This window comes from Carcharhinus amblyrhynchos, chromosome 1 (assembly GCF_965287045.1).
Source record: "Carcharhinus amblyrhynchos chromosome 1, sCarAmb.v2.hapA, whole genome shotgun sequence".
Lineage (NCBI taxonomy): Eukaryota > Metazoa > Chordata > Chondrichthyes > Carcharhiniformes > Carcharhinidae > Carcharhinus > Carcharhinus amblyrhynchos.
Window position 1 is genome coordinate 78,797,370 of NC_137324.1, and position 144,179 is coordinate 78,941,548.

The 144,179-nt window shown below is 42.3% G+C and overlaps 1 protein-coding gene across 1 annotated transcript; it reads right to left on the reverse strand.

Moving 5' to 3' along the window:
* Positions 1-4,942: 4,942 nt before the first annotated feature.
* Positions 4,943-97,736, reverse strand: kita (KIT proto-oncogene, receptor tyrosine kinase a). The gene is made up of 21 exons (XM_080187483.1): positions 97,396-97,736; positions 74,086-74,325; positions 70,152-70,442; positions 60,552-60,688; positions 53,158-53,320; positions 51,529-51,715; positions 49,827-49,942; positions 46,753-46,867; positions 44,734-44,921; positions 41,968-42,074; positions 41,750-41,876; positions 39,041-39,145; positions 38,843-38,953; positions 33,693-33,834; positions 24,890-24,978; positions 22,008-22,135; positions 21,630-21,752; positions 20,650-20,761; positions 20,454-20,553; positions 12,490-12,595; positions 4,943-5,940 (listed from the first exon to the last, which is right to left on the reverse strand). The coding sequence occupies exons 1-21, from the start codon at positions 97,445-97,447 to the stop codon at positions 5,782-5,784; spliced, it is 2,898 nt and encodes a 965-aa protein (XP_080043609.1). The 5' UTR covers positions 97,448-97,736; the 3' UTR covers positions 4,943-5,781.
* Between the last annotated feature and the right edge of the window lie 46,443 nt (positions 97,737-144,179).

Genomic DNA, 144,179 nt, shown 5'->3' on the forward strand with positions numbered 1-144,179 from the left:
GTCTGTCCTGATATCAGCATCGACACCTCAGTGGAGTGAAGCTGGAAACAGTCATACCATCAAAGTTGTGGCACACGAGCCTAACAAAAACTGCAAGTTTAATGAATACAGCATACTTCCTTCACAACAACAGCATCCTTTATTTAAATGTTTCCGTGAAAACAATATTCCAAATTATACCATGTCTAACCATACAGTAGCTGTGTAAGTTTTAAAAATGCAATATACAATATATACATCAAGGTCAAACTATCCATCAGGAAGAAATATTTATTTGTCATTGAATCAGTCACACTTGTATTTTCATTGACAGCGACTAACACTGACCAGGCACCAGCCCCAGGGTCGATCAGTGGGCAGTTTATTATCGGTAGTAAATGGAAGCAGTGTTTGCCCAGTTGGTACACGGATTGCCTGTCAAGGAGGAGCAGAGAAATAGTTTTTGTTGCAAAGATTATTCATTATTCCTTTGGTCAGAATCTATCACTGGGCCCTGGAGCAGAGGGCTATCCTAAAAGAGTTTTGACTGGCACAACTACTAATTGATTCAACGCTTGTGTGCAGGCACTGAAACTGGCATGGACATTCTGATCAATTGACTGCAAACTTTCCCCTAACACCATTGTGGCGCTTGCACCAAATAAACCTGTTGGACTTTAACCTAGTGTTATGAGACTTCTTACCATTGTATACTTGCAGACTGGACACAACACTTAACTGTAACCTGGCTGTCAGCAACTCAGTGCCTCTGTGCCAATCGATAAAAAGGAAAGCAAAAAAAAATCAGAATGTGGGCAATCACAGAGCCATGGGTCCTGGTGGGCATCTACATGTTTAGATTTTGATTTTGAGGACTGCTTAAGGAAATATTAATCTTGGACAAATGCATTTTCAGCTAGATCTGTCAAAGGGAAATGTGCTACACTGCTCCTCATAAAAATACTTATGCAGACATCCTAACACTTCAGCTGCCATGCACTACTATTAGTAATACAGTCATCAGGTTACTGAAGGGGAGGTACAGATAGTGAGCTTGGCTTGGAGGCATCAGTGGAAAGGAAAATTGGACAACATGTTAAACAGGTGACTGTTTCACTATTGCCTTCGTGGCACAAGCACCCAAGATATATTTCCATAATATGTAGCATGCATCAGTTATCTCAGACAACAGGGGGATTCCCTGGCCTCCCCAGCAGCGTGTTCTTGTGGCGGGAGGTGGGGCACCATTTGCCAGTGGCAGGGTCTTCTGGTCCTGCCACTGTCAATGGGATTTCTCATTGACCGCCCCCCATGCTGCCTGGAATCCCGCGTTGGTGGGACGAGAAGATCCCACTGACTTGAACAGCCAGAGAATTACGGCCAACTTTTCCCATGCCTTTCAACGCTTTTTTCCTCAAAGAATCCAGCTAAAATCTTTGGGTTATGTGATGCCACTACACAAATCTGTCAATGAGTAATCAGTCATCTTCTATCTGTTACTTTGTAAAGAAATTAAATGTCTTTGATGAAAAAGGGGACAATATTTTTTAAGCAAACATGTTCATTCAAACAAAAGTGCACTGTGCAGAAATAGAATCTGAACCTGTCAGCACACTCATACTTGAATTCTATCCAGCAATAGATTTCCTGACACAATTTCTAAGCTAGGAATTTGGATATTTTCCAACAGACTGCAATCTAAATCAATTGTTGCTACAAACAAATATTGAACAAGAAGAAGATCCTTTAGTAAAGTACAATAGTCTTTGAAGGAGCAACAGCATAGTATCATTATCGATGCCTGGTCCAATAATATAGTACTTCAAGCTATCATTAACTTGCAGTAACATTGTGAAATGACCATTGTGTGCTAGAATTTCCAAAATGGATATTATTGCCCGATCTAGAAAAAAAGCGGCCAAAAGAATCTCGAATCTTGCAACAACACCAAGTTAATAAGGTTGTCACTGTAAAGGGAAATCAAAAGGAGACTCGGGATTTTTCTGCCTTTTCTGTTGATGAGGCCGTTTGGACTTGACATAGGCGGACTCCACGGCAGTGGGGTAGGTGAGCTGTGCAAAATGTCGTTGACTTTGGCAGAACCGGAATACTCTGCCGCCAGAAAACATGCCACCAGAGACGGGGGTGGAAAATATCAGCCAATGTATAAAAGTAATTTTAGGCTATGCAGGCCTTCAATCATGCTTTAGCATGCAATAAGGTTCTAACTGATCAGATTGTGGCCTCAGTTCTACATTCCACTGACTCCCGATAACTTTTACTCCCTTGTTAGTCCAGAATCTATCTACCTCTGCCTGAAAAATATTCCATGACCCTGTCTCCACCTCTCTCTAGGGAAGAGAGTTCCAAAGGATCATGATGCTCTGAGAGAAATAAACATTCTTACCGCCATCCTGAGATAAAACCTCCTTAATTTAAACTATATCCCCTAATTCTAGCCTCTCCCACAAGGGGAAATAATCTTTCAGCATCCACTGAATGCTGAATTAACGTGTTTGCTTAAAAAATATTGTCCCCTTATTTTGTCAAAGATATTTAATTCAAGTCCCCTCAGGATCTCATATACTTCAGTAAGGTTGTCTCGCATTCTTCTAAACTCCAATTTTTTTTGGTTCCGTAGAGACTTAATAAAGAAGAATTTTCTGAACTCGCCATTCAGCTCTGACACATCCAAATTGTTCGGTCAATATTTAGTACACTAATTTTTATAAATGGTCCAATGATCCACATTTTTCACATGCTTTTGCCATGAGGACTTGCAACTGTAAAGTCAATGTTAACCACTTTTAATTGACAAGTCCAAAGAACAGTAAATATAAACATATCTCATGTATTAGCATACACATGATAAACATATCTCATGTATTGGCATATACATGATAATTTAGATTAAGCCTTTAACTTAGAATTGAAGAATTAAAGGGTACATCTGTGGAATTGAAGGGAGTATGTTAGCATGGATTGAAAACTGACTGTCACATAGAAAACAGAGAACAAGTGGGGCCTTTTCAGAGTAACAAGTGGAATAGGCAAGCATCAGTCCTTGGCTAGCAATTTTTCACTAACTACATTAACGATCTGGTAGAAGGAACAGAATGTAACCTTTCCAAACTTGTCAGTGATGTAAAGATAGTTGGAAAGGCATGTTGTGATGAGGATATTGTGATTCTCTGATGGGATGTAGATAGATTGGGTGAGTGGGTGAAAACATGACAAATGGAGTTCAATGTGGGAAAGTGTGAGATCATACACTTTGGTAGAAGGAATCAAAAGGCAGATTATTATCTAAATGGAGAGAGATGGCAGGTGAGTGAAGTACAGAGGGATCAAGATCTTCTGGTGCATGGATCGCAAAAAGCTAGCAGGCAGGTCCAAAGAGTAGTTAAGAAGGCAAACAGCATTTTGACCTTCAATCCAAAAGGATTGGAGTTTAAAAATAGGGAGGTTTTGTTGCAATTGCACAGGATGTTCGTGAAGCCTTACCTGAAATACCACGTACAGGTTGGTCCCCTTACTTTTAAAAGGATATAGTAACATTGGAGGCAGGCCAATGGAAGTTCACCAGGATAATTCCTGGGATGAGAGGGTTGTCCTATCAAGGGAGTCTAAATAGTCTGGATCTGTATTCCTTGGGGTTTTGAAGAGTGAGGGGTGACCTTATTCAACTACATAAGATCCTGAGGGGACTTGACAGATGGTGACGTGTTTTCACTAGTGAGAGAGTCTCAAACAAGGGAGCATAAAGGGAAGATAAAGGGCCAGTTAAACTGAGGGGGGTATAAATTTCTTTTCACAGAGGGTGGTGAATCTCTGAAATTCTCTGACCCAAAAGATGGTGGAGGCTGGATCATTTAAAGTGGAGTTGGATAAATAATTGATAGATCAAGGAATAGAGGGCAATGGGAAAATGGTACAGGAAAGGTGTTGAGGCTGGTATAGATCAACCATTATCATACTGAATGGCTGGGCAGGCTTGAAGGACCTGGTGGCCTACTCTTGCTTGTATTTTTTGAGTTTTTGTATTGAAATTATGTACAAGATAAGGAGTTTTTGTCTTTTGGGAGCTCATAGTGATACATTGGACATTGAGGTGAATGAAGCTTGCAGAACTTACTGTTCATTAATTTTAAAAGGAAGAATCAAAACTGATCAAATCTCTTCTACCACTTTGGCTAATTTATCTCATTTTTAAGGTTATTTATGATTTGCTATTTGCTTTCCAAGTTAGGTAATGATTGTCACATACATCAGATATCAGTACAATGACCGGTAATGTGATTACAATTTCATGGTGCAAACTATTGAGTAAACAAAATACACTGTTTACTCATTTAGCCATGCCTTAAACCAAATCCAACAATACAATGACATTACTGTATTTAACTGGTTTCCACTGCATGCATATATTGTGATTACTTTTCTCTGATGCCACTATAACTATACCAGTTTAGTTATGGTTACAGTTTTTGTACAGTGAAAGCTTAGTTAAAAAGTTAATTAAGTATTTATAACTAATTCCAAATGAAGATTTGATTGACTGGATTCCAGGCTTACTTCCTTAAACAATAACAAATTAATCAAAGACCATCAGCATTGACACAGTAGCTAAAGGAAAATCAACAAAAAGGTGCTATAAAGTTTAATTTCTGCTGTCATGAATAAACCCTTCATGATTATCAGCAAACATATCTGCAATGTAGTTGCTATGTAAGTGGTGTGAGATAATCTTTATGTCAATAAAGTCCTCTTGACAGGATTTACACCATCTTTCACTCTCATTCCTTGTGGAGCTAGACAACTTACGACAGAGCTTTCAACACCGATATTTAGTTGAATTCTTGGAAGAGGAATTCCTAATTTATTAGGCAATGAAGGAATGGACAATAAATGCTGACCAAGACTGCGACACCATGAACAAATAAAGAAAAACCCTTGTTTGCTATTTCTTCAAATTGATGTATTCATGTGAGATTTCCAATTAGGCATTAGAATCACTTACTGTGATGCTGGAGACAAACAAATAAGTAAAATAATATATATGTACACTTATCAATTAACTGACAAAAGGTTAAACTCACAGCATTTCGATTTACATATATTGCTTCCTTGTAATAACAATGCCAATGAACATTGTCTGTGAAGGTTACGTGGATAAAAGTCATGTCCGAAATTTAGCACATTCTTTTTTCACTCGGGCAATGCTTTAAACTGAGGAATTTATTGGTTTTGGGACCAGCTCAGCAACAGAGCATGTCAGAATACACAACAAAATGTACATAATGCAGAAAATCAAAGCTTAGGTAGTTGGATGAGACAATTGGCTCCATTTCATCTCTAGTGCTGATCTACCCATCTTACAGAGCTAGCTGGTTGCTGAACAGGTCCCATGAATTCAGGCTGACCATTTATTATTCGCTGGGGAAATTGGCTAGTTCAATAGAATCTTGCTTCAATGCAAATATTCGTTGCAGCAAAATAAATGATAAACACAATTGCATATAGTTCAAAAATAAGATTTCCAATGGCATTTTCTACAAAACTAGGATGTATTCCCTATCTGGAAAACACCCTCAAATAGTCATGCAACAGTAATAAACAATCATGCTGGTGTATGTTATCCCAGAGGCTGTAACTTAGCCACGCAGGACCACAATACAGTAGTTTCCAAGAAAATTCATGATTCCAACAGACATAAAACTGTTAATAAAATACACATTCAACATTTGTCTGTATATTAGTTTCAGCAGGCCATAAGTATTTTGAATTTTCCTTTGCTCAAAGTCAATTTTGCATCTGTTTGTTTTCATCTTCAAAGAACACGTCGTCGTTCATTAGTAACGGTTGGTCAGAAGCGTTGCTGCTGCCGGCTGAATTGAGACGTGAGGAGTGGCTGGAGAACTTAAGCCTGGTAGTAAAATTAGATTCCAAATTTGAATACTTCTGTAAAAACAAGGAGGGAAACGGATCATTGATTTATTACATGCATTTGAAGAGCTGATGCATGTCTGTTTCTTTATGAGTGTATCTTACTGTCAGTACACTAAGTTTTTGTGTCAGTTCCAATCTGAGAGGATGAATGGGTAAAAGAGGCCCCAGTTGTTAAAGATTTCACTGACCTACAGTGACATACAGCTTTCAGATTTACATGGGAACACAAAGGGAGAGAGAGCCACGGAATTGAATATAAAGTTACCTGTCTTTCTGTATTCATAATACTTAATCAATTTAAAACTGCGCGATCCAATGGCCAGTTATTAACCTATGCTACCCCTGGAGGTAAGAAATATCATCACAGGTTAACAAACTGTTTTCTCACCAGAAGTAGGACTGGATACAGAGAAAGGTTTATGCTGCTGCACCCCAAGAACGTATCCTCCAAACCAAGAGTATTCCTTGTCACAATAGTGTGGTATTTGCTTTTCCACACAACCAAGTTTATAGCCTGTTTGAGTGATATCGCTCATTTAAGCCAATCTCAAATTACTGGCACATTTCCAGTGTAGGTCTGTGTCAATTAGGAAATGTGTTGACTTGACAATCTTACAGGCAGAGTAAAATTAGACTTACATCACCAAATCAGCGCCATAGTAATAATCTGACTCCAGTGAAATACAGCGTTCTAACTCACAGCACCCATTTATGCCCCATTAAAAATTCCAAAAATCTGTGAGTTGTCACGTAGCATAGATGACTTCTAAAAGAACAGGATCAGAAATGGAACAGCAAATAGAGTGGGATTTTCCACGCCCACCCACCAATGGGATCTTCGTTCTTCTGATCCCACCAAACTCAGTGTACTTCTGGCTGACTCATCACATCCACCACAGCAAAACCCCCAGGGTCAGAAAATCCCAGCCATAGATCATGTGGAAGTGTCTGTTGCAAGCCTAGATAAAATTATAACTTTAATAAGAGATCCTTGTAAATTTCAATCTTGGCAGTGGACAATGTCATATCATTCTACTGTGCCTAATGTGCAGGATTTTGTTGAAAGATCAGCCTTAAAGAAGAAGGCCTTCTCCCTGCTAGACCTGGTGGATGTGCATATTTAATTGGCTCTGAAGGTGTCTCTGGTTCATTTCAGGGAACCACGAGATATATTTCAAGGGTGTTGAAGATGGCTGCATATTTACATTTAAGGCAAATAATGAATGGATTGTTTACGAGGGCTGAGAGTTATCCAAGCCTCCCCTCTGATTATAGCTAGAATGACTAGGGGCTGGATTTTACCATTGCTTCGCACCTGAAAACAGGTGTGAAAACATGATAAAGTTGGACATGAGGCCATTAACGCGATTCACACAGATGCTGTACCAAGGCCCAGAAATGGCCGCAATCCAATTTGCACCTGAAACGGGCATGATCTATGGCTGGGATTTTCTGACCCTGGCCCAATGGGTTTTGCTGTGGTGGATGTGGTGAGTCAGCCAGAAGTACACTGAGTTTGGTGGGATCAGAAGAACGAAGATCCCATTGGTGGGTGGGCGTGGAAAATCCCACTCTATTTGCTGTTCCATTTCTGATCCTGTTCTTTTAGAAGTCATCTTTACTAGGTGACAACTCACAGATTTTTGGAATTTTTAATGGGGCATAAATGGGTGCTGTGAGTTAGAACACTGTATTTCACTGGAATCAGGTTATTACTATGGCGCTGATTTGGTGATGTAAGTCTAATTTTACTCTGCCTGTAAGATTGCCAAGTCAACACATTTTCTAATTGGCACAAACCTACATTGGAAATGTGCCAGTAATTTGGCACTGGCTTAAATGAGCAATATTGCATGCAGTTAAATTGAATTAATGAACTGCCCACCCAACTTTATCAGCATTTCTCACTTTACCACCATGTTCACTAATCCGGAATCGGGCCAAAATTGACATGCAAAATAAAAGTCTGTTTTGGGTGCTTCAGCTGCTGCAAAGGTAAGTTCAGAGCTTCCAATGGCTCTCTGACTGAGATCGGTGGTGGGGGGAAGTGGGGAGGTGGGCCTGATCATTCTCTGTTGAGGAGGTAGTGGGGGAGGAGGAGGCGGGTCAGATGTACCTCTGGATGGGGGGGTGGAGAGTGGGGAAAGAGAAGGGAGGCCAAATCATTCTCTGGGCAGAAGTGGGGAGAGGGAGTGAGGCCAGATTGTTCTCTGGTTTGGGAGGAGGGAAGGGAGAGGCGGGTAAGGTGTACCTGGTGGTGGGGGGGTAGAGGCCAGATAGATCTCTAGTGGGGGAATAGGGGGAGCAGGGAGGGTCTGCTGCCATTCTGCGGGTGATTGGTGAGGGAGGGGGCAAAGGGGGCAGTGGTTCGTGATTGGTCTGGGTAGCGGGGGGCTGGGTGAATACTGAGGACAGTGATGTCTGTGGGGGCCATAACGAAGGAGGTGAAGGAAAGTGTTAAATTAAAAGCGGAGGCGTTTAGAGTAGCTAAGAGTAGTGGGTGAGAAGAGGATTGGGAGAGGTTTAAATGTCAACAAAGATTGACAAAGAAGTTGATAAAGAAGGGTAGGAGAAACTATGAAGCTGGGCTAGCGCTTAATATAAAAAAGGATAGCAAGAGTTTTTATAAATATATAAAAAGGAAGAGGCTGGCTAGGGTGAACGTTGGTCCCTTAGAGGATGAGAAGGGGGACTTAGTGGTAGGGGATGGGGATATGGCGGACGTCTTGAATAACTTTTTTGTTTCGGTCTTCACGGAGGAGGACGTGAATAATTTGCCGGATGTTAGAGATGGAAAGGTGGTAGGACTGGAGGGTCTCGATGACATTACTGTTACTAGAGAGGTGGTGCTCGACAGACTGGAGGGGGCTGATTGTGGACAAGTCCCCAGGACCAGATGGAATGCATCCGAGGGTCCTGAAAGAAATGGCGGAGGTGATAGTGGATGCCTTGGTGGTTATTTTCCAGATGTCGCTGGATTCCGGGGAAGTGCCGGAAGATTGGAAAACGGCTAATGTTACGCCGTTGTTTAAGAAGGGTGCCAGGCAAAAGGCAGGGAATTATAGGCCTGTTAGTTTAACGTCTGTTGTAGGTAAAATGTTAGAATCCATCATCAAGGAGGAAATAGCGAGGCATCTTGAGGGGAACTGCTTGATAGAGCAGACGCAACACGGTTTCCTTAAAGGGAAGTCGTGTCTGACAAATTTACTGGAGTTCTATGAGGATGTGTCTAGGGCAGTGGATAGAGGAGAGCCGGTGGATGTGGTCTTTCTGGATTTTCAGAAGGCGTTTGACAAGGTACCTCACAAGAGGTTATTACAGAAGGTCAGGGGACATGGCAGTGGGGGTAGGGTGTTAGCATGGATAGAGGACCGGTTGTCAAATAGGAGGCAGAGAGTGGGGGTCAATGGGTGCTATTTGGATTGGCGGATGGTGACCAGTGGAGTGCCCCAGGGGTCGGTGCTGGGGCCTCAGCTATTTACCATTTATATAGATGATCTGGAGGAGGGAACCGAGTGTAGGGTGTCGAAATTTGCTGATGACACCAAAATTGGTGGAAAGGCCAATTGTGCGGAGGGTGGGGAGAGTCTACAGAAGGATCTAGATAGGCTGGGCGAATGGGCCAGGAAATAGCAAATGGAATTTAATGTTGGTAAGTGCGAGGTGGTCCACTTTGGTAGGAATAATGGTAGGAAGGATTATTACTTATGTGGAGAAAAACTGCAGCAGGCGACGGTGCAGAGGGACCTCGGGGTCCTTGTGCATGAGTCACAAAAACCCAGCTTGCAGGTGCAGCAGGTGGTCAGGAAGGCGAATGGGATGCTGGCCTTCATAGCGAGGGGGATTGAATATAAAAGTAGGGAGGTCTTTCTGCGGCTGTATAGGGCATTGGTGAGGCCGCAGCTGGAGTACTGTGTGCAGTTTTGGGCGCCGTACTTACGCAAGGATATTTTAGCCTTGGAGGGAGTGCAGAGGAGGTTTACTAGGCTGATGCCGGAGTTGAGGGGGTTGAGCTATGAGGAGAGGCTGAATAAACTAGGCTTGTACTCGTTAGAGTTTAGAAGAATGAGGGGAGATCTCATTGAGACGTATAAGATGATGAATGGGATGGATAGGATAGAGGTGGAGAGACTCTTCCCGCTCAGAAAGGATAGTAGGACTCGGGGGCATAGCCTCAAGATAAAGGGGGGGCGGTTTAGAACAGAGTTGAGGAGGAATTTCTTCACTCAAAGGGTGGTGAATCTCTGGAATTCTCTGCCCGTTGAGGTGGTGGAGGCTGCCTCGCTGAATATTTTTAAGACGCGGGTTGATGGGTTTTTGATAAGAGAGGGGATTAAGGGTTATGGGGAGAGGGCGGGAATGTGGAACTGAGCCACGACAGATCAGCCATGATCTTATTGAATGGTGGGGCAGGCTCGAAGGGCTAGATGGCCTACTCCTGCTCCTATTTCTTATGTTCTTATGTTCATTCCCACTTTTCGCTCGCAGGCCGCTTTCTCCGTTTTCTGTGGCCCGGGAGCGATCTGACACGGGTGTATTTTATAAAATTTTTCTCTAACTGCGCATGTGCAGTTTAAAGCTCCGATCATTTTGGGTGCACTAAGCCCTGCCCACAGCTCGATTCAGACCTGCAATTCTTTTTCAGGCTGAATGCATATAGGGGGGGCACCTGAAACAGATTTCCAAGTCAGATCTGAATTGTGCCCACATTCAGCACTTAGAATGAAAATGGTAAGATCGAGCTGTAGGTACACGGATTCACCTCTTTGGATGTCTTGATCTATTAATTACGCACATGACAACCTGACACCATCGCAGTAACCAGAAGTTTTATCACATGCACAGCCAGTGAAGTTCATGGAAGCCTGTCCCAAATTGCCCCAGCGCTATCATCAGGCATTCATACTGCAGCAGTCCAACATGTGCAAGAGCTTTTCATTCCAGGAAACAGATTTACGGTGTGGCTCCGAGAAGATGAAGGATATCCACTTCAACTTATCTCATGTTATCTGTAAGGTAGCCCACCAGTAAAGTCTAGTATTAATGCCCACCTGAGTGGAGCTTGGAAAGATTGTGGCCGCAGCATTGTTCCAGCCACCAGTATCTGCTCGTGCTCACTTGTGCAGTGTGAATCACCAAATGAAAATTCAAACTGTTTAAGGGGATCTATCAAAAGTGAGTGCCTGTACTGGTGCAGGCTGCATGTCCTGTGACAGTGCACACTCCGAGGGCTGGTTCCCATGCATGTCCTGTGCCACCTGTCGTATATGTGAAGGCTTGAATAGAGGGGGATCTGTTTTGAGAAAGTCACAATTTAGACAATCACCACAGTCTGACTTTTTGTATTTCACTCATTGTTGAAATAAAGCGTGTTTCACCTCTTAACTGGCCACTGCTGGTAATATGTTGCCCTCGGTCCCGATGCTGACCAAAACAGGGCTCCCTCTCACTTTCAACCACAACAGCAGGACTTTTTCAATTCACTTTTTTTCACTGGCTAGGTCAGCATTTTTTGCCCATCCCAAGTTGCTCTTGGGAAGATGATGGTGGGCTGCCTTCTTTAACCACTGCAGTCCTTATGGTGTAGGTACAACTACAATGTTGTTAAGGAGGGAGTTCCAGAATTTTGATACAGCAACAGTGAAGGAACAGTGATATATTTTCAAGCCAGGATGGTGAGTTGTTTGGAGGGGAAGTTACAAGTGGTGGCGTTCCTGGCTATTTGCTGTCCTTATCCTTCTAGATGGCAGCAGTTATGGGTTTGGAAGGTATTGTCTAAGGACCCTTGGTTAGTTGCTGCAGTGCATCTTGTAGATGGTACACACGGCTCCCACCCGTGTATCAGTGATGGAGGGAGTGAATGTTAGTGTGAGAGGTACCAATCGAGTTGGCTACTTCATGCCTTCTCAAGAGAATTCAACCCCAAAGTCAAAATGAGCTGCTTCAATTCAGTTTTGAGATTGCAGATGTTGACCTGCTATATTGACTTCTGGATTTGACCTGCATAATTCCAGCCCCCGCCCCCGACCAAACCCACCCCCATGAATTCCCCTGCCCCCTCCCCAAACCACCAACCCCCTTCCCCCAAACTCCCCATCTTCACACACTGAAACCACCTTCAGGTTAACATCAAACACTCTGTCTCAGTTCAGCAGGTAATAAATTACTTAACAGTAATTTCAGAATTTACTACAAGGCCAGTATTTATAAACCAGCAGTTTCAGAATATTTAAAGTCTATGATATTGGAAAGTCAGTTATTGCCACCATTTATGATAATTAGAGGTCGTTTCTCACATTGTGGTGACCTGGAGCTATAAGTTCATTGTCAAATTTCCATGCAGCCTTGTTTTCCTTTTTGCCTGGCATTGTTAGTTTTGTTTATGCAATTAGAAATTGTCAACCTAATTTACTGCTGATGGCAGAGTTCCACAAACAGGCTGCGGCTAGATATAACTTATCTACCAGCTACCACATTCAGGAAGTAACCAACCACTCTGGGAGATATCTGCCCACACATATTGTAGTCACCACTGCTGGGCCCACACACTCTGCTGCTTACATGTTTTGAGGTGTCTGACAACTGCTCTTCAATCATCTCCACTACTTGCTCAAATGTAGGTCTTCTTAAAGCATCAGAATCCCAGCAAGCTTTCATAACTTCATACCTGTGGAAAGAAAATATTACTCAGTAAACAGTAACATTAAATAGGAAACAAGTTAATGGAAGACAGTAGTTTGGTGTAATTCAACATTTTGCGCAGGACATAATGGAAGTTTTTATGTTAATTTTTAATTTCATAGAAACCATAGAATTCGTACAGTGCAGAAGGAAGCCATTTGGCCCATTGAGTCTGCACCAAGAACAATCCCATCCAGGCCCTATTCCCGTAACCCCACACATTTACCCCGCTAATCACTCTAACCTACATATCCAGGGACACTAAGGGGCAATTTTACATGGCCAACGCACCTAACCAACACATCTTTGGGTTGTAGGAGGAAACCGGAGCACCCAGAGGTAAGCCACATGGACAAGGAAAATATGCAAACTCTGCACGGTGACCCAAGCAGGGAATTGAACCTGGGTCCCTGACACTGTGAGGCAGCAGTGCTAACCACTGTGCCATCGTGCCACCCCAAATTTGTTTGCATGTTAATTCTTGATTCTCGAGAGAAAAAAGATTCCATTGAAACAATGATGAAAAGATGCCTAGGAAAGGTCAGGGGGGAAAAGCTACGGGGTTTTTGTTTGAATTTATGATAGAAGTATTTGGCGTTTTGAATGTTTCTTTTCTCTCTCCTGTTGTTCTGAATTTGTCAGATTACCGACCGTTTTTTAAAAGAGCTCATTGAATTAAATCAACTATTTCAAGTTTAGAGACCGGAAAGAGACCCACTTGCCCAACAGAAATGTCCACCTGAGCATCTCCCATCCCTCTTTATCAGCATATCGTTCCTGTTCCCTGCTCCCTCACAATGCTTATCTGGCTTCTCCTGTGTCAGAATCCTGGAACTCTCTCCCTAACAGCACTGTGGATGTACCTACACCACAGGCATTGCAGCGATTCAAGAAGACAACTCAAAACCACCTTCTCAAAGGCAACTCGGGATGGGTAATAAATGCTGGCTTAGCCAGTGAAACCAACATCCAGTAAATACATTTAAAACATCTGCTTCTCTGTTATTTACTTCAGCTATTTGTTGTGGCAGTGTGTTCCACAGATTGGTATAGAAAAGTTTCTGCTGAATTCCCTATTGATTTTCTAGTGACTATGTGATGATTAAGGCCGCAAATTTTGCTAAGAAGTAGCAACATTCACCACAATTAGCCTGTTGACCTTTATGTTAAAGACTTCTACTTAGGTCAAACCTTACCCTTCGTTTCTCTGGAGAAAGGACTCATGCAGAGTGTGGTAAAGAAGAGGCTGGTAAACTAGAAATTTAATTTTAACCAATTATTAAGTCAGAATACATCAATTAATAATCATAAAACTAATTAATTAATAATGTTCATACAATATAATCAGTGTTAGTTAATTCATCAGTTCTGGAGATGAGATTAAAATTAAACAACAAGGGCCAAATTTTATATCCAAAGTTTGTGTATGCACCTGACACAAGTGTGTGAAATCAGGCGAGAAGAATAACCAATGTTATCACACACTTGCAAGATAGTTTGATCAGCAGGAACACGCAAAAGTCAGAAGTCTACCCGCTGACAATAAAAAGGCAATTTAAATGAATTAAACCTCAACTAACTGGAATTTTATGTTACCCGTCCATCTCTACAGTCAGTGGGTGGGCCAATTGGCCAAGCGGCCTTTACATTTAAGCTGCATCCTCAATCCAGAGTGGGGTAAAATATCAGGGCTCAAACATAGTTAACAATGTGACTGGGGATTAAGGTCTGTGTGTGATTGTGCTGCCCAGATATCCATGGTATAGTTTTAACATGGATATCCATTTATCTTGGGTCAGCAGCTTGCTGAGATAGCTCAGCAGTGGCTGCCCCTGACGGAGCAGATTGGAAGCACAGGCCCGCACCCTCTCTTTTCCCACTGCACGCCCTCTTCCCGTCCTCCCCAATAGCGCTCAGCCTTTCACAGCGCACATTTCACATTGACTGGCCATTAATTGATGGGTGAAATATTCAGGTCAAGCGATAGTAACAACGAAGGATTCCAATGTAAATAAATAAGTTTAAGACAGCTATGTCAAAATAGTTAAGTTAAACTGCTTGTAAAATAAAATGATCTCAACGCAGAGGAATCAACTGATTGATGAGTACTTATTTCAGTCTCAGATGTATTTCTGTTAAGTTGGTTAATAGTCAAATAAATAGAGGCTTGTCAGGGCATCTCATCGGAGTTCAGTCATGGGGAGTCAGAAAGGATTACTGCGATAGTTAATCAGAAGTTAGAAGAATTCTTCTGACTTTTTCTGGGAAGCTATTGCTGTAACGCAATCAGAAACATCCCAGTGCAGGACAATTGCAGTGCAATATTTACCTAGGAACTTCTGGTGGGGTAATACTCCAACACATCTTTGGAATACCCTTCCAGATACACTGCTCTAGACCTCGGAAGTTACAGCCCAATATCTCTGTTCTGGTATCAATATTGTGAACCTTTTTTGCCCTCTGATGGCTCTACACTCTTTTTGTAATAAAGCAACAACTAATTGTAATGAAAAGTGCCTTTGACATGGCAAAACATCCTAAGTGCACCAGTCGCTGAAGGTAAGCATGCAGGTGCAGCAGGTGGAGAAGACAAATGGCATGTGGGCCTTCATTGCAAGAGGCTTCAAGTAAAGGAGCGGGGATGTTGTTAAAACAATGCAGGGCCTTGGTGAGGTCACACCTAGAGTATTGTGTGCAGTTTTGGTCTCCTTTTCTGAAGAAGGATATTCTTGCTCCCAAGGGATTGCAGCGAAGGTATACCAGACTGATTCTGGAAATGGGGGGATTGATGTATGAGCAGACATTGACTAGGTTAGGATTGTTTTTGCTGGAGTTCAGACGAATGGTTGTGGGGTGGAGGATCGCATAGAGACTTATAAAATTCCAACAGGACTAGACAGGCAGATGCAGGGAGTATATTCCCAATGGTGGGGGAGTCCAGAACCAGTGGTCACAGTCTGAGAATTCAGGGTAGACCATTTAGGACAGAGGTGTGGAAACATTTTTTCACCCAAAGAGTGGTGAGCCTGTGGAATTCACTACCATAGGAAGTAGTTGATGCCAAAACATTGAATGTATTCAAAAGGTGGCTGGATATAGCACTTGGGGTGAATGGGATCAAAGATTATGGGGAAAAATTAGGACTAGGCTATTCTTGAGTTGGGTAATCAGCCATGATTGTAATGAATGGCGTAGCAGGCTTGAAGGGCAAAATAGCCTCCCCCTGTTAGTATCTTCTATGTACCTATGTTTCAAAGGCACATTGCAGGAAAATTATCAAAATTTCACTCCAAGTGTGGTCAAATGAATGTTCAATTCAGGTTTAATATATTTTTCTCATTTTCAATTCTATCCCTCCGGTAATACACCCAAATCTTTAGCTTCTCTTTTATGGACTACTTTTAGTGATTTGCATACTGGTGTCTCTTTGCTGCTCCATACTCTTACCACTCAAGCAGCATGTGAACTCCTTACTCTTCTTTAACAAATACACAACCACTTACTTAGATTGAAATTCATTTTTCGATGAAATATCGATAGTGTAATTTATTAATGATTGTGTATTTTGCCTGATTTGTTGCATTGTATTAATTATATCCCCTTATTTGGTGTTAGTCAAATTTAGAAATTGTACTCCCACTTCCTGAGTCTAAACTATTTAGTGTAAATTGAGCACAGTGGTCTCAACTTCGATCTCTGTGGAAAACCACTTCCTACTTTGGCCAGTCTGCACAGTTATCATTAACCTTTGCTCCCTTTCTTTTCTCTATTATAGCCTGCTCCTTGTCCTTTCTGCTAGCTGTCCTCCTCATGCTCTGGCCAGTCATGAGTCTAATATGTCCTGCCTTGTTGAACCTGAATATATTATATCCACTACATTATCATTGTCTAATCATTGATACATTTACAAAGGATTCTGTAAGGCTGGTTAAGCATGATCTTCATTTTTGAGATTGGCACTGACCACTCATTATTGTATTTTTGGTTGCTCGATTTCTTTAACTATGTCTTTTGAATAAAAATGTCATAATCCTTTCTAAGATTGCCTCAAGTTAACTGGTTTATGGTACCCTGGGCTTCTTCTGGGAACAACATGGGTCATCCTCCAGTCCCATATAGCCATTTCATTTTCTAATGAATTGTTTAATGTAATTATGCCTCTACTCTCTCTGCCCTTTTATAGACATGTGTAATACATCTCAACATTGAATTTATCTCCTCTGTGTTTGATTGGCTTATCAACTGTCATTGTTTGATTGGTTTATCAATTGTCATTCTTTTTCATTTAATTGTATTTATATCCTTTTTGAGCTTGTCTTCTAATATCACGCCTCCCTTGTTAGTCTCCATGGTGAATACAGAGGAAAATTGACACATTAATATTTCTACCATTTGTTGTCATTACCTTTGAATTTATCATGCTCACCCCTTGGTAGCCTGATCCTGTCCTGATGTCACTTTAGTTATTTAGGAACCTATTGTATACTTTCCATTACTGATAAGAGAGATGTGTTGTTGAAATTTCTGTCTTGCATTCATCAGGACAGATATAAAAGAATACCAAATCTCAGAGAGACAAACAATTTAGACTGCAACATTCTTTTTTCAGTAATACTCAGGTTCTGTACTGCCAAGCAAATATTTGTTTTTATCTTTCATGATAATTTAGTTCTGCTTTGCTTTCCTAATTTTAATAAAACTTCTTCCTATTACTTTCATCATTGTCTCACTAATACATCTCTTAATTGTTATTTGAAATCGTATAATATCGTAACCACTATTGCCTATCTGTTCCTTTGCATCTACTTCTCTTCTCATCTAATACCACTCTGAGTCAGCCACTTAGTGATAAGGAAAAAGAAGTTGAAATGTTACATTTTCTCTTCTACTTCTAACCCCATATACCCAATTTTGTCTCATATCACTTAATACTTATTTGATGACAAATAGCTATCAAATGTGATGTTGTAACTTGAACACAGGCTTGGCTCAAAGCAGGGCAGGACTGAATGTCAAATATCCCCGGATACAAGGACTGTGATTCTCCCATCCTGACCCTTTTTTTGGCGGGTTGGGCCAAGAGAATTGCGTGTGCACCAATTTGTGGGATTCGTGCATGAGTTCTTGACGCCTGCACACCTCCCAACGATGGATATCTAGTGCAATCAGGACTACACTGGAAACTGGCAGGAACAGCAGGTAAGTTCATTTAATCTTATTTGAATGTAAGTTAAATGTCATTATCGGGCCTAGGACTGAAGTCTCTGGGCCTCATAGCATCTCCCACCCTGCCAGTACAATTTCACTCTGGTGGGGTTTAGAGTAGCTCCCCATTTTCAGGGAACTGGCAGGAGACACCATTGGCGTGAAAGGGGGGCAATTGGGGCCTCCAGGACATCTGGTGGTGGGGAGGGTTGGTGCCCCCTGGGCATGAGCACCCTGGCAGTGCCCCCTTGGCACGGCCCAAGGGGCAAAATACTAATGGCCGGGGGCAACTTGATCAGGCCGTGGGGGCTGGGCAGTACTACAAGGGTCCCGGGCTGATCAGCAATTGAGCTGGCCAGAAAAAATGCAGGCTGACAATTCAGAGCCACTGCGCATGTGCAGAGTTCTGGAACTGTCAGCCTCTGGCATGAATAGGCCCCATCCCCGAGCTTTTAATGATATTCATGATTGTGCATTGCACACAGCATGGGAGACTCGAGTCTGAACTCCCACTGAAGAAACAATCGTGATTAGCACTAGTTTTTCTGTAAATTCAGCACTTAGAACTGTTGTGGGAGAATCGCCCCCAAGATGTTCAGGAAAGATAAACAAGGGGGAATGGTGACAGTATTGATTAAGGAGACCATTTCAATGTTGGAGAAAAAGGATGTCCTAGGGAGATCAAGGACAGAATCAATTTGACTAGAATTCAGAAATAAATAAGTGCAATTATGTTGCTTGGTGTGGTCTGTCAGCCATCAACTAGTAGGAAAGATATTGAAGGATATAATAGCAAAAAAATTACAGAAGATGCAAAATTCCGAGAGTATTTACAATGGGAGACCCAGACCCCATAACCCCACATATTTACCTTGATAATTTCCCAAATGTACAATCTTCTATTTAGCGTGGCCAATCAACCTAACTTGCAAATCTTTGGGCAGTGGGAGGAAACTGAAGCACCCGGAGGAAACCCATGCAAACACAGGGAGAGCATGCAGACTCCAACAGACAGTGACCCGAGACCAAAATTGAACCCTGGTCCCTGGCACTGTGAGGCAGCAGTGCTAACCACCGTTCCACTGTGCCACCCAGACAATAGTAATGTAGTTGGCAGAGAGAGACCAGGGTTTCTAGAGTGCGCTCAGGGAAATTTTCTTCGGCAGTATGTTACCAATCCAATCAGGAAAGAGATGCTGCTAGACCTGGGACAAAGTTTTCCCAAAATTGTGCAGAGTACTGGATTGTGCATGAAAAGCTGTGTGAAACTCATTGGCTTCACAGCTGCCTTTTCAAGCCTGATTAAACCAGCACTCTGTGTAATTTCAAAGAGCTAGCAAGGATTACACAGCTGGCTGGGCAAGCAGGGCTTAAACTTGCCGGTAAAGCTGGAAATGACCCCCTCTCCTCCCCCCGCCCACCACCCCACCTCCAGCCGCCCCCCCCCCCCCCCCACACACACACACACACACACACACACACACACAAACACATGGGTATACAACGGCGCAGAACAAGGCCATTTGGCCCATTGTGTCTGCACCAGCTTTCCAAATAAGCATTGTGGCTTAGCGCCAATCTCCTAACTTTTTCCTGTATCCCTGCACATTATATCTATTCAAAGTAATCATCTAAAGTCATCTTGAATGCCTGAATTGAACCAGCCTCCACCACATTTCCGGGCAGTGCATTCCAGGCCCTAACCACCCACTGCGTGAAAATGTTTTATCTCAAACAATTTACTTTGTTGTTTCATATCCACAGGGCATTCTAAAGTGTTGATTAATGATATTGAAGTATAGTAATTGTTGTTCAGTAGGTAAATGTAGAAGCAAATTTAGGCAGTTGATCTGCTTTTGGTTGCATTGGTACCCCCTTGGTGATGAATGTAAGTGACATGAATGGGCGAATCTTAGCTACTGTCCTTTGAATACATCCAAATAGACAGAGCCTTATTTTAAAACACATCTGACCTCAATAACAGAGCATTCATCACTCCTATATTGATTACGTGTTCAGTCTTGGTGCAGGCTTTGAAACCATAAGCTTTTAAATTAGAGGAACTACTACTTAACCAAAATAATGTTTAAATGTTCCTATTAACATGAAACTTGTTAAGTAGCTTCATTGTGATAAGAATATTATCATGTCCCATTGATTTAGATGGTTGAACAAGCTAACCATTGTTTGTATATTTAATCTTCAGCTTGCGTACATTTGTAATGATCACAAGGGAACACAAGCAAAAGGAGAATTATGTACAGCGTTTGTAGTCAGCTGTCATCTCATTTACACGGACAGGAAAATCACACGCACAACTCGTAAGCAAACTTTACTTTTATTGTAACTGACAGCTGGCTGGAGGTTGAGATTGCAACATCTGAGCAAAGTGATGTAGAACAACATGACTTCCCACCCCCTGAACAAAAGTGCCAATCTCCAGCATCAAACAATGAAGTATCACACATGTGCATACTCTGGCTCATTGACAATGAATTACTAAACTGGATAATGATTACTGTTGACGTCTGGCAACATGTCAAGCTGTTGTCTGAGCAAGCCCTTATGCACAAAGGGAAGGATATCCACAAAAAAAAGCAGCTTGTGTTGTAACTTGTTAGAGAAAATCAATTACTTACAACTCAGCAGATGCAAGCTCAGGACTCAGCATCCTGTAGCCTTCCTTGATCATCTTGTAGAACTTGTTGTCCACCGGAATGCCAGGGTAAGGGCTGCTCCCTATAGCAGAATGACATTAAACATTTTACGACAGATTTGTATACACTTACTGCAGTTGGTACTAAATTGAAAAGACAGAAGGAATTGCAATCTTACCTAGTGAGAAAATTTCCCACAATAAAATGCCGTAAGACCAGACGTCACTCTCAAATGTGTACACGCAGTCAAAAATGCTCTCTGGAGCCATCCATTTCACAGGGAGACGAGCCTGATTTGAAAAAAGATCATTTAATGCAAAGTCAGAGAATACAATCATCATATTTTCAATATCATCAGCACAAAGTAGAATTAAAAACTCTGTCAAATTATTCATTTTTTTTCATTCATTTGTGGGACATGGGCATCGCTGGCTGGCCAGCATTTATTGCTTATCTGTAGTTGCTCTTGATACTGAGTGGCTTGCTAGGCCATTTCAGAGGGCAGTTGAGAGTCAGTCACATTGCTGTGGCTCTGGAGTCACATATAGGCCAGACCAGGTAAGGATGGCAGATTTCCTTGTCTAAAGGGCATTAGTGAACCAGATAAGTTTTTCGACAATCAACTATTGTTTCATTGTCGTCTCTAGACTCTTAATTCCAGATATTTTTATTGAATTCAGATTCCACAATCTGCCATGGCAGGATTCAAATCTGGGTCCCCAGAACTTTAGCTGAGTTTTTGGGTTAATAGTCTAGCAATAATACTACTCTGCCATCGCCTCCCCACAATCAATATTGATGCACTCAAATGTTTAAGTTATTCTGGACAAGTTGAGATGTTGATTGTAACCAGACTATTTTAAAGGAGATGTCAGATATTGCAAGGTGTGAAGAGGGTGGGAGGACAAGTTAATCAAGATCATTGCTGCCAGCAAATAATTTAACCGATGATTATGTGGAAGCATAGTTGGACCAAATGAGTCTGAGTCCCTGATAGTCCAGTGTAAACATCTGTCTGTGCTCTAAGTGGTCAGGAGTTGATATGTGGTTGAGTCCCCACAGTTATGTTTCAGATGGCCTGATGGCCTATTGCTGTATGTGTCAGAGTTCCTAGTAGTGCTATCTCAAACCAGTGGTCAGCTCTCCAGAATGACTTACATTGCCTTTCACCACATAATTGGAATCATTCCTGATATCTCTAGCCAGCCCAAAGTCGCATATTTTTGCAATCTGTCCATTGGTTAGAAGAATATTCCTTGCAGCCAAGTCTCTGTGAATGCACTGGAATAGATGAATACCTAATTTAACATTCTGTAACACAAACAATAATATTTACATTTAATGGAATTACGGGTGGAATTTTGCTGCCCCATCACGGCGGGGGTCATCAGGCACCAGAAAATGCGATGAGTCGTACGAAAGGCCATTGACTTTGGCAAGACTGAAGAATCCCACTGGCAGGAAGGGCAGTAAAATTCCACCTAGTGAATCAGAAATGGACTTTAACCAATAGTTTAGCAAATGATGTAAGCTTACATTCTTTGAGGCGAGGAAGTTCATTCCCTTTGCAACCTGATAGGAAAAGATGAGAAGATCTTCGATCTCCAGAGCCAGGTTATCCTCTTCAGTGACTTCATTATTGTTTTCCTTATCACTGTACAATTCTAGAAAACCAAATCTTTGATGTTAAATCAAAACAATAATTACAAATTCTGTATAATCTAAAATAAAGATTGCATTAATCATAGAATTGGTATAGAAGGAGGCCATTCGGTCCATTGAGTCAGCACTGACCACAATCGCACTCAAGCCCTATCCCCATAAATTTACCCTACTAATACCCCTGACACGAAGGGGCAATTGACATGGTCAATCCACCTAACCTGCACATCTTTGGACTATGGAAGGAAACCTGAGCACCTGGCAGAAATCCACGCAGACATGGGCAGAATGTGCAAATTCCACACAGACTGTGACCTAAGGCAGGAATCAAACCCGGGTCCCAGGCGCTATGAGGCAGCAGTACTAACCACTGTGCCACCGTGCTGCCCAAATGTACAGGGTCATTTTTGCATTGGATCTTGGGATTTGGCAACCTCAGGTAAACAACCTTTATGGAATTTATATAACATTCTCATAAGCTCAGGGCAGGCCAAAATACATTACTGTCAGTGGGATAGTTTGAAGTGTGGTTACTGCTGTAAAACAGGCAATATGCAGCTAGTTTGTGAACTTCTGTGAACTTTGAGCAGAGAAAATGCAGGTACAGCAAAATCAAAATCCACTCATTTGCAAATCAGATACATGCAAATACCAGCTGTTTGCATACTTCTCTAATTTCCTATTTTCTTTATATAACTCTTATATTTAAAGATACAGTTTGTGTGTCATATTGATGTAGTTATATAGTATGTAAATATGCACATTTATAAACTGGGATTATAACATTGAATTATTTATTCTCTCACAACTTCCAATATCAGTTTCATCAACGAAGGTTTTGCAGCTCCGCCATGGCATGCGTGCCTGTAAACTTCTGACCATACATGCATGAAAGGATGATCACAACTTTCAAATCAAATTTTGCCTTCATATACATATAAGCTACATGGTAAAATGAAGATCAATATTGCAGCAATCACATGCAACAGAAAAAACAAAACCATTAAAGCTGACATTTTCAAAGCGACTTGCTTTTTTATGCTGCTGCTGCAACACAGCTGCCACCAAGATTGTTTGAATTCTTTCCAGGAACGTGGGTGTTGCCCATCCCTAATTACCTTTGAACTGTGTGGTTTGCCACACCATTTGAGAGAGCAGTTAAGAGTCAACCACATTTTTGTGGGTCTGGAGTCACAGATCAGGTAAGGAGCACCAATATCCTCCCTAGAGGACATTAGTGAACCAGATGGGTTTGCCCAACAATCGATGGTCGTTTCATGGTCGCCATTACTGGGAATAGCTTTCAATTCCAGATTTGTTAATTGGATTCAAAATTCAGCAACTACGAGGGTAGGATTTGAACCTATATCCCCAAAGCATTAGCCTGGAGTATTACCACTACACCACCACCAGTTTATATGTCAGCTGTGGTGGGGTTGTTCACACACTTGCCTCTGTCATGAGGTTTTGCTTCACGTCTCAATCCAGGGCTACAAGCCAAAAAGAAGGTTGACTTTCCAGTGCAGTACTGAGTGAGGCTGCACTTTTGGAGGGGTATTTCAAACAAGATGTTAAACCAAGACTACATCTCCTGCTTGTGTGGATGCTAGGGAAAAACCATTGTGTTATTTTGATCAAGAGCAGGAGAATTATTCCCAGTGTCCTGGCCAATATTTATCCCTTTGTCAATAAACACAGTAGTTGGTTATTTACTGATTGTGGCATTTGCTGAGCCTGAGTTAGCTGCCATATTTTGTAGATTACATAAAAGTACTTATTGGCTGTAAAGTGCTTTGAGAGATCTGATAATCGTGGAATGCTCTATAAATATTTCTTTTTTTTCCCTTTTAACTGAAATCCTTCAAAGTTTGAATCAGGTCTTGAGTCACAAGATGAGATTTTCTGCTTTGATGAAAATGCAGCATGAAGTCAGCACCCATCCATTCTCCCCTCCCCTCTCCTCTCTTGGCCTTGGCTATAATTCTGGTCATTGTCCAACTAGACTCTTGCCTGCGATAGACTGCCCATCCGGACAGATGGCAGCTGTAGGCCTCAGGTATGGGGAACCTGCAGCAGCTGTGTAAGATAATTTCCTCTGGTGGGTTTCTTAAAGAAAGAAGCTGCTTTTTAAAAAACATAAATCAAAAGTTTCATGGACTGAGAGATTGCACACTTCTTTACAAGAATTTTCAACATTTCAATGATCTCCAAAATGATGGATATCAGCAACATGTTTATGTTTATTGTTGCTAAGGCATTAATCACAGAAAATGTACTGCATGATGCCACTCCACCATTATCGCCCATACGCCCACCCATATATGATGGACAATTCTGAAAATGAAGACAAGCAGCAGCGAACTGGTGATATGCAGATCAGGCCATCTTCCAGCCCCTTATCACCATTGAAATAAAAACAGACAATGTTGAACAAACTCAGCAGGTCTGGTAGCTTCTTTGGAGAGAAAAACACAGTTAACATTTCGAGTCCCAATGGCCCTTCTACAGAACTGTGCACCACTGATCAGATTCACATCCCTATTCATTTAGATCACAGGAAATATGAAATAAGACCAGTAAATATTCCCACATCCTCAGCTCCTGTGTTCAGGGATCTTGCGCCATTTTCTTTTTGTAACATTAAACTTCATGCCTGGTTGCTAACTTGTTTGCTCTGCACATTCGCAACTCCACTTAATCACATTGCAAAAATATTGTAATGACGAGTAGTTCACTCACACACACAGATAACTTACCCTTGCTCAGAGATTTCCTTTTGTCTGTATTTTTCTGTGGAGATACCATACTACTTGGTTTCATTTCCATGTATGATCCAGAACTGTTTCTATAACAAGCAAAGAATAAATTGAAATAAACCAATAAACTTGCAACAAACACTGAAGCAAATCAATGGTATTTTTGTTTTCATGTGCTGGAGAGGATCGCTTGGCTTTTAGGATCTTACGCGATGGTTTGCCAATTCAAACCACTGCAGTTTTTAAATTGCGAACAAAATCTGTAAAACCAAGAAAAAAGTATATGCATACCAATCTGCAATCCGTGAACAGTATCTGTAAATCAGGATAGAATGAATATGGACTTAATCAAAAATTCTAGAGGTCCACAATTTATGATTTAATGAAGGAAAAATAGTTGAAAGAAGGGGTGGGGAAATTGAAATGTCAAATGGACAAATAAAATTCATTTCCTTATGATAAAAAAAGGAATTGTTTGAGAAACAAGTGCAATAATTTTTTTGAGTTAATAATATGTCCCTGAGGTTGCATTGGATGATAGAAGGGACTATCTATGAGGTAAAATGCTAAATGTGACTTAGACCTGGACTGTGAACAGACAATAAAGAAATTATATCATAGGATTATTGGTAAGTTGCACGGTCACACAGTGGTTAGCACTGCTGCCTCACAATGCCAGGGATTCAGGTTTAATTCTGGTCTCAGGTGACTGTCTGTATGAAGTTTGCACATTTTCCCCATGTCTGAGTGGGTTTCCTCCAAATACTTCCATTTCATAGAATCCCATTCAGCCCATCAAGCCTGCACCAACAACAATCCCACCCAGGTTCTGCCCTATCCTCTTAACCCACTTAACATATTTACCCTCCTAATCCCCTGATATTAAGAGGCAATTTATCGTGGCCAATCAACCTAACTCACATATCCTTCTGTGAGAGGGAACTGGAGGAAACTGGAGCACATGGTAGAAACCCACATAGACACGTGGAGAATGTGCAAATTCCAAACAGACAGTCACCCAAGGCCGGAGTTGAACCTGGGTCACTGGCACTGTGAAGCAGCAGTTCTAACCACTGCAACACCATGCTGCCCCACACTCCAAATATGTGCGAGTTGTGTTGATTGAGCATGCTAAATTGTCACTTAGTGTCAGGGGGATCGGCAGGATAAATGCCTGGGGTTACGGGAATTGGGGCTGGGTGGAACTGTTGTCAGTGCAGACGCGATGGGCCGAATAATCTCCTTCTGCACTGTACGGATTCTATGATTTTACTTGTGTATAGAAATTAATGTCATGCCATCTGGAAATCTGTAAAATTTTCTAAGTTTCAAACCAAAGTTAAATGTGTTATTTTAAATTACAGAGAGGTGCAGCAATCATCATTTTCAGGTTAACTAGGGAAAACGTTTAAAAATGTGAACATTTTCAATTTCCAATCATGAATGTCATGGACACAGTTCAAAGATAAGGGATCTCCCGTTTTAGACAGGGGGTCATGTTTCTTTGCAACTTTCTTCCCTGGAGAATAGTGGAGGCAGGGTCATTGAATATTTTTAAGGTAGAGCTAGATAGATTCTTCACTCACAAGGGAGTAAACAATAACAGGCTAGCCAGAAATGAGGCCACAATAAGATCAGCCATGATCTTATGGAATGTCAGAGCCATATCGATGGACCAAAGAGTCTATTCCTGCTCCTAATTCATTGTATTCCAGTTCTGCAAACAGTGAAGTGCTGGAGTGAATGCTCTCACTCAAAGCATTGCCCTATTGTTCATGGGTCCAATTTAAGAACACTTTTTGGTATAACTTAGTGCACAACAAATCTAGTTGCATTCATGGAGTATATAGAAAGCTCTCCCAATCATTCAGTCAGAACTGCTGAGTGCTACAGAAGTGAAACTTGAATCTGATAGGAAAGTGTTTCCATGGTGAGATACCATATCATAATCCTTCCTTCAGACAAACAGCAATGCACAGACAGGAAAGATCTTGGATAGGGACCGAAGGATATGGATAAACAGAAATTGTATGGATTGAAATTCATAGGGCTTAAAATTTCTCAGGAGCCAAAAATGAGCATTTCTAGTTGCAGCAGGCCAGAACACCATGGCAACACCATAACCTGGAATCTCCCCTCCAAACCACTCACCATCCAGACTTGGAAATATATCATTGTTCCTCCATTGTCATTTGGTCAAATGCTGGAACTCATTCCCTAACAGCGCTGTGGGTGTATCTACACTACTTGGACTGCAACATCTCACCACCACCTTCTCAAGAGTAATTATGGATGAATAAGAAATGCTGGCTTAGCCAGTGACACCCACATCCCATGAATGTATAAATCAAAGAACAGAAAGGCCCAAAAATCAAAGTAACTTTACCACCAGGGTTCATCAGAATAAATCAAGTGATCTACATTTTACAAATTTCTGCGCCAACCAAAGCGCAAAGGTAAGTCAAGTGGCAAGGGAAGTAATTGGGAGAGTGGGAGGATAAAGCTCACTTGGTCAGCAGCCAACGCTATTCTTTGTGAATAGAAACAATAGTAATATTGTTTCTTCTGTCTTCATAATGATGCCAAACATTTCCAAGTTTTTGGAGTTTTTATAAACAGTATAAAAAAATCCCACTGTTTAAGGATCTCAATATTTAGAGTTATCAGTTGGAGCTAGGGGCGGTGGCCACTGCTGAGACGATGGCAGTGGCATAGTGGTATTGTCACAGACTAATATTTCAAAAACCCAGGGTAATGCTCTGGGATCCCGGTTCGTAGCTCACCATGGCAGATGGTGAAATTTGAATTTAAAGGGTGATGTGGAGTCACAGTGATTAACACTACTGCCTCACAGTGCCAGGGACCCAGATTCAATTCAAGCCTTGGGTGATTGTTTATGTGGAATTTGCATGTTTTCCCTCCCCATGTCTGTGTGGGTTTCCTCCAGATGCGCCAGTTTGCTCCCACAATCCAAAGATGTTCAGGTTAAGTGGGTTATCTATAGTAAGTGCACAGGATTATGGGGATAAGGTGGAGTGGAGTGCCTGGGTGTGATAAGAACATAAGAACATAAGAAATAGGAGCAGGAGTAGGCCATCTAGCCCCTCGAGCCTGCCCCACCATTCAATAAGATCATGGCTGATCTGTCGTGGCTCAGTTCCACATTCCCGCCCTCTCCCCATAACCCTTAATCCCCTCTCTTATCAAAAACCCATCAACCCGCTTCTTAAAAATATTTAGCAAGGCAGCCTCCACCACTTCAACAGGCAGAGAATTCCAGAGATTCACCACCCTTTGAGTGAAGAAATTCCTCCTCAACTCCGTTCTAAACTGCCCCCCCTTTATCTTGAGGCTGTGCCCCCTAGTCCTACTGTCTTTTCTGAGCGGGAAGAGCCTCTCCACCTCTATCCTATCCATCCCATTCAACATCTTATACGTCTCAATGAGATCTCCCCTCATTCTTCTAAACTCTAACGAGTACAAGCCTAGTTTATTCAGCCTCTCCTCATAGTTCAACCCCCTCAACTCCGGAATCAGCCTAGTAAACCTCCTCTGCACTCCCTCCAAGGCCAAAATATCCTTGTATAAGTACGGCGACCAAAACTGCACACAGTACTCCAGCTGCGGCCTCACCAGTGCCCTATACAGCTGCAGCAAGACCGCCCTACTTTTATATTCAATCCCCTTCGCTATGAAGGCCAGCATCCCATTCGCCTTCCTGACCACCTGCTGCATCTGCAGGCTGGGTTTTTGCGACTCATGCACAAGGACCCTGAGGTCCCTCTGCACCGTCGCCTGCTGCAGTTTTTCGCCACGTAAGTAATAATCCTTCCTACCATTATTCCTACCAAAGTGGACCGCCTCGCACTTGCCAACATTAAATTCCATTTGCCAGTTCCTGGCCCATTCGCCCAGCCTATCTAGATCCTTCTGCAGACTCTCCACACCCTCCGCACAATTTGCCGTTCCACCAATCTTGGTGTCATCAGCAAATTTCGACACCCTACACTCGGTTCCCTCCTCCAGATCATCTATATAAATGGTGAATAACTGAGGCCCCAGCACCGACCCCTGGGGCACTCCACTAGTCACCAACTGCCAATCCGAATAGCACCCATTGACCCCCACTCTCTGCCTCCTATTTGACAGCCAATCCTCTATCCTCCTTCTGGTGATGCTCCTTCTGGTGTGTCAGTGCAGGCTCAATAGGTTGCTTTCTGCACTGGATGAATTTTAAGGTATTCTATGGTAAAAGCAGTCCCATCAGTTTAAGTGCCATAGACTATTTGACCAGGTAGGTGTGGAGTTGCAATGGCAATAGACTTGAGGATTGAACGCAGTTTGAGAGCAGTTTAAATTTTAGCAAAGGCGGACCATGGAATTGGTTAAAGGGAAAATAGAGTATGAAAGTAAGCTAGTGGGAAATATAAAAACTGACTGTAAACATTTCTATCAGTGTGTGAAAAGAAACAGACTGACAAAAATGAATGTAGACACTTTACAGTCAGAAATGGGAGAAATTCATAACAGGGAGCAAAGAAATGACTGAGGAACTAAACATTTTGTTTCTGTCTTCACAAAGGAAGGTGTTGTGGCCAAATGGGCCATCTGAATTGGCGATTTGTAAAGCACTCTGTGACAAAAGGGCAAGAACTAAAAGGACAGGCTGCAGTTTAAAGACAGAGATAAACAGGCTGTAACCCAGATGAGTGAATAAACAGGATATGGGTCATCTCCAGGATGAAAGGGACTTTATGGTCACATGGGGTTATGTACCAGTCATGAGGGCACCGTGACCCCTTATTTAGGAGGAAGGTATGTGACCTATGTGCCTCCAGCACCTACAGACATGGCTTCTGGGGACACATCCAGAGATCGGTGTGGCAGCATTGGACTTTTATTGATCGGGGAATCAAGTCCTGATCGATTGATTGGCAATGGCCAAAAGCGGGCATGAAGCCCAATGGGTGCTGCACAACCAGGAATCTCTCTCTCTCTCTGACCCCACAAACGAGCCACAACAATGGTGACCATCACCAGCATGAGGAGAGTCACCACACCTGAGAAGGAAGGAAGGAAGACCAGAGCCAAAGTTCCGGACCAGACCAAAGGACCAGACTACTCAGATGACTACTTGGACCAGTGCACTGATAAAGGCCAATATCTGCTTGGGTACTTGCCATTCACTCAAAGTTAAGTCAAGGTCTCGTATTGGACTTGAACTTTAGTATTTTCTTGCAAGATAACTTATTGTTGGTTGGGTGGGTGATTATTGATTGTGTGGGTTTAAATAAATATTGGTTGTACTAATAAGACGTCTACTCATTGTTATTTGTCCACCATATAAGGGTAAAACAGACTGTGCAGCAGGCAACAAGGTGAATAATATACCAGAAGTTCAGAGAAATACAAGTCTTAGTGAGGAGCTGAAGGGAATAGTATTTGTAGATAAATGGTTTTGAGAACATTGATGGGATTGCAGGTGGATAAATTTTCAGGTGCTGATAATCTTCATCCCAGATTACTTAAGAAAGTGGTCCTGGAAATAGTAGATCATTGGTGGTCATTTTTCAAAATTCTTTGGACTCTGGACTGATTCCTACAAATTGGAGAGCTGCTAATAGGGAGATAGAGAGAAAGCAGGGGACTATAGACCAGTGAGCCTAACATCAGAGGTAGGGAAGTTGCTAGATCCATCATCAAGGATTTCACAGGGCAGTATTTGGAAAGCAGTAGCAGAATCAGAAGAAATCAGCATGATTTTATGAATGGGAAAGCATACTTGACAAATCTACTGGAATTCATTGAGGATATAGAGTTGACTAGGGACAACCAGTGGATATGGTTTATTTAGACTTTCAGAATGTTTTTGACAAGGTCGCATATAGCAGATTACAATGTAAAGCACATAGGATTGCAATGGTATCTAGAAAGCTGATTAGCAGACAGGAAGCAAAGTGTTGGAATAAAATGGTCTTTTTCTGAATGGCAGACAATGACTAGCACAGGGATCTGTGCTAGGACCCCAACTGTTCACGTTATATATTAATGATTTGGTGAGGGAAATTTGCAGGCAATACAAAGTTGGGTGGGAGGGTGAACTATGAGGAGGATGCAGAAATGCTTCAGTGTGATTTGGACAGGCTGTGTGTGTGGGCATATCTATGACAGATGCAGTATAATGTGGATAAATGTGAGGTTATCCACTTCAGTAGCAAAAATAGCAAAGCAGGTTATTATTTGAATAGACGTAAATTGAGAGAGATGGATATTCAACAGTACCTTGATGTTCTCATGCATCAGTTGCCAAAAGTAAGCGCGCAGGTACAGCATGCAGTAAAGAAGGCAAATGGTATGTTGGTCTTCATAGTGAGAAGATTTGTGTAGAGAAATAGGGATATTTTACTGCAATTGTATATGATGATAGGCCAAATCTAGAGTACTGTGTGCAGCATAAGAAGGATACTTTGCCACAGGCAGTGACTGAGACCAGTGTATAATTTTAAAGGAAGTTAGATAAATATCTGCATCAGCAAGCTGCCTTTGTGTCATCAACCTTTCCCAATATTGGGAAAAGTTCCACATGGGATATAAAAAAAATCATTGTCCTGTTGTGATGTTAGTGTCCCTTTAATATACTTTTTTTAAAAAATCATGATCACAGTCTTAGGTGATGTCATTGTGGGAGGCAAGAAAAGGAGTGAAAAACTGTGGGCAGGTCAGGTGACAAGAAGTCATGTTTCAGCTGCAGTGGGTTAGAAGCATAGCTGAAAGTAGTCTCCCTCTCTGTTTTTATTTTGAAAGTTTTACCAGTTAACTGAAAGGACATCATGGTTGCCATGGTGCAGAAAAGGGACTCTCTGAGGTTTTTGTCTTGTCTTCAAACTGTTCTGAGTCTCAAGGGCATGGGGCTGCAAAATTCAAATAATGGCCTTGATCCCAGTACCATGTGAGCATTGGTCTGTGCTATGTTAAACCTGTGAAAAGGGTCTTTTGTCTATGGAGGTTGGTTTTGATTGGAACAGCTTATATGTATTCATTAAGGGTTAAACATTTATAATGGTTGTTCTGCTTCTTGTTTGTAATTGATAAAAATTCTTGCTAATTTTCTTGCTATCCATATTAACTGTATTCTTAAATAAGCTTTGTTTGATAAAAGCTCCCTACTGGGTCTTTTGAGTCATACCTGAAGTGAAACATCTCATGCTTATCCAAACCAAATTCAAGACACAAAACTCGTGGTGCAGGTGGGCTTCATAAACACTTTGGAGTTGCTAACCTGAACCATAACACTGTACAGACTGACTCAGAGCTCATCCTGCTTATGACCAGATCTCAAAAATAACCGACTAAACCCCACCTAAACAGACTGCTGTTGTTTACATTTGCCATTAATGGCACTCTCAGTTATGAAGGGGCCCATTTCAGGATGGTCTGTTGCCTTAGGGAGCAATCTTGTAGTATAATGGAGCCACTATTCCTGGAAGTTTATATAGCATCCTGTTCACATTGTCAAGAGTTGTGCTGAGGTCCTACTGTGAAACAACAGTTTGACCCCAGGATACCATTAAAATTAAATGTAATATATTAACAGGGTCCAATACAATTTTGATAAGCAGCTGAGCAAATAGACAGTGACACTGCTCTTCATCTATCTTGACAAATAGCTTCTTTAAAAGCAATATGCGGCCTGAGCTCTCAACTCAGCAGAAATACTTGTGTTTCCTGTCAATATGTATCAAATGGTTGGTATATCAACTAGACTTGACTCAGCACCCAATTTGAAAATTTGCTTGCAACGAATATGCAGTGATGGGTGACTGATTCAGTGGAGAGCTAGTTAGCATGACAGTTTGAAGCCGAATTATACATATTGTTAATGCTATGAATTCTGTTTAGTAGCAAACACAAAAGATTTTTATTAATCTCTGTATGGTTTTATTTTTATTTCATGTTGTCTTGAACAAAGTTATTATGGTTTTTAGAATAGCTAAACAATAAATCTGGCAGAACTGATAGAAATATCATTGAATCTCTAACAATATAGAAAGAGGCCATTCGGCCCATCAAATCTGCATCAACAACAATCCCACCAAGGCCCCATCCCAGTAACCCCATGTATTTACCCTGTTAAACCCCCTGACACTAAGAGGCAATTCAGCATGGCCAATCAACCTAACTCACCATCACCTAAATGTTGACAACCTGGTAAAATTGCCCTTAATAGGGCACTTTAATGTTTAAATTTGCTTCCTGCCTCCTTGTGTGGGAAATGTTTCTGAAGCCGATGTTGCTGTCAGTAAAATTTCTTAATGGCAGGACTATGTTGGGGGGCCATGACACCCCTCAGTTTTGCCACCCTCCTTACCTCATATGTACCAATAAAAGTCTCATATGTGGAGACTGAGTATCAGGGTTAATGTTTAAAATCAAAATTAGGCTGGATCATTTTGAAGATCTCCTTGGATGGCCATTGAAATTAAGCATTAGATACTTACATTGTTGTTGCCATTTGTATGAGATTCACCTAATTACCAACCATTAATCTCAACATTAAAACACTTGAAATAAAAAGCTGGGGAATCAAAATGAAACACAATTGATGTGAAAACTTATAGAGACTGGGAGTTTTTTGAAGTTTTGGAATTTCTGGGCAACAACCACAAAAAATAACAGATATTATCATTAAGAATTGAATTTAGGATCCTATAGAAGATAAGTATTGTGAGTATGGCACATAACAATTAAACATGCACTTGCAAGAACTTGTCAGAGAAGCTTATAGTGTTAGTTTTACGTTTACCTCAGATTGGGAATATTCTTATATAGTGTCTTCTCCAGATTCTGTTCTCCATTTTCTGGCCAAACAAATGAATCACGTTTCCTCCTCAGAAAGTTCAAAAGGTCACCAAAACAGCAGTATTCAGTGATTACCAGAACTGGACCTGGAACATTAATGATAAATTTATTTATCATCTACAAAATAATTTTTCAGGGTTATCTGAAGCCCCCAGAAATTGTCTAACCCCATATTATTGGGCTGCATTTTACGTTCCCCCATCAGGTATGTCTTTGGTGAGGAGGGACATAAAATAGGGCGAGTGTCCACCCCACCAGCTTCCCACTGACCCCATAATGTGGGAAGGGGCACTGAAAACAGCAACTCACCTTTCATATTTAAATTGACCATCAAAGGTCAATTGGACTTGTTTGCAAGCTAATAGACCCTGGTAATATACTACCTCATGCATAAAATATTGGGAGTGGACAATGGGGTGGGTGTGGGCAGCCTCATTTCCTAACTAGATTCATCAAAGGGCAGTAAGGAAGTGGGGTGGGGTCAATCTTTAGGGGTTGCTTTTTACAGGTCAGAGGGGGCTGCACATCTAAGTTGAAATGCCCCCTGCTTCCTATGTGCCAAAAGCCTTAAACAACCCCCTCCCCATCCCACCCTACCCCCGCCTGCCCCCCTCTTACTGGCCTCTTTCCTGACCTGACCAAACCTTCCACTTGAGATTCCAGATTCACCAGCTTTGGAAGTCCTTGGGCCCCCTTACTTCTCTTCTAGCAGTCTCAACAACAGCCATTGGTGCTGCCAGGACTGATGGAGCTACTAGCCAATTGGCCGGCAGCTCCAAAGAATAGGACTCACTTCCCAGTAGGGGGCAGAAGTCCCACTTGGCCATTGTGAAGCCTGCTGACAGTTCATTATTGCTGGAGGGCGAGAAAGTGTGGAGCGGTCTGTTCCACACCCACTCTGCTTCCAGAAAGTGGGGTGGAGGTGTGACAGTCATCTACCCCTACCTCTCCCTGACATTTTATTCAGGCCATTGTTGCATTCTTATATCTCAAGATTATGAACATCTCACTTCCTGCTGAGACGCAGGTATTGAAAATGTACCACCAGAACAGTTAACAGGTGATTAATAATATACAAAGATGTGACAAGCCCCTTTTGCAGACATGTCCAAATATGGCCATCGTGAAGTAATAGCAGCAAATGGGAAAGCTGGCCAGCATTATTTGTGGAAAATTAGTAAGTTTACTAATTTTACTAATTAGTAAGTTTACTAATTTGAGATCAACCAAGGAAGATCAGTGGCCCAAGATAACTTTGGAAGTTTCAGAACAGGTGGCATCTCCAAGATCAGGGAATCGAAGGTCAAAAATGATGATTGGCCATTTCAATCACTCTCAAGTAAGGCTGATGACCAATTTGTACTCTATTTAAATGGAATATTAGTTTCCTAGCTTAGAAATTCATTTCGTAATTTTCTCACACAGAAGTCAAGCAATTGACAACAAATGCATGAAACCCCCACAAAAGACAGGTGACCTACAGAAACCCAGCCAAGTCAAAAAAAAGAGATTTTGTTGGGACACACAAGTTTTATTGGTCTTCAGTTTAATTGGGAATGTTTCTTTCGGGAGCAGAGACATGACTAAACATAAACCAGGAAGAGAGGCATGCAAGGCTTATGGATCTCTATGTGTTGGGATCATATATCAAAATACCTTTAAGCTCACTCAGTACATCATAAATTTTGTAAGTCTCATGGAATGCAGACAAACAATGCAGTCCAATTAAATCAAATCAAAGGATTGTGAAGATGATACAGCATTTAAGTTTTAAAGTTAAAGTTTATGTATTGAGTGAATTCCTGTAGAAATTCCACCTTTGAAAAGTTATTTTCCTATTTGAAATCTAAGCATTTTTTCTTGGGTACATTCTATAAGGGCCAAACTGTGATAGTAAGAAAGATGCAAGTATTAGAATCTGTAGAATCATAGAAATCTGCACCTCCCCCCACCCCCAGTGCAAAAGGAGGCCATTCGGCCCATCAAGTCTGCACCAACTCTGACAGAGTATCTTACATAGGCCCTCCCCCTCGCCCTATCCCTGTAACCCCACACAGATTTGAGAGACCATCTAGACAATCAAATGAGGCTACGTTACAAAGGTTCCTTCTTCTCAGAAATATTAAATTTCAATGTCACATTTGAAAAATTTGTTACACTCACTGCTACTTGCTCTTGCCTTGGCAGACACACTTGCTTTGATTGTCATTTACTATCCAGTTACAGATTGACCATGGCAAAATGAAGAATGCAAAAGTGTAAACACAAAAAAAGCAAAAGTAGAATGAGCATACCTAAAGCTCCAGATTGATTTAGTATTTATTCTCTTCTAAAGGTCTCCATTGCAAGATTTTGAATTTGACACTGAATAAACCACCAAATGCTAACCAAATATCCGAGGATCACAGTCAAACCAAAATTTGGGCATTGCAGTTTGTTCATTAAAGATTCGTTTAAGTTAAAAAGGAGAAGCCGTGGTTATAGTAAGAGTACTTTTGAGACAGCAGTGGGTGTTGTTATCCGGGGACTGCAATATCTATTCATACCCATTATGTTCTATTTTATTGCTAGACCAACAACTAAAGAGTAGTGTTCAGTTTACTTGCACGTTCTCACAATGATATCATTGGGGAAGATGCGTTGCCAAGTAGGTAACAGTTTATGCTGCTGCCTGACTGCCCCTAGGGAATCAACATACTCTGAGCGTTGCTGCAAACAAGTTTTCCTGCCCAATGCCTTTTGCAATAATGGTGCACATTTGTTTCTGTATAGATTTTCTTAATGAATCCTCAAGTTAAAATGATTTTAGATGCTGCAAATAAGCCAGAAGTATACTTCAGCAGTTCAGACAGTGGATTAATTTACATTGAACAGCTGTGCATTATGATTTACTTTATACTATGATATATGTGTATATTGTATTTTGGTGTTTGGGGGTGCATACTGCCCCTTTAAGAGTGTGGGTCAGGTGACCCATGGAGAGTTAGCTCCTCCCAGTGTGGGATGCTTGTTGTTCAGTCTTAGATTTGACTGTGGAACAATGCACACGTTTAATTAAGAGTTCTCCCAGTATTCAAGATACCAAACCTACTTTGTGAGTCTTCATGCATCCTTAGTCCATGGGAGCATATATAACAATACTGATTGCATAAACCCACAATGCCTGGATTGACTCTGGAGCAAAGTGGAATGAAACAACTGGAGATCTCTACTGTATTCCCTGGAGACCTCAGAAACAATTTTACTTTAAATATTTAGGTATTTTGGGCTGAATCATAACTCCCAAAATATAGGTTAGAGTCACTCCTCAAAGAAGGACTAATAGAGGTTGGACTGAAGGATAATGGCAGGGCCTGGCTAGAAGGCCCCAGAGAAGGAAGTGAGATTGGGGGGGCCGGGTTGGAGAAGATGGGGTGGAGTGCAGCAGGTGGACCACACACTGCAGTTTACTAGCCACCCTCCCCCTCCTGGGGGTCAGGTAGTCTGCCTGATTCTTACAGCTTGCACGAGAAGGAGGAATAATAGATAATGCTGTAATTCCTCTGGGCCAAGGGCTTGATTTCCATTTTCAGTGGAGGAGGTGGGAGTGGTGGAAAGTGAGCATTGATAGTCAATGGCCCATTATCAATTCATTCATTTCAATGGAAAGGAAAGTCAGAATGGGTGTACTAACAGATCATCCCCTCTACTCATCTCACACTGGGGCTTGAAAGGTCAAAGCTATCCTTGGACATTCAACTCTTTGTCTTCATGGCATGTTTAGGTTCATAAATGCAAAGCTTCAGAGTGACTTACAAAGAACTAATGTACAAAACTTGCAGTCCCTGAATACAGTGGACAAATAGTTCCACATGGTAGCTGTGAAGGTATGAGACTTTGCTCCATAATAATCCCTGAAAACTATGGGAAGTGTACTTATGAATTACATAAAATAGCATCAAGTGAAGCTTTTGAACAGAAGCATATACTCATAACATGAGCTCTTAAAGTTAAAGTCCATTCTCTCATTGATTTACATCGATTCTTAATTGCTGACATGAATATGTTTTGGTGCGATGATATAGGAATTATTCACTAATAAAATACAACATTATGAATAATTATCTCCAGCTCTCCCCAAACAATGAAACTTTCAAGACTCAAGCAGATAAGCTTTTGATATGTGAGAGTATCAGAGGGATATTGAACTATAAGCTGTACTTAAGAGCACCTTTCATAACCTCAAGACATAGCAAAGTCTTTTACAGCCAACAAGTACTTTTGAAGAGTAGTTATTGTTGTAACATAGACAACATGGCAGCCAATCTGAGCACAGCAACTCCGACAAGCAGCAAGGCTGTGATAATAATCAGATTATCTGGTTTGGCAATTTTGATTGAGGGGTAAGTGAAAGGTAAAGTTGCCATAACCCCAGATGGCCATTGGCTGCTCCCCCCTTGTTACATCAAGTCACAATGATGGGGAGAAATGAATAAATATATATTCTCATTCTGCAAAAGGAGGCAGCAATTATTGTTCGAATGGAGCAGGACACCTTTCAGCAGAAAAGTGAAAGTACAGTTATTACACTGCAAATGACAGCCCTGCTACCATTCAATACAGTGCAATTGAGATGGATGATTTAACCTGAGGGGCAAGGTTGAGAAGGCAGAGCCTTCATGAATAACCTCAGCCGGTACAGGAATTGAACCTGCGCTGTTGGCGCTGCTCTGCATTACGAACCAGCTGTCCAGCCAACTGAACTTCTACCGTACCTGAGAGAAAAATACACCGGGAATAGGAACTTCTCTGCTATTCTTTGTATAATTCCATGTGGCCTATTACTTTCATCTGAAGGAGCGAGGAAAGTGAAGGGTATACAAGGGTCTCAGTTAAACATATCTCAAAAACGGCACCTCTAACTGTGTAGTACTTTCTCAGTCCAATTCTTGAATGTATGAGGTGCTCTGCTGTGGGACTTGGATCTACAGCCACTGAACTCAGAAATGACAGTGCTACCCAGTGAATAACAGTTGGAAATTTCAGTACCCAAAAGATAACTTTGTATTCAGATAGAAATTGTAAATATGGTTCATTTGGGTTATATGAACTGACCTCCTATGGTGCACGCTCCAAGCAGATTGACAATGTTGATGTGCTGCCCAAGGTGACTCAAGACTTTCAGTTCTGACATCAGGGCTTCCTTCTCTGTAGAGTGGGCACTTGCTGCAAAGACAGACATGTTATTGTCACCCTGGAAATTATAGCTCATGAATCTACATTTCACACAAAATGTATATCATGTATACTTACGCTTAAGCATCTTTACTGCCACAGTCATAATGGAGTCAGCCTTCGTCAACCCATAAACAGAAGCCTCCACAACCTTCCCAAAGGCTCCAGCACCAAGAGTTTTGCCTGGGAATGTGAAGCATATTCACCACATGTGAATTATCAGAATAATCAAGTTATAAAAGCTTAAAATTGTATTGTTTTATTCACAAGACAGTGATTTTATCTTTATGGATGAGATAAATTGAATTTATTGTGGTATAAACCGAGATTATGCAACTTTTTACACAAATGTGAATAATTGAAAAGATATAGAAATTTATAAAAATTACCTACTGGATCTTTACGTACCAGATCTGACAATCATTCCACAAAATGACTGATAATCCTACTATCACCCTAAGCGTTATAGAGTCATAATGGTTTACAGCATGGAAATAGGCCCTTCAGCCCAACTTATTCATGCTGCCCATTTTTTACGACTAAGCTAGTCCCAGTTGCTAGCATTTGGCCCATTTCCCTCTATACCCATCTTACCAATATAACTATCTAACGCTTTTTAAAAGACAAAATTCCACCCAGCTCTGCTACTGCCTCTGGCAGTTCACTCCAGACTCTTACCACCTTCTGATTGAAAGAATTACCCCTCTGGACCCTTTTGTATCTCTCCCCTCTCACCTTAAACTTATGCCCTCTAGTTTTAGACTCCTCTACCTTTGGGAAAAGACATCTACCTTGTCTACGCCCATCATTATTTTATATACCTCTGTAAGATCACCCTTAAGTCTTCTGTGCTCCAGGAAAAAAAGTCCCAGTCTATCCAGCTCTCCTTATAACTCAAACCATCAAGTCCCGGTAGCATCCTAGTAAATCCTTTCTGCATTCTAATTTAGTAATATCCATTCTGTAATAGAGTGACCAGAACTGTACACAGTATTCCAAATGTGGCCTTAACAATGTCTTGTACAACTTCAACAAGATGCCCCAATGTTCTGACCAATGAAACCAAGCATGCCAATGCCTTCTTCACTACCCCATTCAACTGTGACTCCACTTTCAAGAAGCTATGAATCTGTACCCTTAGATTTTGTTGCTTTATAACTCTCTTCAACTCTTTACCATTAACTGAGTAGGTCCTACCCTGATCTCCAAATGCATCACCTTCCATTAATCTACCATTCATCAGCCCACTGGCCCAACTGATCAAGATCCCATTGCAATCCTACATAACCTTCTTCACTGTCCACTATGCTGCCAGTCTTAGTGTCATCTGCAAATTTATTAATTATGCCCCATAAATTCTCATCCAAAGCATTAATATAAATAACAATAACAGAGGACCCAGCACCGATCCCTGACGCACAACGCTGGTCACAGGCCTCCAGTTTGAAAAACAACCCTCCTCAACCACTCTCTATTTTTCTGTTGTCAAGCCAATTTTGTATTCAATTGGCTACCTCACCTGGATCCTGTGAGATTTAAACTTCTGAGGTATCTCAATAACCTCATCCTGAATCCTAAATCTATATTCTGTGATATCTGTGTCCTTTCCTTGATAACTCCATTATGAAGTTTATTCTGATAATACTCTGTCCTATTAGTCCTCTCCAACCTTATTTGTCCTAATAACCTGATCTCTGTCATATCTACTCAGCCGATGCAAACTTCCATACTCACTCTTCCAATATATCTTCCTTTTGCCTCAACTGAGGGTCATCCCATGGAGAACAGTTGACAGGATCCTCCCATGTCCAATCCATATCCTGCACTCTACTGTCACGCCTTCCCTTCCCTCTCAAAACCACAACTGAATTCCTCTTGTTCTCATCTTCCACCTCATCAGCCTCCTTATTCAATGGAACATCCTCCACCATTTCTGCCATTTCCAGTGTGATGCCACTGCCAAACGTATCTTACAGTATTCTGAACGGACCCTTGAGTCTGCAACTCCCTGATCTACTCCTTAGTCATGTCCAGCACCCTTTCCTGTGGCACCTTTCCATGTAAGCACAGAAAATGCAACATCTTTCCTTTTAGCTCTTCTCTTCTGGACAAGGACCAAACATTCCTCGCAAGTGAAACAGTGAATTACTTGTACCTCTTTCATATTAGTTTTCTGTATTCACTGCTTGTGTTGCTCATTTTAATTCTCCACCTTGCTTCCATTCTGACACTTTAATCCATGGTCTGTTACAGTGTGCCAATGAAACTCAATGCAAGCTTGAGAAACAACACCTCATCTTTTGTCTGGATTCAATGTTAAATTAAACTTCAGATCATGACCTCTGCCTCTGCTTTGTTCAGTGTTTTTCTGATTGTTGAGTCTTATTTCTTTTCTTGCTCAACTACTCATTCAATTCATAATCATAATCATTTCTACATATTGTCCCAATAGTACAAAACACAATCTCCTTTTACTCTACCTTTATGATCTCTGCTGAGAATCATGTGCATTATCCTGATAACATATTCCCCAAACTCAAACCTGCTTTCCCTATTCAATCCAGAAGATCCATTTACATGTGTTGTCCTGGTTAAATGATCTGAACATTCCAGATACTTGTATTTCTAAGACAAGGATGATATTTCAACTGAATAGCAAAACATTAAGTTTAACCTGTTTTTGTTTAAGAGTTATTGTTTTAGTGAGTTTATTCTTAATTTAGCACAGGCTAATTGAACTCTTAGTATAAGAATAATTCATGTAGACCAAGAAAAGTACCAACTAACCAAAACGCAGCTTATCCCTGGGGAATTCCCATTTATCATCATACGGTAACTGTGTTGGATCGATGTATGTGTAGTTATTCCCATGTATTCCCTCAACTACCTTCCATTGAATTTGGTACCTGGGTTTCTAAAAACAATTGCAACCATATTAATGTTTATTTTTATAATGTATACAGCAACTCAGTGAGTGAATTATTAAAAACCTTATTGCACTTTACCTGTTGATACTTGTAAAACAGAATTACTAAGATAACACACAGTATGCCTGCTGCTGCTGCGAACAGGGTCAACAGTGGAGTAAAGAGATGATGGGTCTTTGGTATTCCTGTAGAAAGTGAAGAAGAAAAATTATTTTACCATAATGAAAACAAGTTTATTTATTAGTGTCACAAGTAGGCTTACCTTAACACTGCAATCAAGATACTGTGAAAATCCCCTAGTCACCACACTCCAGCACCTGTACAGGTACACTGAGGGAGAATTTAGCATGGCCAATGCACTTTCAGACTGTGGGAGGAAAGCAGGACATCTGGAGGAAATCAACACAGACACGAGGAAAACATACAGACTTCACACAGACAGTGACCCAAGCATGGAATTGAACCTGGGCCCCTGGTACTGTGAGGCAGCAGTGCTAACCACTGTGCCACCATGAGGATATATTCTGGGAAAATAACCCTCATTAGTTAATTGCGCAAAATCCACAACCAAATCTATTTGATTGCTGTCATATCAAGGCTGTGTATTGAAACAAAGGTCAGCAAGGTGCAATGGTGAAAATCTATCTCAACCATCAGTGAACTACTGAGCCAAAGTCCAGGTTTAAGCAACTTCAATTATTTACTTTTAGATAGTCTTGAAAAACTGCAACAGAAACTATTGATATGAAATCAAAATTGTGTAACACTATTAAGGAGCCAATATTGGCGGTAGTGCCATTCATATAGATGGGCTTATGAGTTACATTTGATTTATAAAAGTTTCACTGGCTTAGTGTTAATGGACAAGATCGTCTCAGCACTATGGAGATGGAGCTGATAATGACTGGGGGAAACTAAATTGTGGGGGCTCCCCGACTCATTCGCATTTCTCAGAAGATTTCCCAGGTACGGCCTAGGAATTGGGTCAGCCAGCTGCTCCAAGGAAGCAGGCAGTCAATAGTCCAAGAAGGTATAATTTGGAGACCACATTGCACTCGCACCAGCATTTTACCAATGTCAGAGCAATCCCACACCACATGCAGAGGCTGTCAGCTAATTCAATGTGGCAGATGTGGCAGCCTCAATGTGGCAGACACAAGGACCATCAAAACACTTTTCCAACACCCGGTGAGAAACACAAACCCTGACAATGATTGTGCTCTGCATTGTTTATAGTACTCAGCAGGTTGACTTACACACTGGTATACATTGGACAGGCAAAGTGATCACCCACCCAAAGGTGTCAGCAGCCAATCTCATTTAAATAGAAGGCACACCAATCATCATGTTCACATGCACCGTTAGGAAGGGTGAGAAATCCAATTGGTCAACTGCTGATGTGGGCCTGCACCAACATCTCATATGGTGTAGATGGAAAAATCCAGGAGGTCCATTGAGCAACAGAGTTAAGTGGCAGGGGAGGTACTGCATTAAATTGTTCAGACATTTGCCGCAATATGCACTGCGCTAAAATAACATCTCATCCTTCACCATGTTGCTATTATTATAAACTGCAATTTCAATCCACAAACCACTAAGATGTGTCAGAAAGCATCTTTAACTCATTCTCGATATTTTAACAGAAAAGCATTGTTTACTTGGATTTGCTATATACTTTCATTCAGAATATTACTAGTCATGGCAAGAATCAATTCCAGCTTCCCAGATTGACTGGATTCACTACAGTTTGACTATCACAGCAACAGGTCCGCAGCAGATGCCATCTCCCTGGCCCTACACTCAATTCTGGAACACCTACATAACAAAGATACGTTATGATTCCTTTTTATTGACTAAGCTCAGTCTTCAACTCCATTATTCCAATAAAACCCACTCCAAACTCCATGACCTAGGGTTTGGCTCCTCCCTCTGCAAGTGAATGCTAAACTTCCTAACCCACAGAGCACAGTCAGTAACAGCAACATTCCTCCCATGATCATCCTCAACACCACTGCCCGACAAGGCTGTGTCCTCAGCCCCCAACTATAATCCTTAAACACCTATGACTGTGTGGCCACATTCCTGTCCAACTCAATTTGCAAGTTTGCTGATGATACCACTGTATTGGGTCGGATCTCAAACAATGATGAGCCAAAGGAGATAGTCATCAACTTCAGGAAGCAGGGTGGAGGACATGCCCATGTCTACATCAGCAGGGACAATGTGGAAATGGTCATGTTTCTAGGTGTCCAGATCACCAACAACCTGTCATGGTTCACCCATGCCAGCACTATGGTTAAGAAAGCCCACCAATGTCTCTACTTTCTCAGGAGACTAAGGAAATTTGGCATGTCTGCAATGACTCTCAACAAGTTTTACAGATGCAACATTGAAAGCTTTCTTTCTGGTTGTATCACAGCTTGGTGGGGCTCCTGCTCTGTCCAAGACTGCAAAAAACTACAAAGGGTCATGAAGCCCAGTCCATCAAGCAAACCAGCCTCCCATCCATTGACTCTGTCTACACTTCCCGCTGCCTCAGAAAAGCAGCCAGCATAATCAAGGACTCCACATGCCCTGGTCATACTCTCTTCCACCTTCTTCTGTCAGGTAAAAGATACAAAAGTCTGAGGACATGTATCAACTGCTTCTTCCCTGCTGTCATCAGAATTTTGAATGGACCTAACACATATTAAATTGATCTTTCTCTACACCCTAGCAATGACTGCAACATTCCATTCTATGCTCTCTCCTTTCCTTCTCTATGTGGTATGCTTTGTCTGTATAACATGCAAGAAACAATGCTTTTTCACTGTATATGTGTGACAACAATAAATCAAATACCACCTTTTATCTGATAGGTTGCACGATTCTCGCCAACACTGTTGGATGACAGACACTCCACCGTAATATTGCTATCCAATTCATTGGTATTGAAAATGCTTTCAACTTCAATCTTTCCAAAACGGGGCTGATGTATTATTCTGTTTGTCCCGTGTAATTCTTTTGCTGTTGCTGTAGTTGTGTCTGAGCACCTGCAATAAGAATATCAGAAATAGGAACAGGAGTAACCAATTGGCCCTTTAAGCCTGCTGCACCATTCAACAAGACCATGGCTGATCTTAATTCCACCTTCTGACTCTGTCCCCATTTCCCTCAGGATCTCTAAATCCAATTGCCTTGAATATATTCAATGGTACTGCATCCACAGCTCTTTGGGGTAGAGTATTCCAAAGATTTCTGATACTATTGTTAATGACAATCTGCCAAAATGACGAACTGTTTAATTTTAGCTTAGGTAACATTTTCTTCAATTAAATGACGATAAGCAGGTAGAATTGACATCAAATTCTCACAATCTCCCTCTCCTAACCCATTAATTTAGGTGAAAGGTTAGCAGGCACCCTGAAGAAATAGTTAAATTGGGCTTCTTGTGGCTTTTCTGCGTGGGTTCCCATGAAGAACTGCGACAGGGATGCCAGATGAGGCCATTTAAAAACCATCTGCATTCAGAAACAAGGCCACAGCCTAACACAATACAAATTTTGTGAAAATTGTTCAATTGTCTTTGAGGTTGCCAGCTGGAAGAGGAAACCAGGGCAATTCAAACAAATTCCTATTGCATCACACATTTAATTAATGATTGGCAGCAACTTTCCAAATTAGGTGACAGTAATTGAAATGCACAATTATTTGGTGGATGTTTCTGACTGTGGATTATTAAATCATTGAGTCAGTCAGAACAGTTCAGTTCCACTGGTGGTAACACGTTTAAGATTGTATATGTATAGTATATTTGCATTAAATATTGCTTTTGGTTAGAAATTGGGGATATTTACTGTTTTGTCTTTCAGAAGCAAATGTAGTATATCTACTATAAATATATTAATATCTTATTACCGTTACTTCGCTTCTTGCTGTTCGATAAATTGGCTTGATAGTTAAAGTTTAAAACTCTAATGTTATGACACTTTCCTCTTTCAAAGATGTGAGTAAGATGTTATAAACGGAGCACAGGATAAATGCAGTGGTATAAAAGCATTCTCTATTTGTTACTGCGGTCACCTAACTATCTGAGCAAACAAAGACATTGGCCGGAATTCTCTGACCATTCACGCCTTGCTGTCAGCGAGAATGGAGAATTTGGCACTCAGCCAAATCTCCCATCACTCCAGCAAGACTGAAGAATCCCAGCTGTGGGCCAGATTGGAGAATGTGATCTGCTGTCAAAGCTGTAAGGAACTAAAGGCTCAATGGTGAGAGAAACCTGAAGCATCTCGACTAACAAAGGCAGAAGATACCTAACAAGAAGCTTCACATAAACATCCAATAATTCAGACTGTAATATGTCTTTCCCAGATCCGTATCCAAAACTACAATAATCCTCTTATTGAACAAATAACTAAGCAGATTTCCCCTTCAGTGATCTGTGTAATTATGATCCCATTTTATTTCAGTTTGTTACCACCAGGAAAATGGACAAAACAGTTTTCAACCGTTTTGAAAATACTTAAATGTTGGCAGAGAACATGGTGATCACTGTTCATCGTTACAGCTTTGGTATCTGTATGAATATTTTAAAGAAAAATATTGCACATTTGGATCTTCTACTTTTGATTCTTTGCACTAATATTATAACTTACTTGTTTAATTCTGTTTTCTCTGCTAATGTATTTCATACAAGTAAGTCAATTACAGATATGTAACAAGCCTCCCATGCCATTCTACAGTAACATGACCAAAAACATTGGACATTACAACTACAAAATAATTGTAAATCTTATTGTTCTGAACAGAAATGCAAGGACATCCATAATATCCACTTCCATCATTTAAATAAGGCAAATGATTGCTCAGATTCCTCACCGTTTCTGTGGTCCAGGGCAGTAAAGCCACTTGATTTTTGGCTTTGGAAATCCTCTTGCTACGCAGCGAACTTTACCTGGCTTGGATTCTTCAACAGTAATTATCTCTGGGCTGCCTGCAATATAGCAGAATAACCAACATTACTGGTGCACTTGACAGCTGATTGAACATATCTGAGAGTCAATGTTGCATATTGTATTAATGAATATGTCAAGTTTTATTGAAAAATTGCATGTGAGGATTAAATCAAATGTTCCAAATTGTTACTCATATTGTTACATGAGACAAGTATGTTGTACATAAGCTATTTACGTCATTTAGCAATCTAGAACATTACAAAACAAGGGCCATGCAGTAAATTATATATTATATATTTATATGATATAATATCTAAAATAATATAAATTATCTATTATCATATTCATCATATATACTATCATGGAAGATGATATGGTGAAAGAAAATGTACAGAAATTATTAAATATTACAAGGAATTAATGGAATAGGGGATCATAAAAGCAGACTGGGAACACCAGTAACTGAGGAGATGCAGAGAACAATCTCAGACATAAAAATGCAGCATTTTTTATCAGATGGAAGGAAGAACGAACATGCAAATTGGATCATTTACCACTAGTACCAGGAGATGGGACTTGAGGACAGCAAAATGGTAGGATTTTTAATTCATATTTTGTGACTTTTCATTGAACACAGGAAGGGAAAAAAAGATACTGGATTTGGGGGAAGAATATTTTGTGTCAGCATGGAAAGTACTGTAGAAAAGTTTAAAAAATTAAAAGAACTGTGAGTCTAGGCTTTGAAATTTTCCTTTGAAGAAGTTAATGGAATTAACTGAAGGAATTTCTGATTTGCTTCTTAGTATGATTCAAAGTACAAGCAGAATCAGGAAAATTTCCAAAGGGTTGGTAAGTAGCCAACGGGATTCCTACCTTTACAAAAGAGACAAGAGATGAACGCTCACATTTCAGACTTTTGAGCTTTAACCTTGAATGTTCAAAATGTTGAGGGATAGCATGGAAGATCATCACATGGGTAATTTGTATGACAAATTTATAGGATTTCTTTCAAAATATTAAATGTTTTGGATTATCTTGTTTTGGGACTGTATCTTTAATTTATAGTAATATGGGGGAATGAAGGGCAGGTTAATTTTAAAAAGTATGAAGTTATTTAAATCCCAGACTATTAAAAATATTCTTAAAAAGTCTGCCTGTGTCAGTGAGAGTTGAATACAAACCCAGTGTAATAGGTACAATAGCCAATTGTTGAAATTTCCCCATGGGCGATCGTTATGTCACCATTGATGCTTGGTTGTTTTCCATTACCTATAATTATCTCAGCAGGGGCCCTAACCTCACAGTCTGATTGACAGTTCAAAGAGGTTAATAGAAGCTTAGTTGCTTTGGATATAGGGCTATGAATACAAACCTTGTTTTCATTTATAAGGGATTAAGTGTAAGAGTTTTAAGTGAACTTTTATGAATGGGAATTTTTTCTTAATTATGTAAGTTGTGTAATAGTTTGATGTTTATTTTATTCAATTTCAACACGGCTCCTGAGGTCTGCTCATAGTGTATAGTGACTGACTAGGCACCAAGGGTGTAAGGACAAAGAGTGGGGGGTTGGGGCATGGTTTATCTAAGGACATGGACATGGGGGCATTGAGGTGGCATAGTGGCAAGGAATATTGGAGAGGGTACAATGAGTGTGAGGACTAAAGGGCCTAGAATTTAAAGAAAGAACTGGAAAAAGGTCTCAGAGTTCAAGGCAAGCCTTTTAAACAGCCTGCATCTGAACCTGACAGCCCCTGTGCCATCTCTGATCTTTGTCTGGTGGAATAGACAGTTGAAAACTTTATTCAATCTCAGCATGAGTCCTGAGATCTGTCCATAGTTGATATTGGGTGAGTTGGCATGGTAGCTGTAAGGGCAAAATGTTATGGGTGGGAGGCATTGGTTGGCACAATTTGGTGCATGATTGGCATAGGGGCTATAAAGAGCTATGAGAATGGGTGGAGGGGTATAGATTTGCAAGGATATGAGGAGTCATGGCAGTGGGTAGAAAGGCAGAAGTTGTCATGGAGGGTATAGGATCTTTAGAGATGGGGCCACATGGTGGTTTGGGTTGGCAAGGGGAGTGTGACAACATATAAGGGCTTTTTTTTTGCCTCATCACTTATAAGAACATAAGAACATAAGAAATAGGAGCAGGAGTAGGCCATCTAGCCCTTCGAGCCTGCCCCGCCATTCAATAAGATCATGGCTGATCTGTCGCTGCTCAGTTCCACTTTCCCGCTTTCTCCCCATAACCCTTAATCCCCTCTCTTATCAAAAACCCATCAACCCGCGTCTTAAAAATATTTAGCGAGGCAGCCTCCACCACTTCAACGGGCAGAGAATTCCAGAGATTCACCACCCTTTGAGTGAAGAAGTTCCTCCTCAACTCCATTCTAAACCGCCCCCCTTTTATCTTGAGGCTGTGCCCCCTAGTCCTACTGTCTTTTTTGAGCGGGAAGAGTCTCTCCACCTCTATCCTATCCATCCCATTCATCATCTTATACGTCTCAATGAGATCTCCCCTCATTCTTCTAAACTCTAACGAGTACAAGCCCAGTTTATTCAGCCTCTCCTCATAGCTCAACCCCCTCAACTCCGGTATCAGCCTAGTAAACCTCCTCTGCACTCCTTCCAAGGCCAAAATATCTTTGCGCAGGTGCGGCGCCCAAAACTTATTTTCATAGTCTCAGAAAAATGGCAATGCAGCAAAGCTGGCCTTTTACTCAGCCCTCACCCACACACCCAGCAGCCTCCAACATTTCTCTGGGGTTCCACACCTCATCTTCCATTTCCACTAGCCCACTCTTCCTCCAATACCACCTCTCACCTCCCAACACCCAACCAATAACATTCCCAGGAAATTTTCCCAGGTCTGGTTTGTGCAGCTGGAAATTGTCCCAACTCTGCGCCCGGAGTGAAATTTCAGACTGAAAGGAAGCAATGATCACTTCCAAACATTTGTCATGTGACATTTTACAAGCAATATTTTCAACTTACTATTTATGTGCACATCAAATGAGACTGATGAGTTTGAATCAGAATTCGAAGCAAAAAATGAATAGATTCCACCTTCTGTTCCCTTTACTCGAACGAGATGAAGTTCACTAATGTATCTATGAATAACATGTATGGTAATAATAGAAGAGTGACTGTCAGATCAAAACACAAGAATAGCAACATCTTTATATTGGGAGTGAGCTTGGCACATACATTTCTTTCAATAATATCAATATGAAATAATTATTAAGTCAGATATTGTGATAGAAGTAACAATGAAGTTACTGCCAAAGAGCTTTGCTGGCTCTGATAGTTATATTTTACAATTATGTGGTCACATTCCTTCAGATTTAAAGTATTGTTGATTTTGTTAAAAATAGAACCAATTTTTAAAAACCTTTTCTTTCTGCCTCTTTTATCTCTCTTTTATTCCAATCTATTTACTCTCTTTATTTGAGATTATGTTACTGGATAATGATTCTTCAGTTTGTCCAATTCAGGAGATAAACTGTTGCTTGTCCTATTCACAGCGGCTCACGTGCTCTGTAAAGCATGCTGCACTCTTTGGCTATTTAGCTGAGGACCTTGGCCTGTAAAAGTCTGTAGAAAGCAAATGGACTGGTGCAAATGGAACAAATGGCTGGTACCATTTGTTTGCTGCTGTTCAAAAAATTCATCCCAATAAATTTGAATGATTAGATTAGCAACACATGGTGAAAAGAGAAGGGTGATCATTCAGTCATTGGGCAGAGCCTGTTTCCATAGAAGCAAGTTATGAGATAGGACTGAGAGCAAACTGGTTAAAAAAAAGGTGGGAGGGCGATGGAAGGGAATCAATCTGTCACATTGTTGGGCCAATTGAAAGAGAGATGCCAATGCCTCTGGGATCCTCTTAATAGTCCCCAACGATGCCGGAGCCCAAAAACTTAATTTGAGTTGGACTCCCCATGGCAGACCATGGGACCATGATGTGGAGATGCCAGTGTTGGACTGAGGTAAGCACAGTAAAAAGTCTCACAACAGCAGTTAGAGTCCAACAGGTTTAGTCCAACATCGGCATCTCGCTTGTGCAGACCATGGAACCACAGACACTTCATCTCCATCAGCCCAGTACCTCTGGGATGTGATGGCCTTGGCTTCAACCATAAGTTATTCTGTCAAGGGTGATCTTCCTCTGCAATGATGGCCTGACAGTTGGATCATGAAGGATTTTTAAACATCTGTAATCATGCAAAGGGCAGCTCCATTGTGAGGCACCCTCCTGTCTCAGCAGCATGCATCTTTTCCTTTAGGGTTACTGACTGGGCATCACAGTTTGGAATCCTATTTCACTGGGCTTCTCACCACTGTTAATTGCACAGGGCCTTCAGAGGAGGTTTTTGCTAGGCATCTCCTGGAAGTTTGTTCGTAATGTCCCACCCTGGCCATTCCAAGGTTCCTGATCCAGAACTGAGGCTGATGTTAGGATCATAAACCAACCGAGAAAATGTTGCCAAGTCAGTGATATTCACATCCGAAGAACAAGAAAAACAGAATCTATCCTTGTGTAGTTCCACTAGTCACACCTGCTAACTATCATCTAAACAGCACAAAGATAAAGCAGCTGGCACACCAATGTCAATTATTGCCATTCATGTAAATAAACTCAAGAGTATTGTACATTTGTTTTACTTGTGCACAATCACATTTGGATGTTGAGTACCTGTTTCCAACTTTTGCAGGTTTAATAAAATGATCCGATGTGTTAAGTAATGTCTCATTCATGTGAATCCAGTACTGTTGTTTAGGAGCTGGGTAGGCATCAAACTCTACCTTTAGCACAAGGTTTTTTCCATTGTCCACATGAAGCACACTGCTCTCTGGAGGTATCAACTTTATGTATCCTTCAGCTGATTGAAACCACACAAAGGAAAGACAAGAGAAAAGATCATGTCATACATTTAATAATATTTATAAAAGCAACTTTTCAAAATCTTTCTTCACTAATTATAATAGATAAAAAATTCTGTTTAAAATGATAATATTTAAGAAAAAACGCACCTTTACAAGTGTAATGTGGAAAAGTGTGAAGTTATTCACTTTGGTCAGAGAAACAAAATGGCAGAGTATTAATTAAATGGTGATATATTGGAAAATGTTGATGTACAAAGGAATCTGGGTGTCCTAGTGTACCAGTCACTGAAAGCAAGCATGCAGGTACAGCAAGCAGTTATGAAGGCAAATAGTATGCTTGTTTTCTTTGCAAGAGGACTTGAATACAGGAGCAAGTGCAGAGAAGGTTCACCAGACTGATTCCTGTAATGGTAGGGTTGTCTAATCAGGAGAGATTGGATTGACTGGGCCTGTATTCACTGGAATTTAGAAGAGTGAGAGAGGATCTTGAAACATATAGGGCAGGATTTTACAACATCGCTCAAGTGAGACTCATAAAATCCCATCCAAGGCCAATGGAGAATTCCATTCTGTGAGTCTCACCCATCCTGGAAGGTGGTAAAATTCCAGCCATAAAGTCTGACAGGGCTGGACAGACTGGACAAAGTGATGATGTTTTCTCTGGCTGACAGCTCTAAAACAAGGGGTCTCTGGTTACGGAGTCGGCCATTGAGGATTGCAACGAGGAGGGTGATGGAACTTTTTACTGCGGAAGGCTGTGGAGGTCAAGTCACTGAATACAGTTAATGAGAAAATAGATAGATTTCTAGACTTTACAGGTGTCAAGAGATATGTGAAAGTATAGTGTTGAGATAGAGGAACAGCCATAGTGGAGCAGGCTCGAAGGGCCGAATGGCCTACTCCTGCTTCTATTTTCTATGTTTCTAAGTGTCAAAGAGAACTTTAACACTGATGTGCAACATTTGCTCATCTGGCTTCTCCTTAAATAATTCAATAACTAGATAAGACATGAGGGGGAAAGGAAAATAAGAAAATGATAACAGTTAAACAACAAGTGATGGAAGGAGGCTCATGTGGAGCAGAAATTAAGGCATGGACAAATTGAGCCAAGTGACATGTTTCTGTACTATAGATTTGATCTAACCAGTCACAGTAATATCTAAGCTATATTCACCCAGAAGATAACAATTAACCGTTACAAATGGAGCCGTATTCTGCGGAGTTCATTTGCCACTTTGAACTTCATTTAGCTAAAATTGGACAGATTAACTTTTCAAATTAACTTCGAATAATTTTATATCTAAGTTACGGTACATAATTTGTGTTGATGCTGAAGAGAAACTACTTTACATAGACATTTTTAAACATATCCTCCAAACTTGGAATCCACTATTTCAGTAACATGTGTCTCCTGCTGAATTGTAATGAAGTACTTTACCTACAACCTGGAGGAACACTGTAGCATTTGACACACCAAAGTCATTCCTGGCGAAACATGTGAAGTGTCCTGTGTCATTGACTGTCACTGAATCAATACACAATGTTTGTATAGTTTGATAGTACTTGGGAAAGTTGTTGGATGACTTTGTCACTTCCACTGCCTGGGGGGTAAAATATGAGAGATGATAGTTTTATTTCATGCAGTCTGTTATTTCCTGAATAACAGAGAACAGTGTTCATCCAGAAGGAACTCTTCAAATGCAGACAATAAAAATATAACAAAACTTATTCCAACTTATAAATCAAAGAAAAGGTTTAATAAAGAAGCTTCATTACTCCAAACTTGGGGCCTCATCCTGGGTCATTCCAATTCCCAGCAGATTCTTATTTATACTGAGTCAGCTGGTCAGTTGACCATCACATCATTCTGTAATTGGTTTCAAGGTTTACTAGCCCTTACAGCTTATTACCATTAGTCACATTCTATCCAATACAATGTTATCACCAGTTACATTCTAACAAAAGTACACTTCACATCCTCTTGACAAAGCTTGTCCGCCATAACATAATTCTTTACTATTATTCTGTTTTGTGGAATTTCTTGGCTTAACCTATGGATAATTTTCATAAGTCTCTGTAGTTATACACTGTAATAAATCAACTGGAATCCCAGATAAGGTTGGTAGCCTAAGTCATTGACGTTCTTCAACAACAAGGTTCTAGACTTCAGTCGTAACATATATCCCATTATTCATGCTTCTGCATGGCCAAACGCCTAATTACTTGAAACTTTTGGCATAATACCTTCACAGCAGTCTAAATAAACTCTTGGAAACTGATATAATTGAGTGATCAGTCCAAGAACCTTACAACGCATCTTCTCCATTTGATTTGTAGATTCAAAGTGATAATCAAAATACAGCAAAGAAAGATACAAACCAAAAGAGTTAAACAGAAGATTGTAGCGTGGAAGTTAATATGGTTGAAAGATCGTTGGCCTGAAATGTTAACCCTGGTGTCAGTTCTGGCAAAGCGTCAAAGGACTTGAACTGTTAACTCTGTTCCTTTTTGGCAGACCTGCTGAGCTTTTCCAGCTCTGTTCTTAAGAACATAAGAACATAAGAAATAGGAGCAGGAGTAGGCCATCTAGCCTTTCGAGCCTGCCCCGCCATTCAATAAGATCATGGCTGATCTGTCGTGGCTCAGTTCCACTTTCCCGCCCTCTCCCCATAACCCTTAATCCCCTCTCTTATCAAAAACCCATCAACCCGCGTCTTAAAAATATTTAGCGAGGCAGCCTCCACCACTTCAACGGGCAGAGAATTCCAGAGATTCACCACCCTTTGAGTGAAGAAGTTCCTCCTCAACTCCGTTCTAAACCGCCCCCACTTTATCTTGAGGCTGTGCCCCCTAGTCCTACTGTCTTTTTTGAGCGGGAAGAGTCTCTCCACCTCTATCTTATCCATCCCATTCATCATCTTATACATCTCAATGAGATCTCCCCTCATTCTTCTAAACTCTGACGAGTACAAGCCTAGTTTATTCAGCCTCTCCTCATAGCTCAACCCCCTCAACTCCGGTATCAGCCTAGTAAACCTCCTCTGCACTCCCTCCAAGGCCAAAATATCTTTGCGCAGGTGCGGCGCCCAAAACTGCACACAGTACTCCAGCTGCGGCCTCACCAATGCCCTATACAGCTGCAGCAAGACCTCCCTACTTTTATATTCAATCCCCCTCGCTATGAAGGCCAGCATCCCATTCGCCTTCCTGACCACCTGCTGCACCTGCAAGCTGGGTTTTTGCGACTCATGCACAAGGACCCCTAGGTCCCTCTGCACCGTCGCCTGCTGCAGTTTTTCGCCACGTAAGTAATAATCCTTCCTACCATTATTCCTACCAAAGTGGACCACCTCACACTTGCCAACATTAAATTCCATTTGCCAGTTCCTGGCCCATTCGCCCAGCCTATCTAGATCCTTCTGCAGACTCTCCACACCCTCCGCACAATTTGCCGTTCCCCCAATCTTGGTGTCATCAGCAAATTTCGACACCCTACACTCGGTTCCCTCCTCCAGATCATCTATATAAATGGTAAAAAGCTGAGGCCCCAGCACCGACCCCTGGGGCACTCCACTAGTCACCATCCGCCAATCCGAATAGCACCCGTTGACCCCCACTCTCTGCCTCCTATTTGACAACCAATCCTCTATCCACGCTAACACCCTACCCCCAACTCCATGTCCCTCGACCTTCTGCAATAACCTCTTGTGAGGTACTTTGTCAAACGCCTTCTGAAAATCTAGAAAGACCACATCCACCAGCTCTCCTCTATCCACCGCCCTAGACACATCCTCATAGAACTCCAGTAAATTTGTCAGACACAACTTCCCTTTAATGAAACCGTGCTGCGTCTGCTCTATCAAGCAATTCCCTTCAAGATGCCTCGCAATTTCCTCCTTAATGACAGATTCTAACATTTTACCTACCACAGACGTTAAACTAACTGGCCTATAATTCCCCGCCTTTTGCCTGGCACCCTTCTTAAACAACGGCGTAACATTAGCCGTTTTCCAATCATCCGGCACTTCCCTGGAATCCAGCGACGTCTAGAAAATAACCACCAAGGCATCCACTATCACCTCCGCCATTTCTTTCAGAACCCTCGGATGCATTCCATCCGGTCCTGGGGACTTGTCCACAATCAGCCCCTCCAGTCTGTCGAGCACCGCCTCTCTAGTAACAGTAATGTCATTAAGACCCTCCAGTCCTGCCACCTTTCCATCTTGCCCCAGAACTCTTGAGAATTTCCAGCAATTTCTGTTTTTGTAGTTAACATGGTCAGATTTTTCATTGGCATTATTAACCTACTTGGTTTAATTTCTCGACTAAGATCAAAACAAATATATTAACTCATTATTATTCATAATCTAATAATGTATACATACTGATTTTAATATAAAGCATGCATCAAGAGAAGGGTGGATTGTGAAATCTTACTGTCAGACCACAGGTTCTGAAGTTCAAAGTATAATTTGCCTACAAAAATAGTGTTTAGTCAATAGTGATTTTAGCCTTGCTGTAACCATAAAATCTTAAATTGTAAAATCATGTCAAAGTCATCCTTTCAGCATTTCACTTGAGGTTCTGTGATGATAGGTTTATATTTTATATTTTTTGTGTATTACACACGTATTCTGTGTAGGTATTGAAAGCTGTATGCATGTTGGGTTCAGCAAAGGAGAGTTTTTTTTGGGGTCAAGTTGTCTGTGGCGTCTAAGGAATGAAAGTGAAGGTGTTTCGGGTGATTCTCCCAGCCCGCAGCATTGCCTTTGTAGCACAGCGGGCCAGGGAATTCAAGCAAAGAACATTTTGTGGATTCCCTGCCAGTCACCTCGGCCTCCGCGTGTCTTCAGCAGCCAGATTTCCGGCACTGTCAGCTCCACGCCAGACATAGGTGCTAATTTGCATGTATTTAAAATATGATTAGCAAAGCCAGGACTGAAGTCTGGCCTCTTCCCTGCCCTCTCCCCCCACCAGGAGTGGTTCACTCCAGTGGGGTTTAGCACAGGGCCCCACTTGCAGGGAGCTGGTGGCCCAACCCCACTGGAGTGGAGGGGGACTATTGAGGCCCCCCCCAGAGGATTAGGCACTGGAGGGAGTGCCCCTGGGCATTGCCACCTTGGCAGTGCCAGCCTGGGCCCCCTGGCACTGCCCAAGGGGCACAGTGCCAATGCCCAGGCAGCACCTTGGCACTGCCCACTTGTCATAGGGCAGTGACGAGGCAGGGCTTAATAAGGGCATGGTCTGATGGGGGTGGGGCCTTTGGGGGCGGTTAATGGGGATTGGGGATTCCTGCTGCCATTCTGCACTCGGGCCGAGTAATAGAGGGAGGGAGATCAGCAATCGGGACTGACTATCAAGGTGGGTGGTGGAGGGAAGGAGTGGATGAGGGGGGCTAATGGGTGGGGGGAGGCGGGGAAGGGGAGGCGGGGGGGGGTGGGTCAGCCTGCTGGGAGGATTGGGGCTGCCGGGTGAGGAGAGGGTCAAGACTGCAGGGAGGGTGTGATCGGGAGATCGAGGCTCTGGGTAGGGGGGGTACATCAAGGGCAGGCTGGGGGCAAGGGGTATTGAGGCTAACTAGGCATTTTGGGTGGGGGGGGTGGTGGTGGGGGGGAGGTCAGTGACCTGGGCCGCAGGGGAAGCATGGGAGGGCCAGAAATGAGAGCATCGCATGGCAGGTTAGCGATCAAGCTGGCCAGCGATTGGGAGGCTGGCAGTCTGGGGCTGCCGATTTTAGCGCTGACAGATTGGCGTATGTGAGTAGCCTGCTCAATGTGATGCTGCCAGCCTCACCTGCAGGAATAAGCCCTGCCCACTTTTACCGTGATTCACGCTAGAGCACTCTGTGATGCACAAAGTGTAAGAGATTCATTTTCAAAATCCTGCTCAAAAAAAACCAATAGATTTAGTCCAGTTTTTACACAAATTTAACGCCTAGAATTTTTGTGGGAGAATCTCACCTCAGGTTTTATTGTACTGGAAGTTTCTGGAAAGCTAGGAAAGTTGTGAATTAAGAAAACAACTTGTGGAGCACTTTGTTTGAAGCAGACTTTGGAAAAATCACATCAAAAGTGGTTGAATGTATTTTTGCATCTAGTGAAAGGTAATTTTTAGATTTGGCGAACATTTTCCTGGATTTTTGCATTTAAGAATCTATAAAGGTTGTTGCCAAAAAGTTAGTTTCTTGTGTACCTTTCGTAAGGCATTTTTGGGGCGTTATCTTGGGAGATCTTTTCTAACTGTGTATCTTTTATTTTGCATGTTGAAATTTTATTTTTTCTTTGAAATAAACATTTGAAATTCTTCAAGTTTTTAAAGTTATCAGCAGAGTTCTGTGCTTTTATGTTCGGTAGCTATCCCACCATGTTTCTATAAATACAAAAAAAATTACAATCAACCAAGATGGATTTCAATCTGAAACCTGACTTGCCCAGCATTAGCACCAGCTATGTTGGTAACAGTTTCTAATTTTGATTTTAAAGTATTGGTTCTCATTAGAGAATTGGAACAATATGATCAATTTGTAACTTACTCATTATTTCAGTTAAGAACAGCAACCTGAGCTCTATTAGGGCACAAATGTTCACTTAAACTGTACTGCCTCATCAAAATCTAGTAGCTTAGCTGTGCCAGAGGTTTAAGTTGATTGTGCAATTAGTCCAAGTGAGGAGTTAAATGTAATAATGAAATGTTATTAGTCTATCTACAGGGTATGATTAGTATAGCACGATGGCATTTCTTTGCAAAATAGGGGCATCAGCCTGACCCAGTAAGGATGTGTTGCCATGAATGAGGGCAACACAGTAAAGATTGAAGGAATAGTTCTCAGACACCAGAAGAATGAGATTAAGTCATAATTGACTAATTATATAATATTGCCTAAGGCTCTCAGGCAATATTATTATAACATTGTGGGAAGGAAGTGCAGGAAGTTCATAAGAGTGGAAAAAGCATAAAAACAGTTGCATAAGTTGTTTTGAAGTCATTAGAAAGTATTAGGCATGGTATAAAGAGGTAATCCAACACATAAACCAGACAAGTGGGTTAAAATAGTGGCTCATCTCTGAGTTCAGCTCAGCAATTCCATTGCTGCCTTCTTTACTTTGCACTTCTAACTGTGGTCAAAACCACCACAGTGCAGCAGAATGAAAGAGACCGAGTAAAGACATCAATGAGTCAAATACATGCGATTTTATTCACATGACCATCCAGTGCTCTCCGTCCCCTCCCCAAACTAGCTCCTTGACTTCATGTTTACAGTCTGTATTACTAATCTGTGATAATCTGCTTTTCCACACTTGCAAAGGCCCATCATGCAGATCTGTAACAAATTCTACTCAAGATAGTTGTTTATACCTCAATTCTGCAAGAAAGAAATGGAAGAATTTTAAAAAGTTTTAGATGAATCTCTCCCAATTTCACAAGGGTGTAGTGAGCATATATCTCACTCAACAGTTTTGCAACCGATTTGTAACATTAATCTGCATCTCATTTAGCCAGGCTTGTTATGTTCCCAGTTGAGCAACACATTTTTACCACTTTTCCACATATCATTTATTTTTACATCAATACATCGTCACCACAGGGAATAATTGATTTGAGAAGGGCTGGGGTTTTTAACAATTCATGTACACAGTAACAAATAAGGTTTTAGCTGTTTGTGTTATTAATACATTGGAAAAGCTATTCCATATCTTGAGGCTGTTCCACTATTCAATGAGATCATGGCTGATCTGTACTGCCTTGCCTCCATATCCTTTAATATCTTTGCTGAGTAAAAATCTCTTAATTTCAAATTTAAAACTGTGAACAGAGCTAGCATCTGCAGTTTATTTTTCTTGGACAGTCCCATGTTTCTACAGCTCTTTTGTGTGCGGAAGTTTTTTCTAATGTCTCTCCTGAATGCTGTGAGTTTCAGGTCATGAGTCCTTGTGCTCGATATCCCAACCAGAGGAAAAAGTTTCTCTCTATCTAGCTTATCAACTTCATTCAAAATCCCAATAACTTCAATCATAACATCGATTAATTTTTTTTTATTCCAGAGAAAAGTTGAGTTTATATCATCTTTTCTCCTAATCAGAGCCCTGGAAATATTCTGGTATCTGAGCTGCACACCTACCAAGGTCTTTCAAAGATATATAGTGCCCAGAGCTGTACATTGTACTCCAGATGCGGTCTGACCCAGTGCTTTCAAAGCGTGGTTCCCCACCACTGCTGGTCCGGGAGCTGAACCAAAATGCAAGTCACTGATGCACAACATGACCAGAGTTGTGTGAGAGAACTGGCCAGGATACTCATCCCCACCACTCCTGTGACTTCACACAACAAGTCTGGTTCCCATGTGCATGGAATGGGAGGTCATCAGCATGGGCAGCAACAATGTTATTTCACAAGCGAGACTCAGGGAATGAACCACAGAACTATAGAATCCCTACAGTACAGAAAGAGGCCACCTGGCCCATTGAGTCTGCAACGACTCTCCAAAATATCATCCCACCCAGAGTTTCTTCTCTGCCCTATCCCCCTAACCTGAGCATTTACCATAGCTAATCCCCCTAACCTACACATCTTTGGATACTAAGGGGCAATTTAGCATGGCCAATCCACCTAACTACATATCTTTGGATGACGGGAGGAAACCCACGCAGACACAGGGAGAATGTACAAACTCTACACAGACAGTTAACGAAGGCTGGAATTGAACCCGGTTTCCTGGTGCTGTGAGGCATGCCATGAATTTTGTTTTTTCCTTCGTTCCATGAATGCTGCCAGATCTACTGGGTTTTTCCAATACTTTCTGTTTTCATCACAGGGAAATGTTAAAGTACTTACTGAGTTTTGTGGATGAATCCAATTCACAGTTACTGCATGGTTTATATTTTTGATTATGCACGCCACCTGAAACTTCTCTCCTTCTTTCAGCAATTCCTTATTTATCTGCACGGTGATTTCTGGGGCTCTCCTGGGAACTAAAACATTACATGAACACTTTATTTACGAGTTATTCTTGCTGACATAGAATAATGCACCAGTAACTGCCTCTTTCTGCTCCAAAGCAGTAAATGTACATTCCACTGGGAACCAACAGAAAGCACTTTGTACTTGAATTTGCAAAACATTGTGAGTCTTCACCTTTTGGATCATGCAATTAAATATTTATTTAACTGATGGAATTAAATATTTATTTTAATTATTCAAAAATACTTGCTGAAAAATACATTTTGCACCTTAAATGTGACATTAACGTTTAAGGCTGAAAATATCAAAAGCCTGCATATTCCGTAATAAATTGTGCTGATTTAACTGAAAAATTCACAAGAGAGCTAACTTCCTCCACTCAGCATTGTGCAGATATGCGTGACAGAAATTGTGTTTCCTTCCGACAGGGATTTTGTAGGGTTTAATGAAATACTGTGTTTCACACACTCTTCTCAGACAAAGAAATGTCTACATATCGGCAAAAAATATATATTTCTTTTTGTCCTTCCCACAAGGCAGCAACAGTTTTTTTCACACAGAGGGGTCCTCCCCAAATCATATCCCATAGGTCAAACCTGCAATCTTCCACAAATGTTGCTTTTCTAAAATGTTATATCACTCACTAATGTGAAAAAAAGAAAAAAAGAAATCACAACTGAAATGTCTCTTTAATATTACAAACTTAGCTTAGCTAAATTGCTAGTGGTACCCCCAAAACTGAGTCTGGAGGTTGTGACATAAAGTTCATTGTGAAGCTGAGCACATTCTAGGCTAGCATGTTGGTCTCCATAGTGAAGGAGTGCTACTACCAGAGGTGTGATCATTTGGATGAACAGCCTGCTCGCCCTCCCTGTGAAAATGATGAGGCTAGGAATGGGTGGTTTGTGTCTTTGGTTTTAGTTTGTTTGGGAATCCCACTCTGTTGGTATTGTCCCAGTACAGCCGAGATCATAATGCTTCAAGGTCATGAAGTTAAATTATCAGGAAGAAATTGTATATTAAAAAAAAGAATGGATTTTCTGTCACCCCTGTGCCGTATTATCCTGCAGCAGAAGGGGCTTGCTGCTTATGGTCCCGCCAATGTCTACAAGGTTTTGTGTGCCCCACGCCCTCCACTGATGGGGAATTCGCTGTGAGAGGTTGCCATCAGTGGGATCAGAAGATCCTGCTGGCAGGAAGGGCTGGGTAGTTTTGGCAAATGACATGATGCTCATTGAGACGTATAAGATGATGAATGGGATGGATAGGATAGAGGTGGAGAGACTCTTCCCGCTCAAAAAAGACAGTAGGACTAGGGGGCACAGCCTCAAGATAAAGGGGAGGCGGTTTAGAACGGAGTTGAGGAGGAACTTCTTCACTCAAAGGGTGGTGAATCTCTGGAATTCTCTGCCCGTTGAAGTGGTGGAGGCTGCCTCGCTAAATATTTTTAAGAAGCAGGTTGATGGGTTCTTGATAAGAGAGGGGATTAAGGGTTATGGGGAGAGGGCGGGAAAGTGGAACTGAGCCACGACAGATCAGCCATGATCTTATTGAATGGCGGGGCAGGCTCGAAGGGCTAGATGGCCTACTCCTGCTCCTATTTCTTATGTTCTTATGTTCTTATGTTCTTAGACAAGACTGAAATCTATGTTAATTACGATGTTACTGAGAGGCAACAAACCTGGACAGGATGATTTTGTAAGTTTAAAATGTTTAACCAGTTTGAGGCTACTTATTTTACATCTGACCTCAGGACACTGATTGTGAAGAAGCACTTTCCACCCTCACTGACCCAGCAAGTATCAGTTCAGGGTGACAATGGAAGACAAAAAATTGTATTTTCTCCAAAGCATGCAAAGTTATGACTGAACAGCAAAAGTTACACTGTAACAGGGAAATGTGAACAATCAGGTTATATAATCTGTGGGCTCATGTTTCAATTCACTTATTTCTGTTTCTTAGTATGGTACAGGATAGTATTATGACCATTTTGAAATATCTGTGATGTTTCTTTGTCTGTACAGAAGCACCTCAGAGTGCAAATATGATGTATGTAGAAAACCTGGATATTATTGCTTTTGTGTATCGTGGTATTTCTAATGTATCCTCACAAGTACCTTGCAGTGAAACAGGGGCACTTTAAGAGACAGTTGACATGACATTATCTGATGATATCACTGGCCGTTTGCACAGGCAAATAGGCAGTGTAACATATCTTCCTGTTGTCATGTTAACATCAACCTCAGAACACTACACAACTTTGGAACACTACTTCAACTCCGCTTAAGACAACCACAGAGCATCCAACCCCAACCAAAGACACTAGAGGTTTCAGCAATCAAGAAATTTAAAAAAAACATAACGGACAGGATCTTCCGTCGCCTCCCCCATGCCATATTTTTCCGTGGCAGTGGGGGCCTGCCACTGGCCGGTGGTGGAATGTTATGCTCCCACCAATGTCTGAGGTTCACCACACAGCGAGGGACAGCCTACGAAACATCTAACCTATTGACAGTTCATTAATTGTTAATGTTACACGGTTTGTTGTGTCATGGATCTTTGATTTAAAGGGGGAGGAAAACGTGTTTTCATAGTATTTCTAATGTTTCCTCACTTGTAGCCTTGCAGTGGAATAGAGGCACTTTAAGAGACCGATCATGCAACATCAGCTGTCTGCCTGGCGGTGATGGCCTTGTGACATTATTGCTAGTCTATTAATCCAGAAACTCAGCCAAAGTTTTGGGGACCTGGGTTCGAATCCCACCATGGCAGATGGTGGAATCTGAATTCAATGAAAAAAATCTAGAATTGAGAATCTACTGATGGCCATGAAACCATTGTCGATTGTCGGAAAAACCCATCTGGTTCACAAATGTCCTTTTGGGAAGGAAATTTGCCATCCTTACCTGGCCTGGCCTGCATGTGACTCTAGAGCCATAGCAATGTGGTTGACTCTCAACTGCCCTCTGAAACGACCTAGCAAACCTCAGTTCAAGGGCAACTAGGGATGGGCAATAAATGCTGGCCAGCCAGCAACGCCCATGTCCCACAAATGAATGAATAAAACAGGCAGTGTAAAATAGCAGGCTGTAGGGTTAACATTTTTTGAATAAATCTCTTTGTTTGAGCCTCTGAGGCCTACAGGCTTAATTTTTAAACCACCACAATTGCACTTGTGTGATGACCATTTTAAAATTTTTGTAATGTTCTGTCAGATATTTTATAAATAAAGTACATTTTTGCAAAAATAAGCACAGCATTATATGAGCTCAGTTTGCAGCGCAAAGATCTGTCACATTCGAATGCTGACAGGCACACTAAAGCTTGGGGCAACCATTGCAAAGGCCCAATGAGCAAAGGCCTAAGACCCTCACACCGTAATGAGCTACAGGACAGGAACCTGTGTAAAACCTCTCAGACTGTATGTAACACAGAAAGTTTGAAATGAAATGTAAATGTACATTGTGAATATAACCTGTAATGAAAGTAGAGTGTACTCGTGTACCTCATGTACTGTATTGAAAGAAACAAATCTGTACTGCGCTTTATGTAATTTCAAATTTGAACTGTGATGCACCTCTATAAATTTTATGAATGAAGTATACTTTTTGGAAAAAAATAGCCCAATGTTAATGGCAGTTGGAAATTCTATATATTTTAAGAACACAAGAACATAAGAAATAGGAGCAAGAGTAGGCCACCTCTCCTGAGCCCTTGACTCCTTTAACTAGTTGAATGTCCTCATCGTTAACCTGCACTCGTACCCTCTCCTTTACCTTTGATTTTGTAATTCCCCATACCCCTGAACCCTCCCCCCCAACTATTTCGTTTAAAACCCTATCTACAGCCCTAGTTATACGATTCGCCAGGACTCTGGTCCCAGCACGATTCAGATGAAGAACATCCCATCTGAACAGGTCCCATCTTCCCCAATACTGGTGCCAATGTCCCATGAATTCAAACCCATTCCTCCCACACCAATCTTTGAGCCATGCATTCACCTCCTTAATCTTATTGACCCTGCACCAATTCGCTCGTGGCTCAGGTAGTAATCCAGAGATTACCGCCTTGTTGGTTCTGCTTTTTAATTTGGCTCTTAGCTTTTCATATTCCCTCTGCAGATCCTTTGTTCCTGTTCTACCTATGTCATTGGCACCTATGTGGACCATGACACCTCGGTTCTTACCCTCCCACTCCAAATTTCTGTGCAGCCCAGATGAGATATCCTGGACCCGAGCACCAGGCAGGCAACACAACCTTTGGGATTCTCGATCCATCTTCGGGATTCTAAGTGAAACCCATTTTTAACTGAGACCCGTCAATTATGCAACACTGTAAAGAAGCCAAGGCCAAATCAGAAAGCCTTGTCTATCTCAAAAGATACAGTGCAATTCAGTTACCCACACTGGATGCCAAAGGAAATTTCATAAGCAAACGAGAAGCAGACTAGAGTCAGTAATATTATACCACAACATGCGAGTACTCAACCAATTCCAACCCCTGCTCGGGATCTTGTAAATGTGTATCCTACAAACTCATGAGTAGATATCCCAGAACTGCATCTCATCTTTGCCTGACAATGCTTTTGTGTTGTTACTTGTAGATCTGCCATCATGATAGGTCACTCTCGTCTGTCCTGTGCTATCCTCACACATCCACAATAGACCATCTGCAACCACTCTGTCATGTTCATTATCCAACTCTGCCGAGGTTTAGCCCTCTTGTTGTTCCTCTAGAAAAGACCTCTACAGCATTTCTCTCGGATCAAATGGCCAAAATACTGACATTTTATTTTCTGGATGCCACTTTTTAGAGTTCTTCTTACTCTTGCTATTTCCAGCACCTCTTTCTTGGTCTTATACACTGCACATAGAATTTTGAACAGATGTCTCAGCATCCATGGGCAGGATCTTCTGGTCCCATCAAAGTCAATGGTCTTTTGGTTTGCTCATACATCTGCCATGGAGGGATACACTGCAATGGAGCCAGAAAATCCCAGCCCACATTTATTGCACAAATTTTTATTTATTGTCCAAGTTTCTGAGGCATACAGGAAAGTGGATAGAGTGTAGCATCTTATGAGTTTGTTTTTTCCGTGTTACAAGCTTGGGTTTTCTTGTTAACATATTCTCATCTTCACAAAATGATTTCTGGATCTCTCTACCCTATGCCTGGCACTGCATGACACAACAATCTCAAATGCTATTTCTCTCCAACGTCACTTCCACCAAGAACATCTCAGGCAACTCTCTGTTAAAAACAATGTTTCCCATAGTTTAACTTAGGTAGAGAATAATGATGAGAAGCCATGCAGTAGAATAAGTAACTGATGGGTGAGATGACCTTAAAATGCAACAACAACAGAGTTGTGAATTACAACCAGAAGCCGGCATGGGATGAAGCTCAGATCCTGTGATTTTTTTCGCGCCAGCTCCATTATCAACACATTCCATTTGGGTAAAAGAAGCATTCAACAAATGGCCCAGGGACAAATTGATGCCCTTGCAAGTCTCTGTTCCAGACTACAAATGGAATCGGAAATGATCCTGTGCTTTCTGTCTGGCTATGGGACTCAATAAACAACTTATTTTCTGCATGTCCTCAGTTGCATAAGTTCAAGCCTAAATAAGCTACTAACCAACAAAAGACATCAGAAGAAGTGGAGAGCAAGCAATAATTTGACACTGAGCTAACTGTGACTCCATCTGGCATATAACTTGTAGCACAAATTGCCTGGTGGAGCAGGAGGTTCCAAAACCCAGGAATTGTCTCCTTCTGTACCAGCTCAAATCATGTTAGTGAACACTGACCAGGAATTGAACCATTGAATGTTATGCTCTTTAGGGGAGAAGGTTAAAAATAACAGGACCATAACTGTATTTATCCTGCTGTCTACCATCACCAGTTTCAGAAGGTGGATTGTAGCACTTTTCTCACAAAGATCATGAAGAATAAACAAAGACTAGGAAAATGTGAGAGAGGAAGTGGAGACCTATGTTAAATGTTTCATGTAAGTCTGGTGGCATCAACATGTTTGATCTGTACAATGCTAGATATAACTGGATGCAGTTCTTTTTATACAATCGCTTGCAGAACATATGCAGCAGAAAAATCATCTTTCTAAACTTCTTAGATGGAATTTTACTGCCCTAAAAAGGAGGTATATAACTGAAAATATGTTCCTTCTTCTTTCCTACCCGCCTCGATACCTATACACAAGGCACACACACACTGCACAGGGCACACATACACACACTCACATAGGGTACATGCAGTCTGTACTGGCCACCCACACACGCACATAGAGCACAGTCACACTCCGTGTAAAGTGTTTTCCCTCCCTCCCACCCTGACACATGTACAAACACACATTGAAATGCAGTGTGCACACACACATACTCGCACACATACACACAGGATACCCTTAAACAAGATATTCAGGCTCTGTACAGAATTGGTCAGTACAGGGCACTAACATTCATTCCTGGGCGCACATAATCTGTCTAAGGTGATAACACTTTGCATACCCAAGCTTGCAATTTGATATTTTAGTAATGAACACATTTGTATAAAATTCTTTGTCTATTATTTTCATCATCAATCTCCAACCAATCCTGCACATAGATCTGATGTTTTCATCAGTTTGACCATTCAATGCACAGTGTGAATTTTTGTACTGTAGACCCTAAAGAGCATAACATTCAATGGTTCAATTCCTGGTCAGTGTTCACTAACGTGATTTGAGCTGGTACAAAAGGAGAACAATTCCTGGGTTTTGGAAAGAAACAGAATGTAAGATGACTGCAGCACCACTTCACTCTATCTCAAACCTGTTCTGGTCCACACATTCATTTCAGCCTTCACCCCACCCAACGTTTTATAAAAATTTATTTTCTATCTTTCAAGCTTGAAAGACTACAAATTTCACCAGCGCCCCTCTGAATCCTTTTTCCCCTTAATTTCGTTCTGACTCCAACTCTTCTCTAATCTCAGCCCTTGCCATATATTCACAATACCTTCCACTCTAATGAAATGTTCTTAGCCAAGGCCTCAGCTTCATTACTTTATGCCTCCACTACAATGAATTTTTTGCTTGGTATACTGCTAAACTTCTCTTCAATCACCTTCGTTTCTACATTCACTTCTTTCGTAGTATAAATGGTTCATGTTAAATGTGTGAATAAAACAATCTGTAACATTAATGATGTAAGATCTCATGGAAACAAAGCATGCCGAGTAATAGTTCTATATGACGCCTCGGGCTAAACATTATCTGTATATAGTTAGAGAAATGTTTAATAAAAGGTAAAGTTTACCAACAGCTTTGTCTCCAGCAGTCTCTATTGATCCTGACCAAGGAAAGCCTAAGCTAAGACCTATAGTAATGATAACAGATGGTGGTAATGGAAAATGGAAAAAACATCAAGCTAATCAGCCAGTGACTGAAAAAGCAGGAAGCAAAACCATTGTGAGGGAAGAGGCAACATGAGAAAAACATCAACAGAACTCAAAGAAAGGCTAGGATGAAGAAAAGCCATGGTGAACACTTTACCCTCACCAGAGAGTTTCAAATGCACAGCAGGCCAAGATCAAGCCCAGAAATGGCATTGTAGGTTTTGCAAGTATAGAATCGCTTCAAGACTAGCAGAAAAGCCTAACGAGGAACAGGCCAAGGCCCATCTCTATACCACAGACAGTAGTGCAGACAACATAATGGTGAATCAGGCCTTAAACAATTGGCAGCATACGAAGATGTTGTATCAAAAACTCCTATATCTTTCAGCCTTAGAAGGAATACAATCATGGAAAGGGCAACGTTCAGTAGACATCCCCAAAGACTGGGAAAGAGTATAGATTCCTTCAATAACAATTTATATCAACTAGCTAAGAATTGCGCATATGAAACCGGAAATCTAATTTGGGATTGCATTATTATTGGAGTGTAAGAGGACTTCTGGTCCTAGATTCTCCCACAAGAGGAAAATCTCTCTCAGCATCTATCCTATCAATTAAGTCCCTGCAAACCTTATATGTCTCAATAAGGTAATCTCTCATTCTTCTAAACTCTAATGAGTACAGGTCCAACCTACTCAACCTCTCCTCCATACCCGGGGTCAACCTAGTGAACCTTCTCTGGTCTGCCTCCAATATCAATACATTCTTCCTTAGATAAGTGGATCAAAACTTTTCACAGTATCCAGACGTGGTCTAACTAGTGTCTTGCTATTGTTTTAACAGACTTCCATGATGCTTCTGATATCATCCATTACATTAATAGTTTCCAATTTCCTATCTCTAACCATCTCGTTTTTATCATAGACATCCAATCGCTCTACAATTTCAACCCCACCAGGACAGTCTGAGATCCTTCCGCCTCTGCCCAACTTGCCCCTATTCACCAACACCCTTCTCTGCCTGGATCAACATGTTCTCAAATTGAATCATTTCTTTAGCTCCATTCATACTCCAAATAGAAGTGTTTCTGTTGGTACCCACACGCGTCCTCACTATGCCTATATGCTTGTGGGCTACGTGCACATCCCTTGTTTCAGTTCTACCCAGGACATTGATGACTATAATGATGCCATTTCTTGTTTGTGCTCTGAATTGGAAAATTTAATCAATGTTGCTTCCAATTTCCACTCAGTGATTATGGGAGGGATTTTACAGCCTCACTTGAATGAGACTGCAAAAGTTCCACCTGAGGTCAATGGATATTTCCGTTGTCCGCCCCTCACCCATTCTGATTCCGTGGCAGGTGAGGTGGTAGAATTCTGGCATATAAGAGTATTTCTTTCAATTTATTTTACTGTGGTGGCTGCTCACAGTGTAGTTTGCTCTACACTGCCGAGGTAAAATGTAGATTGTATAATCATTTTGCTCCTATTCAGTCTGCAAAAATGATCCTGACATCATTAACCCTCTCTATTATATTGTAAAACTCAATCCATTTAGTTAAACACATTAACCTTTAACAATTCCTGACTTGATTTTCTTAATTAATCCACAAGTGAGTGTTAACTTTGTTCTGGAATATTGTTTCTTAAACCTTTCCACTCACTGAGGTTAAACAGACTGACCTGTAGTTGCTGGATCTGTCCTCACACATTTCCCTCAACAAAGTTGTAACATTTGGAATTTCCTAGGCCTCTGAACTTCCTATGTTTAACCTGGTTTCTGCTTGCATTAGCATTCTGAAATCTATCATATACAGCTCTTCTTATGGTTCACCCTACTCTCAATCTCATTAGTCATCCAGGGACCTCCGTTATGCGAATGTGCTTGGACCATACCGGAACCATTTCTTCTTTAAAAGGTACACATTGACAGTTTTACCTGCCAAATTTTGACTCCAATTTATCTGAGTCTATTCTCAACCCATTGAAATTGGCCTGCCTCCAGTTAGCAATTTTTATTTCTAGATTGTTTCTTGTTGCATTAATGCTACATATATGTGTCTAAAGTCTTAATTACCTGGTATTATCTGCAGTTTAAACTTTTGTGATTTTTTCACTATTCCATTGAATACAGCTGTGCACACATAATACCCTTCAAAATGTCTTTTCAGATTGTTGATGATTATGCCAGTGTAGATATCAGGGGTATAGGTCAGGTCTTTAGGCATAGGTGTTCCTGTAACTTTCTCCAATCTGAGGTTTTCAATCTTTGGGGTTGTAACTCGACAGGAAATGACAGCGTTAGCCCCTTCTGTTCCGCTAACAAACCTCTGCCGCAGCGTTGGATCCACAAACAAATTCTCAGCATCTTAAAAAAATAGAAAATATTAAATTTAAAACAGAGTTTCAAAATGCTCACATGTATAAAGCTACAATAGCATCAGCATTCAGGTTTCATGACTTTCACAATGTTATCATAAACTGTGGCTGTCAAAGCAAAGATTACTAATCGGTAAGATGTGATCAGTGCTCCTGGTTACAGAAGTAAATTATTAACGTTTCAAGAATGGGTAGATTGAAAAGAAGTGAAATGGATATATACGTCACAGAGCTTAAGTTGTCAGAAGATTTATTTTCATATATCATTTTCTTCCATGTGTCCTATTATGTCTCATGGTGTTGTCCAATATGCTTGTCATGTTATGTGGCAATTTGGCCACAGTGGAGAATTATAGAAACATAGAGTCCTATAGTACACAAGGAAGCCATTCAGCCCATCGAGTTTGCACCGACCACAATCCCATCCAGCCCCTATACCCATAACTTTATGCATTTACCGTAGCTAGTCCCATTGATATAAAGGGGCAATTTAGCATGGCCAATCCACCTACTTGATGTGCTTCATTTTAGTGTCACAAAATATTGACTTGTGTTCAAGTTGCAGCAATGGATATGAATATCACTCTCTGGCTGCTAGTTGTTGCCCATCCCAAATTGATGCATCTGCAGCAGGCAGGTTGGTGAGGATGGTCATGTCTGTTTTTCCTTCTTGTTGGTTCCTTCACAACCCACCACAGACACACAGTCTAGCAGATATGTCTTTTAGAACCTGGCCAGCTCAGTCTGTGGTCGTGTTACCAAGTCACTCTTGGAGATGGAGACTGAAGTCCTCCACCCAGAGCACATTCTGTGCCCTTGCTATTCTTAGTGCTCCCTCCAAGTGACGTTCAACATGGGGGAATACTGATTCAACCGCTGAGGGGGACAATACATGTGCTCATCAGGAGGTTCCTTTACCCATGTTTGCCCAGCTGCCATGAAATTTCATGGAGTCCAGCGACAATGTTGAGCACTCCCAGGACAACTCCCTCATGACTGTATACTACTGTGCCACAACCTCTGCTAGGGGACAGAACATACTCAGGAACAGTGATGGTGGTATCTGCAACATTACCTGTAAGGTATGATTTTGTGTACATACGGAATAACTGAGCAGCCTGTGACACATCACTCCAAATGTTGGCACTAGCCCCCAAATGTTAGCAAGGAGGACTTTGCAAAGTCAACAGGGCTTAATTTGCCATTGTCATTTTCAGTAACTAGGCAATGCTGGGTGGTTCATCCAGTTTCCTTCCCGTTAGAATTTTTAGCAGTTTTATATAACTGAGAGGCTTGGAAGTCCATTTCAGAGGGATTTAGGAGTCAACCACATTGCTTTTGGTCAAGAGTCACATGTAGACCAGAACATGAGGACATCAGATTTCTATTTCCTTTGCCAAAGTCTGGCAACATCTCAGCCATTGATCAAAGTACAGAATACACAGTGATTCGTCAATTCTTTTCTGTCCTCGAGTTTCCTAATAAATAAACTCTGATAAAATGGAGGCCATTTGCTCCTGAAGAAATCTGCTTTTTTTCAAATAAACTGACATGCACTATCAGAAAAAGAACACTTCAGTTCACAAATCATCACCATCCTTTAGAAAAAAGGGTTATTGGTGTAGAGGAGTTCTGCTATCGAGTGTGATTCTCACCTTTATATCTGTTCTCATTGGGTGGGATTTTCTGCACAACCTGCCGTGTGTTTCATGGCAGCAGAGACAGCCTGTCATTGGCTGGTTTCTGGGATGGAGGGACTGACAAATAAGGAGTGAGTCGATTAAGATTATATTCGCTGGAATTTAGAAGAATGAGGGGAGATTGCATAGAAACCTATAAAATTCTAACTGGACTAGACAAGGTAGATGCAGGAAGGATCTCCCTGGTGTCAGGGGAGTCCAGAACCAGGGCTCACAGTCTGAGGATATGGGATAAACATTTAGGACTGAAATGAGGAGAAATTTCTTCACCCAGGGAGTGATGAATGTGTGGAATTCATTATCACAGGAAGCAGGGGTTAGATATAGCTCTTGGGGTGAAGTGAATCAAAGGACATGGGAACAATGCAGGAACAGGTTACTCAATTGTCTAAACAACCATGATCATAATAAATAGTGGAGCAGGCCTGAAGATATGGATGGCCTACTCCTGCTCTTATTTTCTGTGTTTCTGAATGTCAGTAGCACTAGACAGAGGTGAAAAATGTATTTTTAAGTTTCAACATCAAGTGCCAGACCCACGAGCACTGGAAACATGCATTCCCACAATTTCTGTTCATGCGCAGTCAAACATAATTACAAGAACTTTATGCTCAAGGCACATTCACAGTTCAACATGGAAAAACAAGCAAACCTGAGGCATTCTGCACTGGTTTTTATTGTTAACTGCTGAAGGCAATGGAACTGCAGATTGCTGTCAGCAAATGCTGGCACCCAGACATGTACAAAAGTAACAGTCTTCTTTAAATCTCAATAAAACACCTTGGAATGTTTATTTACATTAAAGGCATTATAATAATGCAGGTTGTTGTTGCTGTCGGTAAACTGACAAAGGTGGGTGTTTTAGAAGCCAGTAGGTAGCCACACAGTAATCCACCTATAATCTGACCTACCTGACGTTCCCTCAGTGATCCCTCTTGTAGCAGTGTGCCCTTTTAATGGGCAATCCTTCGCAGGGCCACGTGACTGGGTCAGAACCAATGGAGCATGAGCATGCCAACCTGGAGGAATGAGGATGTGCATTCCCCAGCTGGAGGCTGCAGTTAGAGTCAGGGAGTTGTTAGGAGTAGACCTGTGTAGTTGCGCTGTTAAACCCTTCGTTATATAGTTCTTCTCAATTAATAAACCCTTTAGTTTGCTACTTGCCACATTGAACCACCTTGGGTTACTACACCTCTCTTTCAAGCTGTTAAAATAGGGGGATTGCTATTTGAAGACCAGTTAATGCCAATGCAACTAAAATTTTAAAAATTTGCACAGTGGATCATAAGAACCTAGTTGTTAGTCACGATTCTGGTCAGTTTGGGCAATATAAATCTACCTCCACGTGCTTCTAGAAAAGCTTTTGTGCAAACAAATAAGGATAATCCCCTAGAGTGGCGCATTCTATAATCTCTGTAATCATCTCATGCAGCACCACTTCCACAGGGTATTGGGTCATTCCCTCTTCTTCTCTGCATCTTGAATTTGCTTTTTATTCATTTTAGCCTGTTGATTCTTGATCTCAGACCTGTTGAGCATGAACAAAAGCTGCTAAAGGTTTGTGATGAATTTTGAACTTCTCCAACAAAATATCCTTTTGGAATATTATTCAAGCTATTGTCACAATTTCCTTGAACAGTCCCCATCTCCTTATGTTTCAGTCTCCTGCAGTATTCTGGTTCCACCATTGATCTGCTCCCTTTCCCTGTCCAATACAACAACTGGATTTGTAGGTAATTATACAAGTGGCCTGTCCATGAAATTTGAATGCAATTAACATGGTACCATTCTAGTGAGGTTAGCATGACTCTGTCAGCATTTTCAACTGATTAAGTCTGGCAAACTAAAATCAAACTAATACATCCGAACTACCTATATGGTTACTCTCAGAAACCACTGAACAAAAGGCTGTTATTAATAGGACCTAGTTACCTTCCACAAAGATGTAGAGGGAGCTGTTCTCAAAAGAAATGCGATTTTGGCATATGTATTCGCCCGTATGCTTTGGGTGCGCTGACTTGATATTGACTCGGTTTTGATGGATGGCTTTTTTTGCACTCAACGGAGTTATCCATCTTACGCCAGGCGAGTCATTACATTGAAGACTAATGCGATCGCCCTTTTTCTTAATCAACGTGCTATTCTTTGGTTGGATCAAGGGTACAGACACACCTGCACAAGAAACAGAAGAATGTTGTTACTGAGAGCAGCTACTTAATATTCTAACGGTTTTATTTCTAATCAGCTCATTTTTTTTATGTCACATGTCGTTAGACAGACACACGTAGACAGGGACTCCTCCCTTTGAAACTTCTCTTTGGCTTTGATTTCATGTGTTATTTCCAAATTGGTTTCAGAATATACTGAGCAATGTATAGTCAGGACTAACATTAAATGATCATTGCAGATAAATGGTTTTGCTTTCCATGTGATATTTAAGCACACACATCATTAACATTTTGCACTGGCAGTTGTGCCACAAAAATGATTTTTTTTAAACATTACGATACAGAGTTGAGGATCTCAGTTTCTTTTTCTGTTGGTTTATATAAATATAATGTAGAATCCATTACAAATGTCTTGTGCATAACAAGCCCCAACCTATTTTAGCCAGTTACGGTGGCCTAAAGCTTTCTGGTGGCACTTTTTCAAACCTGTAATTGGTAACAACAGTACACAAGCTCAAGACTAGCTAACATTCTATTCTGATTGCTGTGAAAAGATGGGGTTACTTTTAAATCAGGAACCAAATCAGGATTGTGGGCTGAAGTTGGCAGAGAATTCTCCAGCTAGGTTTTTAATTCCTAGTTCCCATGCCCAGACATTTGACTCCCACCCAAAGTTGGAGGAAATGAACAGTAGGAAGTCTTACAACACCAGGTTGAAGTTCAACAGGTTTATTTGGAATAACGAGTTTTGGAGCGCTGCTCCTTCATCAGGTGAGTGGCAAGTGAGAAGAAATGAAGTTACTGTTAATGGACACATGTGAAAATTGGTGAAGGGTCAGGCTGCCACCAGGGTGAAAAAGATTCCCACAAGGTAAGTAGCAATTGGGAGCAGGAGAGCAGTTTGGAAAGTGCACGATTGAGGGAGATGGAGTGGGGGATGAGGATGGCTGGAACCAAAGAGGCACAAAGTTCCTCGTGGGCCTCCAGAAACTTTAAAAATTATGATCGGAAGGACTTGCCTGTTCTGAAAGGTTCTTGCTGCAGCCAATTGTCAAATGAACATGGAGTCACAATCCAGGTCATGGCTAAAATGACGTGTGCATCATTGGTGTCACTAGGATGTGCCATTTTCATTTATATTAAGCCTACTCTCCTCTAGGATGGAAGAGGAGCAAGTACAAATGGTAAGGTACAGGAATGCCACGTGAAATTCCTGCCATTTTATCTCTCTAAGTCTGCACACACTGTCGCTGCCAAGCATGGAAGATTTGCAATTGACCCTCATAAATCAAGAGGTGTGTTTACTTGTTAAAATAAAGACTAATGACTTTTGTGTGGGTTTATTCATTGTTATTTACAAATATTTTAAAAGTTAAAGTTTATTTATTAGTCACAAGTAAGGCTTACATTAACACTACAATGAAGGTACTGCGAAATTCCCCTAGTCGCCACACTACGGCGCCTGTTCGGATCAATATATCTAACCAGCACAATTTTCAGACTGTGGGAGGAAATTGGAGCACCCTTAGGAAACCCACATAGATATGGGGAAATGTGCAAACTCCACACAGGCAGTGACCCAAGACGGGAATCGAACCCAGGTCCCTAGTGCTGGATTTGGAGGACATTTTTTGACAGGTGGAAAAACGTAAAATAACATATTGTTCCCCATTATTTAGTCTCTAAGAAGAAAACATTTGTTCACATAAAGCCAGGATGCTACGCAGACTTAGGTCGATTCCCCACGGGCAAACAATATCTACTGGAGGCTTATTAACATTGTTTATACAAGTATAGACTAGGATATGCAAAGAATTTCATGCATAAACCTGAAGTAGCTTAATAAGCATGCCACACGGGCTCTCAATTCTGGCACTTAGTGCTCTGGTAGATATCATTTACAACATAAATTACTATTTCAATTCTTCAGTCGCTGATAATTAGAAAGTATAGGATGGAAAAGGTCACTTAGCTCTCAAACATGCTTAACCTACAAATAAAGTACAATTTACTCTAACATAAACTTGACTCCAAGTATTTAATTTGTTGAGGGAAAGGTCAGTATAATTGTTTCCTGATCTTCAAAGGTGAACTCCATAATAACTATTCAATGCACATCTTCACTGTCTTCATTACCATTCCAGTCGATAATGTTGTCACTAGGATTTCATAAAGGCTATGGAATATGGCATTTTTTTGCTATGCCCAATTACACTGAGAAGAGCATCCAACAAAAAGCAAGTCAAGATTTCGGCCTTCCAAATATGGAACATATCCAGAGAAAATATTTTGAGCTATGTAACACATCTACTGGTGATTACAAATCTGACGAAGTCACCTGATGAAGGGGCAAACCCTGAAAGCTTGTGAGTTTACTATCAAATAAATTGGCTGGACTTTAACCTGGTGTTGTGAGGCTTCTTACTAAGATTACAAACCCACCAGTTGTGGTTGGTGGGGACAATTTGAGGCAATAAGTTAAGAACATCATGCAATATAAATGGAGAATGACATAAGAGTGTATTTTCTTAAGGTGGATCAGTACCAATATGCTAAATATGTCTGGTGATGATGCTACCTATAGCCTTTAATCTTGCTCTTAAGTAGATACTTGCACAGAGATTATATGTTTACATCAATGTTGTGAATCCCAACTGTACTATCAGAATTGTAGTGCAACTACAAATCTTATGAATTACATTCAGTGCAGCGCATGCGACAAAATAGCTGAAACTATGAACAATACACACTCAACGATCGTTGCAGTGGGCAAATGATGTTATAGGTCACTGGTGTTAGGAGGAAGACAGCAGAAACAATATTACTCAGTTCTTGAGGGGTCCATTAAGTATGGCACAGACCCAAGTTGTGAAGTACCACACCTCTATGTGAAGTACCATTTGAAGCATTGAGCGCAATCATTACACTTTCAAACAGACTCTCGCAGCACACCCTAAGCTACATAGCACATTTCTCTTGAAACTGAAGCTAGCAGAGAGAAGCAACAAATAGATATTGCTATGTCCAGGCTGAGCAGGCGGTATCAGGGAATATCTCAGTGGGGTCACATCTGTGGATGCAAAAGGAAGTTCTGGTCCTCTCATCCACCCAAAGTTTCTTCAGTTTCTCAGTTCTGTATCACAATAAAGACATTATTACTATCATCTGAAAAAGGCTACTGACATGCAGAATGATGCTTTTGTGATTAAATATCAGACAAAGATGAATTGAGTGTAAATCTGTTGCATTCGAATTTATGCAATATGTTGCCCAACATCTATCATAACTCTGGCAAGAGATCAGTGGAAACCTCAGAGAAGTGATGTCAAAGCAGCAAAAACCACTTTTTATAGTTAGTCTTGAGGGTTTCTGGTAACCGTTTGTCAAGGTTTGATTTGGCACTCAGAAGAGATCACATGGACATTTCAGTACATGTAAAGAAAGAACAAGCATTTATCTACAGCATCCCAGCATGCTTTCAAATGAAAACATTTTGAAGTATGGTCACTGTTGCAATGTAGGAAACATGGCAGCCAATTTGCACGCAACGTTTCACATACAACACTGAAATAAATGACCAGATCATCTGCTCACTAGGTTGAGGCATAAATGTTGGCATTGAAGAACTTCCTTGCTTTTCTTCAAATAATCCCATGCATTCTTTTATGTTCATCTGAGAAAAATGGAGTGGAAACTTAGGACATGTACTCAATTGTTCGAATCAGCCTTGAAAGTACAATCTACTAACAGCAACAAAAGAGCTACTGCCAAGCCAAATTTGGCCCCTGGGCCATAGGATTGGGATGAAATGACCTGTTGCGTACATCAATGTCATCTATAATGCTCTTCACTCAAACTCTAACACCAGTGAAAATTGTGAATCTGATCCAACCGTGCCCCCTTACCATAGGAAAAGAGGTCAAGAGGTTGTCTCTTGCGAACAAGTTGTTTCATACAGATGTGTGCTACACATTGTCTGATGTGGCCGATATCCTTTGGTCCAAGTCAAAAGAATACAGCGGCATGAAATATTCATACAGTGATAGCTTCTTCTTCTACTGGAAGGGTTGTCCTTAAGCCAGATACTGTCTGTAATATTCTCAATGATATAATGGCTCTTGTGAATTTTCCCTCCGCAACCAATATCATGTCAGGGTGAGGGAAGGGGAGAGCACTGTCGGGGGTTCAAGAGGGGGTGAGCAATGTCGGGGGTCAGGGAAGGGGAGAGCACTATCGGGGTGAGGGACAGATGAAGGACAGCACTGTCGGGGGTGAGAGAGGGGAAAGCACTGTCGGGGGTGAGGGACAGAGAGAGGACAGTGCCGTCGGGGTGAGTGAGGGGGAAGGCACTGTTGGAGGTGAGGGACAGAGGGATGACAGCACTGTTGGGGTAAAGAAGGGAGGGAGCACTGTTGGCAGTGAAAGGGGGGAGAGCACTATCAGGGGTTGGGGGGGGCACTGCTAGGGGTGAGGGAGCAGGACAGCACTGGCAGAAGTGATGATGGGAATGAACATTGGAGGGATGAACATTGTGGGGGGGGTGAACACTTGGGGGGAATCATTGGAAGGGTGAGGGAGGGGTGGAAATTGGTGGGTGTGGGAGGATTGAACATTGGGGGGGTGAGGGAGGGGGTGAACATTGGGGGTGAGGGAGGGAGGGAACACTGGGGGTGGGAGGGAGGGGGTGAACATTGAGGGTGAGAGAGGGAGTGAACATTGGGGGGGTGAGGGAGAGAGTGAACATTGGGGCGTGAGGGAGAGAGTGAACATGGGGGGTGTGGGAGGGAGTGATCATTAGGAGTGAGGGAGGGAGTGAACATTGGGGGTGTGAGGGAGGGAGTGAACATTGGAGGGGTGAGTGAGGGAGTGAACATTAGGGGTGAGGGAGGGGGTGAACATTGGGGGGGTGAGGGAAGGGGTGAACATTGAGGGGGTTGGTGAGGGAGTCAATGGGGACAAGGCAATATAAGAACATAAGAAATAGGAGCTCGAAGGCCATCTAGCCCTTCGAGCCTGCCCCGCCATTCAATAAGATCATGGCTGATCTGTCGTGGCTCAGTTCCACTTTCCCGCCCTCTCCCCATAACCCTTAATCCCCTCTCTTATCAAAAACCCATCAACCTGCGTCTTAAAAATATTTAGCGAGGCAGCGTCCACCACTTCAACGGGCAGAGAATTCCAGAGATTCACCACCCTTTGAGTGAAGAAGTTCCTCCTCAACTCCGTTCTAAACCGCCCCCCCTTTATCTTGAGGCTGTGCCCCCTAGTCCTATTATCCTTTCTGAGCGGGAAGAGTCTCTCCACCTCTATCCTATCCATCCCATTCATCATCTTATACGTCTCAATGAGATCTCCCCTCATTCTTCTAAACTCTAACGAGTACAAGCCTAGTTTATTCAGCCTCTCCTCATAGCTCAACCCCCTCAACTCCGGCATCAGCCTAGTATAGTTTCAGAAGTTGACAACTCTGGGCAACCTTAAAACCACAAGTTCTTCCTCAGTCTTTGCGCATTCATTCATTCAAAGAGTGGCTAGAAATTGCTGACTAAAGATTGTTTATACTGAAAATCATATTTCAGACTGTGAAACGGAACTGGAAATAGCAGAATCAACACTGGGACATTTAAATTCTTACTTCTTAGTACATGCCAGCTAGGGGGCATGGCTTTGCCTCTTCTGAGCTGAGCCAAGGTCAGCCTGGTTTCCTACAATGCAGGTTTCAGGTGGCAGCCAGCATTGGAACTCTGGCCTTAAACACTGCTGGCAGTCAAGTGTTCATTTTTATCTGTGATTGGCATCGGTCAGGACTGTTCCAAAGTGCATCCAAAGATTTGGGCTGTTGAACTGATGTCAGGATGTAAGCTGGCAAACAGAAGAGTGGCTGCTTACTGGCAGGCACTGTTAGAGTGAATGATACACTAATGCCAATCTATAGATGGGTCATTTTGAATTAAGGCTGAAATTACCCTCTTTGAACGACTCCTAAAACTCTGAAATGCATCAATGCCCTTTTAAGTGCAGGATGCTTATACTGTACATGGGGAAATTTGTCAGATACTCATTTGCAACAGTTTTCCAAACTGTATTACAGGATTGTTTATATGATCACAATAGTAATCTAAAGTAAAGGATTAAAATAACCAATATGTTAGTTTGACTTGTTTTCAAATATCTCAAGTTATATCTCACTCGTCAATTAGTCCTGATTGAAAACAGCTTATTACTGATTAGAAACTTGCATTGCACTCAAATCCTCATTCTTTTTTGGGATTTGTTAATGAACACTTTTTCATTATACATATCAATACATATATATATATACATTTTAAGTTCCTTAATCACTTGCATTTGCCAACATTAAAAAACAATTCCCCATTCTGTAACACAACTATTATTTTCTTCCCAGTCATTTGACGGCTGGTATTGATCTCTCTAACACTATTCAACAGGCGACACAGCTTTGTATCATCAATAAATTTCAAAATAAGGTTCTATTTCCCTCCATAATGTTTCTCACTAGCAAAGATATCAGGTGACAGTAATGATCAGATCATCTGTTTTTGTGATCTTGACGGAGAGATAAATATTGACCAGGACACCAGGATAACTCCCCTGTTCTTCTTTAAAATAATGCCATGGGATCTTTGACATTCACCTGAGATAGGGCCATGGTTCAGCGTTTATCCAAAGGACACAGAATTTTCCACACCCATCGCTGCACGTTTCGCAGTGGCGGAGGCAGCCCACCATTGGCCAGCAGCAGGATCTCCTGGTTCTGCCGTTGGCAGCAGGGGTTCCCACTGAAGGCTCCCTGCATCAACAGGAAACCGGCAGTAAAGGTGCGATATCGGCAGGACCAGAAGATCCCGTTGGCGTGAATGGCCAGAAAGTTCCAGCTACAACCGCTGACAGTGTAGCACTCCCTCAGTACTGCATTGGAGTGACATCCATAATGTTTTGGTTTTAAGTCCTGGAGTGGACTTGAATTCAAAACCTTCTGCTTCTGTGATACAGCTGGAAGAATTTAAATATATTTATAATGTTTCTGACTATGAGGCAACGTGGTACTTACGATTTTACTTTTATTAGCATTCGGCAAAGGTTGTTAACATTGCTAAATATGGTTAAACAGTTTGGGATCAATGGACTCACAAGTCCCAATCTGATACAGTTTCTAGCTGTAATCATTTACCTATCATGTGTCTTTTTATTGTTAGTTTTCATCAGGTTTGCAAAATGATGGAATTTTTTCATATCCATGACTCATGCATATAAAAGGTACTTTATACTAACACATATCACATTATTCCAATTGAATAACTGATTTGGACAGAGGGCAATTGCAAATGCTTGGCTGTTGATGTAACAGGATGAGAGAAGGTTTGGTTACTGCTTTCAGATTCTACTGACATGCCCCCAAATTAGTACCAGAATAAAACATTGAGATTGGCTCAGTTGGAATTAGTACTATCTCAAATATGTAATTGACCAACTTCTATTGCCAACACTGTGCCTAACCCTATCTTTATCTGACAGTACAAACATATATTAAATGACTGTCGGTTCTAAATATGGACAAAATAGTAAACAGCGCATTTGCACATTGCAATACCAACATATGACCATATGAAATAGGAACAGAAATAGGCCACTTAGCCCCTCAAGCCTGTTCTGCCATTCAATAAGATCCTGGTTGATCCGGTTATGTTTCAAGCTCCAAATTCCCATCAACCCCGATAACCTTTGCAATAATTAGATTAGATATAAGCTGCAAAGAACTATGAGAGCTCCAATGGTTGTAAAAAGGACTTTATAAATGCATGTCTTTCTTTTTTCAATTGCAAGCCACAGATTCAGTCTCTCATATCATTGCATTACAAACTCAAATAAGCTCCTACCTGAAGTCAAATGTCCTGTTCCAGTTCTTGCTTCATTAACGCTTAAATACATAATTTCATTGCCTTGTCTAAATGTTTTGTCTCAGTACTAGTCTGTCTGCTTTCTGCCTGTAGACATGATTCCACCCATAAACATCAACATTAGAACATCCAACCCAAACATATACTTCCAAATGGAAATGTCCACTCTTTTTAATGTTCCTGATGGATATTCTCTTCCCAAAAGTGGCAGCATGGGATTAGTAATATAATCTACTTTCAAAAAATTGCCCAAGTACACTATAGATTTATTAGGATTCTGTGAGCTTTGAGGAAATATTATATGAAGAAAGACTGAAAATTCTTCTGCCTTGCTTTAGATCAACGAAGATAACAGGACAATATGACAAACGTGCTTAAATTGGGAAATAATGGAACAGATTACATGGAAGCGGGTCGATACAAGTTGTTGGACGGTCAGGAACAACAAGATTAAATGTAAGAGATTTAGAACAAAGGTCAGAGAAAGGTTATTGCAGAGAGTTGTGAGACTGTAGAATTCACTTCCAAGTTTGAGGCAGAAACCATGGATGAGATTTTCTACCTCTTTCCGCCGGTGGGATCTTATAGTCCCTCCGAAGGTGACACCTTCCTCTGCACACAGCGGGTCACTCGGCAGCAGGGCAGGTGAGCCACATAAACCACTCAGTGGGACCAGAAGATCCCACCGCTGGTCAATGGTGAGCCACCTCTAACACCAGAAACCACACCACAGTGGGGAAGAAAACCCAAGAGGTCAAAATGACTCCCCTGGTTTACCACTGACCATGCAGGGTTTTTTGTGAATTTGAATAAAAAAAGGATGAAAGTATTTGCTGAATGTCTGTGTTTAAATATTTACATACTAACTGCAAAGAAACAAATATGACAGACTTCCCTGAGTCAAAAACAATGAGGGGTTAGTTTTTATTGAGTTAAAAATCCACCCAGATAAAGGTATGTTTTTTTTAAAGGATAAGCTTGCGTCTCAATCTCCATGACCAACGTTACACAAACATGCAGAATGGGTCAACATCACCCTATCAAGACCAAGAGCCTGGGACTGACAAACCAATACCACAAAGACAGTTGGCATGACCAAAGCTGTATCGAAGGCACTTCTGATACCTACAGTTAAATGAAAGACAGTGTCACAGGTGTCTTCACTTGTTAGGGCATCTGGTAACTCACATCTGCACATTCTCTAGGAAGAGTTGACTCCGTAAGGACTGGGAGGCCATCCATTGTTCTGAAGGTGAACGCTACACTGAACGTTTTTGTAAGAGCATTCCACAGGATACCTCTGAGGCATATCCCATGCATCTGCTCATAAATACATCCAAGAGGTTAGCAATACCTGATGTAGCAAAGGTATACTTCCTGTTTGCCCTGGGTGAAGTCACCAGGCGACCAGAGCAGTGGGATTTACAGTCATCTCTGGATTCCCACAGTGCAGGGTGCCATCAACTGCACATATGTGATTTTAAGAGTTTCATAGCAGCTGCCACTATGATTCATCCACAAAAGATGCTTCCACTCTCTCAAAGTTCAGCTGATCTCTGACCACCAGAAGGAGATTGTGTGGTCTGTGCAAGATACTCTGGAAGCTATCATGATCCTTACGCCTTGAGGCACTCGCAGGTTCCACTGATGAGGAAACAGAGGGGCAAACAAATCCAACCCACTCTATCTTGAGATACATGTGCTGCATACTTATGCGTACATAATAAGCTAAAAAGCAGATGATCCAGCTTTGCAACCCACCATGCCATCTGACAGAAGCCAGGCCACCTTTTCCATCTGCCACCATACTTTGTCTTTGGAATGGAAAATTCTAGCCTGTCTCCACTTGAAAGGTAACCTAATAGAAGTACAAATGTGAGGCCATGTGCAGTTTTCAGTAAACCTTTTGAAGGAGTTCTTGACATTAGCTGGTGTGGAATTCAATGAGGGTGTCATGGTGTGTCTGAATGCCAGAAAACTGGACAGCCTGCAACACCAGCTGTCAGGTGACTTGCGGTAGCAATCTTAAGTCATGCCTTTTATTACTTTTAAAAAGTATTTTTAAACAGTTCAATATATGTTTGATCAGCCAATGAAATTACAGATTTATATCGCTTATGCACAAGTCACATCACTGTGGCATTGATGGATTACAAATAAAGGGGTTGAGGAGATATGAGGTCAAGGTAGGTGAATATGATTCGAACAATTTGCCTGTGTTAAACATTAGTGAGGAATGTGTGGGTGAAATGGCCTGTTTCCTTGTTGTAACTTCCATACAGTCCCCTTTTCATTAATGACTATGAAGCTGTAACCATTATTTCCCTAAATAATATTCTCACTATCTTAAAGCAACTGTTTACAACAATCAAGTTTTATCACGTCAGTAGGTCAACAAACAAAACCTGCCAAATAGCATATGATGGCTAAGGGGCTGCATCTTCTGTGAATGACAAATGGAAGGTGGCTCACTCATCACCTACGCATAAATTGAAATTAAACACCCGCAACCAGGATGTGATTGAAGAACATTCCAGCACAAAGAAAATATGACATTTTTAGGAATAAATCAAAAATATAAAACAAAAGCAGAAAACGTTGGAACATCTCAGCAGGTCTGAAGGCATCAGTGGAGAGAGAATAGAGGCCAAATCACTGCCCCATCCACCACAGGAATCAGAGTGGGCAAGGGGAGGAACATGGGAAGGTCTGTTGACCTTGGGCATGATTTTATGGTTGCTGCACAAGCAAGGGCGTATAATCCCGTCCAATGTTTTGCGTCTGGATGACTCTTAGTCAGAGTCAAAAATATAAATGTGGATGAGGTAGGACTGTGAAGAGTGCTTCTTAACCTCAATTATAAATGATCTGGTGCAAATCTGTTCAGAACATTGTTAAAATCTCTTTTCTATCAATGCTGGTAATAACAGGGCATATTTTGCAATGTGATTTCTCTGCACCATTCTGCATTCTCTCTCTTTAGAGATCGGTCTTGTTTTAGTTTTATCTTTTGCATCAATATACCAATTTGCCTCAGATCTTGCCACCTTTCTTTTCTGAATATGCTTTATCGTTACTTTTACAATTAGGGAAACCACTTCACGTGGACCCAAAGAGGTAGTTTCAGCACTATTAATGGTCCAGCATCAGAGTAGCAAATGTTCTACCACTATCATTATGACAATACAATTGCTGCCACAAGGAGGCATCACTCAGCACTACATATCCCATCTGACGCTCACACAAATCAATTTCTGCATGACAAAAGCAGCTTTTCATTCGAGGGTAGATTTTGCTGAGTCCTAATGTAGCAAAAGTGCACTTCAGAAAATCATAGGCTGCCTACCTATGAAATTATGTCACATTCTTGCAGAACCTTCCAAACCTGCAGCTTCTAGAAGAGCTCAAGAAGAGACTGGCTAGAGTGAATGTTGGACCCTTGGAGGACGAGAGGGGGGATTTAACGGTGGGTAATGAGGAAATGGCTGAGACTTTAAATAAGTTTTTTGTGTCGGTCTTCACGGAGGAGGACACAAATAGCTTACCGAATATTAAAGATAGAGGGATGGTAGGAGATGAGGTCCTTAATACAATTACTGTCACTGGAGAGGTAGTGCTTGGTAGACTAATGGGACTGAAGGTAGACAAGTCCCCAGGACCGGATGGAATGCATCCCAGGGTTGTGAAAGAAATGGCAGAAGTAATAGCAGGTGCTTTAGTAATTATTTATCAAAATTCGCTGGACTCTGGGGAAGTGCCGGAGGATTGGAAAACAGCTAATGTTACGCCGCTGTTTAAAAAAGGTAGCAGACAAAAGGCAGGGAATTATAGGCTGGTTAGCTTAACATCCGTAGTTGGAAAAATGCTAGAATCCATCATCAAAGAAGAAATAGCAGGACGCCTCGAAAAGAATGGTTTGATCAAGCAGACGCAGCACGGATTCGTGAAGAGGAAGTCGTATTTAACAAATTTACTGGATTTCTATGAAGATGTGACTAGTGCAGTAGACAGAGGGGAACCGGTGGATGTGGTGTTTTTAGATTTCCAGAGGTGTTCAATAAGGTGCCTCACAAAAGGTTGCTGCAGAAGGTTAGCGTACACGGAGTTGGGGGTAAAGTGTTAGCATGGATTGAGGATTGGTTATCTAACAGGAAGCGGAGAGTTGGAATCAATGGATGCTTTTCTGGTTGGCAGTTGGTGACTATTGGAGTGCCGCAGGGATCAGTGCTGGGCCTCAACTGTTTACCATTTACAAAGACGATCTGGAGGAAGGGGCTGAGTGTAGGGTAACAAAATTTGCTAATGACACGGAGATGAGTGGGAAAGTGAATTGCGTGGAGGGCGCGGAAAGTCTGCAGAGGGATCTGGATAGGCTGAGTGAGTGGGCGAGGACCTGGCAGATAGAGTATAACATTAGCAAATGTGAGGTTATCCACTTTGGCAAAAATAATAGTAGGAGGGATTACTATTTAAAGGGCGAAAAGCTGCAGCATGCTACAATGCAAAGGGACCTGGGGGTCCGTGTGCACGAATCGCAAAAACCCAGTCTGCAGGTGCAGCAGGTGATCATGAAGGCAAATGGTTTGCTGGCCTTTATAGCGAGGGGGATAGAATATAAAAGCAGGGAGGTCTTGCTGCAACTGTACAGGGTACTGGTGAGGCCGCAACTGGAATACTGCGTGCAGTTTTGGTCCCCTTATTTGCGAATGGATATATTGGCCTTAGAGGGAGTACAGAGAACGTTCAGAAGGCTGATACTGGAGATGAGGGGGTTAGCTTATGAGGAGAGATTGAATAGACTGGGTCTGTACTCGTTAGTGTTTAGAAGGCTGAGGGGGGATCTTATAGAGACATACAAGATAATGAAGAGGCTAGATAGGGTAGAGGTAGAGAGATTCTTTCCACTTAGAAAGGAAAACAGAACTAGAGGGCACAGCCTCAAAATAAGGGGGGGCGGGGTGCAGTTTTGAATGGAGTTGAAGAGGAACTTCTTCACTCAAAGGGTGGTGAATCTCTGGAATTCTCTGCCCATTGAAGTGGTGGGGGCTACCTCATTGAATATATTTAAGTCACGGGTAGATAGATTTCTGATAGTCAAGGGAATTAAGGGTAATGGGGAGAAAGCGGGAAAGTGGAACTGAGCCACTTCAGATCAGCCATGATCTTATTGAATGGCGGGGCAGGCTCGAAGGGCTAGATGGCCTACTCCTGCTCCTATTTCTTATGTTCTTATGTTCTACCATCTAGAAGAAGAAGACAGTGGACCCTTGGGAACACTGCCATCCACAAGTTCACCTCCAAGTCACACACCATCCTGACTTGGGATTACATTGCAATTCCTTCACTGCCACAGGATCAAACTAGTGGAACTGCTAAACCTCCAAAACAGCACTGTGGATGTCCTTACACTCCAAAGACAGCAGCGGCACAAGGTAGCACCTCACAACCATCTGCAATTGTATAGGACATTGGTGAAGCCACACCTGGAGTATGGTGTATAGTTTTAGTGTCTCTATTTGAATAAGCATGTCCTTGTTATAGAGGGAATACATGAAGGTTTACCAGGCTGCTCCTTGGGATGGCAAGTCTGTCATATCATGAGAGACTAAGTCATTTATGATTATGTTCACTGGAGTTTAGAAAGGTGAGAGGGGATCTCCTGGAAACTTAAAAAATTCCAACAGGGTTAGCCAGGACAGGTTCCGAAAGAATGTTCCCAATGGTGGGGGAGTCCAGAACTAGGGGTCATACATAGTTTGAGGATCAGGGGTTTATCTTTTTGAACTGAGGTGAGGAGAAACTTCTTCACCCAGAGGCTGGTGAACATGTGGAATGCACTACCACAGAATGTGTTGAGGCCAAAACATTGCCTGATTTCAAGAAGAAATTAGATGTAACTCTAGGGGTTAAGGGGGTCAAGGGAAATAGGGGGAAGGGGGGATCAGGATATTGAATTCAATGATCAACAATGATCAAGATGAATGGTGGAGCAGGCTTGAAGATCCGAATGGCCTACTCCCGCTTCTAGTTTCTATGTTGCTTTGTAACTGCTTCCTAACTTCTCTCCTGAATGGTCTGTTTCTATTTTAAGACTATGCCCAGGTTAAATCTCCTTGCACTAGGCTCTGTCAATAGTGAAAAGGTTTCTCTCCATCAGTCCAATCAATTGCTTTCAGTAGACCCCAGTCAAATCACCCCTTAACGATCCTATAATCCAGAGAATATGAATCAGTATGGGTCTAGGAGGGCAATACCATTGTTATATATCCCTACCTCTCACATCAACTGATGCAAGGCTCATGGTTCCATTGATAATACTTTGTCTCTGAGTCTAAAGGTCCTGCATTTAAGTCCCACTCCCAAATCTAACACAAAACTTAACGCTGATACTTCAATGCAGTACTGAGGGAGTACTTCACTTTTAAGATGCCTTCTTTCAGATGATCCTAAACTGAGGCCCAGTCTACCCTCTCATAATCTGAAGGAAGACTCCAGTCAAACGTTCATGAGGCATTCCAGAAGGTCAGAATACCAAAAAGAGAATTGAAGAGAGAAATAGTTATTTGGGCATGCCAGCTGTCTTGCCAGATCTGGACTAGTACTCCTAATTGTTTTTGCTGAATAACTAATAGTTTGATATTCCATCTTAAGTTCTTATTAAAACTCAACATCCCATCATATTGGTTGCACTCAAATCCTGATTGATTGATTGGTTGTTTGGATACATCGCATATCTCTTAATCTTTTCCTATGACATGGGTGTCCCTGACTTGCAATACTTTTCACAATCTTCTAAGCAATGTGGCATTCAACAAAAAACAAAGAAAATTATAGCACAGGAAAAAGGTTCTTTGGCCCTCCAAGCCAGTGCCAATCATAATGCACTAACTAAACTAAAAAACAACCTTCTGCCCTCACTTGATCCATATCCCTCTATCCGCTCCCTATTCATGTACCCGTCCAGATGCCTCTTAAATGTTGCTAATGTGCCTGCTTCCACCACCTCCTCTGGTAGCACATTCCAGGCACCCACCACTCTCCACGTGAAAACCTTTCCTCAGACACCTTCCTTAAACTTTCCCCTTCTCACCTTGAATCTGTGCCCCCTACTAAGTGACACCTCCACCCTGGGAAAATGTCTCTGATTATCCACCCTATGTCTCTCATAACTTTCTATACATCTATCAGGCCTCCTCTCAACCTCCATCTTTCCAGTGAAAACAGTCCTGATGTATTCAACCTCTCCTCATAGCCAACACCCTTGAGACCAGGCAAAATCCTGGTGAACCTTCTTTGCATTTTTTCAAATGCTTCCACACCCTTCTGGTAGCATGGTGACCAGAACTGCACGCATTACTCCAAATGTGGTCTGACTAAGGTTTTATATAGCTGCAATATGATTTCCCAACTCTTGTACTCAATGCCCTGGCTGATGAAGGCTAGAATGCCATATGCTTTCTAATCACCTGTGCTGCAACTTTCAGGGAACTGTGGACCTGCATGCCCTGATCCCACTTTCAGTTTGTACGTACTGTCAGCTTTTTAATTATGACAGCCACGTCACCCAAACAGATTACACCACACTCACTGACACACTCCCCTCGCTCTACAGGACAAGGTAGCACACAACCAGAGGCAGAAAGAAGGCATCTTAAAAGTTAAAAGGGATCTGGGCGTGCAGGTCCACAGTTCCCTAAAAGTGGCAACACAGGTGGTTAGAAAGCATATGGCATGCTAGCCTTCATCAGCCAGGGCATTGAGTACAAGAGTTAATGTTTCTAAGCGTTCTACCATTTACAGTATAATTCACACCTAAATTAGATGTTGCAAAATGCATCACCTCATTAACATTTTAAGGCCAGAACTAAGTCAATCGTTCCTATGATACAAGAGACAACATGATGTGAATAACATAGCCACTGTAATACCAAATATTACTAATGTTTCAATTACAGCAATTAACAGGGCTATTGTTTCAGTGTATTGAACTGAAAGTGATGTGCGTTTATGCTGAAGAGGTCAGTGAAGAGAAACCGCAGCAAAGTATATGCCTGGTTCCCACAGGCGTGAAATAACACATCATCACAGAGATGTAAATGTATGATGCACCTTTTAACACAGTGTACTGAACAAGGTCATTCACAAATCCCAGCAACTGCTGGTGTCATTCATCTGGTTTTCCTTGAGCATATACCAAAAGGGGCTAAAGGGATCAAGGGATATGGGGGGTGAAGGGGGAATCAGGATATTGAATTCGATGATCAGTCGAGATCAAAATAAATGGCAGAACAGGCTCAAAGGGTCGAATGGCTTACTTCTGCTTCTAGTTTCTACGTGTCTATGATAGTAGCTCCAAGGCTCTCTGATGTAGCACTGATAACCTCAGTGAACGGAACGGACAGGAAGGAAAGTCTAAATCATGATCACATCCCACATTCATAGCTTTGCCCCACCCTCACACATCTAGCACTTCTGCAAGCCTCACTCCCACATTTCAGTTTGTACATACTGTCAGCTTTTTAATTATGACAGCCACATCACCCAAAGAGATTACACCACACTCACTGACTCACTCCCCTCGCTCTTACAGGTCAAGGTAGCACACAACCAGAGGCAGTTGGTGGCATAGGCACAGCTCCATTTTCTCAACCCATTGAAGGAGATGGTGCGGCCATAGTGGAGGCTGCAGTCAGTGCTAGGACTGAAAATATTAACGGTGACTGTATCCTCATACCCAATCCTCTCCTCACATCCCACTTTCCCTCAACTCGCAATCTCTCCTGGGATTGCTTCCCACGCATTTTCCTCATTACAAACTTGATATTGTACTTATCTCCTTTCAGTCACTCAAGAATTATTACCAGAACAGGTAATTGTGTAAGAGCAAGTTGTGAAAGAGCAAGGAAAAATGATGATGAAGAAACATTGGGAAAGAATGGCTTGGAACCGGGAGGTGGGGTTTGGGTGGCAGAGGTGCCAGTTTTAAAGTTAAAATTTATTTATTAGTCACAACTAGGCTTACATTAACACTGCAAAGAAGTTACTGTGGAAATCCCCCAGTTGCCACACTCAAGTACACTGAGGTATATGGCCAATGCATCTAACCAGCATGTCTTTTGGACTATGGAAGGAAACCAGAGAACATAGAGGAAACCCATGCAGACATGTGGAGAATGTGCAACCTCCACACAGACAGTGACCCAACCAGGAATCGAACCCGAGTTCCTGGTGCTGTGAGGCAGCAATGCTAACCACTGTGTCACTGTGCCACCCCCTTTTTTGGACAGCAATGTTACACACTATAATATTGCGTTGTTGGGTTGGAGAAGTTGCAATAACTCCTGAAAGTTGTCAACTACAGATAATCACAACTACGAGAATACTCCCCTAATCTCAGTTTCTCTCCATGCTTCTTTCCCCTAGACTCTCAGATCATGTGAATATATATCACCTCTTTCTCTCTCATCATCGGTTTCTACAGTTAAACCTTTGTGCAATTTGGTCTAACATATTTTGGTATATAACAGACACACACAGGTTCTGTCGCTGAGAACTCAGTTGAGAACATCAATGGCAGTGATGTATGGAATCGATGTGAACGCGGGAATGCTTGATGCATTGGCAAGGCTGCCAGGGTGCCTGCTGTCACTGTAAAGAAGCATGGAGCAGTGGTGCACTGAGCTTGGAGCCCACACATTCCAGCATGGAAATGGAGCCGATTCCATCTCTATACATGTGGACTCAACCACGATGCTGTGTCTGATTGCTGGTGTCTCACTTTCCTTTGCAGCATAATTAGAAACCATTCAGTGTCTAAGAGCTGCTCCAACAGAAGTATTGCAAATTCACCTGCTGCTATGAACACTCAGATTACTGACATTTGTTGGCTGTGATTGTGTACAAAGGTGTCCCCGTGATCTCACAGCAAACCAGCAGAGCTGCTGACCCAAGAAATTGACATTGTCTCCATGGGACATGAACCTGCTGCCTATTTCAGGATGGCAGCCTTCATCCAACCCAATACTGCCACTCTGTGAGTGCCATTGCTGCTTGGTCTCTCTGCTCCTGGCAAAGCCAAGGAGATTCAGTTGGAAGCTATGCTTTCTAGGGCCATAGTTGCTTGATCTACTTGACAACAGCAAATGTCTAATCGTCGTCCTTATGTATTCCTTGTTGCTGATGGTCATTTTGTATAGCCTACATTGCCATAATAAGGTCCTGGCTCCTGGGAAACAGCCCTTTCCCAGGGAGTGCTTGGATGCTCTGGCACTGATATTTTGGGGGAATTTGGATGTGGATTTCAGTATCGGGGCAATTTGTCAGTGTGGACCCTGCGTGGTAAGAGTAAGCTGTACATTTATTTACACACCGCCTGGAGAATGGGCTCCTCATTTGCTGGCTAGCTGTTCAACCAACAGCCTGCAATCTTTGACCTGTGTGAACCCACGTGGCCTATGTGGCAGGATCTTTATCCAGGGGGATGCTGACAGCCTGCAAGGGGCTGTGTGGGACATGCTACAGTCACTCTTCCACTGCAACTTCTCCGCTCTAAGGCTTTACTCAGCAAATTTTTCTTTTTCTTAAGAACACAAAATCCATTCTAAACAATTTTTTTTTAAATTCATTTGTGGGACATGGGTGCTGGCCAGCACTTATTGCCCATCCCTAGTTGCCTGAAGGCAGTCAAGAGTCAACCACATTACTGTGGCTCTGGAGTTACATGTAAGCCAGACCAGATATCTGCCTTCCCTGAAGGATATTAGTGAACCCCAGATGGATTTTTGTGACAATTGACAATAGTTTCATGATCATCATTAGATTCTTAAATCCAGACTTTTTTTTACTGAACTCAAATTCCACAATCTACCGCGGCAGAATTCGAACCCAGGTCCCCAGAACATTAGCTGAGTTTCTAGCGATAATACCACTAGGCCATCACCTGGTCAGTACAAGGAACAATATTTTCTCACCCTGTCCCAGCTCTCTTCCACTGGAGCTCAGTCACTGTCAATCTTCGTGCTCTCTCCCTCTCACAATGCTTATGCATGTTAATCATTAAAAGTCTTCTCTGGATGTATTTCCTCAGTCTGCTAACCTTCCCGCCTTGCTTGCTCTCCGAAATTGGTTCCTGCTCGTCACTTCATGAGTGCTCACCTCACTCAAACTAAGATCTTTTGTCCCAGGCCTCTGTAGAAATGCTAACTTTTATTTATCCACCCTTGTCAGTGGCTTTACAGACTTTAATATTCAAAATAATGTTAATGGATTAAGCTATCCTGTTGAAATTGAGATTGGGAGTTTTGTATACAATTGGTTGTTGCTACAAGGGAAATCGAGGAAATAAATGTGTTAGTTGTACAGAAATGTGCACAAATGGCTGTACGAAAGAGGTGGAGAGGAGTCAGTGAGTGTGGCAGAGTAAGTGAGTGAGGGAGAGAGATTCAGAGGATTGTGCATGTGAGGCAGAGTTTGAATGTGCGTGAGAAATATTAGGATGTGGGAGTGACTGGGATTGTGCACAAAATGCAAACATCATTGCGCGGAAGGCTGTGACATCATGGGGGGGAGCAGGGGGCACAAAGATGAAAGCGAGCACAGACCCTCCCAAAGTGTAAGTCCACCACTGATCCAAAGAAAGAGGATTTGATATTTTAAGGGGGTTCAGTGTTTGGGAGAGGGAGTTCAGAGACCTGAGGGATAAATTAGAGGCCTGGGAAGAGACCAGAGGCCAGTTAGTGCAGAGTAAATAAGAATCATAGAGTCAAGGTGAAGGTCTGGAGAGGGTGCTTTCAGAGGACTTGGGTGGGGGCAATGGGATTGACGGTTTTATGAGGAGGCGCAAGGCCTGCTTGGTTTTGTGTTTGGTTCAGACAGGCATGTTGGATTCAGAAGAAGAGTGTAAAGGCATTCATTCACCTCCTGGAGCCAGCAAGCTCTTACCTGAATGCGATTGCTGGATTTCATGAGGCTCAGTAAACCTGACCAACCAGAAATAACATTGAAAAGCTAATTGCCAATCTTCTCCCTTAGGCCAATCGGTAACCCACCTATCATCCTGCCATCATTAAACCTGGAAGTATGCATGTTGGAATTGGATTAAGATTAGAATTCTGGTTTTTGAGATTATAAACAACAAAACCCAACCCAAGCCCACATTTTGTTAGTTAAAATTCCCTGCCTTAACATTTGTGAAGAGCTCAGTGATGTTTTCTCCATTGACCTTGGTGTATAAATGCAGTTTATTGTTTATGGAGGACTGAAAATGGCCCAAGTAAAATTGGATATGAAAAGTAAGTTAGGGGAGAATGAAATCTAAGAAACCAAATCAAGAAAATGTTTTTTCTTTGTGTCTATCATTGAAAAATTGTACTTTATTTCTGATGTCTTTGCCATGTTCTCAGTAAAGAAACAGATCTGACAGTGCATTGATGGATAGGAGTGATACTGAAACCGGGTTGCTATATATGTTAGGGTGTAGCCCCTTTAAGGGAATGGGTCAGGTGACCCTGTGTGTGGGGTGATCTGCCCAGGAACTGTCCTGAGAGGTCAGTTGTCATCTGGAGCAAATAAGGCTGCAATGAATACCTGTGTTCTCTGGTGCCTGTCTGTGGATTGAGTTCCTGAGGCTACCCCTCAGTAGGAAAGAATTTAACACAGGTAACTGGGTCTTTGTGTGGGGACAAGAGGTACCTATTAAAGTGATAAGTGTTACTGCTGAGAAATAGTAGAAATTTCAACACAATAAAAGGTCAGTTGTCCAGATCACTGCCATGCCCGAAGCTAGCTCTCCTACAGCACCTACCTACTGGACTATATTATCACTTCTCTTTCTTCATATTCATTAATAGTTTAAATCTTTAAGTATTCACCTAATTCCTTTGTAAATATTGTTACTAATTTGGCTTCATCAGTTATTTGTGGTGGTGTATTCCACCTCATCATTACTTCTCCTTTGAAGAAAATCTTCCCATGTTCCCCTTTTTATTTCCAGCACTAAACATTGAATTTCTGCCTCTTTGATGCCAATTAATCAGCCAGTGGAAATATGCTTTCACAGTTATTATTTAATAATGGGGGCCTCTATAAGATCCAAAGTCCAAAGATGTGTGGGTTAGGTTGATTGGCCATGCTAAACAGAAGCTAATGTCAGGGGATTAACAGGGTAAATATGTGGGGGTTATGAGGATAGGGTCTGGGTGAGATTTGTGGTCAATGCAGACTCAAGGGCCCAATTAGTCTTCTTCTGCACTTCCCCTTCAACCATCGCTGCACCAATGAATAGAAGGTATTTCTACCTTTCGTATTTTCAATTACAATTGCCTCAAAGTGAGGTACGGTATGAATTTGTCAATGCAGAATAAATCTCTTTATCTTCTTTCCTGATCATGAAAATCCATCCCAAGCTCAGAGGGACACTCTTGCAATGCTCCACATCCAAGCCATCTCTTCGTCTCTGTAAGTAAAATGTCAACATTTGGTTCTCTTGCCCACTAGGACCCAGGTTCACAGTCACCAAAAAATGAATTAAACTGGACCCAGGCAAGCAGCAAAAAAGTTCTTCTACATGAGCTGGACTGATCCCTGGATGAATAGTGTTCTAATTCACTGTGTCCAATACTCAGCCAACTTGCATATAAACCAAAATCAAAGAATCAAAGTTGGTGAAAACTGGAAATAAAAAATACACAATGCTGAAAACAAAATTAACAGGTCAGCTGAAGAGAAAACCTAACTATTTCTATGTCCATAGAAACTGCAGATGGCTTATTATTCCTTAAACACCAAGCCAGCGTAAAACAATAAAAGGATTATAAATTAATATATTTCATACATAATCAAACAACAGTAGCTTACAATATATCAAAGGTTAACTCTAAAGCATAGAATAGCATTCACAAACACAAGGAAAAAATAGAATGATATGCCAATTCGATAAGATGAAAAGAAGTGGGAGGTGGTGAGTGTGAAACCCGCATGAACTGTACATTCTGACCAACTCTGCCTCCCAATGTCGAGGTTTCAATGACACGCCTGACTTGGACAAAAACCTGCGCTGGCGCCAGGGAAATCTCTGCCCTAATTGCTATGTGTAATAACAAATAGGTGTAAGAGGTGGTTGGTGGTACAGGCATAACAGGTCACTGCAGCCGGCAAGTTCTGAGGGCGGGAGCTTCATTCGTAAGTCTCAACACCTCAGCCCAGATGCCCAGGAGCAAGCGTTCAAAGCAGCACCAGTAAGCTTAAATCCACCGGAATTTCCCGTTCAACCCAAAACAGCACCCGACTTCCCGGTTCCCTTTGAATGTCAAAAGACAACAAACTTCAAGCAGGATTGAGAGTATGCCTTCATCCTCTCTCTCTTCCATATGATTCATTCTCTATATAAAGTTTCCTGTTCATTTTTTAAAAAATCTTTTGCATCGGTTGCTCTATTCATTTACTGCAGTAACTTCAAATGATTAATTTCGAATTATCCCTGCAACATCAAGAAAGTACACTCTCTCCAGTCCCTGTATACGTGAGTGAGTGTGTGTGAGTGTGTGTGTGTTCACACAGTAAAAAGTCTGACAACACCAGGTTTCAGTCCAACCGATTTATTTGATAGTAAATTCACTAGCTTTCAGGTTAGCCCCTTCGTCAGGTGAATGGAGAGTCCTGGCCAGAACTCTCCATTCACCTGTATAATAAACTGTTTACTCCAGTCCAACGCCGGCATATCCACATCATGTGTTCACACACACAGCGAGCAGTCATCTCGGAAAGATGACAGAGAGGGGCAGAATTTGAAATAGAGTTCGCTATAGTCAGATGGACAAGAGCAGTCGTGGATATTAGGTTCGCAGTGTACAATCTGTAGACAATTCTCCAATTATTCTTAAAACTTAACTGCCTAGTGTTTTCACATCTTCCCAAAAGTATGTTATCTAAAAAAAAGTAACAGCAACAAACTTGTTCAGATGCCCTCTGAAGGATCAATCTCCAGGAGAGTATAACCAGCATGTGGGACACTCGTTAATGTGAAATTTCATTCCTCCGCAATTAAAACACGCCTTCCTCAAATAATCAAAGGGAAGGCACCCTTCTCTCTCACACACATACACAAGTATAATAAACTGATCAATCATCCCAAAAGCCAGAAACAATCGCCTCTTTACCTTGATGAACAATTAGAATGAGCAGTACAGCAGGAGCCCAGCGCTGATCCATACTAGCAGGAGCCGGCTCAATTTTTATTCCATTGAACCACCTGCCCGGAGCCTCGCTAAATCCCAGTCGCGCACCCTTCTGGTCCGTCTAGTTCTATCCACACCAGTTTTACTCCGTGCTGCCTCTGACGCGCTTCCCCCTTTCTCCAGACTGTTCGTTAACTCCGACACTATTGCTTTTGTTGCTGTAGATGTATTTGCATAACCGTCACACAGCGTTAACCATTCCCTAAAAATTGTTTTGGCTCTTTAAAATAAGTTCTTCCCACGAAGAGTGATCATGTGAGATGGGTATCCTCATAGAATAATGTTGATAATATTCTACAATTATTTAGGAACCAATTGGGTATAGCGTTCGACGAATTTCCGAGTGTTGCTGGTCGGAGGTGTTAAGATTAAAAGCAACAGAAGCGGTTTGCAATCACACAATGGCTTTTCAGTGCAAAATATCCCAGATACTTTGCATCAGCTACATTACTGGTTTATTATTCATTTCCTCCTCGTAAACATAACCAGCACCAGCTCAACTGTTTCCTGCTGTGTCTGTCTCCTCTCTCCAACACAATTCCCCAGAGTACACAACCTCTGCCCATCTTATTCAGCACTCCTGAACCTGATTCACCAGTCAGGAACTCACTTCTCCAAAACAGCAAAAACAACTTCCAAATGTCCTAAGGTGCTTCAAAGGAGCATTATAAAGCAAAATTAAACACCAAGCCACATCCAGGAGGCAGTGTAAGCCAGCCAGTGCAGGGGTGATGGATTGAAACGGTAGGAGTTAAGAAGTAGGCAGCGGAGCAGAGTTTTGCATTAACCTGATGTTTACAGAAGATGGGAGACTGTGCCAACCAAAGGAATATTGGAATAGTCAAGGCTTAGGGAAAAGGGATTGAGCAACAGATAAGCTGCGTCGGGGCATGGTTGGGCAATGTTACAGCGGTGGAAATAAAATGTGCTAATGACGGTGTGGAAATGTAGTCGGAAAAACCATCTTGGGTCAATTATGATAACAACATTGCAAATAAGCTGGTTCAGCCCCAGATAGTTATGGAGAACAGAGTGAAGTAAATCTCATTTAATTAATGATCAGATGGTCTTTGACTAGCAAACACTCCTGAATGGCAGTGCACCATTCGCAATTTGAAATTCCAGGCTTAGTCGGGCAACACACTATACATCCTTTAGAGAATACTCAAAGAGTTTCAATCAATGTTCCATTACTCTTTTGCTAGATATCCTGGGTGATGGAAATACATTTCACATGTTGCATCTTCAAGGGCTAGCTGTAAAAATACATGAACATTGATACCAAAGACTGCCATTGAATAACAAATTGATTGTTCTGGTGATTGATCTTCCTTGAGGTCAATATTCTTCTGGGCCCAGACCCAATGTTGGAACCAAAAATCTCAGATTGATCCAACTTTACTGATAAACAGCTTGGATAGGCGGCATGAGAAGGTTACTATGTGTGGAAGAAGTTACCAAAAATAAATTTAAGTTCCTATGAACTTAAAGCAGATCCATTACAGCAGAGTTTACACAAAGTGAGACCCAATGACAGAGGAGTTGGGCACTAGGGAGTAAATTACTGAAACAGAGCGGGAAAAGTTTTTTCCCCCAAGGAAGGATGATGAGGGTAGAGAAATTGGTAGATATGGAAAAAGAATTGAGGAATGATCAGACACAACTTTGTCAACATTCAAGACCTCAGGAGCAGAGAACCAACGAAAGATAGCAAATTCCAGCTGATAGCTGTGGGTATGGGTTAACAACTTAATGCAAAGGATGGAATGAGAATAGGAGGACAGAAAATATTTAGGAGACTAAAGAGTTAAGATGTAGGTTCAAATTGCTGAGAAGAGAAGTTTCTTAAAGTAGAAACAAAGGGAAGAGAGAATGGAAGACATCTAAACAGGTAAATCAGCATGGAGCCTGGGAGGCAATAGCATCAATATATGATTTTATGTTATGCATCAGTTGTGGTTCAATTGATAACCCCCTTGTTTCTGATTTCGAATGCGCTGGGTTTAAGTCTCCCAAGATTTCAGCACAAAAGTTAGGGCTGACATTTTAGTGCAATACTGAGGGAGTACTGTACTGTTAAGATGCGCTCTTTCAGATAAGATCTGAAACTAAGGTCCTCTTAGTCCTCTCAGGTAGATGTAAAAGATCCAATGAAACTATTGAAAAGAATAGGGAAATCATTCTGTATGTCGTGATCAATATTTATCCCTCAATCAACATGATGAAAAAACAGGTTATCTGCTTATTATCACATTGTTGTTTGTAGGACTTTACTATGTGCAGATTGGCTTCTATATTTCTTACATCACAAGGAAACTTTATTCCAAATGTACTGTGTTGTCTGTAAAGTACTTTGAGACATCCAGTTGTGTTGAAAGACACTATATCAATGCAAGTTTTCTTCACCAAAAAGCATTTAATTGAGAGATGAGACAACTTTTAAGATCCCGGACCAGAACCCCAAATTACATTAGGAAGCCAGACTAGACCACAACAATTTTTCCTTTTGACAGAAATGTGAAGAAAGGATATTTCTTTCCAAAAATGATTACATTGACAAAGTATGGATCTTTTACAGTGAAACAAACTTTATTTAATAACATAGTTTAAATAAACTCAAACAAATTATTCCACTTAACCATTAACTTTTGAACAATATTTAAAAATGAAAGGAAACAACTTTACTTTCTAGTTTATGATTGTTCCATTTTCAAATAAGTTCAATTCATACATAGATCAAAAGCACTTTCAAATAAATACAGTTAGCAAACCCAAGCATACTTGCTATAAATTGTGCTAACAGTCTTGAAGCTTTTAGAGAGAGAGTTTGTAGAGAGAGTGAATTCTCAGGAACAGCCTGCACACATCTCAGCAGACCTGAACTGCAACTCTTTAGTTTTTTCCCTGCTATAGACTTAACTCCTCCCATCACCATACCAAGACCTGATTGATAACTCACGACCCTTTGAATCAACTTAATCAAAAACCCCAAGGGAAATCTTCACCTATAAATAGAAATCCATTAGCTTTATCCAAAGTAATTGTTCTGCTCTCCCAAATTCGGGGCTGCATTTTGATTGCATAAAGTTGAATTTTAAATATTCCCCATAAACGTAAAAAATATATATACATATTTATATTAATTGCACCACTATCTTCACACAGAAGGGAAGGGAAGGGAAAGATGCCCCAAAAGCAGAGGGCAAAGCCAAGGTATGACTTATAATAAGGGCAAACTGTTGCCATTGTGACTTGGATGATGCAAGGAATGAAATGTAAAGAAAAATGTATCAACACACATTTAATCAATGGCAGATCTGTAGGGGACGTTATGTGAATATGTATTACAGAAATGAATGTTCTCCATCCCTTCTGGCAGCACATATCAGAGAATTGTGTGCACTAGCACATACTCTGTTGCTTTGAATATCTCCTGAACTCCTATCGTAACTATGATGCAAGGTTAGCAGAAACTTGACAAATGATGTAAGCAGCTAAAACAGACATTTATACCCAAACAGAATCCTCCCCGAAATACTCCCCAGATAATTTCATATGTAATCTAAGTGTAAACAGCAGAACATTGGAACAGCCATTCAACCTCACAGCCTGTTCCATCAGTCATTGAGACCATGTTTGATCTATGACCTAACTCACCTCTTACTTTTGCATCCATTCCTTTAGTACCATCAGCCAGGAAAAATCTATCTATCTCAAATGTTAAAATTATGAATTGAGCTTGCATTCTTCTTCTTGTGCAAAAGTATTCTACATTCCTACTATCCCCTTTGCAGTAACTGCTTCCTAACTTCTCTCCTGAATGGTCTGTTTCTGTTTTAAGATTACTCCCAGGTTAAATCTCCTTATTCTAGACTTCAATAGTGAAAAGGTTTCTCTCCATCAGTCCAATCAATTGCTTTCAATAGACCCCAGTCAAATCATCGCTCAACCATCCTATAATCAGTGTGGGTCTGGGAGGGCAGTACCATTGTCATATATTCCTACCTCTTACATCAATTGATACAAGGCTCATGGCTCGATTGATAATACTTTGTCTCTCAGTCTAAAGGTCCTGCATTTAAGTTCCACCTCCGAAATTTAGCACAAAAGTTAACCCTGATACTTCGATGCAATACTGAGGGAATACCTCACTTTTAAGATGCCTTCTTTCAGATGAGATGCTAAACTGAGGCCCAGTCTACCCTTTCATAATCTGAATGAAGACTCCAATCAGATGTTCTTGAGGCGTTCCAGAAGGTCTGAATACCAAAAAGAGAATTGAAGAGAGAAATAGTTATTTGGGCATGCCAGCTGTCTTGCCAGATCTGGACTAGTACTCCTAATTGTTTTTGCTGAATAACTAATAGTTTGATATTCCATCTTAAGTTCTTATTAAAAGTCAACATCCCATCATATTGGTTGCACTCAAATCCTGATTGATTGGTTGTTTGGATAAATTGCATATCCTTTCATCTTTTCCTATGACATAGATGTCTCTGACTTGCAATGCTTTCCACAATCTTCTAAGCAACATGGCATTCAACAAAAAACAAAGGAAAGCATAACACAGGAACACGCCCTTCGGCCCTCCAAGCCTATGTCGATCGTGATGCCCTAACTAAGCTAAAAAAAACCTTCTGCCCTTACCTGGTCCACATCCCTCCATTCCTTCCCTATTCATGTACCCATCCAGATACCTTTTAAACGTTGCTAATGTGCCTGCTTCCACCACCTTCTCTGGCAGCACATTCCAGGCACCCATCACTCTCTGTGTGAAAAACATCCCCTACATGTCTCCTTTAACTTTCCCCCTCCCACCTTTAACCTTGTCCCCTTGTAATTGGCACTTCCACCCTGGGGAAGTCTCTGACTATCCATCCTGTCTATGCCTCTCATAATTTTGTAGATGTCTATCAGGTCTCCATCTTTCCAATGAAAACAATCCTAGTTTATTCAACATCTCCTCATGACCAACAGCCCCGAGATCAGGCAACATCCTGGTGAACCTTCTTTGCACTCTATCCAAAGCCTTCACGTCCTTCTGGTAGTGTGGTGACCAGAACTTCATGCAATACTCCAAATGTGGTCTAACTAAGGTTTTATATAGTTGCAACATGATTTCTCAACTCCTGTACTCAATGCCCCAGCTGATGAAGGCAATCTGGCATATGCATTCTAATCACCTGTGTTGCCCAGATCCCTCTATATGTTAATGTTCCTAAGGGTTCTGCCATTTACAGTAGAATTCACACCTAAACTTGATCTTCCAAAATGCATCACCTCATTAACATTTCAATGCCAGAACTATGTCAATCATTCTAGTGATGCAAGCAACAACATGATATGAATAACATAGCCACTATTATACCAAACATTACTAATGTTTCAATTACAGCAATTAACAGGGCTATTGCTTCAATGTAATGAACTGAATGAGATGTGCTTTTATGCTAAAGAGGTCAGTGAAGAGAAACAGCAGCAAAGTATATGTCTGGTTTCCCACAGGCTTGAAATGACACACCATCCTGACTCCCAAGAGCCTGTCCACCATATGCAAGGCACAAGCTGGGAATGAGATGGAGTACTGACCACTTGCCTGGATGATGAACAGCAGCTCCAACAACATGAAAGAAGCTTGACATTATCCAAGATAAAGTAGCCCGCCAGATTGCTACCCCTTCGACAAATATTCAATCCCTCCACCGGTGATGAACAGTAGCAGCAGTGTTGTACCAACTACAAGATGCCCTGCAGAAACTCACCGATGTTCCTTATGCAATACCTTCCAAACCTACAACCACACCCATCTAGAAGGACAAAGACAGCAGGTGCCTGGAAACACCACCACCTGGAGGTTCTCCTCCAAGTCGCTCACCATCCTGACTTGGAAATGTATTGCCGTTCCTTCACTGTCACTGGATTAAAATCCTGAAATCCCCCCCACTAACAGCACTGTGGGTGTACCTACACCTCAGAGACTGCAATGCTTCAAGAAGGCACCTCACCACCACCTTCTGAAGGGTAATTAATGAGGAACAATAAATGCTGGCCTAGCTAGCAACACCATAAACGAATTTTACAAAATATTACTAATAGATCACAATGTCCTACATTCTGAAAGGTTCTGTCCTGAATAAACTAGGTCACTATTACATGTGAGCTGCAATTTTTGCTCAAGTACTGATACATTTTATGGTAAAAAAACAAATAAAGGCCAATTGTGCTGACACAGGTCATCTCACTCTCTTGTTCGTGATTAGGCAAGGTCTCAGATGAAGGTAAGGGTGTAGGTAGGTCCCAGATATGGGTATGGACACAGGAAACATTGCAGGACCCTCCCATCAGAAAGTGAACTGTCATGACTGGAGTGCACATGTAAGTTCCAATGCAGTTGGCACCATATCTTATCAGCCTGCCTAGCAAGCGTAGTGGTGATGATTGAATTTATTGATCTTGTACCTTCTTTCTTCAGATACACCAACTGCAACAATGGCAAGTGACCCCATAAACCCCCCATTAAGCTCCCAGAAAGACCTCGTTCCTACACTAACACTGACTCTCAGAACCAGGCACTAGCGCAGATATTCACAGATAATGCCAATGAACATTAAGTCATCAGCACTGTGGATAGTGCACAGTGATATGGGTACATCACACTCATGTGAGGGACTGACAGGGGCAGTGAGGTCGCAGGGAGATGACAGTGGGAGCACTGCTGGAGACCTGCACATGCTGAGCCTGAAGCAGCTGATGAGTCTCTGGAGACATTCATCAGGTGGCAGATACTGGATGTGCAACAGAGTGCACTGGGAGATCAGGCAGAGATCCATGAGGGTCTGTGTGCCATGGAGGTTTCCATGCAGAACTTAAGCACTGCCATGATGTGGAGATGCTGGTGTTGGACTGGGGTGGGCACAGTAAGAAGTCTCACAACACCAGGATGAACTCCAAAAGGTTTATTTGGAATCACGAGCTTTCAGAGTGCTGCTCCTTCATCAGGTAAGTTATCAGATGAATACTGCTTTGACCCTTAATACCAAGAGCACAGCCTCCTCCAATGAGAGAATTGTGACTCAGCTTCAGAAGCAGACTTCAGGAGGGTCATGCTGGGACCTGCAAGCCAGCACACCAGCAGTGGCCTCTAGAAGTGACCGAGGAGTTCCCAACCATGGCTAACTCAGGCTCCGCCAGCCAGAGGACGACTGTCATAACTGCAAAATCAGCAGTCTGCCTCCAAAACGTCTGCCAGCTCGTAGGTGTGGGGCGGGGGGATTTCTGTGATTACTTTGGAGGCAAGAATGGTCTAAAGTGGCAAACTTGCCCAATTGTGGAGGGATGTCTATTGGGTTCATTATTAAGCTAACTGACATAAGTTATCTCTGAGCCCATCAAAATGTGATGGTGTCTCAGGGATTAAATGTGAGTTGCACTGCTTTCTTGTACATGTCGGGTTTGCCTTCAGTCTTGTGGTGTGGGGTCCCTCATAAGCACTTAAGTGCCTAATTGAAGGACTTGGCACTGAGAACATAAGAACATAAGAAATAGGAGCAGGAGTAGGCCATCTAGCCCTTCGAGCCTGCCCCGCCATTCAATAAGATCATGTCTGATCTGTCGTGGCTCAGTTCCACATTCCTGCCCTCTCCCCATAACCCTTAATCCCCTCGCTTATCAAAAACCCATCAACCCGCATCTTAAAAATATTTAGCGAGGCAGCCTCCACCACTTCAACGGGCAGAGAATTCCAGAGATTCACCACCCTTTGAGTGAAGAAGTTCCTCCTCAACTCTGATCTAAACCGCCCCCCCTTTATCTTGAGGCTGTGCCCCCTAGTCCTACTGTCCTTTCTGAGCGGGAAGAGTCTCTCCACCTCTATCCTATCCATCCCATTCATCATCTTATATGTCTCAATGAGATCTCCCCTCATTCTTCTAAACTCGAACGAGTACAAGCCTAGTTTATTCAGCCTCTCCTCATAGCTCAACCTCCTCAACTCCGGTATCAGCCTAGTAAACCTCCTCTGCACTCCCTCCAAGGCCAAAATATCCTTGTGTAAGTGCAGCGACCAAAACGGCACACAGTACTCCAGCTGCGGCCTCACCAATGCCCTATACAGCTGCAGCAAGACCTCCCTACTTTTATATTCAATCCCCCTCGCTATGAAGGCCAGCATCCCATTAGCCTTCCTGACCACCTGCTGCACCTGCAGGCTGGGTTTTTGCGACTCATGCACAAGGACCCCAAGGTCCCTCTGCGCCATCGCCTGCTGCAGTTTTTCACCATGTAAGTAATAGTCCTTCCTACCATTCTTCCTACCAAAGTGGACCACCTCGCACTTGCCAACATTAAATTCCATTTGCCAGTTCCTGGCCCATTCGCCCAGCCTATCTAGATCCTTCTGCAGACTCTCCGCACCCTCCGCGCAATTTGCCGTTCCACCAATCTTGGTGTCATCAGCAAATTTCGACACCATACACTCGGTTCCCTCCTCCAGATCATCTATATAAATGGTAAATAGCTGAGGCCCCAGCACCGACCCCTGGGGCACCCCACTAGTCACCAACCGCCAATCTGAATAGCACTCATTGACCCCCACTCTCTGCCTCCTATTTGACAACCAACCCTCTATCCACGCTAACACCCTACCTCCAACTCCATGCCCCCTTACCTTCTGCAATAACCTCTTGTGAGGTACCTTGTCAAACGCCTTCTGAAAATCAAGAAAGACCACATCCACCGCTTCTCCTCTATCCACCGCCCTAGACACATCCTCATAGAACTCCAATAAATTTGTCAGACACGACTTCCCTTTAACGAAACCGTGCTGTGTCTGCTCTATCAAGCAATTCCCCTCAAGATGCCTCGCTATTTCCTCCTTGATGACGGATTCTAACATTTTACCTACAACAGACGTTAAACTAACCGGCCTATAATTCCCTGCCTTTTGCCAGCCACCCTTCTTAAACAACGGCGTAACATTAGCCGTTTTGCAATCTTCCGGCACCTCCCCGGAATCCAGCGACGTTTGGAAAATAACCACCAAGGCATCCACTATCACCTCCGCCATTTCTTTCAGAACCCTCGGATGCATTCCATCCGGTCCTGGGGACTTGTCCACAATCAGTCCCTCCAGTCTGTTGAGCACCGCCTCTCTAGTAACAATAATGTCATTGAGACCCTCCAGTTCTACCACCTTTCCATCACTAGCACCCGGCAAATTATTCACGTCCTCCTCCGTGAAGACCGAAACAAAAAAGTTATTCAAGACCTCAGCCATTTCCCCATCCCCTACCACTAAGTCCCCCCTCTCATCGTCTAAGAACATAAGAACATAAGAAATAGGAGCAGGAGTAGGCCATCTGGCCCTTCGAGCCTGCCCCGCCATTCAATAAGATCATGGCTGATCTGTCGTGGCTGATCTGTCGTGGCTCAGTTCCACTCTCCCGCCCTCTCCCCATAACCCTTAATCCCCTCTCTTATCAAAAACCCATCAACCCGCTTCTTAAAAATATTTAGCGAGGCAGCCTCCACCACTTCAACGGGCAGAGAATTCCAGAGATTCACCACCCTTTGAGTGAAGAAGTTCCTCCTCAACTCCGTTCTGAACCGCCCCCCCTTTATCTTGAGGCTGTGCCCCCTAGTCCTACTGTCTTTTTGAGCGGGAAGAGTCTTTCCACCTCTATCCTATCCATCCCATTCATCATCTTATACGTCTCAATGAGATCTCCCCTCATTCTTCTAAACTCTAACGAGTACAAGCCTAGTTTATTCAGCCTCTCCTCATAGCTCAACCCCCTCAACTCCGGTATCAGCCTAGTAAACCTCCTCTGCACTCCCTCCAAGGCCAAAATATCCTTGCGCAGGTGCGGCGCCCAAAACTGCACACAGTACTCCAGCTGCGGCCTCACCAATGCCCTATACAGCTGCAGCAAGACCTCCCTACTTTTATATTCAATCCCCCTCGCTATGAAGGCCAGCATCCCATTCGCCTTCCTGACCACCTGCTGCACCTGCAGGCTGGGTTTTTGCGACTCATGCACAAGGACTTCCCTTTAAGGGTCCAACGTTCACCCTAGTCAGCCTCTTCCTTTTTATGTATTTATAAAAACTCTTGCTATCCTTTTTTATATTAAGCGCTAGCCCAGCTTCATAGTTTCTCCTACCCTTCTTTATCAACTTCTTTGTCAATCTTTGTTGACATTTAAACCTCTCCCAATCCTCTTCTCGCCCACTATTCTTAGCTACTCTAAACGCCTCCGCTTTTAATTTAACACTTTCCTTCACCTCCTTCGTTATCCACGGCTTATTACCTCTCCTCCTACGGTCCTTTTTAACCATCGGAATAAATTTCTGCTGAGCACCAAGAAAGATCCCCTTAAAGATCCTCCACTGCTCCTCAGCAGACCTACCTTCCAACGCGCTCCCCCAGTCCACATTCGCCAATTCTTCTCTCATCCTACCGTACTCCCCTCTATTCAAACAAAGGACACGTGTCCGGGAACCCACTTTCTCCTCCTCCATCTGCACCAGAAACTCCACCATACAATGATCACTCTCCCCAAGAGGATCCTTCACCACGAGGTCCCTAATTCTACCCGCCTCATTACATAACACCAGATCCAAGATAGCTCGCTCCCTCGTCGGCTCCAACACACACTGTTCAAGGAAACTATCCCGGCAGCATTCCAAGAACTCCTCCTCGAGCCCACCGCGTCCAACATGGGTCGACCAATCAATATGTAGATTGAAATCCCCCATAATTATTGCCGTTCCATTCCTGCACGCCGCATTTATTTGCGCGTTAACAGCCCGCCCCACCTCCAGATCATTATTTGGGGGCCTATAGACGACACCCACCAGCGTCTTCCTCCCTTTGCTGTTCCTAATCTCCACCCACAACGATTCCACTTTCTGCTCTTTGGTTCCTATATCATCCCTTGCTACCACCCTGATGCTATCCTTAATCAGCAGAGCTACACCCCCCCCCTTTTTCCTTCCGCCTATCCTTCCTAAACACTTGATACCCCTGGACATTCAGCTCCCAGTCCCTGTCACCTTGCAGCCACGTCTCTGTAATGGCCACCAGATCATATCCATTTGTGCCGATCTGCGCCACCAGCTCATCCACTTTATTCCGAATGCTTCGTGCATTTAGATAAAGTGCCTTCATCCCAGCCTTCACCTGGACCCTATTTGCCAGAATGCCACCAACCATACTCATGCCCCCTACTCCATTTATTTTTGGGACATCCTCGGCCTCTTCCCTTACCTGTACCCTCTCCTTAACTTTAGACCCTGTAATGTCACCTACCCTCGCACCCTCCCCCCCAAATTTGTTTAAAGCCCTGTCTACAGTCCTATTTACACGATTCGCCAGGACTCTGGTCCCAGCACGGTTCAGACCAACCCCATCCCGCCCGAACAGGTCCCACCTACCCCAATGCTGATGCCAATGCCCCATAAATTCAAACCCATTCCTCCCACACCAATCCCTGAGCCACCCATTCACTTTCTTAATCCTATCAACCTTACGCCCGTCTGCATTCGGTTCAGGCAGTAGCCCAGAGATAACCACCTTGTCAGTTGTACTTTTTAATTCCATTCCCAGCTTTTCATACTCCCTCCCCAGATCCTCAGTTCACATTTTGCCTACGTCGTCGGCACCCACATGTACCACAACGACCGGATTCTCACCCTCCCACTCCAGGTTCCTCTGCAGCCCAGATGCGACATCCCGGACCCGTGCACCAGGCAGACAACACACCCTTCTGTGCACTTTGTCATTGTGACAAAAGACAGTGTCAATACCCTTAACCCCACTATCCCCAATTACTACTACGTTCCTTTTCACCTTCTCTTTGCCTATGTCCTGCGTCTGCATCACTGTACCGTGTGCAGTTTGTTCACCAACCTCACCTCCCTCGTTCTCGTCCACACTGGAAGCAAGAACCTCAAACCTGTTATGCAGATTGAGAGGCTGAGACATCTGCTCCCCACCCTCCTTCCTCCGCTCCCCACCCTCCTTCCTCCGCTCCCCACCCTCCTTCCTCCTCTCAGCAGCCCCCTCTTGTTCCTGACCCTTAGAGTTAGCCAGTCTAGGGGGGGTGGATGTCACTTGCACCCCATTGACAATGGCACCCTCTCTCCCCCGATGAGCCTCAGTGTCTGTAGCTCAGAAGCCAGCTCATCTACCTTGAGCTGGAGCTCCTCCAGCAACCTGCACTTACTGCAGACTTGGTCACTGGGAAGGACCCTGGGGTCCACCAGCTCCCACATCATACAGAAACAACACATCACATGCCCCTCCATTATTCACTGTAGTAGTATTGAAAATTTCAACACAAACTTACCTGGCCCTTTTTCTCCCCAGCCCTTTTGATCTTAAGCCCTAATAGCTCACTCTGCTTCCCACTCACTCCGCTGCCCGCTCCGACGCTGCCCGCTGTCTACACCAGGCCTCCTTTTAAACCTGGCGCTGTTTTAAAGTCTGCTGCCCCACAACTCCCTGCTATCCACTCTCTTAGAATTCTTAAAGCGGTAGATACAAAAAGCCCGCAAAAATGCTTTTAAATGATTTAAACAGCTCTACAAGGTAATTTCTTACTACGAAAGTGCTTTAAACTTATTTAAACAGGTTTTTAACAGGTAATTTCTTATCTGTCTCTCTGCTCCTTCACTCGTGATTTCACAATGAACTGTGAATTCACAATGTTGGGTAACAGTCTCATTTTTACTTATTCTATGATGTGGAGATGCCAGCATTGGACTAGGGGAGGCACAGTAAGAAGTCTCACAACACCAGGTTAAAGGACTACTGGGCTTTAAATAAACCTGTTGGACTTTAACCTGATGTTGTCAGACTTCTTACTTTACTTATTCCAGTTGCGCTACTGGACATTCCCTCAACATATCTGTGTGGGAGCAGCTATGAGAGCAATGATGGCCCCTGTCATTGTTCTACACATCTGATCTCCCATCATGTTGAAACTGAACCAGACAGCGTGGGTGGCATAGTGTAATCTGTAATCTGAATTCTGCTGGACCTGTTGAGTCTATCTAGCGTCTTCAGTTTTTAATGCAGATTTCCAGCATAGACAGTATGTTGATTTTATTTCAGTGTAACCTGATGTTTGAAAATGTTACTCAATTTACTTTATGAAGGTCACGTTGGCTATGATTGAGTATCTGGGCTTTTTGTTTGATGCTAACAGCTGTTGTGCAAGATGTTCTGAAAAGCAGGATGAGTAGTCAAAGAAGAGAAGCCAATGACAGACTGAAGAAAAGCCAGTCGGGGAGGGAGTCATAGGGATCCAGAAGCAGGGGGGAATGTGACTCTGCCAGCAAGCAATAACAGCTCCCTCAAATTACACTGATAATTAATAATAATACTGATAGTTCTCAGCTTCTCCTTGTGACCAACAGTAATAAACAACCGCCAGTCTGTTTTGATTTGTAGCAATAGACGAAACACCCAAATATATTGCCCTTATGGGAGGTGGCGTGTTATAGTTCACTCAGAAAATCCAAGTTGCTTGGAATAACATGCACTTTTTACATGCAAGTTGTGGTCTGGAGCCATGTGATCTGGAGCTACGCTGACCAGAAATCTCTCCCACTCCTATCGTTGGTTATTTGCATATGTTGGAAGGATTTTCTCAACCGGCCTTGATCACATTATGAACACATCTTCCTTGGACATCCAGTCCTGGGGTGGGATTCAGGTGCAGGGAGCAGTTTCCACTGCACCACAAGCTCCCAGTAGCCTGTAGTAATATTCACCATGTAATTACGGTCAGAATCCTCTCATATTTCACCTCGTGCAGTCAAGCCCCCACAATATAAGGCCCAGACCTCACCTTAATCTCAATGGATTCTGGTTTGGATTTAGGGGCTGTGATTTATCTTCCCTGCTCCTCTCCAATGATGCGATGGAGTTCACATCCAGGAAGATACAACTTGTAATATTGTTAGCAGGCTTGATGCTGCTTCTTCAACCCTCTACTTATCTTTCCTTCTAACTGATGTGTCACGTCAACAAGAGTCACTTTGTGATAAACATGCCAGGGGTACACATAGCCAGGTAGGGGCATGCTCCGGCAATGCCCTGACACTGTCCCCTAGCACCCTGGCACTGTTTCCTAGATTCCTGGCATTTACCCGAATGCTCTGGCACTGTAATCCAGATGCCAAGCCATTTTCAGAGAGGTCAGGTCCACTTACAAACAGCTTCCTATCCATAAGTGGAACCTATAAGGGACCCCAGACACCTGTAATGGCCACTGGCTGGGACACAGATACAACCACAGACCATCTGATGGAAGGGTTGTGACCTTCAAGATCACAGCCAAGCTGTCGTTGTTATCTAAAAAACTTTCCCCTCGCTCTCCGTTTTCAGATTTCTTGGGACCAGGAGCAGAGGTGGGGGAAGGCACTCAAAATAACCTGTTGGCCAGCATGCTAACCCCCCAGCTCCATCCTACCCCATCTATGCACAGGCAGAATGGAGGTTGGGGAGGCTGGAACTACCCACCTGCGCATGGGAGGGTAGCAACGTAAGACCAATTAAAGGTGGCCAACAAGGACTTTCCCGTCAGTTTCTATACCCCCACAATCAGAAGGGAACAATTTAGCTGTCTGGAGGTGACCTATCCAAGGCAGATTTAAAGGCCCCTCCTCCCTGTTTGGGTACAGCGGTAGGCCCCCCAGTACAGGAGAGCCCTGACTGCAGTTAAAAATTGTTAGCGAGAGAGCAGGCATCCTCCATTTTGAAGTGCCCATTCTCTGACTTACCTTCCATTGCATCCTACCACTGTACTGAAAGGCCCCCAGATCTGAGAGGGCACCACCAGCCCTAACTGGACACCAAACCAACCCTCTGGCCCTTAATTGGCACCCCAGGAGAATGGCAATGAGTTTCCCACAAGATAAACCAGTTTTATTTCACTTTAATAGAGATTTATCTCTGGGATCAATGGGAGAACAGAGCTGTCAGTATCAATCAGGCTGTTGGCATTCTAATAGCAAACAAAAGAATGTGCTGAGTTTTTTTTATCATTTGTAGCCTTAGGTAAATTAAGATTTTACAAGTAGAATATCATATTGGCTTTCTTAGACTCACTGATGTTACATTGAAATGAAAATTATTTGTTTCATAAGTTTAAGTCAATGTTATGTAGCACAGTGCTAATGTGGCTTGCCAAGTAATCCAGAAGCCTGGATCTGAAGGCATGGCTTCATAGTCACCTCGAGAGCAAGTGATTTTGAACTCAATTAGCTAAATAAATCTGGAATAAAATGTAAGTTATCGCTGAGGCTAAAGTTCTTCAGGGGAGAAAATTTGACCAACACGGGACTCCAGACTCATTGCAATGTGAAACAAAAACAGAAACGCTCAGCAGGTCTGACAACATCTGTGGGGAGAGAATAGAGCCAATGGCCGCGATTCCCCCAAAAGTGCTGAATTGGTGGGAAAGGTGTTCTAAATCCTGACTGTTTTGTCAGTTCAGCTTCTCACCTGAATCTCCGCACTCTGCATTGCAGAGGTCCCAATAAAAACACAGAGGTGGGGCCTACTGGTGCCAGAGTTTGACAGTTCTGGAACTCTGCGCATGTGCAGTGGCCCCAATCTGTCAGACTCCCCCATTTGCTAGCCAGCTCGATCGCTGGCCAGCCCGGGACTCTCACAGTGCTGCCCTTCCAGTCCCCTCCACAGCCTGGTCGCAGCCCCCACCCATCCCAGAACACCCAATGCACAGCCCACCCACCCTAGCAATGGCGATCACCCCCACCCCCCTCACTCTGGCAGAGCCCCCCCCCCCCCTCCATTGACATCCCTGGGGTCAGACCCACCCCCAGGAGGCAGTCACCCCAGCCGCCCCAATTACTGCCCTCCGTCCATCCCAGACCAACCCTGCCTGCAGAGTGGCAGCGGGATCCCCCACCCCCACAAATCACCCCTAGGTCTTGCCCACAATAGGCCCCACCCCGTGGCACTGACCAATGCCCAGTGGACAGTGCCAAGGTTCCCTCTGGACATGAGCACTTTGGCCATTGGGCAATGCCAGGGGACACAAGCTGGCACTGCCAAGGTGCCCATGCCTGGGGGCACCCCCACCGCTTCCCGACCCTCTGGGGGTCCCGATTGCTCCCCCTTCAATCAGACGGTGTCTCCCACTAATTCCCCAAACGTGGGGAACTATTCTAAACCCCACTGGAATGAAGTTCTCCTGGCGAGGTGGGAGATTTGATCGGGACTTGGAAGTTCCTGATGATGACCTGCTAAACATATTTAAAATACAATTCAAACAGATTCAAATGACTTACCAGCACGGCCTGACCGGTGACAGTTTGCTGGCTCTGGGAAATGCGTATGTGTTCCCGGCACATGCGCAAATCCTGACACAAGACTGGCAATGCACATCTCCCACCGTGACCCAACAGAAAAGTTGTGAGTCGTGATGGGAGAATGCAGCCAATGTTTCGAGTCTAGATGACCCTTCAGTTCTTTTTGAATTTGGTTTCTGTAGACCACAATGTGTTGTTAATATCTCTTCACAAATAACAACTTGTAAGTTTCTTTGAAACTGCCAGATAGTTCCTTCTGTTCAGGGATCACATTTAACATGGATTCAGTCATTTTAAAAGGTCTTTGCCCAGTTTACAATTTTATAAATTTCTATAAGAATACCTATGCCTACTTTATAAAAAATATACAGGGTGAGTTCTTAGTCCCCTCACAACGGAAACAGCTACAGTTTAAGTTATGACGAACTTACATTTCATTGCATTTTCAGTGTATTTAGTGTCTTCAAGTATCACAATGCCTATATTGAGGATTATTCTGAAGACGTTTTGATGGGTCTTGTTAAACAATTGCCATTTATCTAGGTTGTCATGTAAGTGAAAGCAATGATGTTATTTCAACAACAAATTGCCAGACGTACTATTCAATTGTTCGAATGTTCAGTGTTTGATTATGCATGTTTGTTGACTCTTCTCTCTTCTGTGTGCTGTCAGTAAGTCTGGATGCGATTACTGAAAAGGGCAAGTAAAAGTAAGCTGGAAGCTTGTGCTGTTGACATTTTAAAAAGCACTACACGTAAAGCTCCTGTTTAGACTAAGAGTGCAATCTTACCTGCCGTTCACAACACCTCCCGTTACAGCAAGTTTGGAGAATTTGGCAGCCAGCAAATCTCCATTCACTGCAGTGGAATGGGAAAATCCTGCCAGTGTGAATGATAATAAGATTCCAGACATAGAATCTGGTGTGTCTGCTCCACATTTCTCCAAGATATTTCAGAAGAGTAGTTTAAATTTACTGGCTCTCACACCTTTCCCTTCTTCAATGAAAGATCCACCCATACCATGAGATTGATGGATTTTAGGGTTCAAGATCTACTTTTTGCTATGGAGTCTAGATGGAGTAGTGACCTGCAAGCTGGTGATATTCTTACATTGTCTCAGAGTAGAAGGTCAGTGAATATTTGAGCAGTTCACATTTCTATATTTAATATCACAGTAGGTGCTAAAAAAAACTTCAGGACAAAGAAATATGTGATGATGGAATGATGCAGATCCCATTTGGGAAACATTACGAGTCCATAAAACAATACTTGGCAATGTTGTGGCTGTTGGCTTCTATGTCTAAAATTGGCAAACTAAATAATTAACTAATTTGTAACCAATTAAATGAAAAGAGCTCAGTGCAGTTTATGGACAATTAGGAGACAAAGAGGAGTTAATTCCTATGGAGGGAGGGTAGGTAGAAGTGTTGGCACAATAAGCACCTAATTGCAATGGAAATAAAACTCAGAGGAGATGTGCACTAGGCAGTTGAGCAGATAACACGCAAAATTAATATGACCTCCAACTAGTTCTCTAATGTCCTTTACAGGTGGAAAAGTTTCCTTACCCAGTCTGGACTGTGTATGACTTCAATCACACACCAACATGATTGACTTATTGCTCAGACATGCTAAACTCAGATAAATCAACCACCCAACAGTTCAAGAAGAAAAATCCACCTTTGGGAACTAAGGATAAACAATAAATGTTAGCCATGCCAAGAATATTCATATTCTAATCATTGTCTTTCAATTTAATTGCACAATCATAATTCCCTAAGGGAGTAGGACAAATGGATAGATGGCTGCTGGGAGATCAGAGAGCTCCCTTGTTCTCTTGGCTTTTAACACTGGTTGAGAAAGCATACATCAAGACAATACAAAATTAAAAGAGACAAATCCTCTACCTGATCATACAATCAGTATGTCCAAGCATTACCACCAACATCAAGATGGATATGGCCCAGAAATGTAACTAACTGCTTTTTCTGTACAGTTCTTTCAAGAGAGTTGAGATTCGCATATAGCCAGAAAGGCAAAAACTACATGAACAGAACTAAATAGATATGGGCCATTCAGCCCAACTGGTTCATGTGTGTATTTTTGCTTCACTCCCAGGCCTCTACATCTAACTTCACAAATATCATCTTCTATGGAAAATAAGTCTTCATTCTTGTCTGCAAAGGATGGAAAATGTGAAGAAATGTCCCAGACTAATGCATGGTCAGGCAGACTGATAAATGTCTAGAACTAAATGATAAGGTTTTTAATTTAAAGCACATTTCTTGCACAAATATGCAGAGTTTTTTGATCCCTTCTACACTTTGCTCTTGCCATACGAGTCTCATGCCTGTACAAGATCCCTGCATCTTTGTCTCTGGTATCAACAATCTGACAAACGTTCTGTGAAACAAACTATCACCAAATACTTAGGTGCGAGAACTTTTTCTTCACTCTGCAGGTATATCCATGAAAAACTCTTTGTTTCCCTGATGTTTTCCCTCAGTGATACTATTCAGTGTGTTTCGTCCACATCCTTATCTGTGCCACATCAGTGGGAGGAGTATAGTGGTTTGACATGGGCTGATCTCCACAGAACTGAAAGAATGACAGGAAAGTTTGCAGGAAACAAACGAACTTTTATTCAGCAGAACAGCGAAATGTAATCATCAGCCAACAAACAACATCAGTGTCAAAGCAGATGACAACATAGATATGGTAATCTTTTATCCGTGACTGATAACATTAGGAAAACATATATTCGAAAACTGAGCTGTTTAAAACCCGAAGGTATATATTGGGAGGATTGCATCCTTCACTGCAGAGAGGAGCAATTCAACAAGTATATCAGGGCAGATAGCCAAGGACTAAAATACTCAAATTAAAACTGTACTGAGTAGTCAGTTATCAAGCAATGAATTATTTTTTGACAAAGGGTCACCTGGACTTGAAACATCTGTTCTTTTCTCTCTTTACAGATGCTGCCGGATCTGCTGAGATTTTCCAGCATTTTCTCTTTTGTGTTCTATAAATAGAAATGTATTTATCAGTATTTATTGTGTCATATACTGGAACAGCTCAGAAAAGGCCAATCCTTCCACTGTGCCTGTACAAGCACTCTGAAACATCAAAACAGTTTGTTGCAGTCCTCTGCTGTCTCTCCATGAACCAGTAATATTTTTCCCCCAGCATTTACCCAATCCCCTTTTTACAGCTGTAGTTTAAATCAACTTACACCAGTCTATATTCCTATCAGAAGAAATAGTTCAAATTTCTGTGAATTAAATTTCCTCTTACATGTGGCTGTCCATTTTACCAGTCTAGCAATGTTCCATGATATGTTTCAAAGAAACATGAGTTTAATGTTTATTTATTAGTGTCACAAGTGGGATTGCATTAAGACTGTAATAAAGTTACTGTGAAAATCCCCTAGTCGCCACACTCTGGAGTCTGGGTACACTGGGGAAGAATTTAGCATGGCCATTACACCTAACCAGCACATTTTTCAGACTGTGGGAGGAAACCAGAGCAGCCAAAGGAAACCAACACAGACACAGGGAGAATGTGCAGATTCTGCACAGACTGACCCAAGCTGGGAATTGAAGTCGGGCCCCTGGCACTGTGAAGCAACAGTATTAGCCACTATGCCACTGTTCAGCCCGAAACATGGGGCAAAGTTATGGTTTATTTGCTCCCCAGTTACTCTCATAATATGTCAGCTGCCAACTGACATATTATGTCAGTTGTCAATGAAGGGTGTTACTGAGCAATATGGTCTTGGGTGGCTTATGCAACTGGCAGAAAACCTGGGAGAATAGAAGGATGTGGCAATGTGAAGTACTTGTTGCCCTGAGCGTCCACAGCATTTTGTTCAAAGACCATGCCTCCCACCGCAGATTGGCAGCACTCTCCAGTGGACATGGGCACCAACCACCAGACTGCACTGCCTGGTGGACCTGGGCACCAGTTGTAGGACAGCATTGCCTGGGCGACAGGGTTGGAAAATAGGGAGAGATGTTCAAATGTACATTGTCTTTGGTGGAACTGGAAAATCCTGCTAGCGGGATAGGTTACAAAATTCCATCCCGAGCTCCTTCTATCTTCTGTACTTTGAAAAGTGCTGAAGGTGGCCCCTCGGCTAACACTAAGTAGTGGGAAGTGTGTCATCAGGTAGTTTCAATGCCTGGCCCCTAAGTTCAGTGAACTCAGATATGGGTATCCTGTGAATTAAAACCCTATATCTGATAATTACAAGCACCATATTCATGAACCTAATTTCAATAGCATTTGGACCCTACATTCTTGGGGCCTCAGACACTCTGATGTTGCCATTCAGTACATAGTTGTCTGCAGGTTCACAATACCCTCTCATGGTGTCTTCACAGATATTGACGCACCACCGAGACTCCATGTGGAAAGCTCTGAAGATTGAAGGACACCTTCTGCTGATTAGTAATCACAGCCTAGTGTACAGCTTCTGGAAGATATAAATTCTCCTCCATCAGTTGCATATATAGTACAAACATTCCATCTGTCACAGTTCAGCTTCTGCCACCTGTATTTGCCTCCTATCACTAGTGCTGACTTCCCCCAGTATCCCTGAGTGGATGTATATCGGCTGAGGGTAGCTGGGGGATAAGAAAAGCTTGATGAGCGTTCATGTGGTGGGGTAAGGTTCTACACCTTTGTGCTTCCAACGCTTTGGCACACTTGTGTAAACATTTGCTATGCATCCGTGCCTGTGCATACTGTAGCAAGGGTACCATAAAATACGGAAAATGCTAGAATCAAGTCATGCAAAATCTATGAAGAAAGGAGGAACATTAAGAAAATATCAAAACCAAAGGCCATGTTTGAAATATTAATATTCCTTTTTCACAGAATTTGTGTTACCAATGCTGGACTTTGTAAGGTGGCTACGCTTTAAACTGTCTCCTTTAATTCAAGATGAAATGGAGCAGTTAAGAGTGGGAAAATGTAATCTGCTGAAAAATCTGCCCATATGACCTAGTTGTCATAGAGACAGGGGCTCAAGTTAAAACCTAATAAATGTAAGGTATAAGTTTTAACACCAGGATACAAAGGAAGTGGGAGATGGCCTTACTGTGCCCAGATTTTTAGAGTCAGCCGGGCAGAAAGATGTGGAGAAGAAGGCTGGAAACAGCTGCTGCTATGCTAAGAAGGGGGGAGAAAAGAGTGATCTTGGGGTTAAAGCCCATAGCTCCCTAAAAGTGACCATACAAGTAGATAGGGTGGTAAAGAAGGCAAATGGCATGCTTGCCTTTTTTGGTCAGGGCATTGAGTACAACACTCACAATGTCATGGTGCAGCTTTATAAAACTTCAGTTAGGCCTCAGAGTATTGCGTTCAATTCTGGTCGTCATATTACAGAAAGGATGTGGAGGCTTTGGAGACGGTGCAGAAGAGGTTTACCAAGATGCTGCCTGGATTAGAGGGTATGAACTATAAGGAGAGGCTGGACAAACTAGGGTTCTTTTCTTTAGAGTGGTGGAGGCTGAGGGGAGACTTGCTAGAAGTCTATAAAATTATGAGAGGCATAGGTAGTTTTGACAGACAGAGTGGGCGATTCCATCAGCCCTTACAATAAAATATTCAATGAATGATGGGAAACTGGGAAGTTCTGTGGAACAAAGGGACCTTGATGTGTTTGTCCACAGATCTCCGAAAGTAGAAGGGCATGTTAAAAGGGTGATGAAAAAGGCATAGGGGACACTTGCCTTTATCAATTGTGGCATAGATTACAAAAGCAGGGAAGTCCTGTTGGAGTTGTATAGAACTTTGATGTGGCCACAGCTAGAGTACTGTGTGCAGTTCTGGTCGCCACATTATCAGAAGGATGTGATTGCACTGGAGTGGATGCAGAGGAAATTTACCAGGATGCTGCCTGGGATGGAACATTTAAGTTCCATCACAGACTCAATGGACCAAAGAGTCTCTTCTGTGCTGTATGATTCTATGATTGCCTCCCTTTCACTCAAGTGGGTTCGGGCCACCAGCTCCCCACAAATGGCGTAATGTTCAATACAACTTCGTGGACTGAAGGGCCAGTTCTAGTGCTGTACTGTTCTATGACTCTAAAAGACTGTTTTCAGGTGAATTTCCAAGCGAAGTGCTGGTGAGGACACCGGAGTTTCCAGAGGATGCCTTGCAACTGTAAATCCACTCAAGTATGTTCAGCAGATTGAGTAAAGATACTTTGGGCGGGATTTTCTGAACCCCTCCCGTTCAGCATATTTCCTGGATTGGAGGCAGCCCATCTTTGGCCAGCAGTGGGATCTTATGTCCCACTGATGTCTCAAGTGCTTCCCAAGTCTGCACCCTCTGCTGCAGCAGCTGCCATTGACGTGACTGAAGGATCCCGCCTGTGTGATTGGCCAGACAATTTCTACCTTTGTTCAAAAGGACATTGAGAGATTCATTCTGATTGTCAGGACAAAGGTCCTGTTAAAGCCAGGAGGAACTTGGGACTTTAAAGATAAGGCTAATTTCTGCTGAGAACTCAATGTAATGTATAAACGTAGCAATGGGTTTGGTCATTTTAAGAAATTGCGACAAAATACTTTCTCTGTTTAGTGTTTTAATTGCCTACCAAGTAGTCAATGGTGATTTTAGTTTATTTGTTGCAGTAAACGTTTTAAGAAGTAAAAGTAGTTTGAATTTTGCATTGGTCACTGGAACAGGTGCCAGAGTGTGGTGACTAGGGAATTTTCACAGTAACTTCATTGCAGTGTTAATGTAGGCCTGCTTGTGACACTAATAAATAAACATAAACTTTAGCTGAAAAACTTATATCTTGTTTTCAAAGTTATTCATCTGTAGGCAACAGTTGCATGGCCTCCACTCTGTTACATTCACTCCCTCATCATAAGGGCATCATCCAATGATGTAGTGGCACAAAGTTTCAATCATTTTCATCAATGAGATGCTTGGGGCAATGCAGGTGGCATCTGCAGCAAATTGGTCACATAGAACTGAGAAGCCCAATACTGGATGTGCCTTGGGCCTACCTATCCTGATGTAAATCAGTATTGACGCCAATGGTTTGCAGCCACATATGATCCACTTTACAATGCTATATCATAAATGTTTACAAAGATCTGTAGTAAAAGGATTGAACAGTCATTATTAATTTCAAATTAAGAATGATATTCAAGCTCCATATGCAAAATCTAATTTTGATTTGGTTTGATTTATTATTGTGATATGTATTAATGTACAGTGAAAAGTATAGTTTCTTGCCCGCCATACAGACAAAGCATACCATACATAGAGAAGGAAAGGAGAGAGAGCAGAATATGGTGTTGCAGTCATAGCTAGGGTGTAGAAAAGATCAACTTAATGCGAGGCAGGTCCATTCAAAAGTCTGATGGCAGCAGGGAAAAAGCTGTTCTTGAGTCGGTTGTTGCGTGACCCCAGACTTCTGTGCCTTTTTCCCGACGGAAGAAGGTGGAACAGAGTATGTCCAGGATGAATGGGGTCCTTAATTATGTTGGCTGCTTTTTTTACTGTTGTATGTTTTATATTTGTGATAAATTATCGTGACCTATGCTTGTGTATTGTTCCATTTGTAAATACCTGTGACTTTTGTTCTGGTCTGGTAATACACGTTTACAACTATTCATTGGTTTTCAGTGATCTCGCTGGATAATTCCAGGCAGGCTAAAAAATGGACCGCACTACTAGGTCTTTTCTTGATGGATAAACTAAGATGGATTTACTTACCTTTCTTATTCATGTTCATCTGATAACTCTGAGAAAATAAAAAATATGCATTAACACCAAGTTAATATAGTAATGTGTATTGTTCAATTGCAAATACTCACAGCAGAAACGTATTTAGGAATGTGAACTAAAATGAACAGAAGTCCTCATGTAACCAACACACAGAGCTACACTGCCCATTATGCACTTAGTTGTAATGCAGAGGGAAGGGAAGATGAGGTCGATCAGAAAGTTCTGAATTGGCCATTGCAAGTTTGGATCTTGAAGTAGATAGTAGGAGGAAGGGAGGACTGAGTAAAACAAGGAATCACAGAGTTTGATATTCCGAAGAAAAGAAAGTTCAAATGTGAGCTCTTATGAAGCATAGCCTACAAGCTATTTGTGGTAAATGTGAACTGGGTTTACTTATTAATTCGTGTGCATTATACTGAGTTAGATTCCATGTATGCAAATAAAATGCTAGTGAACCAACGATCATAATTTTCATTTTAACATGGAAATCAAAGGAGAATGGGTTTTGTCATGATGCAAACAAAGCATGAGACACTGCATTGACTCAAACGATAATAAGAATAGCACTGCGATGAAAAAAAACCTGCCCAAACACAAACATTGTGATATCATTCACAACTGGGGCAGTGTGTGCACAACATGCACATGAAACTTTAAAGTCCTATTTAAAACTGATAATATTTTCTTTACTAGGAAGAATATGCAAAATCAACTTTCACCATGCAAAACCTGGCATTGCACATGACACAAAAACCAATTTGCAAATCTCCTGCATTCATTTTAAATGTTTAAGCTGTTTGGCTCTCATGAACAGGGCAGAGAAATTATTTTGGAAAGGCAACCTTGTTCAGGAAGATTAATAGTTTAATAACATCAATACACTTGGACGGTACAACAGTAGTTGGTGCTGATTTGAAAGGGAATGCGAAGTTCCTTCCTCAATAGCAACTTATTGAATGGAGAAATTACATGTTCATTCTTCTATTAGAATATAAATATTTGAATTTGTTTTATCATGCTTTGTCTTTATGCTGCTATATTTTGGCGGCAGAATGAGAAAGGATGGCTACAATTGCATTACTTCTTGATACAGCTGTTCTTCCTGTTAGAGATTGAACTACTTTCTGTATCAGTTTACTCACTTCATCATTCCTTCAAAAGGTGTTCATTCCTTTCTGGAGTTATGGGCCCCGCCAATCACTTCCTGATCCTCCAGAGTAGGTTCATCTGTGCATCTTTGCAAAGGCAGGCTGTTCTGTCATAGCAACACCTCTAAGACTTTGGCTGCTATCACTCAATGCTCAATACACTTGCAGCTGGAATCATTGTGTCTTCAGTGATAAGCCTCAGTGATTGTTCCCCAGCCAGAGGAACAAGGGGCATTTTGGTCCCATCGGTGCCCATGTTACCTTAGTTAATCCAAGAATCAAATCTAGCATCAGTTTAGGCTGTAAGGCCCAGTCACAGACAGAATAAGCTTCCTAGGAAGGGGCGGCACAGTGGTTAGCACTGCTACCTCATAACACCAGGGACCCGGGTTCAATTCCCATCTTGGGTCACTGTCTATGCAGAGTCTGTGTGAGTTTCCTCCGGGTGCTCCAATTTCCTTCCACAGTCCAAAAGACGTGCTGGTTAGGTGCATTGGCCATGCTAAATTCTCCCTCAGTCTACCGGAACAGGCACTAGAGTGTGGCGACGAGGGGATTTTCACAATAATTTCTTTGCTGTTTTAATGTAAGTTTACTTGTGACACTGATAAATAAACTGTAAAAAGAGGCATGAAAGTATTTAGATAAGTGTTATTTTAGTGAAAACAACCATGGCAGGGACATAGCTTTCTAATGGCAATTTTGAGGAATGAGGGAAACTATAAACCAACAAGAACTTTAAAGCAGAGGATGGGCAGAATTCTCCCAAAAAATTCTAAGTGTTGAATTCATTAGAAAACTGGAGTAATTCATGTTTTTTTCAGTGGGAATTCACACTAGAATCTCCCACCTCAGTGCACAGAGGACACCAGCGAGAATATCATTAGATTTCAGTGGGCAGGGCCTATCCCTAACTGGGAGGCTGAAACTAGTGGGTCCCCACACATACGCAGTGGGCCCTCACTCTCAGCCTCCCATTTGCTAGCTAGTTCAATCACTGACCAGCCCGGGATCCCAACTGTGTTGATCCCATAACCCCCATGCTCCTCATTCCCCTCCCCCACGAACTACCTCGCCCCCTGCCCCACTATTCCCAATTTTGAATTTGGTTTTTGGAGCAAGCAAGGAATGGATTTGGGTATGCCAAGTCATCTCTGAGCATTTGCTTTGTAACTTTAAGGATGAAGTGAAAAAACAAAAGAAGCTGAGACCAGGGCATAAGAACATAAAGAACATAAGAAATAAGAGCAGGAGTAGGCCATCTGGCCCTTCGAGCCTGCCCCGCCATTCAATAAGATCATGGCTGATCTGCAGACTTGCACTCACCCCCACTCACCCAGACCTTCACTCAGTTATTCATTCCCACACATACATATACCATCTTTCAGTCATTCACTCCCACACATGTCTACCTACAAACACACACACACACACACACACACACACAATCGTATGTTGCTCCCAGGACTCAGGCACTGATATCGTTTGGTTCCCAGGATTCAGTAAAATGAAGGAGATTGTCATCAACTTCAGGAAGTGTAGCGGAAGACATGCCCCTGTTTACATCAATGGTGATGAAGTGGAAATGTTCGAGAGCTTCAAGTTTCTAGATGTCCAGGGCACCAACAATCTGTCCTGGCTCCTCCACATTGACATTATAGTTAAGAAAGCCCACCAACACCTCTACTTTCTCAGGAGGCTAAGGAGATTCAGCACGTCTGCTATGACTCTCACCAATCTTAAAGTATCCATTCTGGATGTGTTGCAGCTTGGTATGGCTCCTTCTCTGACCAAGACTGCAAGAAAGGGGTGTGAACATAGCCCAGTCCATCACACAAACCAGCCTCCCATCCATTGATTCTGCTACACTTCCTGCTGCCTCGGAAAAGCAGCCAGCATAGCCAAGGGCCCCATGGACCTCAGACGTGCTCTCTTCCACCTTCTTCCGTCAGAAAAAAGGTGCGAAAGTCTGAGATCACATACCAGCCAGCTCAAGAACAGATTCTTCCTGCTGTCATCAGACTTTTGAATGGATCCACCATATATTAAGCTGATCTTTCTCTATACCCTATCTGTGACTTTAACATTATATTCTGCACCAACTCCTTTCCTTCTTCCTATACACTCTATGAACGGAATATTTTGTCTGAAGAGTATGCAATAAACAATACTTTTCACAGTATCCCAAAATGTATAACAATAATAAATGAAATCTAACATTAGGGTTTGATTACAATCTAGTTACTTCCCTGGTCATTCATTTGGTGCTAAACTGTCAGATTTATTTAATTCCTTATCAATAATTGGCATGAAATTGAGCCACATCATTTTGTTCTACGTAGCTGCATGATGATTATAAATATAACGCCGTAACCCTCTGGCTCCCCAGTGTCGGATCTGAGGGGGGACTCCAATGATTCACAGGGAAATCCCTCTGGGAAGTTCCCATGTCAGGGTTTACCTGGAAACATTCCAAAAGCTCTGGAAAATTGTGCTGGGCTCGGAACTATCTGACATAGCGATTTAAATTGTGAACTTTGGATGGTTTGTCCAGTGTCACCCTGATAGTTTGAAAGCGTTAGGAAGAAAGAAATCACTTTTAACTTCAGTGTAACTATTTTAAGACCCTGATGACTGATCCCTGAACAGGAGCCCCCCCCCAAACCCTGCCCCCCCCCCCCCCCCCCCGGCCAATCCTCACCAATAAGCAGCCTCAGCTCCCCTCGCCCAACCTAATCTGACACCACCAAACTGAGTCGGTTACACCCCCATCCTAACACAAACTAGCAGCACCATCTACCCTAACCCAACCCAACTGTCCCCATCTGACAGTCCACCCAACCCGTCTGAACACCCCCATAACCCACCCTGATCCTCCCCACTGAGCCAAACCCACCCGAAACCCCCCAAAACTGACCACCAGCCCAGACCCAATTTGACCCCACTCTTCCCTATGTCCAACGCCCCATACCTCCAATCTCCCAACCCCACCCCCACCAATGTGCAATCCCTCCACCTCGTGATGTCCAACCTCCCCAGACCCAATGTCCAATATACTATTTGCATGTGAATCCCACTTTTGTCTGAAGTTGTCATAGTATTCTCCACCCAAGAATTCTTTCAGGAAAATTGTCAAGTGAGCAGATGGCTTGTGAGTAGCAATCTGTATCTCTTATTGCTATTGATAGCGAGTCTACCAGGAAGTGCAGCCAAAGCTCACTACTATGAGTGGTGTCATTAAAAGACCACTCTCTTCTTAAAGAGCCACGTGCGAAATGACATAGGGTTAATAAGATTAGAGAGGTGTGGGGGAAGTGGGTTCATGTTTGTGGGGCACAGGTGCCAGTACTGCGGAAAATGGAGGCTGTAACATTAGTTCGGACTTCACCAAAACTGTGCTGGGGCTAATGATCTAGCGAGTCATATAACTGGTGACGTAGAGAAGGTTTTAAACTAACTAAATGACGGAAAACATTGTGCAGGGGAACATAGAATAAATGCAAGAGGAATGACAAAGCAATAGATCAAGTAATGATACCTTGATCAGGAAAGGACAGTGATTGTGACGTTAAGAGTGCACCGGCAGATAGGAACAGATTCACCAAAACAGAAAGAAAATTAAATTAAGATCTCTGTATCTAAATAGCTGCAGCATTCACAGTAAAACAGATGAATTGGCAGCACAAATAGAAATTAATCGGCATGACTGATAGTCATTACAGGGGCATGACTACAAGGAAACAAAGCTTGGACCAGAACATCCAAGAATATGTGACATAAGGAAGCATAGGAAGCTGGGAAAACATGGTGAGGCAGCTCTGTTAATTCGCTAGAGCATTAATACTGTAGTGAGAGATGACCTTTGTTCCAAATATCCAAGTTGTAGAGTCAGTTTGACTGGAGCTAAAATCAGCAAAAGGCAGAAACCATTTGTGGGATTTGTTTATAGACCACCAAACAGCATATTACAGTAAATCACAGTATAAAACAGGAAAACAGAGGCGCTCCTAACAAGAATAATGCAATAATCATGGGATTCCAATCTACATTTAAACTGGATAAGCCCAATTATATTGTAGAGTCATAAAGATCACAAAGGTTTACAGCATGGAAACAGGCCCTTTAGCCCAACTGTTCATGCTGTCATTTAGAGGGCAAATTCTTAGATTTCATGCAAATAGATTTCTGGAGAAATACATTCAGGAACGAACCAGGAAACAGATTATTTTAAATCTAGTATTTTCCAGTTGAAAAGGGCTAATTAATAACCTTGTTGTAACGGGGTCTTTAGGAAAGACTGACTATAAGCTGTTAGAATTTTGCATTAAATTTTAAAGTGATGTAGTTCAATCAAAGACTAGGGGTGGAATTTTCCCATCCCGTCTACCACAGGAATCGTAGTGGGTGGGGTGGGGGAACTATGCAAAGTTCCATTGACTTCATGCAGGATTTTCCAGTCTTGGGGAGAGCACAGCCGAAAAATCCCATCCTGGGGTTTAAATCTAAACAAAGGAAACAATGAATGTACGAGGGGCAAATGACTATAAGAGATTTGGGAAACTATATAAAAAGGTGGCAGATAGGAAATGGCTAATGTTTAAAGAACAAATGCATTGGTTACAACAAAAATCCATTCCTTTAATGCACTAAAATACAGCAGGGAAAGGTGTCCCAGTTATGGCTAATGAATGAAATCAAGGATTGCGTTAGACCAAAACAAGAAGTGTATAAAATTGCCAAAGAAAGAGATCAGCCTGAGAATTGGGAGCATTTTAGAATTCTGTCAAAGAGAACCATGAAAAAGATTGAAGGCAAAATAAAACATGGGAGTAAACTAGAAAGAAGCACAAAAATATTCTGTAAAAGCTTCTATAGATATGTAAAAAGGAAAAGATTATAAAATAAGAAATGTAGGTCCATTAGCAGAGTCCGGAGAATTTATAATGGGGAATGAGAAAATGGCAAGGAAACTAAATGAAATCTTCAGGCTAGATTCTCTGACCTCACCCGTACCTGGGATTCTCCGGTCCCGCTGCAATGAACGGAGATTTGGCTGAGTGCCAATTCATGTCTGTCTTCGTGGAAGAGAATAATAAAAACTGCCCAGAAATAATGGAGATTTAAGGGACCACTGTAAATGAAGAAATGCAAGATATTAATATTAGCAAAAAAAAGTACTGGAAAAAAAGTACAAAAAAAATTAATGGGACTTAAATTAGATATAATAGAGGGGTTCTCATGGGGCAAAGTACAAAATGTGGCTAAATATAGAGAAAGATGGCATAAACTCATAGCAAACTTATGTCCCTCAGGAACAAAGAGAATAAGTGAATAAAGTAGATACATTCCTTGGAATTGATTATCTGCATTCCAGATTTTGAAAGAGGCCACTGAAGAGATAGTAGATGCGTCTTTCAAAATTCAAAAGACCTTGGAATGGTTCCTGCAGATTGGGAGGTGGAAAATGTAACCTCACTATTAAAAAAAGAAGAGCGAGAAAACAGGGAACTACAGGCCTGTTAGCCTAATATAATTCGTAGGGAAAATGCTAGAGTCTATGCTAAAGAAAATGACGTGGGTATGCCGGCATTGGACTGGTGTTGTCAGACTTTTTACAAAGAAAATGACAACAGGACACTCAGAAAATAATGGTAGGATTGGGCAGAGGAAACATGGATTTATGAAAAGGAAACCGTCTTTGACACACCTGTTGGAATAGACAAAAGTCGTAGATAGAAGAAGGACTGGAATGAGGCACTCTGAGTGTTAAATTGGGTGGCACAGCCTTGTAGGGCCGAAGGACCTGTTTCCTGTGCTGTGTTGTTCTTTGTTCTTTGTTCTTTAGGATACAACTAACAGAATAGATGAGGGAAAATGTGGAAGTGGTATATATAGATTTTCAGAAAACTTTTGATAAGACCCCAAACAAGAGGTTTAGTAAACAAAATTTAAGCACATGCGATTGGGGGGAATATACTGGCATGGACTGTGGACTGGCTAATGGACAGAAAATAGATTGGGAATAAATGGATAATTTTCAAGTAGGCAAGTTGTGACTAGTAGGATACCACAGGGGTCAGTGCTGGGATCCCAGTTGATCAAATATAATCAATCATTTGAATGTGAGGATTAAATGTAATATTCCCAAGTTTACAGTTGATACAAAACCAGATGGCAGTGTGAGTTTGAGGAAAATGCAAAGATACTTTAAGGGGATTGGGAAAAGCTAAGCGAGTGGGCGAAAATTTGGCAGAGGGATTACAATGTGAAAAAATGTGAGATTATCTACTTGGGTAGAAAAATCAGAAACACTGAGGGGTCAATTTTCCCAGTCCATTGCGCTGTTCTAGCAGCACAGTGGGCTGGGAAACATCAACGGAGGCCGTTTAGTGGGCTTCCCGTGTGGCGCCCGAGCCTCTGTGTGTCTATGGTTCCAAGATTTCTGACATAATCAGCAATGCACCGAGCTGATTACAATGTGGAAATGAGCATTTCCATTTTATTAGCGGGTTTGGGATTAAAGTCTCTGGGCCCGCTTGTTTCACCCCCTCCGCCCCCACACACATCCACAACCCTCGGCTCCTGGAGTGGTTCACTCAGCAGGATTTACAACTGTCCCATGGGGAGCTGGCAAACAGACCCTGCTGGAATGAAGAGAGGCCATTGAGGTCTTGGATGTCTCCCCAGGAGGTTGAGGGTAAGGGCATGCCCTCTGGGTGATGCCAGCCTGACCCCTTGGCACTGCCCAAGGGGCAAATGGGCACAGCCCCGGGGGCACCTTGGCACTGCCCACCAGGCATCAGGCAGTGCCAAGGGGGCAGGGCTTATTGAAGCAGCGGGGCCTGTTGTAGGAGTCCTGCTGCCACTCTGCAGTTGGATCACAGCCAGAGGGAGGGAAGAGGAGATCAGAACAGGTTGAGGGGGGATTGTTGGGACTGTCAGGGCGGGGATTGAGAGATCGGTGCTGGTTGGGTAGAGGCCCAGGGAGATTGAGGAAGGCTGGGGTGGGACGTGGACATCTGGACTGGCCCAGGGAGGTCCAAGAGGGCAACAATTGGAGGTGGGGGGACGCTGTTAGAAGGCCAGTAATGGGGAATTGCGGGATTGGCCAGCAATCAGGCTGGCCAGCGATTGGAAGGCCGGCAAAGCAGGGCCAGTATACATGTGCCAATCTCCGCACTGACAGATTAGTGCGTGCGCAGTGGCCCACTCAACGCTATGCTGCCGGCCTCTCGTGTGGGAACTGGCCCCGCCTCTTGGTTTTCCGAGGGAATCCCTTAGGGCAATGCTCTGAGAATTGGACTTGAACTTTAGAGATTGATGGGAGTTACTCCCATTTTCATGTGAATTGGGCACTTCGAATTTTTTTGAGAGAATCCTGGCCTGAGTATTTCTTAAAATGGTGAGGCTGGAAAGTGTTGAACTTCAAAGGGACTTGAGTATCCTTGTTTGATCAGCCTTGGATTTTCTTTTTTTGAAGGCTGCAGAGTGTTACACATTGTGGCTTTGCATTGATACTATACAGGGCAAATCCGTTTTATTTTGCTGGGAACAGGAGTTGAGGACAAACTTAAACTACCCAAGTCTCATGATAATACAAATAATGTGACCTTGCATGTTTTTTCCCTGTCTCCTGACAGGCCTGAATTCTAAACCAGTGTGATCACATCAAGCATTAGTCAAACAAAATAGTCAAGCATTTTGTGAGGATGTTTCAGGCTTTTAAATCCTGTTGTACTGAAGCTTTTACTCAATAACTATTCCATAGTCAGGCATCAGGGAACGCAGCTCTTTATTATGGCTATCCACTCCAAACATTGATCTGGGCCAAATCCAACCATTCACCCACGCCTGAGGTCACATGACCCATTCCCTTAAAGCAGCTATGCCCCAACAAACATAACACGAGCCCTTAATTTTTAATTATGTGGTTACAAATAAAATGATAAGGAACATTGTGAAGGCATGCAGAGAGTTCTTGGTGCATTCAAATGATTTCTCGATTGGTATGCACAAAGTAGACTATTGCCTATAGTCTCTCACACTGACATAATGGATTTAACCACCAGCATGCACAACATTGGCATCACAGAAAGTGCTGTGACAGTCTGACAAGTACTTGATGGGGACCATCCGACATGGCACACAAGAGGATTTGAAGATTAGAGTGAAGATGTCTTACCTCAATTATGTAGAGTCTTAATGAGACCACGCCTGGAGTATTGTCTGCAGTTTTGATCTCCTTACCCAAGGAAAGATAAACCTGCCATAGAAGGAGTGCAGGAAAGGTTCACCAAACTAACTCCTGGGATTGAAGGACTTTGAGGAAAGAGTAAATAGACTGGACCTTTATTCTCTGGAGTTTAGTGGAATGAGAGGTGATCTCATTCAAACATACAAAATTCTTACAGGGCTCAAAATGCTAGATACAGGGATAATGTTTCCTTTGACTGGGGTGTATAGAACAAAGAGATGCATCTCTAAATAAGGGGCTGACCATTTAGGACTGAGATATGGAGAAATCTCTTCACTCAGAGGATGGCGAATCTTTAGAATTTTCTGTCCCAGAGGGCTGTGGAGACTCAGTCACTGAATATATTCAAGACTGGGATGGACAGATTTCTATATATTTAAAACATCAAGAGGTGTGGGGATAGTGTAAGAAAATGGTGTTGAAGCAGAAGAACAGCCATGATTTCATTGAATGGCACAGCAGGATTGAGGGGCTGGATGGTCTACTCCTGCCCTATCTCTTATTTTCTTAGGTATATGGCCAATGACAATGAAGTGCTGCTTAGATGGTTTGATCAGAAAATAGTTCAGAAAATCCCATTTGATGGCAGTCTGTCAAAAGCTGAAGTTACTGAAAATGTCAAAGAAGGCAACTCAGAAAGCTTTGAAGCATCAAATTGATTCCTGTGCTGCTGGAGAATGAAACACAATGATTACTGACAAAATGGAGAGGAAGTGGATAAGGATGGTAAGGTGGCACAGTGGTTAACACTGCTACCTCACAGTGCCAGGGACCCCGGTTCGATTACTGCCTTGGTCACTGTCTATATGGAGTTTGCCTGTTCTCCCCATGACTGTGTGGATTTTCTCTGGATACTCTGGTTTCCTCCCACAGTCTGAAAGACATGCTGGTTAGGTTCATTGACCATGCTAAGTTTGCCCTCAGTACACCCAAACAAGTGCCAGAGTGTGGCAACTAAGGGATTCTCACAGTTTTTCATTGCAGTGTTAATATAAACCTACTGTGACACTAATAAATAAACTTTTAAACAATCAACTTGGGATCTAAAACTCAGGGTGAGGATTTAATTTATGATTGAAACTATTCAGTAAACATAAAATATGCAGTAGAAAAATAGAAGAATAAAAGCAGTTTATCTGATAGTCTTTCAAGGAAATCAGACTCCTGCCATTGTAGTTCGAGGGATTAGCGTCTCCTCAGCTTTTCAGGAAAGCTCAGCTAAAATTCTGGAGAACATCGACAGTGACTGCAGAACTTGACTCTCTTTCACGCAGCTCTCTCACTTCCAAAGAAATAGAACATCAAGTTGCAAGCCCGCGACAGTGACATTGGGCCCATGGGAGTAACTCATCCTATATTCTCTTAGGAAAATGGCACTCCTGCTCTCCAGCATTCCTCTGATTGGTGCTCTTCTATCACCATCCCCAACACGACCAGACAAAATTCCTACATATGGTTTGATTTGATTTATTATTGTCACATGTATTAGCGTACTGTGAAAAGTATTGTTTCTTGCGTGCTATACAGATAGAGTATACTGTCCATAGAGAAGGAAACTCTATGAACAATATGTTTCTTATAGAAACATATAAGATTATAAAGGGACTAGATAAGATAGAAGCAGGGAAGTTGTTTCCACTGGCAGGTGAAACTAGAACTAGGAGGCATAACCTCAAAATAAGGGGAAGCAGATTTAGGACTGAGTTGAGGAGGAACTTCTTCACTCAAAGGGTTGTGAATCTGTGGAATTTCCCTGCCCAGTGAAGCAGTTGAGGCTACCTCATTGAATGTTTTTAAGGCAAGGATAGATACATTTTTGAACAATAAAGGAATTGAGGGTTATGTGAGCTAATGGGTAAGTGGAGCTGAGTCCATAAAAAGATCAGCCATGATCTTATTAAATGACGGAGCAGGTTTGAGGGGCAAGATTGAGGGGCTAGTTCTTATGTTCTTGTGAAATTAGAGAGTGCAGGATGTAATGTTACAGCCATAGCTAGAATGTGGAGAAAATTCAACTTAATGCAAGGTAATTTCATTCAAAAGTCTGACAGCAGCAAGGAAGAAGCTGTTCTTGAGTCAGTTTGAACATGACCTCAGACTTCTGTATCTTTTTCCTGATGCAAGGAAGTGGAAGTGAGAATGTCCATGGTGCGTGGGGTCCTTAATTATGCTGGCTGCTTTGCTGAGACAGTGGGAAGTGTAGATGAGAGGTTGGTTTGCATAATGGATTGGGCTACATTCACAACCTTTTTAGTTTCTTGTGGTCTTGAGCAGAACAAGAGCCATACCAAGTTGTCATACAACCAGAAAGAATGCTTTCTATGGTGCATCTGTAAAAGTTGGTGAGAGTCATAGCTGACATGCCAAATTTCCTTAATCTTCTGGGAAAGTAGAGGCATTGGCTGGCTTTCTTCACTATAGCGTCAGCAGAAGGAGACCAGGACAGGTTGCTGGTGATATGGACACCTAAAAACTTGAAGCTCTCAACACTTTCCACCTTGTCACCATAGATGTAGATAGATAGGGGTATGTTCTCCTCCATACTTCCTGAAGTCGATGACAATCTCCTTCATTTTGTTGACATTGAGGGAGAGATTATTGTCACCGCACCAGTTCACCAGATTCTCTATTTCATTCCTGTACTCTGTCTCATCATTGTTTGAGAGCTGAGCCACTGCAGTGGTATCGTTAGCAAACCTGAAAATCAAGTTGGAGGGGAATCTGGCCACACATTCATAGGTTTATAAGGATATAGTAGAGGGCTGGGAACACAGGCTTGTGGGGCATGGTATTGAGGATGATCATGGAGGAGGTATTGTTGCCTATCCTTACTGATTGTGGTCTGTGAGCAGAATCCAGTCGCGGAGGGAGGAGCTGAGGCCCAGACCACGGACGTTGAAGATGAGTTTCGTAGGAATAATGGTGCCGAAGGCTGAGCTGTAGTTAATAAGTAGGAGTCTGACATAGGTGTCTTTGGTTATTTTACTATTAGATTCCACTGAGGAACTTGTCACTCACAGGTTGCACACAACTCCAGTATGTTGGATGTTATGCAGTTAGCCACAATAGCTTGGCACACAGCCACTCCCAGCTGCAACAGCAATTGCTTTTAAAAGTGTGGATTGTTTCCCAGCAAGGAAAGCAATAAAGATCCAGTGGAAGTTAATGAAGATATTCCCAGTGGTTGAGTGAAGTATAATTCAGTGTTTTTGCATTGCTGAATAATTGCCTTGAAATGGTCAGGACAATTACAGCAGCAGGAGTCACTTCTTTGAAAGATTCACCGATAGAGGCTGTAAGTGATGATCTGCCAGAATTGGAAATGCCCCAAGTTAGAGGCAGATGCTGCATTGCATTGATTCAAAGGCGGTGAAACGATTGGTGAATTTGAGTCCCTGAAAGAGAAGTGCTTTGGATAGTTTTTTACTCATTTATGAGATATGTTTCAAAGTTTAAGCTTATTTATTTGTGTCACAAATAGGCTTACATTAACACTGCGACTAAGTTACTGTGAAAATCCTCCATTTGCCACACTCCGGCCGGTGCTTGTTCGGGTACACTGAGGGAGAATTTAGCATAGCCAATACACCTAACCAGCTCGTCTTGTAGACTGTGGGAGGAAACCAGAGCACCCAGAAGAAATCCACGCAGATAGAGGGAGAACATGCAGACTCCACACAGACAGTGACCCAAGCCAGAAATTGAACCCAATCCATGACCCTGTGAGGCAGCAGTATTAACCATTGTGCCACCGTGCTGCCCCTGGCTGATCCAGCATTTGATGTCCATGTCCTTAGGAGCTTGCTAGGCCACTTAGGTGTCATCCAAATTGCTGTGGGTCAGACTGGATAAGGGTGGCAGATTTCTTTCCCGGAAGGACATTAATGAACCTTTGATGATGATTTTCTTTTACGACAATCGACAAGGGTTTCATGATCATTATTTGACTTTTCATTCCAGATTTTTATTGAATCACCTTCTCCGTGGTAATATTCGAACCCAGGTCCTCAGATTATCACCCTCGTCTCTGGATTTGTAGTCCAGCGACAATACCACTACACCATTACCTCCCCAAAACTAGACATTGTTTGAGCATAAGACACAGAATGGTGAGCATTTTTCTTTATTTTGTAAAGACATAACCATGTTTTTAAGATATTACAAGGTATTCACCCTTGTTAGAAGATATTGTGCGAAAGTTTAGGCAAATTAAGATTTCTATGTCAATTCAACAGTATTTTTAATTGTTTCTTGCTTTGCAGAAAATTCCATTTTGTTGTAAGTTGTGAAGTTGTCCTATGTTAAATATGGTGTAGATTGGGGAGGATAACACCGAGGGATATGATCCTTTTGGAATGTTGAAAGGGGAGGGGGTGGAGAAAATGTGTTTGACAGTGGCATCATGTTGGGGGCAGCAGAAGTGGTGAAGAGTGATCTATTGAATTCGGAGGGTGGGAGTGGATGGAAGGTCAGGACGAGATGTTCTGGAAGGGTGGTGAAGGGATGAGATCAGAAGGACAGAAAATAGAACGGATATGGTCAAGGGCTGTGCTGACCAGGGGACAGAATTTCTCAGTTGAGGAAAAAAGAAAGATGTGTTGGAAACACTGATAATATCATCTTACAGGTAAAAGTACGGAGAGTGGGATAAACTCCTTCCATAAAGTGGGATGGGAAGAAATATGGTCATGGGAGTTGTGGGAGTCAACGAGTTATTAATGGATGATGGCTGGTAGCCTATTCCTGGAAATGGACCACAAAGCATTTCAAGAAAGAGTCAGAGGTGGAGCTGACAGAAATATGGAAATTAGAAACAAATGGATGAAACTTTGCTGTTGGTGCGAGCAGGAAGTGGCATCAATATAATGAACGGGGGGTGAGGGTGCAAACCTGACCATGGCTGGAACATATCCCACTAAAAGGCAGACAGAGTTAACACACATGCAGATACCCAAAGCAACACTTTCCATTTGAAGAAAGTGGAATAACGGAAGAAGCTTTTCAATATAAGAAGTTCAGCTAGGCAGAGGAGGGTATTGATAGATGGAGGCTGATTGGGTCCCTGTTCTAGGAAGGGGCAGAGAACACCTTAAACTTTCGTGATAAGCCTTGGGAAAGGGCATCCAGGTCAGGTTACAGTTGAAGGGGCAGCTGGAGAGACCAGCTGAAAATTGTTGCGCCTGCCACACAGTCTGTTTTAACCCTTATATGATGGACAAAGAACTGCAAGTAGATGTCTTGTTAGTACAAACAATATTTATTTAAAACACACAATCAATAATCACCCACCTGACCAACAATAGGTTATCTTACAGAAAATACTAAAGTTCAAGTCCAATACAAGACCTTGCGTGACTGGCAAGTACCCAAGCACATATTGGCCTTTATCTGTGTGTTGGTCCCAGTCACCCTCTGCGAAGTCTGGTCCTTTGGTCTGGTCTGGCACTCTGGCTCTGGTCTTCCTTCCTTCTCAGGTGTGGTGGCTTTCCTCATGCTGGTCGTCGCTGGTGACGGTCACCGTTGTTGTAGCTCATTCATGGGGTCAGAGAGAGAAAGAGATTCTTGGTTGCGCAGCACCCTTTATACCCCGTTGGGTTACGTGCCCCTTTTGGCCATTGCCAATCAATCGATCAGGACTTGATCATCCTGATCGATAAAGTCCAATCAGGTGCTGCCACACCAATCTCTAGGAGTGTCCCTAACAGCCATGTCTGTCGGTGCTGGGGGCACGTAGAATACACATCTCCCCAGCTCCAGATAAGGGGTTTCAGCCCTCCTATGTCTGGTAAACAACCCAGTTCGACCAGAAAGTCCCTTTTATCCTGGAGATGACACTTATCCTGTGTATTCACTCGTCTGGGTTGCAGCCTGTTTATCTCTGTCTTTTAGGCTGCAGCTTGTCGTTTTAGTTCTTGCCCGATTGTCCCAGAGTGCTTTACAAATTGTCATTTTAGATGGCCCGTTTGGGCACAATACCCCCTTTGATCCTGACCGCAGAACGTAATTGATCACAAACTCTGGATCAGTATCTGCCAGGAATTCCCCTGCCACTCAACAGTCAAGCAAGGCCCAGGTATTGGCATGCATAGTAATAACACACCTCTATAACATATTGACATTCCAGAAGCTACAGACAACAGCACTCTACAAATACAAACAACCACAACCAATATGTGTTTAGAATCTAAACACCATTATTACAATAAGTTAATTATCCACAAATACAGACAATCACATATTCTAAGCACTATTATCTCAATTAGCTAATTATAAACCAACAATCAAACAAACATTAGAATAAAGTATTCACAGATCTGAGGCACATTTTGGTAGTAGGATTTCCAATGGCTCATTAGTACAAATCGCAAAATGGTAGATCTCCTGTAAACATTGCTCTATTGAATTAGAGGGGACCATACTTCAAGGATGGACCCTACATCCTGCCTCCGGGTGATCCTCTTTTTTCATCGGCTGAATGGACTGTGAAGATGATTAGGTATACCTAATCAGTAATACCGCCAGGTGTGACGTTATGCGAACAAATGGATGGATTTGGATGTTTGAGCCCCAGTTCCAAAGGTCATCCCACCAAGAGGTGATTTTAATTTCTTTAATTCTCCTCTTCACCTCTTGGGTCTGCTGTATTACCTGAGTGAAGGTTCTGTGGGCTGTAGTCAATTTTACCTGAATCAGGTTCAACTTCTCCAGCAAGGGTTTTAGGCTTGTGTCATATTTCTCATGGTACTCCCCTAGAGTCTATTGGAGTCATCAGTGGCGTTCAAATCTACCCTCTCCCTCTTATAAATGTCAATTAGTTGAATGAGGCCCATCCTGGCTGGTATGCCTGGTTTGATGCAGAATGTAGTGTTAGTAATGTTACAATGTGTCACGCCATACTGATATTGTTTCAGGGAGGTGGTGAGACATTATCTCCCTGCTCCCTTGTAAGCTACGAGCTTTTACTGAGCAGTTTAGGCTAGCATTTGTTCTGAAGCCACACTTTGCGTGCTCATTTAAGTAAACTGGGTATGGGCATGCGATTATTTTGTCAGTTTGCTGACATCTGTGCAGAGTAGTGCCTATGAGCCTCTCTCTCCACTGTGCTCAGTAACGTGCTGTTGTACCCTATCCAATAATCCTCATGGTTAGTCCCTATATTCTCCACTTCAAAGACTCTCAGTTTGACCCGGTCATCAGTGATTATGGGGAGCCCTAATATATTCCCAGGGCTTTCCCTGGAATCCCTTTGCAGTCGTCATTGAACCAGAATTTGGTCAACAGTCGCATCTGGCAGCCAGATAACCCGGGGTGTTTCTTACCCGTAGATAGGTGTTCCATCTATTCGCCACTAATCCAAGATGGAACTTGTCCACTGCGTACCTGCTGTAGGTTTTCCCTTAGCTGTCCTGTCATCCACTGTCCATATGCACTACATAAAGTCCAGTCCTGTTTTCAGTCATCACCCTCTAATTTTTCCCTGATAATTTGATTGATTGTCTTGACATGTCCTTTAAATACAGCTACCCTGTGGCTGCTGGCTGTGTTCCCAATCAGTTTCCCTTCAGCACCTTGCTGATCATCCTCATTGATAGAACTTAGTGTCTGTTTAACCTGTTGTGTCAGAACCCTAAGTTTATTGTCCACGTCAGTTAAATCAAGGGCGTTGATTGTTACTACGCCTGCCCCGTATACTGTGGTCATTCATTGACTAACTTCCTCCTGGATCTTTTCTATCTTTCATCCATTCCTATTGTCCGTCCTAACAGTCTGCGAGTTAAGTGGCAGTATGTTCTCTTAAGTTGGGGAGAGCGCCACTCTGACAGTTGGGTCCCAGCTATATCCACCACCATAGGTACCAATTTGTGGTGGATGTTGCCATACAAGGTTTTCCCTGTGTGTTTTAGTACTAATCCATTCTGTGGTCCGGAGGTGGCTTCAGAACAAATCGAGTGGGATGGGTCTGGGGTTGGCTTTGGCCCAGTTCTTATTTTGTACAATGCAAAGTTCCCCTCTATGAGCGTCCCGGGGCACCACTGCCTGAGCTCTAATCCTTTTCTGGGCTGTTAACCAGACATCCAATTTCAGAGCACCCATTACTTGAAAATCTCCATCAATCCCCTACTATAGTGACACTCTGATAACGTTCAGTTGAACTGCCATTTGGTTTTTTGTATCCCAGCCGCTGGCTGTTACACCCAAACATTATACTCTTCTCAGGGTGCACCCATCACACACCCTCCTCACATTCCTCCACATCAGGTGGGGCAAACCATAAATAACTGGGATACCACAAGTTCAGCTTGCTTGGAGTGTCCTGTGTGCCCGATGATGAGTCCCATGAGGTAGATCGTAAGTTTTATCTCTGTCATCGTCCGGTGCTGGCCTGAGGAGATCAATGTAATTTCTGCTGTTATCGCATCCAATATTTGATGTATATACATATATTTAAACTGCCCATGCCCCCTTTTTTTTGAATACTTATTGACAGTGGTGTGGTCAGGAGAACCCGGGCATATTGATTGTCACTTGCATGTCATAGTTTTTCTTAATTTAATTGTGAAGCACTAAGAAGCAAAAATTTTTGTTCACTCGATAAATAGATGAGTCGTGGGGTGGTCAGAAAAGAGCTTATTTAGCTGGCCAGCAAAATCAAGGCAGCCAGTTTTCGTCTAGCAGCAGTCACCATTAACTAAAGGAATTCGAATAGCACTGGAGTCAATCTGTAATGACCTGAAGAGGTGTTTGCGCTATAAGTGTGTTGAAGTTTGAAGGTAGGCCGCATGTAAAATTTAGCACAAGTGCCTCTAAGAGTTGAAAATGTAGCTCTGTAATGTTAGGGGCAAAGAGACGGCCCTTCCATGTTTAGAATACTGAAAATAAAATTCTCAGTGTCACTTGGAATGCTAAGGAGCCAGGTTAAGAGCAGCTGCATCTTGTAGCAGGCTTTTGCACTGTAAGAGTTTTATTTGTTTTCATTTTCTGTTAAAAATGTAGCCCAGTCACCTTGACGATTTTAAAATTTTGCACCACTGCCTCAATGACGTTAAAATTTAGCATAGCTGCCTCAAAGATCTGTATAGTTAACTTAATAATGTCTCAATTAGAGAAAGGTGGTGAAAGAGCATGGAGTCGGATTGTATAGATAACCTGGTTAATCGTACTAACAGTATACAAATGAGTCCAGAAACGAGTCGGTTGTAATTAACCATGGACATTTTATTGTCAGTCAGTCACGGTGGACCAGCAGGTTGCAGGGATTTTTTTTAAGTGTGTGCTTCCATCAGAGATTCTTGTACCTTGCACTGGTCTGTACTGTAGGCTGAATTTCATCATTTGGAGCCCCTTGGATTCCTTCATTCAGCATTAGTTTAACCAATTATCCAACAGAGACTCATTTTCTGAATCATTTATCTCATGGAGCTCCATCATTATCTCCTCACCTGGTTTCCATACCCGTGTCTGTTTGTTGGACTGCACTGTGGGGTCTGCGTTTGAATCAGGGTTCAGGGGTCCTTCATCCCCATGTTCCAATCTAATTAACCTATGTGTCTGGTCCCTTATCCATGTGGGGGATACAGCGTTGGGTGTCCCCATCAAAATAACCCAGTGTTGTTTAGTCAGGGCTGCACTGTTGGGTGTGGGGCTGTTAAGACTTATGTTTATGGGAGAAGTCATAATGCTGTGAGGGCCAATATCTGGCGAGTTGTGCCAGTCCTCTAGGGTGCATAAGTCTCCTGTTATGTCTGGGTGGATCAGTACCCCTAGGGGCACTTCAGGTGTGGACAAGGCTCTGGGCTGTAGCATGATAGGGGTAAGGGTCTGGCCTGAACGTGAAAGTGGATGAGAAGGTGTCTGGGGGAATACATTTCCTGGGCGAGGCCATCCTGGTCACCTAATGTCATCCTCCCCTATCTCTATTGTGAGATGGTGCAAGTGATTATTCTGAGTCCCGTAAGCTTTCAGTTGATTGATGTGGAACCAACCAGTTTTCCCGTAGGCAATCCCGAGCTCTAATACTTTTTCTGGGCTGTTAGCCAGATATCCGATTTCAGAGCACCCATTATTTGAAAATCTCCACTATGGTGACACTCAGATAACATTCAGTTGAACTGCCATTTGGTTTTTTGTATACCAGCCGCTGGCTGTTACACCCAAACATTATACTCTTCTCGGGTGCACCCATAACACAACCTCCTCACATTCCTCCACGTCAGGTGGGGCAAGCCATAAAAAAACCAGGATACCACAAGTTCATCTTGCTTAGAATGTCCTGTGTGCTTATCCCGATGATGAGTCCCAAGAGGTAGATCGTAGGTTGCATCTCTGTCATCGTCCGGTGCTGTCCTGAGGAGATCAATGTAACTTCTGCTGTTATCGCATCCAATATTTGATGTACGTACATATATTTAAACTGTCCATGCCCCTCCCCTTTTTTCAAACACTTATTGACAGTGGTGTGGTCAGGAGGACCTGTGTATATCTATTGTCGCTTGCATGTCGTAGTTTTTTTAAAATTCTAATTGTGGAGCAATGTGGAGCAAAAATTTTTGATCAGATCAATAAATAGATGAGTCATGGGGTGGTCAGAAAGGAGCTTATTTAACTGACCAGCAAAATCAAGGCAGCCAGCTTTAGTCTAGCAGCAGTCACCATTAACTATAGGGATCCCATTCTGCATCACCCACCCGGTCAAATGTGTCCCTTGGTCGGACTCTATGCTGCGGGGAAGACCCCATCGTGTAAACACCTGTTGGGCTAATATCTCTGTGGTGGCCTTAGCTGTGTTGGATCCAGTGGGGAATGCCTCGACCCATTTGGTGAAAGTCTCTATTATTACCAGGATGTTTTTAAATCCATTCCTACGTGGCGATAGTGGGCCAATATAGTCAATTTGGAGATTTGTCCAGGGGCCTTCTACTGGACATGTGTCTCTTAGCGCCACTTTTCTGGTATATACACTGAGAGGCTTATTTTGTCGATGATGGTGTGCGGATCTACATATCTTGGAGACAAGAAAGAACTGGGGTTGTAGAGAGAAATCATTACCTGCTAGCCAACCATATATTCTACCGGGTGTACCCTTTTATTGAAATATGCCTTGATCTGTTTCTTTTTAATTTCTAGTCAGACAGCCGCGGCTAACTGGGCTGCTTTAATGTTTTCGGTTATCTGCTGGACGGCTTTCTCGTAGCTGCACGCCATTAAGTCAATCCCCAATAAATAGCTCCCTTTATAGGTTGGCCAGTCATTAATGTGTGGGGGGTGAATCCAGTAGAACTGGAAATGGTGTTGCATACCATGAGGGCAAAGGGAAGTACTGTATCCCATGTTGTGTTGTTTTGCTGCACTGTCTTCCTAATGATCCTTTTTAGTGTTTGGTTCATGTGCTCCACGATTCCACTGGATTGTGGATGTACGCGATATGGAATTTCTGCTTGATGCTGACCGTAGCCATAACATTCTGCATCACCCACCCACTGAAATGTGTCCCTTGGTCAGACTCTATGCTGCGGGGAAAACCCCATCATGTAAACACCTGCTGGACTAATATCTTTGCAGTGGCCTTAACTATGTTGGATCCAGTGGGGAATGCCTCAACCCGTTTGGTGAAAGTGTCTATTGATACTGGGACGTATTTAAATCCATTCCTACATGGCGATAGTGGGCCGAAAAATCAATTTAGAGATTTGTTCAGGGGCCTTCTACTGGGCATGTGTGTCTTATCTCCGCTTTTCTGGCATACCTATCGGCATGAGATCTGGGCACAAATTAAACAATTGTTGATATAATGGGCAGTGTCATTGTGCAGTTCGGGCCACCAACATAATTCTTTTAATCACTCGGTTGCTGTCTCTATGCCCTGATGGCCATGTCCGTCATGGTACTGGTAGATGAGCTGATTTCTGTCCTGGGAAGGGACTACGTATGTGCCTGCCTTTAATATCAAACCCTCCTGAATCTGTATTTTGTCTTTCCATTTCTCATGTGGAGCTGGGTAGACATCTTCTAAAATTTGTTTTAGGAAACTGTCAGTGCGCTGCACCTGGACCAGGTCGGCTATATTAATTTGCCAAATGGTCACAGCATTTACTCGCTGTCCTACAGGTGCCTGCCAAAACTGTCCCATATGAGCACCAGCCTTGGCTAGTGCATCAGCCTTACAGTTACTAGGTGGGGAGCTCCTGTGGTGGCTTCTAACCTTAATAATTCCATGTGTGCACCCTTCACTGGCCTGCAGAATGTATTTTAATAAGGGGGCTGACAGTAGAGGCTTTCCATCCACAGAAATGAAACCTCTTGTCTTCCCATAATGGCAGGAACTCAGTCAGGCTGTTGCACACATACATACTATCAGGGTGTATGTTGGCAGGGGTTGGGAATAGGCCTGGGTGACTCACTACATATGCGACTGCTGCTAGTTCGGCAGCTTGAGCACTCAAATGGCTGGGTAGTTTGAAGGCAAGTTCTATTAATGGCTGTCCCTGTTGATTTTCCATATAAATGCCACATCCTGTGATTCTGGTCCCATCTTCTATGGTGGATGAACCTACATAAATTCTCATGGCTGAGCCTGTCCGTTGGGTGGCTGCCTGTTTTGTCCCTGATTGTGTCTCCTGTTGTTTCAGGATTAACAGACCTGTGGGGTCCAATGTGGCTATAATCTGATACTCATGCGGATCTCCCCCATAATATAAATTATCTGCCAGGGATGTGAGGACTTTGATTTGCTTTACAGTGATGTCCCTACCCTACAGTAGTAGTGTCCAATGGGCAGCACAGACCTGGCTTACTGAGCCGTCTTTAAAGTAGCCATCCAGCAGAAGCTGGGTTGGGGTGTGTTCAGAGAGGATGGTTATTTTCAGTCCGGTGATATAGGCAAAATGCTGCACGGCCCAAAATACCACGAGCAGGTGTTGTTCAAACCTGGAGAAACCTTGTTTGGCTGGGTCCAATACTCGTGAGACATAGGCTGCTAGGACTGGTCTACCATGTCTTTCTTGTAATAATACTGCTGAAAGTGTGTGGTCAGTGGCTGCAACTTCTAAGGCACATGGTAGATCTGGGTCGGGGACTAGTAAGGCTGGCATTCCGGCGAGGGCATGTTTTAATTCGGTTACTGCAGCTGCGCAGTCCACTTCCAGGTCACGTTTTTCTTTAGCAATTCAGAAAGTGGGGCTGCCTTGGTGGTGAAGCAGTCTATATGGTTCC

Coding starts and splice junctions, on each gene's coding strand:
- kita (XM_080187483.1), bottom strand. CDS start 97,447: ATGGATCAGCGCTGGGCTCCTGCTGTACTGCTCATTCTAATTGTTCAT. Junction 44,922..46,752: donor TGCCCTGGACCACAGAAACG/GTGAGGAATCTG, acceptor TTCTTATTGCAG/GTGCTCAGACACAACTACAG. Junction 20,762..21,629: donor ATTATGTGGTGAAAGGCAAT/GTAAGTCATTCT, acceptor TTTTCAAATCAG/GCTCGTCTCCCTGTGAAATG.